General features: G+C 35.6%; 1 protein-coding gene across 10 annotated transcripts; it reads right to left on the minus strand.

Annotated features, from left to right (window-relative positions):
• Window positions 1–12,315: 12,315 nt before the first annotated feature.
• LOC131044878 (protein S-acyltransferase 8) lies at window positions 12,316–97,565 on the minus strand. 10 transcript variants are annotated; one of them, XR_009105722.2, is made up of 8 exons: window positions 96,945–97,560; window positions 83,710–83,895; window positions 72,231–72,539; window positions 63,264–63,494; window positions 44,602–45,119; window positions 44,375–44,438; window positions 13,095–13,314; window positions 12,316–12,737 (listed from the first exon to the last, which is right to left on the minus strand). XR_009105722.2 is itself a non-coding variant. In XM_057978343.2 (8 exons), exons 1-7 carry the CDS (start codon window positions 96,981–96,983, stop codon window positions 13,288–13,290), a joined length of 1,374 nt encoding a protein of 457 aa, XP_057834326.1. In that variant the 5' UTR covers window positions 96,984–97,560; the 3' UTR covers window positions 12,316–12,737; window positions 13,250–13,287. The 10 variants fall into 10 exon arrangements, 8 of the variants coding, with proteins under 8 accessions (XP_057834326.1, XP_057834327.1, XP_057834328.1 ...); XM_057978343.2 differs by having other exon boundaries at window positions 13,250–13,314; XM_057978344.2 differs by having other exon boundaries at window positions 12,316–12,830; window positions 13,250–13,314.
• Between the last annotated feature and the right edge of the window lie 46,614 nt (window positions 97,566–144,179).

Raw genomic sequence — 144,179 nt, forward strand, 5'->3', positions numbered from 1 at the left:
AGCTCGGATTGATTAGCTTCAGGAGGGGGATAGGAATATTGTTTTCTTCCATCGTTCTATGCAAGCTTGTCGTAATAAGAGTTATATTTCTTCTTTGGATAATTTTGAGGGTCTTCCAATTCCTTCTTTGTCGACTTTGTCTAGAAAAGCTTGTCAGTTTTACTCTGCTCTTTTTGTTGAAGATTTACCTTTGGTTGAGGATGATGAGAATATGATCCTTGCTTGCATTCCCTCATTGATTACCAATGTGATGAATGATTCTCTCATTCATCCTATTTCCATGCCTGAATTAGAAGAAGTTGTGTTCGGGATGAACAAGGGTAAAGCTCCTGCTCTCAATGGTTTCCCAGTTGAATTTTTTCAGGAATTTTAGGATATTATTAATCTGGATTTGTTGGAGGTTGTTCGAGAATCTCTTCACAGTAAACAGATTCTTTGAGCCTTGAATGCTACTTTTTTGGTTCTAATTCCTAAAAAGGAAGGTGATGATAAGCTTGAATTCTTTAGAACTATTTCTCTTTGTAATATGGTGTACAAAATCATTACTATATTGATTGCAGAGAGGCTCAAAGCTTGTCTTCTCATTCTCATTTATGATGAGCAAGAGGGTTTTGTAGCTAGCTGACAAATTCTGGATGGGGTGGTGGTGGGTGGTGGCCTCTGAAGTCATTCATTCTATGGCGACTTCTAAGGAAAAATCTATGTTCATCAAGTTGGACATGGCCAAAGCTTATGACAGAGTTAAGCGGCGTTTTCTTGAGAAGATTCTTTTTAGCCTTTGGTTTTTGTCCAGATTAGGTAAGTCGGATTATGAGTTGTGTTACTTCTTCTTTTTTGGTTATTGTCAATGAAGAACATTCAAAGCTTTTTGATGCCACCAGGGGTCTCAAACAAGGGCACCCTCTATCTCCTTATCTGTTTATTATTATGGCTAAGGGGTTGGGCCGATTTCATAAATTTTGGATCTATCAGGGCTTGCTTCATGGTTCGCAGTGGGGCAATGGTTTGCCAAAGATTTCTCATCTGCAGTTTGTGGATGACACTTCTCCTATGGGGATGGCTCATATTCAGGAAGATGAGTCATTTAGGTAGGCTTTAGATACTTACCTTGTTGCTTCGAGTCAGAAGGTCGATGAGCAGAAGTCTTCTATTTTATTTTTTAATACTCCTCTGACTATTCAAAGGCGGATTGTGACTATTTTGAGGTTTCAGATTGGGTCTCTTCCCTTTGTCTACCTATGTATTCCTCTTGTTGTTGGTAGACAACCTAGATCTTCCTTGTAGATTTTGTTTGATAAGTTGCGTAAGAAGATCACTCATTGGACTCATTGTTGGTTATCTATTGTTGCTACTGACTCTTCTTAAGTCTGTTATGCAAGATCTTCCTACTTACAAGTGTTTTGTTCAAGTTGCCCCTATGTATTTCCTTAAGAAATTGGATGCTCTCTCATGACAATTTATTTGGAGTGGTAACTTGTCATCTGCTAAGTGGAGCCTTGTTAAGTAGGAGATTGTTTGTAGACCAAAGAAAGAGGGTGGTCTTGGATTACGTTTTGCCATTTTGAATGGATGAGTTCTTGCAGCTAAGCTATATTGGTGTTGGTGTACCAGTCAACATCAACTTTGGGCTCATATTCTCACCCATAAGTATCTCCCAGGTGTTACTTCATTCAATGTTCCTCGCTTTCCTTTGGAGGGAAGGGGTCCTATGATCTGGCATACTTTGAAAGTGGGGCTCAGTTGGTTAACAGTCAAATTTTTTGGATCTCTCACTCAGGGTCACATGCTCTTTTTTGGTTTGATTCTTGGGATGGTCGCCCTTCTATTCTCTCTTCACATCCTCACCTCAAGTCTCTTTGTGATATTTTTACTGCTACTAGCTGGGAATCACAATTGAACATTATAAGGTTGCTCAGAATTGTGGGTTGGTTGTTAGTTTAAGATGGAAGCACTCTTCAAAATGGTCGTCAAGAGGGTCAAAGGTGGATAGGCAAGAGCTAGCTCAGATTCTTGTTGCTCGTGACTACAATACCTTCGTGGGACATGATGTTTTGCCTTGGGCTAGTAGTGATTTGTCTGAAAAGTACTTTGTTTCTATAGGATATGGGCAGCTTGGTAGGTAGATGTTTGGAGACACTGAGCTCCCTTTGTGGAAACATGTTTAGTACAATTTTTCGTAGCCCAAGTGCAACTTCTTCATGTGGTTAGTGGTTCAAAAATGGTGTCTTGGCATAATTTGTGCAAGCATGATTTTCAGGGCCCCTCGATGTGTGTGTTGTGCCGAAATAGTGAGGAGAGTGTTTCTCATCTCTTTTTCCAATGTTTTTTCTCTAGGGGGATTTGGCACTTTTGGTGGGGTGTGTGGAACAAGGCATGTTGGCATGTCTCTTCTTTGGCTGAGTTCTTTGATCGTTGGGGAAAGGCCCCTGTTACAACCTTTTTTCTTCGAGTTACTTGGGCTCTTGGCCTATCCTTTATTATCTGGAATATCTGGTTGGAGAGGAATCATAGGATTTTTTAAGATGTGATGTTGGTGACTTCTCGCTTGTGGTCGAAAATTCTTCATTCTTTGGGGGAAACTGTTTTGACAAAATATTATTTGATGGAAACAGTGAGTCCTTGAGGTTTTGGTTGTTGCGCTCATCTTCATCTTCCTCCTCCGCAAGGTCGGGTCGTGAGAAATAGATGTCGACATCCTCTTTGAAAGATAAATAGGGAGGGGCATTGGTCTCCTCCTCGGGGAGTTTTGAAACTCAACACAAATGGTTCTTCTCGAGGAAACCTTGGTCATGCTAGCATTGGTGGAGTTGGTCAGGATAGTTCTGGGACTGTTCAGTTTATCTTTTCTATTTATAAGGGTTTTTATACTAACAATTTGATGGAAGTTCTTTCCATTTCATATGTTGTGGAACGTGACTGTCAACTTGGGTGGAGAAGGATCATTTGTGACTCTAATTCCTAGGTGGTGGTGAATTTGTTGAATAGGCAGACTTTAGAAGATGTTCGTTGGCATTTAGCTTTGGATGTTAATCAGATTCTTAATTTGTGTGCTTCTTTGGAGTCTATCACTTTCAATCATATTCCTAGAGAATGGAATGGAGTAGCAGATTGTTTGGCCAAATGGCCCTCTGATCACATGCATAATTGGAACATTGTGGATAGGGGTCAATACCCTTGGATTTGTCTCAAAAGTTGGACCACTTAGTGGAGCTTGACCGGGATGTGTGATGTCTTTGCTTTGTACATCTTCTGGTTTGAATAATTTTTTACCCCTCCTTTAGTCAACAGTATTTGTTACCCCTAGGAATATGATATAAAGAAAGAAAAATAAACTTTCATAAGGGATAGGTCTTATCTAGCTATACAATTTAACTAGTTGGCAAACCCAAAGCCTTCTAAGTGGATGGGTGTCATACAAAAAACTATATTGTAAAAAAATGGGTTTTTCTTTGGATATCTATTTGATAGGTGATAGCAATCACAAAACAACCAATGTACCATTATCCAAAGGTAAAATTCAAACAAAGATCCAGGAAAAACAATCTTGATATATGAGCATCCACTAGGGAGACAAGAAAACAAAAAGAAAACAATAAAGAATGGAAACACATGAAGATGGAACATTAAAAGTCGGAAAACAAAACATCATAACATTTTTTCATGTCCAAGGAAGAGCTCTGGAGAGGACATGACTAGATGAAAGGTGAAGAAGATGCACAACACAAAGGGGAGAGTGTGTGAAGGAAGATAGTTGTATAAAGGCACCAATATTCTCTCTAATTTGTAGACAAAGCACAATGAAGTTTTTTATAAATTTGTAGATTTAATTTATTGTGGAGAGGTGTGTTAAACAATATATAAGAGACATGAGGCACAGACAGCTTTTTGGAAAAATACAAAAATAGTAGACAAATAATTGGAAGAAGAATAGTCAGCAAAATTAAAAAGATTTGGGAAGACAAAGTGGAGGTGTTGCGGATGATAAGAAGATTTGAACAAAGTAGATATATAATGAGAAGTGAGTGCCAAAGAATGTGGTGCACTTGAGGAGAAATGGGATAGAAGAAAGTGGAAGCACAAGGCAAGAGAGCATCAAATGAAGGAAACAAGTTTGATTACACACAGTAAAAAATGGATGAGACGTAGGGTGAAATTGGAGAAGTACTCCAAGGTGTGCATAGGGAAGGGTAAGATGAGGGAGCCATGGGAAGTATAGATGAAAATGAAAACCTGCAACATAAAGATAAAATAAAACGAGAAGTACCATGGCAAAGAGGAGAGGACGGGAAGTGGCGTGGAAAAGTAGAAGCAAAGATAGTTATTGTAAAAAAGGTTTGGCTACACCAGACAGCTAGAAGTCTTAACAAGGAAAGAATAATAGAAAAAAAAATACACAAGAAGAAAGGAAATTGTTGCGCAAGTAGACAGCGTGAAGGTTGTTGCACATGAAGTAATGGAAACAAAAATTAAAATTAGGTAGATTTGAAGAGGGGTTGTAAAAAAGAGGTATGGATTATTGGCAGGATAAAAAAGAGTCTTTCATTCATGGTGTAAGGGAAATATTGCTAACAGAGATGAATAAGAATGCATGGCACTAAATTTCTAAAACGGAGTGGTTTAAGAGGTCAATGATGGCCCATTTGTACTTTTTGTGCTTTGTAGATTTGAATGCAATTGTTGAATGAATGAGAGTGTTTTCATTTTGTTGCAATCTATACCGTTTGTTTGTGAGTTATGTGAATTTGTAGGAGGAGGACGAAGCTCTTGCATTAATTGGTATCATAGCCAATGATCCTGATCGTTGAACATGAGGTTATCTGCACCAAAACTAGAGGGTGGAGTTGTGTAAACAAATTGTCGATTGTGAGGTAGTTTGCACTTTAAATGTGAAGCGGTTATGAAGAAGCTTATGTAAATTGTTGCAGATGAAAAGAGAGTCTTGAGCAAGAAGAGCTTGAAGCTGCAAAGAAAAGTGAATTGCAAATTGCAAAGAGTGTAATGCGAATGAAATACTGCAACAAATGAGAAGATGTGTTCGAAGAGGAGGATGAGGTGGGTCATGAGGAGACCTATGATAATTCCATTTTTGGAATATATTGGGAAGAGAATTATGGGATGAGGAAAATCCCATTGATAAAAGACAGTTGCATTCCTTAGATGGAAGGAGGATAGGAAAAGAAAGATGTGAGAGAAACTCACACAAGTGTAGATCGCACAAATGAAAAGAAGAAAAGGAATGCGGTGAGAAATGAAGAAAAATGAGGAGAGAAAAAGGTCAGTATGGATAATCAGTTAACTAACAAAGGTAGAGAATGTGATGGAGGTGAAATTACCTCACAGGTTGAGATACTAGAAGAGGATGAAGTTGAGAAGGTAGACTTGAAGGTTATAGCAAAGGTTTATGAAGGCCCTATATTTAATCGAGGACATGGTGAATATAGTGTGTTACTTGGAGAGGATGTCAAAAAGATTGAAGACTTGTTCATTTTGAATGAGAAGGGAGATGTAGTAGAGGTTGAAGAGGATATTGTAGCAGCTGAAATTACAAAGATAATTATTGATTTTTCTAAGTTTTGTAAGTAGAGATGAATAGAAATGAGTTAGCACAAGTAAATGCAGGGAAGAATTTTTCAATTGCAAATGTTACATATGTGCATGTAGAAGCTATAGAGAGAGTGCAAACGAATTTTTCAAATATTGCAGACTGGTGTCAAAAGATTGCATGTTTGCAAGTGGAAGCAGTAAAGAATAGCATAGAAGGATTTTGGTGGAGGTGGTTAGTTTGAAGTGGATCAAAATCCACGAAAGAGAAGAGTAGATGAGAGACTTTTACAAAGAGAGACAACAAATGGTGGATACAAATCCACAAGAAAAGAGAATAGTAGTGAGCAGAGTTGTGGGAGAAGGACATCAATTGTCCTAGAGAAATGCTGGAAAAGGGGGGGGAAATGACTTCAAGTGCACTTGTCACAGCGATGGAGTTCGCTACTAATTGTTCACAATCTCAACGGATGATTCTATCACTCAACTCCACTTTTGTGAGCCTATTCTTACAAAAAAAAATACTAGGTGTGTTTAATGCAGGAGCATCCACCAAGGAGACAATAAGATAAAAAGAAAACAATTATGTCACAAAACCAAACATCATAACTATAGCGTCATAAATTGTACTCCTTCAATTATAGAGTCCATTTTCACAATCTCCTAGCACTCATTTTAGTATTTCTTCTTCCTCAATGCATTATAGGACCTTTATTGTATTAAATTAATATTTAATTCAATATTATGAATCCTATTTCACTTTAATACATCAACACTTTATTATTTGGGGCCTTATTTTAAGGTGTACACTTTATCTTATTTCATTTCATGCTTATATGCGTCCTAGGCCATTTCAAAGTTCAATGCACCTTTTCCCCACTTAAATATTATAACTTTTTCATATAAATTATATTTCTAGTATCAGGGCCCTATTATCTCATAGCCCTAAAAATTCAAGCCTATTTTGTCAAAACAATGGTGCTTAGTGCCATTATTCAACTCTTTTTGGCTACAATTTCTAGAGGATAATATGTCAATCTTTCCATTTGTAGAATTATCCCTGATGCAAAACTATGATAGCTCTAAGTCAACCAAAGGTGATTTTACTTTGATTTCAACTCATATTTATGTGAAAGGTTCCTCTCAACATCCCCTTTTCATAACCAAGTTTGTTTTGTGATTGTCAATTCTGCATTAACTTATTTATAGCGATTATTGTCAATTTTGCACCTTTAACCCTAATTCTTGCATTCAGTTCTCATCCTTTCAATTGCTCATTTTCAACTCAATCAAGGGATAGTGAATTGACCTTGTGCTCAACTCCTTTCCTAATAAGCTAGAGGTTGAGCCTGTTGAGTTCATTCTCCTTCTAAATGTAATGATTGTAAAATAGATTTAATTCCTAGTTTGCATGCATAGATTAGAGAACCCTATTTTCTTCTATTTATGATGACATTGTCTTTCATAGCATAAGGAATGGAAGCATATGCAAGGAACAGTTTTGGAAAGGATGTGCACAAATGAAAGGTAAAGAAGTTGCGCAACACATAGTGGAGAGTGTGTGAAGAAAGAGAATTGTTGAGACACTGATATTATTTATAATTTGCAAGCAAAACATAGAGGTGTGTTGAACAATGAGTAAGAGACAAGAGGTGCAAACAATGTTTTGGAAAAAGACAAAAAGAGTAGACATTGCTAATTGGAAGAACAGTCAACAAAAGAAGAAAGAGTTGGGAGGACATAGTGGAGGCATCAAAGATGATAAGAAGATTTGAACAAAGTAGATTTATAAAGAGAACCGAGTGCCAAAGACTATGGTGCACCTGAGGAGAAATTTGATAGAAGAAAGTAAAGGTGCAAGGAAAGCTAGTATCAAACAATGGAAACATGTTTGATTGTAGATAGTAAAAGATGAATAGGATGTAGGGTGAAATTGGAAAAGTAATCCAAGGTGCATGCAGGAAAGAGAGAGAGGAGAGAGAGAGAGTAGGAAGTATAGATGAAAATAAAAACCCGTGTGTGGCAAAGAGGAGAAGACAGTATGTGGCATGAAAAAGTAAAGCATAGATAGTTATTGCAGAGAGAGGTTTGCTTGCACAAGAGAGCTAGAAGTCTTAGCGTGGAAAGGATAATAGGAAATACATACACAACAAGAAGAAAGGAAATTGTTGCACAAGTAGACAATGTGAAGGTCGTTGTGTATTAAGTAATGGAAAGAAAATTTAAAATTAAGTATATTTGAAGAGGGGTTGTTGTAAGGAAGAGATATGGATTATAGGCAGGTTAAAAAGAGTACACTATTCAGGATGTAAGGAAAAGATTGATAGCAAAGATAAATAAGTGTGCATAGCAAAGAATTTATAAAACAGAGTGATTTGAGATGTCAATGATGGCCCATTTGTAGTTTTTCTACTTTGCAAATTTGAATGCAATTATTTTTTATTAAAAAAGAAGCATTAACTAGGGCGTTGACCCTTAACAAAAAGCAACATCAAGAGAGTTGATGTTGGAAGAGAACCACAGCCCAAAGGCGGAAAGGAACAAACACAGGAACTAACCAACCAAGGAGCGAACCCCACTCAAGGGGGGGATGGGCCACCCAAACCCCCACGAGGGGGGGTATGGGGCAGGGAAGAAGATTTCCCCTTGCACCTACGAGCAACCACAGACAAAGCAATGCTATGATCCGCTGGAAGGGCCCCGCAAGGTCAACAACACTGGAGACAATGGAAGGCTAGAAGAGGGTCGTAGGGGGCTGCAGAACATCAACAGCAGCAGGTTGTGACAAAACAGCAGTAACAAGAGCAGATCCAGCAGCAGGGGAGGGCTGCAGGACAGGAGAAGCAGAAGTGGGGGCCTCCGGAGACAAGGCCACAAAAACATCAATAGGAGCAACAGGAGTCGTGGGGGGCACGACATCATCCCCATGGGAGTAGCCAACAGACGCAGAATCCATAGCATGTACTGTTAAGTGGTCATCAGTAGCATTCTTCCACCAGATAGAAACCCCTTTGTGTTGTGGAGAAGAGCAAGCCGAAGCAAGATGGCCAGTAGAGAAGCATCTTCTGTAGCGAAAGTGGAGGCCTTCAAAATCCAGTAGTTGTGACCAAGGTTGATCCCCCACCATAAGAACCACATCACTCGTTAAAGGAGCAGAGATGTCGATATCAACAAGAATGCGAGCAAAAGTAGTGTGTTCCATTGAGACGTGGCATCATCGACCTTCAAGAAACGACCAATAGAGTTACTGATCGCCTCATAGCAAGAGTGCTCCCAAAAATGAAGAGGGAGATTGATGAGCTGAACCCAAACTGGACGCACATTAAGTGGTTCAGTGAGAGGGTTGAAAGAGGTCGTCCAAGGCTTGATGGAGAGGGAGTGCACTGCCCAAGCCCAAAGCTTGCTCAAAATCAAATCCATATCAGCAGAAGAAGTGAAGGAAGCAACCGAAAATCCTTTAGCACAGGGGAAAAGCTCGATATTGAGAGCAACCAAAGGTCGCCAGGAGTCACTTACCCAGCAGTGAAGGTTTGGTAGGGAAGGCCAAAGCCCAAATAATCTACACACCAAAGCACAACGCTGGTAAAACCCAATGTTGTCCACAACATCATGTCCGCAAACCACCACAAGGGAGGATTTCGCACAAGGGAGAGGACGGACCCCCTTGAAGGGTTGGGCGGAAGATCTAACCACACGAGCAAAGCTACGCTTACCAGCAGTGGGCAAAGGACCAACAACATCAACGGCAGGTGGCAAGGTCGTTTCCCCAGAAGATAGAGAGCCGACAACAACAAGATTCACATCTGAGGAACCGAGGGGGGGTGGATGCAGCACCGGGCGCATCAACAACCACCAAAGGGGTCGTCGGCCAAATAGTAGTAGCATGGATCGTAGGAGTCGAGGACCCCACGCTAGGAAGGGGGGGTGAAGCAGAGCCCCAGACATCCACAGTAGAACCAGGGGCATTCAAAAAGAGGGAGACAGGAGAGCCATTTCCAACAATTAATCTTGAATGTTATGATAGCTATTGATTAGTCAATAGGAAAAATAATAAAAATCGTTTGAATGTAATTGTTGAATGAATGACATTGTTTTTGTTTTGTTGCAATTTGTAATGTTAGTTTGTGTTATGTGAATTTGTAGTAGGAGAGAATACCTCTTGCATAAAATATGGTAAAAACCTTCAAAATTACTATGAAACTAGTCAAAAATGCTATCACAATCCACTTTTCTCTATTTGGTGTCATAATCAAAAGGAACTAATGTAAGATGAAGGAAAGTTATTGCATATTAGAGAAAGTGATATGGTCAATAGAAGAAAACATCAGTTCCAACTATAACTTTTCGCAAAACAATGATAATATAACAAATTCATAGCAATGGTTCTAGAATGAACCTATCAAGGCAAAAAAACCCTGCAATGATACCAAATTGTATGAGTAAATAGTACGAACAAAGAAATTTGACTTTAGAAATAAAGAATAATAATGAGATTATTAATAAGTTGAAGCAAGTTTCGCCCGCTAGCTCAAACGGTTGGCATGGTCGTGCTAAGGCTTTGGGTTTGTCCCATGTAGGTCCAAGGTTCAATTCACTCCGGTCGGGCTTACCCTGTTGCACACCGCGTTTGAGCCTCGGCTTGCAGCTCCAGTGAACTAGTCTCACCTCCGCTCGCCCCCTCCGTCCCCCAAAACCCGGCACAAAAAATAACCCTAGGGCAAGGGTGGTTGAGGTTGCTGGGCAAAGTCACAAACCATAAGGTTGGAGATACCTCTGGGTCATCAAAAAAAAAAAAAGAAGTTGAAGCATTACATTTATCATAGAGTATTGCAACATTCAAGCAAACAATGTCACCAAAACTATTTTATGTTTTGAATTTGGTTTTTTTTCTAACCTTGAACTTTTAAGTATGTGAGAAATCTTTAAGATTTAAATTTTGGTAGACTTAAATTATCTTTCCCTGGTGGGAAAATTGGGAATTTCCTCATGACACTTGGGCGTAAGTTGACAAAGTGATGATGATACCTCTTTATTACCTATTATAATCATTAATACATTTAAGAGCATCTATAAGCACTATAGATGAGAAGTTACTTATAAGGGACATTTTTAACTACTATAACTGTACATTAGAATTTGAGGCAATACATTTGCATTTATATGCATGTTGATGTGTGATCTTACAAGCATTCAATGTATGTAGAGTAGTGTACCTCAACACCTAACTATTTTTTATCTAGTGAAAAAGATCCTTCATCATGGAGGGCATTCAATGTATATAGAGGAGGGTATCTCAGCACCTAGCTATTTTTTATCTAGTGAAGAAGATCATTCATCATGGAATTATATCGACCAAGATTAGATTCCTTCATGATTGTCATACTACACTTGGGAGTTGAAAATATAAAAACTCAAGTTTAGATTGAATAAATTTAGTTTCTAGTGTTGTTTCATTTGTTGAAGAAGAGAGGAAGTGTTCATTTATTGTAGGTCACTGGAAGCTTAAAGTTGGTATATAAATTTATTTGATGGTTCTTATTGAGGTTTTAGGCATCCCACTTGGTGGGAACTTGAAGATTGCATCATGACACTTATTTGAAAACTAATGGCATGTTTATGTCACCTCTTTAATGTGAGGGGTTGCTTATGCTAATCGTTCCCACCTATAAGAGCATATATAACATTTCAAAGATGAGGAAATATTTGTAAAGGGTATATTTGACCAATCCAAGTCAACCTTGAAACTTGGAGCACTCCATTTAACTTTTAAAGCATTTGATGTTGAAAATGTTAGGGAGGGTGTGATGCCTTACTCCTTTTGGCTAGTGGATAGGATTCTTCTTCATGGAAAGAGTTACATTTGATTAAGATTGAACCTCTACTTGATCTTGGCACCACACTTGGAAACACACAAATTCAAGTTTAAATTGACAAAGGCAGCTCCCCAAAATAGTTGTGGGTTGAATGAGATAGAGGTGGTGAGTACTTCATTTATTGCAAGTTGCTACAAGCTCAGATTTGGTCCACCTACTTATTTGATCCTATTTGCTAGGTTTTTGCAAGCTGAGAGAGTTAAACATTTCTGCATTTAGAGTTAAACGTTTCATGTTGTTGCAAGGAGGTTGACATTCATTCGGCTTTCTATCCTTGGTTGTGTCAATTTATATTGTTAAAAAAACTATGCAATAAACACAAACCCCAAAACACTTGGTGCAAGCAAATCTATAAAATTTACAATACTAACAAAGTTGAAGATGCACTAATCTTCAATTCTTCTAGCTCACAAGAATCAAAATGAGATGGTTACCTTTATTTCCATAATTTTGAAATATAGAAATGATATCATGGTCTTGTTATGCTTTTATATACATAGTTACTGTCATTTCTCTTTTCCTCTATAGATCATTCCAAACACGTGAGGAGTCAAATACCATGAAGAGAGATAAGGATTATAACATCAAGAACAAGGATCTCCAATGCAAAGGAAGCATTAAAATTGTGTAATCAAATGCATGTTTTAATAGGTCCTGCATACCAAGCTGGTCTAAAGAAGGTTAAAGTTGTCCATAATTTTCAAATTAGGTTGTTAAACAAACTTATTCAGCTATCCCCTTTGACCCCATTTTAAGAATTTCAAATAATATTAGAAAGTATCTTTTTCTAAATTTACAACATATAGACAGTAAAAAATTTCAATATATATATAACCCATACATGAGAACAAAGGAAACCATTTGTCATGAGTGTACCCAATGGAGAGACAAAACATTCAAATGATTCAATCGTATAAGCATTTATAGATCAGTCATCTTAGCTTCTCACACAACTAACCTTCCATTCACTTGTTTGTATGTAAAAATCCAACCCTTGTATGCTTGACCATGTGTTGCACTAATGGATTAGGCGGTATCTCAGCTTCTTGTGCAATGGTCTTACATTTTTTGTTTATAAGCAAATATGATTCTCTTGTATGCTTGAAAAAGTGCATTTTTATCCAGTAGCAATGTCTATGGAAAAAATAATTGTGTTAAAACTTACACCCTTCTAGCAAAGTGTCTCTTCGTATTCATGGATGTGTACCAGTAAGGCAATGGTAGGTTCAGACTACTATTTGTAGCAGGCTTATACCCATTGCTAAAGGTAGACTCTCACAGATGAGCACAAACAGATATAAGATGTTTTGGGAGGCATGTGTGCTGCAGAACCACCCATTTCAACAATGTTAAAATCTTGAATAAAATGAACATAAAGATGTACTGTAACCATCTTCTGTATTTGCCCTTGCAAACCTATATGTTAAGCCAATAAGTCACACCAACTTAGATACGAACAACGAAACCTTCAATTTAAAAGTTTGATTTTACAATTAGCTTCAATTTCACACCCTTAAAAATCTGCATAGTAGGTCATATTCAAAAAATGAAAAAGGAAAAGAACCCTCAAAAGCACAAATCTCCAAATGAGAAGAGAAAACCAGCAAAATCAAACAATTGAAATTAATGAAGCAAATCATTCCCACTAAATCTATATACTCTTTTGAGTTTAGCACAAACCTATGACAAACATGAAACCTTTCAAAATTAGAATAAACTGAAGTTGCTATACATCTGAAGGAGAACCAATTTTCAATCTCTCAAACTTTGACAGCAGCCCCAAACCTGCCCATGTAAATATGTTATGTGTATCCATGAAGTTGCAAACTGTGTACCTACTAAATTTGTTTCCCATCATCAAGAAGCTTTGTCTTCAGACCCTGCTTTTCCAGTCATGTCCCTGTGATAGCACCATATTCAGAAGCCTACTTGAATTTTTACTTTCAACTAAAATACGATAAGATAATAAAAGATTTGAAGCCCATGACAAAACTCTCTGCGTCAACACAAAAAATTTTACCTAAGATTGCATAACAAAAAGGCATTCTGCTAATAGAAGCATTTGCAAGTCTTACATTTTTGTTACAAAATGTTTTTGTGATTATAAAAAGCTGTTGTTCGGTGAGTTTAGATGTCAAATTTAAATTTTGAATTTTATCCTCTAAACATCATCTGCGGTCATTTCTCTGCTCTCTTTAAAAAGATGATCTCTTAAAGAGTATAAATATCATACTTTATGATAGTTCTTAAACTGACAAACAGCAAAATATCATAAACTTCCTAACCCACAACTTGTACAGTGGCAGAAAACATTATCTCCATCATGCTATCATCTAGTGAGTGATTGCTGCACAAAAGACAGTTCCTAGTGGGCTATCACACCTTTCCTGCATGAGAAACTATGTTCTGATGACCTTTGTAGCCATACTTGTGGTAGTTATCAGCTAGGTACAAGTTCTAATAGATACCCCCACTTGTGACCTAGTAACCTCTCATCAACTTTTTGCTTTAAAGGAGACTCTACATTTTATGAAAATGATTACACAAATCAGATATAAAACCGGCCTTGGTTTTTGAACATGGCACAGAAGCAAAATCACAACGCTAGATTTTATTGAGTATATGGAAGAGTGAACAATAAAGACGAATATACATCATGACCTTAAACTCTATTTGTATTTCAATTAATTTAACAGAATACAGAAAGGAGGAATCTCCTGTGTCAGAATATGAAGAATGGACACCTAATGTTAATTGGCAAGCTCTTAGCCCATTTCTACAAGTGATTCGTTAATTCCCAATTGAACTCTCTAAATGCATCTTCAACCCGCTCTTGCTGAAAGCATACCATCAAAAATTAAGCACCAAATGGTCATCCTGTTTTGAAACTAAGCACATAGACAAGCAAATAAGATGATTTTAACAGAAAAATGTACTTTGGTGAAAAACAGAAGACAAAAACTTGAGTGAAATTGGATCAGATCAGGCATTTGACATCAAGCCTTCAAAAGTTAGGCTGCTAGCTAGAGTGCTACTTGAATTATATTTATGTCACATCCCCCGAAGGCATCCAATTTAAACTTCTTGTAACCAGGTCTTAATCACAGTTATGAAGTAAACATAATGGAATTTTGAATTTGTTAACCATGTTGATGTTGTGACCCAGTATCATTGTATGTAAGAGCCTTGAATACTACTGTGACAGTAATGATTTTGCTCTTCTCTATAGCTCAAGTCCTCTTGGAAATATTATCTTGAATACAAATTTGTTGCTAATTATTCAAATATTAATCTACCAATATTGTATGGGCTGCTCTATGGGAATAAATGTTATTGAATAATAATCAATCAAAAGACAAAGAGAAACACATAAATTATAGAACCACCTAAAGTGGTTCAATCTCCTGTCAGACATATTGAATGGGACCTTGTATTACACTCCAAGCTCTTTAGAATGAGTCTGTGCCATAAACATTCGCAAATCAAAGCACCCTAACATGCACCCAATCAAAGCACAACACAGGGGGGAAAGGACATAGGTACTTCTGGAATTTTTAAAAGTTGCTTGGCAAAGTCTAACTCCTGGTTTGGAAAGAATCCAAACAGAGCCGTATGGGAAATAGATGATGTTACAAGGGCCCACACCTGGTGCCTCTTACAAAAGTGCATGTTGGACAACCAGTACTACTATTCGTGGTGGGGAGTGGTGAGGGAGGAAACAGTTCTACCAAGCAGGCCAAGTGATTCAAGCTTCCAAAGTGCTGCGTTAAAGTTTCACTTGGAACGGTAACAGGTTGAAATTATTCATGAAAATGTTTTTGTTGATGTTCCTAAGCAAAAGCCAACAACTACATATTTAACTTCCCCAGGGTCACTGTCTACCACCTCTCCATAACTTCAAACATCAGAAAATTTCATAACACCCTCCCTTTCATTCCTCAAAATAATTCACTGTAGCTTTATTTTATAATTCTCAGTTGTAACTATATGTGGTACTTCCCAGTTTTGCCCAGGGTACCACCCAGGAGCCCAAGCAGTACCCTGGGTGAACCTGGGGCCACACTCAGACCAGACCCAGCTCAAATCCAGACACACACCAGCCTCCGTTAGCCGTACTTGGTAACGTAAGATAAAAAGAATGGCAGGGTCAATAAAAATCATCCTGTCCCACTGGAAAAAGGTTAATTTTGTTTAGTCTGGTCACCATGAGATGAGTCAAAAATAAAACCTGGTGGAGTGATAGGAAGAAAGGGGGGTAATAGAGCAACTGTACTGTGGGTTAACAATAAAGGGATGTCCTATAGATTTGGCATGGGTGAGCAAGATAGCATGCACCATTATTAAAAGGAGGGGCTAAGATCTCCACAAGGGTCCTTGTAGCAGTGCCATGACATTTCAAAGGATGTTAGTAATCTGTATGGCCATGGGTATGGTCTTTACCAGTTTGTAGAGCCAGAATCTGCATCTGAAAACCTGACAGCATTAGCAACCATCCCTTTTAGTTCACGTACACCTTTGAAGAGCTGTGGGCATCCATACATTAGGTGTAGCCTAAGTGACTGATCTTCTGCTCTTTCTTAAAGCCTTTCACCCACAGGATGTGGTTGACCTTCTTCCTTATATAGCAGACGTTCATTTCTGAACATGGTTTGAATAGAAATATGAAACTTCTTTTAATATGTTCATTTGATTCGAAAGATACGTAAATCTGTGTCAACCAATGTCTGAATAAATTATTACTACTAGATTCATTTTGTTCCCAAAAGGATAAATCTTGAAGCGACTTAGTATCTATATCTGAAGATTTTCAAATAAGAAAACAAATGACAACCAACTCTGATCCTTTGATAATTATTGCATGATATGTTCAGCCATGGTATGTGTTTCCATACGACTGAATATCAACTTTTGCAAGAGTTTGTATTGTTTCTAAACAGCATATTAGGTTTATTGATCTGTTGACGTTAGTTCAGAATGAGATAAATTTTACTTAGTAAACCCCTTAAGGTCCAACTTTAGTGTTGGGAGGAATTGTAATGTCCCGTTTTGGTTTAAGATATAATTCAATAATTAAAAGCATGTTTGATTATTTAATAAGCCATTAATGTAATTATTTAATATTATTCCTTTTTTAAAAGTACATCATAAGGATAATATTATATAATTACTTAAATGGCTCAATTAAGTGGGACATGGAAGGCCAAGGGACATTCAGAAAGTTATAAAGATTGAGACATTCAGAAAGTTATAAAGATTGAGAGGATTGTTTGAGCATGTTGGGTTTATTCATTTCTTGGTTGTAACCCTGTGAGGTTCTAGAGATTTGGACTTGGTCCATATCAGCCTTCTTGAGGATGAAATCCCTCTTGAAGAAGACTAGCTACGGTAGTGAAAGATCTACTATAGCTGGTGTTTGCTGAAGATATCATATTGCTGTTGGTATGTGGATTTCCAATCCTTTTGTACATCCTATAACTGTGATTGGGAGGTTTCCTGTGCATCCAATCGTTCTGTAAGTTCTGTGGTTACGATTGGGAAGATTATTCTGTTGTTATTATGTTTATGGTTGTAATGATTTATCTATTTTGTTGATAATATTCATATTTAGTTTCAGATCTCTATTTCAGTCTGATATTATATGATTTTCAATATAAATCTGTTGAATGAATAGAAATCAGTTTTCATGCAAACTATTTGTTTAAATTAATTTGGAACTTTTGGTAAAATCTGGAGCAAATATCCATAGGGGATATTTCAGTGGTATCAAAGCTGGTTTTCCTGCCAGCCTGTAAGAATTTGCAAGTGACAGAAAGGTGCAGCTTGGTTGCCTGGTTGGGTTTAATGATCAAAATTAATAAAATATGGAAAGTCTTCTTTGAAGAAAAATTTCAGGAATTATGAATCAGAGATATATTTTGTTGAATAGAGATGATTTAAAGTTATGGCTGAAGTTGATTATTGACTGCTACTCATGAGAAGAATTCAAGGAGTTAAGAATTTTCTTCAGGTTCTCAGTTGATAGAAATATGTTATTGGAATTATTTGCTTCACTCTTGCATGTGGCTTTGATTAAAGTAGTGGCTAGTCACATCCTGGCTGTCAATTTTTTCTTCCATCGTGGTATTGTGACCTATTTCACACATCGCCCCATCGCAGATGGACACCCCTTTGTTTGCTTTTTACCGCTTATGTGTTGAGTATTATCTGAGGTGTGAATTTTGTTGCAGGTCGTGTTTATTCAGACGAGGCATGCTGTTGTATGAATCAACCAATGCATTGAAGAATATGAATGGTCAGGCCTCTATTTTTTGTATCACAGCTCCTACATAACAGGTGAGTTGTTGTGTGCGGGAGGCTTCCCACATACCCATGGAGACTTTTCACCTGGAAGCGTTTTTTAGGTTGCTCTTGGAAGTTGAAAGGTTGAATTGATTTTGTATAATGGCCATAACTTGTCTTTGGGATTGAGAATGTTAGTGAAGTCGTGGCTCTAATATATCTTGCGGGTGACTCTAATATCCTAATGTTTAGCACTACATATTATTGAGGCCATCTTCATATCAGGGAGTATGAACTTTAAAGAAATAGGCGATATATATTAATAATCACAGAGTGTATCTTCGGCACAGCTATGGAATGGTGTGAGTCTATTTCCTCCTACCGCAGCAACAGGAATTGGAAGTGCTTCTGGTGTCATCGAAGTGCTTTTGTGGGGCGTAGGAGAATCAAACCAAAGATCGTGGAAAGGAGAATTCTAAGCGATACCAATTTATGGAGCGGAATTATTTCTTGGATCTATTTCTTTAGCTAGGCATGAAGGCTTGAAGGGAGCCACTTATTATTGTGATTGAAGTTTTCCTATCTCTGCAAGAATCGTGAGAGTCATTCCCTCCATAGAATATTATTTGCAGAAGTAGCTCTTCTCATCGTGGCTTCTTCTCAACTAAACGCGGCTCTATTCTATGAGTTTGTGTCTTCCCTTGGTCATAGGTTGCTTGGAACAAAACTTGCACTTTTCAACACCTGATTCAAAGTTGTGAGGAGAAACCATTCCAATTCTTGGATGTTAAGTTTCCCTCTAAAGTCGTAATACATTTCTGACCATATTTGGTGTTGGCCGTGAATCGCACCATTCCTTGGCGAGACTAAATGTTCATTACAGAGTGTGGTATTTCATTTATGATACTACCGAAACAGAGAATTCGTTGTTGATTTTGTATGCCTAAGTGTGAATAATATTATCAATTCGTGAAATCATTTATGGGTTGGGTTGTTAAAGAAGTTTATCATTGCTCAGCTCATACCTTCGGGCCATCGTTCTCAGTGTTGCTGATGCAAATGCTAGCTTCACAAGAGTGTAGGAAGCAACGTGGCCTTCACAGAAGAAACACGGGGGAATATAAGTGCACCGTTTCCTTTGAGCATCATTCTGCTGGGCGTGACAACATTAAGCTGCCTAATATTTTGTCATTGTGATTGAAGTTTTTCTATCACTGCAAGAATCGTGTGATTCATTCCCTCCATAGAATATTATTTGCAGAAGTATCTCTTCTCACCGTGGATAAGGAAGTCATACCTGAGGATTTACATTGGGTATAGTTGTGCCATACATATAAATGCTATCCAGACCCAGAAGAGGAGATAAGTGGAACAAGGATAACAGTGGTGACAGGTTTCATTGGTAAATGAAATAATATATTGTCGTAGGACTGTGGACGAGAGTCATTTGCATGAACTGGACCCATCTCGATGACAGAGCCAGACACATCTGAAGGAAAGGACTTTGTCGGGTATGTGCAATCAGTTGTTTACAAATTTATATGATTTAAATGCCAATCTGATTACATGTAAATCTGAAGCAATTCTAGATAGCAAAGAATCCACTGCTATTCTTCTTTCTTCAGCAAACCATATGATTCCAATAACAGAACAGTGACTTCTTGTAAACTGGAAAGAGTATGCCAAGTGTTTGATAGAATTGCTCTAAAGAATAAATGATAAATTCTGAATATTACATTCATCCAAGTGTTTGACCTATGCCTATTTTTATGAACTTGTGGTTTTTGTGATGAAATTTTGGTTCAGTATTAGTAAGGGTTCTTACAAAGACAGACTGAAGTTTGATTTTTTCCAAGCTGTGGGAATTATCTAAGTATTTACAATTCCAGAACAGGGCAGAATATAGACAATTTTCTGTGCATAGTTTTTTCCAGAAGAAGTCATTAGTGCACTAGAATCTATATCACAGTCTTTGGAGCTTGACCAATCTCCTGTATTGCAGAATGTTCAATGATCATTATATGAGGTAAGCAAATTGATGAAAAGTATAACAAATTTGGCAAGATTTGATATAGTCCAGCCGGCTTGTTGAGAGAAAATTCACAGTTTTCTAGATTCAAGTATGGCTTCGATGTTAGCAAATGCTTTATGTGATGATGGTATCAAACTCAGTACACAAACTAAATCAGGAGATGTTTTCATTACTTTGAATCCATTGGAAGGATATTTAGGATTAGTGGGACAGTCACCTTCAAATCAGTTGGAAAAAGCTCTGGTTCCAACAGTGCCTTTTCCAAGTCAGCCTAAATGGTTGAGCCATTCATATGATGATATAACAATTATGGTTGCAATTTGTTTGAGTGAAATCATGAGGATTTTGGCACGTCAAGTTCCGTATGATGATGAGACAATGGAAGAGGTTTTGCACTCGATCGTAGATAGTTTTCAAGATCTTGATGATTTCAGAAGTGTTCACTATTCAAGAAGAATTGCTATACTAAAAATATTTGCATGAATCAGAATTAGCAATTTTTTAATAGATTTGGAAATGCATGATTTGATCTATGATATGTTTCATCATTTCTTGGTCACAGCCAATGGAACACATGACAAAGAAATTATTGTAGCTATGAAGACCATTATGGTCTTGTAGATTAATGAGAGTGATGTTATATCTCAACCCCTATTATCCATGCTAATGGCTGTTCAAACAAATGAGTGGGTTGTCTCTTCTACTGCAGGTGAATTAGTTAAAGGTGTGTTTAGTTCTTGTGAGGGCAAATTGAAGCCTATTTTGAAGAGAGAAGAGAAGAAAATAGAAGATGAGAAATTCAATTCAAAGAACAAAGAGAATACCTTGCCTAAGGATGGAAGTGTGTCAATTCTCCAAGATGTTTCTTTTGATGTTCATGCATCAATACAAGCTGAAAATGAAAGCAATGAAGTGGTCAAGCCAACAACCTTGATTGCCCAAGAAGTTGATACAAATTCAGAAATAGTGAATGCACTACCTAGGAATAGTGAATCATCCTTTCATTCCAATGACACAGGAGATTTCTGGTTTGATTTCATGTAGTAGGACTAAACTTGGAAGTGTTGATTCCATTGAGTGCAAATCTGATTTTCCCTTGCTTGCATCTGATTTAGAGCAGAGTCCTAGTGTCTCTATTGTTTCATATTCTTAGCTTCTTGTTGCAAAGATAAAGGAAGAGGCACATTTGATTGGGGACAGCTCTACGGTTGAGAAGAATTCTGATTTCCTCATGCAGCATGACAGCAGTTCATCATCCGTGGGTGATCAAGATTGGGAAAGACATCTCTTGGTATCAACTGAAAAATAAGTTCAAAATTTATCTACAATGGATGGCACGCATAGGTATGTGGAAAATTTAATGCATAACATACCAAGAGATCAACATAAGGTTAACATCTCCCTTGCTGATTTACGATCAATTATAAATAATATGGAAGAAATCAAGGCAGCTTTCTTGCATGTAATTCATGATAGAAATATGGCTACTAAGGTTGCAGAAGAGGCCATAGATTTATACAAAGAAACTCAGAAGAAGTTGAAGATTGCTCAAAGGACCCTACAAGAAACAGAAAATCAGTTTATTGCTACTAAACAATTTTGGGAGCAAAAGAATAAGGGAGTGGCCGAGGAGATCCAGGAGACAATTGATGAGTTTGACAGCATACGTGAAACTTTTTGTTCGGACCAGCATTGCCCAAAGTCAAAAATTAGAAATTTGGATCAGCAAGAACAATGGTTTGAGATTATTGATAATCCTTTGCTTGAATTTGGTGATGATGTGATTCATGACAATCCACTTTTTCAGTTGGATGATGGAGTTCCATCCAATTCTAGTGATGAAGACGAAGCTAAGCACAACATTATAGTGTTGAAACAGGATGGGAGTTGTGAGCTTTATAGTAGTAATGTTGTTGATCCCATAGTTCTTCGAAGAATTACAATCTATGATTTGCCAATGAGTAGATTTCCCTTTGATCAGCAATCAAGTTTGGTTTGGTTTGATTGTGGGCAGATCACACAAGTTTTAATGCAAATGGTGGTGAGAACTATGCCAAATACCATTCCTACATTGGTTGATTTCAATTTTGATGATGACATAGACTCCATTGAGATGTTGGCGCAATATTTGTTCCCTAGTATTGAATTCAGGGATTCCAATTTGGGTTATGATGATGGGCACTTCTTGGAGTCCTGGGAGTTAAGGATACAGATTGATGACACAAATCAGTTTGTTATAAACAGAGTGGCGCAACGTCAACATGGTGGCTTTTCCTTGAGATTGACTTGGAATTCTGAAATCATAGGGAATTCAACAATGATTGTCAATGTTTTTGCTAAATTTTTTCAAACAATCATTCAGATGATTTTCCAGAGGAATCAAGAGATGACAGTACCAGGAAATGAGTTTAGCATAAGATCATGGCAGCCTCAAAGATTGGTATGGGATCCTGGTTCTAATTGCTTGAAGACAAGCAATTTATGGGCGGGAGGACTTGTAATGTCCCCTTTTGGCTTAAGATATAATTAAATAATTAAAAGCATGTTTGATTATTTAATAAGGCATTAACGTAATTATTTACTATTATTCCTTTTTTAAAAACATCATAAAGATAATATTATATAATTACTTAAGTGACTCAATTAAGTGGGAAATCAAATTAAGTCACCTTTATTTCAAAAGTGAAATAAAAGAAAAGGAAATGAAAAGGCTAGAGGAAATGGAAAGCCAAGGGACATTCAGAAAGTTATAAAAGAGGATTGAGAGGATTGTTTAAGCATGTTGGGTTTATTCATTTCTTGGTTGTAACCCTATGAGGTTTTGGAGATTTGGACTTGGTCCATATCAGCCTTCTTGAGGACGAAATCCCTCTTGAAGAAGACTAGCTACGGTGGTGAACAATCTACTCTAGCTGGTGTTTGTTGAAGATATCAAACTACTGTTGGTATGTGGATTTCCAATCCCTTTGTACATCCTGTAACTGTGATTGGGAGGTTTCATGTGCATCCAATTCATCTGTTAGTTTTGTGGCTACGATTGGGAAGATAATTCTATTGTTATTCTGCTGAAGGTTGTAATGATTTATCTATTTTGTTGATAATATTCATATTTAGTTTCAGATCTCTAATTCAGTTTGATATTATATGATTTTTAATATAATCTGTTGAATGAATAGAAAACAGTTTTCATGCAAATTGTTTGTTTAAATTACTTTGGAACTTTTGGTAAAATCTGGAGCAAATATCCATAGGGATATTTCATTAAGTTACTCATTAAACTCATCTAGGATCCAAATAGTCTTGTGTGTTGAATTGAGGAGTTAAAGCACAATAGACTAAGAAGTAAGAACTAATTGGATGGTCGGTAGTAAATGGTGATTACACAGAATGGATATTGGAAAGAGAGATGGTGCAATATGGGATGCACAAGCTTTCCACTTTTCAGATGGTAACATTTATTGAAAAACGGTTTATGTGTTGGTGAACCAAGTAATATAAGGTCAATAATGTAGTAGGGTCACATTCACTTCCCATTCCAGATGCTCACTATATGGTTTTGTGTTCATACTTTGAAGTTCACATTATACGAACATCATCATACTATTGTACATAGATTGTGTTGTAAGTATTAAAGAATAGTTTTGATCCAAATGAAAAGTTGAGAATCCCATCCAAAATTGTGAGGATGAAGTCTTTCTATTATTGTGTGTAATCTATATCAAATCATCTTATTCTTAAAAGTTGAGATATGTAGGGGAGCCACAATGGGCAGTGCTTGAAGAATAGGACTGAGTTTTGATTGGTGTTCCTATTATGTGCTTACCTTGGTATATTTAAGTATTAATGAATAAAGTTGCCTGGTTCACCCAGATTGTGTTTAAGGCGTAACAAAAGTATAGTCTTAAAAGATTAATATTAACAAAGGGTGATTAATATAGAGTGAGGCAAGGAATCTACTTTGTATAAGACACAAGCTCCTAGAAAAATGTGTTGGCTACCTCACTGCTAATATGTTGAGGTATGTTAAGACATTGGAATTTAGCAAAAAGACTAGAAAAGATGACCTACCTTTAAAAGTCAATTTGCTAGTTTGATGTCCTCCATCTTAATAAGACCAAATGCTTGGAAATGAGTTTCCTTAAACAAAGCATCAAACATTTATTGGAATTTCAATTAGAATACAAGTTATTGATGCCAAATAAATTGTACTCTATTGTAACCCAACGTTGTTGGGTTCCTTAATTCTAGGCTTGAAACATCACCAAGCCATCCCCATCCCCGATACAAGGACCCACACAAAAAACCTTGGGAACGCGTCCTCGTGTAACAGAGGTTTTCTTCTTAGTTGTGTTAACACAACTCCAATTCCAATTCCTAAAGCATCCACATATACATGAAATGGGATATTCCAATTTAGAAATATTAAATTTGGTGCTTCTACTACTTTCCTTTTTGATGTATCAAAGGTGTCTTTGAATTGTTATGTCAAATAAAAGCTTTTATTTGTTTTCTTCTTTAAGAGTTCTTCTATGGATCTTGCAACTATTGTGCATCCTTTGGTGGACATTTTTGTGCTAACCCATATAACCCAAAAATGTTTTCACCTTTGAAATCATTTTTAGAAGTGGAAGGATTAGGATTGTTGCTATTTTAAGCGGGTCCGCCACTAAGCCTTCTCTACATATGATATATCCTAGCAGTGTACCAAAAGGTACAACAAGTATGAACTTCAAATTTAATGTGATTTGAAGGCTCTTACATCTTTTTAGCATCATATGAAGTACAAGGACATGATATTTGATAAATCCATAAATAGTCCAATCATCTAGGTATACTTCTAATAAGTCTTGAATAAATTCTTTGAATGCATTGATCATGATTCTACTAAATATTGTTGGTGCATTTAAGCCAAAAAACATTATTGTCTACAAGAACGACCCCATTCTAAAGTAAATTTTGTTTAGGCTGGTCTTCCCCTAAAACTTCACCTAGTGATATCCTAAGAAGCCATATGTGAATGAATATACTTCTATACCTACTACTAATTCAAGCACCTCTTCTATGAAGGTGGTTAGGAAAGAATCATGTGTACATGCCTTTTTTAGTTCTCTAAAATCAATGTACACCCTTATTTTGCCTATTTCTTTTGTTGTACTACCATAGGATTTATCCATTCAGCATCTTCCACTAGTTTTATTGGCGTTAGGAATGATTATGTAGGGTCTCTCCCTTTGTGGTTCTACGTCATCTTTTAATTGAATTTTCATCAGTATTGCTACTTTCTTGATGCCCTTCAAATCAATGCAGGTGTGGAGAAATAAAAGTCTTCATATTCCTCTAGTCCCTCTACAATTTGCATGACCTTGTTCTCATTCCAATAATTTCTTATTTTGACCATTTGAGGACTTCCCTCTGCTGCTATTTTCCTTTATTGTTCTTAAAGGTTGATTAAAATATTGATTTTCCAACACATTCTTTATGGTTATTTCCCTTTCTACCTCATTTACTCCAATTTCCCAATTTTTCAATTTTTCTTTGTCGTCCTCATCTTCCATTGTTTCCTTTGTAGTATGACAGTTTTTGTGGTGAAGTATCTATCTTGTCCATTCGTTCCATAAGTTTCCAAATTCCTTTTCTTTGGTTGGTATGGCCTCGTTTTTCTTGTCTTCACATATATTCTTTACCACTTCTATGGGTAAGAAGATTATTTCCTTCATCTTTGTTAATGCATTGTGGATGATTGCTTTGGAATTATAGAACAGAAAGATTTTGCAAAAATCTTCATATACCATATTCCATTCTCTTGTTTCTCCTCTCTTTTCTTGGTTGACATACAAAGTTTTGCTATAATTTATGTTGTCCAAGAAAAGAGTTGGGTGCATAGTCTATCATCATATTCTATATTATTAGTCCATTCTTTGATTAAATTTTCTATATGTACCTCAAAGTTAATCTCACTGCAGCATTCATGGGTACGTTTCCACTCTCCTTCGAGAAGATATCTTGTTTTTACAAGAACTATAAATGGTTTCCAAGTTGGGATATTAGGTTTGTGGGTGTACAACCATCATGTCGCATTACATTCTAAAGTGTCTTGGACAGCTTCTAATCTGAGGTCTTCTCCAAATATCTTTTCCATGGCTGAAACGTAAGCTATTAAGTTTCCAACTCTTGAGTACCAATGAAGCCTAATGTGTGATATGTCATGTGAAATGTGGTTCAAATGATACTTTTTGTCGTTTTGTTTCTCTCTATCACTATTTTGGTTAAGTAAATTTTGTTGTCGGTTACCCCCATCAGCAATTACATTATTTGAAAAGTTTCTGATTTTTTCTTAAACTGCATATCCTTCTGACTCCTAAAACCTTTCCAGACCTTTTCTTTGGTTCATCCCAAAGGCAGGCCTCCAAAACATCCTCATTGTTCGTCCTATAACTACTAGTGTTAAGGATAATCTCTCCTTCCGAATTAGGGTCTTTACTTGTGTCCTTTTCAAGAATTTTCCCAAGGAATATAGTGCTTAACTTCTCCTTCACTTTCTTATTGTGCTATCACATCTATGTATGCATTTTTCATATTTGTTTCAAATGGGATGTGTATTATATTACACTTGTCAATTCATTACTTGAATCGATAATGCATTGCAATTCACAAACCACTCTAAATTCAATAGGATGTTTAATGTATCAAATGGTTCCTTCATCTCAATGACTTCAAAGTCAAACTTGCTTTTGATCCCTAATAGGTTAACTTCCACATTCCTCTTAAACTTGCTTTTGATCCCTAATAGGTTAACTTCCACATTCCTCCAAGTTCCAAGTGTACTGATAACAAGGCCATCTACAAGGGCAATAGGTGTATCCTATAGTGTCAATTTCCTATATTCCTTCCAAACGCTTTTAGGGATAATGCCAACATCTAGTCCTAAGTCAATTAGTATGTTTTAAGTGTCTATTATTGACTTGAAATTCTATCATGACAAGCTTTTTCTTCCATGTACGAAGTATTTAAATTGGTATTTCGAGTCTTGTTCCAGTTTTTTTTGAACTATTTCAATATTTCTAGGTGACTTTCTTCTTTTTCAATTTTTCTAGGACACTTTCTTCTTCCACAATGTTTGCTAATTCCTTTAATAGTTGGGCTTCCCTTTCTTCAAACTAGGCCTTGTGGTGGTCTTATTTTCTTCCATGATGAATTTCATGGTATCTTTTAGATTTGGTAGGAAAAAAATCTATTTCTTCTAATTCATCTGGCTTGTTACCCTAGTAATTTCCTTTTGCAATGTCAACTCTTCCTCTCGTTATTAGTGCAACTTTATTTTTCCTTTTATAATTACTAATAGCTTTCCTTCTTAATTCTTCTTTCTTCTTTAAAAATTCTTTTTCTGGTTCTTCCTTTGTGACCGACAGTTGTTCCTTTCCTCTTCATTATTCAACTTTGTAATTAAACATGTCCTTGCCCCTTGAAAATTTTGTTGGGAACCCTCATTATAACTTTGGCTCCTCTAACTACATTTAGTCCAAAGAGTTTACCCTAGAGAAACTCATAAGGCACAACACTTGCTGGAGGTTTTGCAAATGATGTAGCAACTGAAGTGGGCTTAACCTTGAGAAACTCCATGGTTAAGCGCGCTAGAGTTGTAGTGGTACTAGGAAGGGTGACCTCCCGAGAAGGCTCAATACTTCACCTATGTGAGCATCACCTAGATGCAAAGAGTGCTAAGTGTACCATTCATTCTCATTAGAGACGGCTTCCTTTAAACCACTACACATGAAACATGGGTCAATGAACTTGACTCAAAACTACGCAGTTAAATCCTATTAGCAATATCATAATCATTGGCAATATATCAAAGTAGTTTTGATAACATCATAATCAATCCTTAGTTCAAAAAAGATGCTACAAAAAGGATTTTTGCTACTAGAACCTGTTGTTTTCGTTTTCTTCACAACAATCAATTTCAGCATATCCTTTTTCCAATTTTTTTTGGAGGAAATTACAGCCATCTAGCAACCCCTATCCTATTTATCATGTTCCACAAAAAAAGATTGCTCCATTCTCAAAACCAAGATCTTTATAAAAATAGATTTCAATGGACAGGAATATATCAGTTTGATACAAAAGATTATGTAAAGTAATACAATCCCTTAAATAAACCAATAATCTACCTAGCTCAATCATTTTTGGAGATATTTAATTTGGTTGCAAAATAACCACCTTGCATTTTCACATGAACTATTTGATTCCTAATGGACTACTAAAAAGTATTTATGTCACTGATATTTTTGGGAACCTATGAGTATTCAAATTCAAAATAACCACTCCTTATTTTTCACATGAATTGTTTCTTTCCTAAATAGCTCCTAATGGAATTACACTAAATTGTAGGTCCTAATATAGTTACGAGTACAAGATCAGGGTTCAAGTATGTTGGTATGGCAAATTTTATTCCTAACTACGGGTACAGGTTTGTATGTATATAAACAATAATACTCAAAGTTCGGTTGCTTGAACTCAAGTTCATCCAATTCAATCTCGTCCGTCCTATCAGGATCAGGCAGCACCATTGTGTCTCATATCAACTTAAAAGTCTTCAACTGGTTCAATTTCTTCTTGACTGATTGGTAGACTGGTTCTCACGATCAACTCTCTAGGAACAATGATAATATGAGGCAAGTTTCCCAATTGTTCTTCTTTGTTTATCACTGCTCTCACTTGTCTGAATTCAGCGTGACTACTTTGGTTTCTCCAAGCAAGAGTGTTGAACTGTGAAATGATATCTCTTTGTTCACCTTGGATAAGTTCTTCCTCAGGCAACACCATTCCGGAACATAATCTTTGAAGATGATCGCAAATCAGGCCCTCCTTCTAGTGCATAACATTTCAGAATAAAATACCAAGGTAATTTACCCTCTCTTGAACAAAATCACCTCAGATGCTAAGGGTAAGATCAACTAAAATGATTCCAAGGTTTCTACATGTCAGGTCTTGACGAGTGGGTAACTCAATGGTCAATGTGAATTGTTGTGTTCACTTGGGGACTTACACAAAAGTTAGGATTATCTTCTTCGATCATGAAATATGTGGAATGGGTATGCAGACAACATAGGATTTAGCAATGTAGTTCTGGATTTAATCCTTACTAAAAAAATGGGCAAAAGGAATAGGGTTCAGGAAATCTATTCTTGGCCTAGGAATGTAGGAAATGATGAACAAGTTTAGTGGAATCAAACTAGGTAAGGTCTCACAAACAGGTATTGACACGAGCTTAGTGCAATCATCTAAGGTATACTTCTTGATTTTCAAATTATTACCATCACACATTGACACCATCCAAGTTGATGCTTGTTAAGGGATGCATAATAATTGAAGTTAAGCTTACACAAATTTTCAGTTGACCACACAAGGCGCACTTAAGAATGGCAAGAGGCTAGTGGTATGGATTAATGATTCCACACAAATATACTCAGCAAATCTTTCACTCAATCTAATAAAAATGAAAACAAATTCTAATCTAACTTGGAGGAATTGAGAACCATGAATGCAAAACAACATTTGAAGAGCAAAATCACCAACAGTTGAACAATGATTTAGATTCAAATAGCTGCAGCATATACCAACAATTCTACAAAAACTCTCTTACAAATGAGAGAAAAGGAGATATATATAGAGTCTCTTACAAAATGGATGGCCAAGATTGATACAAGATCAACGGCCAAGATCATGCCAACAAAACCCTAGAATTGCCCTAATTAGGGTTTACATCAAAAATGGTGCCACCAACATATGGCCCAATAAAAAGATACCTAGTCATCAAATAGGGAATCATCTAGAAGATTCCTCCCTGGATCTCTCTCTCCTAGCATACCCCAAGAATCTAGCCAATACAGAATCTAATTCCTCCATGGAAATGCTAGGCAAGGTATCTTGCTGCAAATCAATCACGTCCAATGAATCCGAGCAAGCGTCCAAAGTGTTATCCCAATCTGGCATGAGCTTCTGCAAACTATGAACATGAATCAACAAAGAGACCAAATCATCTATCTGACTCTTCTTCAAAGAGTCAATCACGTCTAATGAATCCGAGCAAGCGTCCAAAGTGTTATCCCAATCTGGCATGAGCTTCTGCAAACTATGAACATGAATCAACAAAGAGACCAAATCATCTATCTGACTCTTCTTCAAAGAGTCCAACTGACAAAAATACGTAAGTTTCATCTTGTCTCTTAATCCGGCTAAGTGTAAACCACTAGCATCACTAAAATCAACACCCAATAACTCCTCAATCGAAGCAAGGATCTTCATCTGAATGTCCTGAATCAATCCTTCCATCTTCGTATAACTCAACTGGGCGTTCTCATAAGTCAATCTCTTCACGACCAATGAACAATACCAGCCATGGAAATCGTATATGTCTCCACTGTGCACAATGCTCTCACTGATCAAAGTGGACTTGGGAATCTTCTTCAAAGCTTTGAGGCGTGGAATAGTCTTCTCCTGAATAGGCCGGAATTCTTCCCAAACTCCCTCCAAATACTGGATTCTAAACATGAGCCCTGTTGTCCTATCATATGCCTGGACAAACCGAGTGAGGAAATCATCTGCCTGTTTTCTTGCACTCTCAATCCATTTTTCTACCTCCAAGAGTGTATCTCTCTCTGCCTCATAGTGTGAATGTAGTCCATGATCAACCGCAATAGGGGAAATAAGGGTGGGATTCTCACGCCTTATCCCCGCAATATACTCTCTAAGTCTGATATTCTCTTCTCTGTACTTCTCCTTCTCTTCAATTTCTCTATCTAACCTTGCGTTGATCGCCTTAAGGTTATCACCAACCTCTCGAAACTCTTGCTCTCTTGATGTACAGCCAAGGGCAACTGAAGTAATCTGGAAACCCATGGGAGTAGCAATGTCCGTTGTCACACCTCCAATAGGAACAGCCACCTGCACAATCCGCATTCCTGTCTCATCTCTAGCTATGTGCAACATAATCTCGGCTCTCCTTATTGCTCCTAGCAAGGTAATCATCAATGTTATCAATAGGCTATACCTCTATCATTTTCTTACTCTTTTCCATACTTGTCATCAGCCAGTTAGGAATACTGGCCATCTCCATACCATCATCAAGACACATATCTGGATCAAGTCCTCTCAATGCCGAGATAACATCATCATCATCGAGATTACTCCTGGTCAAATCATATATCTCATTTCCCAAACTAACCTCCAAAAGGACAGCAAGGGATCTCGGCTAATCATCATTCTCATTTAGTGGAGCAGATGTCGTTGTGGAATGTAACTCCTAAATATTCTCTGGTAGTATCATTGTGTTGGAACATTGTTGGGTTTCCTTATTCTGTTCTCTTATTTCAATTTCCTTAATTGATGAGACACTGAGAGGTGGTGGAGGAATGATAGGTGAAGGAATGATAGTCTTGGGTTTCTTCTTCTTTACCTCCTCAATCTTCTTCCCTCTGGCCTTGACTCCTCCTGGTGTGTTTTTCCTTCTCTTGGGAGCTTGACTCTCTTCGTCTGCATGAATCCTGACATCACTAATAGTCCTCTGATCATCTTTGGAAGTAGACTCTTCAGGCTTCATCTTTTCATAAGTGAAAGAAACACCCATATCAACTAACTTATTCATTTGAATATCTACCCATGTACAAGAGAAACTCAAGACCTCTCTCATCAATACATTCAGATCAATCTCTTCTGAGTCTGACCAATTAGGCAATAAGATTCCCTTCTTCATTTCATTCTCATACTGTGGATGCGTATGATCCCTGTCATCTAACACCTGATCAGGAATGAGGAAAAGTCCACACTTCCTCATGAAATCCACTGACATTCTGGATCACATTCGTCTCTTCACTGCCTGCTCGTCCATCAAGTTGGCCCAATAATCTTCTATGTCTACCTTGTGGATGAACTTTTCTCCCCTGATCCTTCCAACTTTTTTATCGAGATCGAATCTTTCTCTTTTCTTGAAGGTTGCAAATCGATAGAATGCAAGCTCCTCACTTGCAATGTTGGCGGCTAAGGCAAACTAGCAAACCTCCAACGTCTTCCCAACTGAAATAGGGAATGTCATGCATGTCCTATGCTTCTCTCTCTGAATGGAATCAAACTCTAGAAGTTGTCTCACCACTTCCAACAAAATCATTCTGTAAGAAAGGATACCTAGGAAGCATGTAGGGTTTGGATTGAAACCCATGAATCTTAAGGTACGTGAAAGTGGTAAACTGAATATACCACGATCCATATTTCTCTATTAGCTTTGTTGCCTCCTTGGACAGCCTCTTGTGGATTCCGCCTTGCAGCATCCGCATGATGTACATGGTGAATACATCATTCACTCTCTTATAGTCTTCAATTCTATACATTTTCAGCTGGGGATAGCATTCATGACTCCTGAATTGTCCTTGCCCATTCCCGACTTCACCTCTGCATATCAATCATTGGTATGAAACAAACCGTGCAAGCAGGTATACCAAGTAGGAAGTCATAGCGAATGACTTGGACCGCTCTACATTCCTCAGCTCAAAGTCCAAATTGTCACTTATGATTCTAGACCAATTTATCAATGTCCCTCTAAGACAATCATGGATGAAGTAGAGCATCCATCCATCGAATATTGCACCCTGTGGCGTCCCCATTACTCTGTTAAGCAGGAATACTAAGTCACTATATTCCTCTTTGAAGTCTGTGCACATGAGTGTCTTGGGAGCCTTGGAATGATGAAGCCTAGGCTCGATCATCCACTCTTTGTTTATTATACTCTTACACGCATCCATCTTTTTCGTGTACCGCTCTTCATATTCATCCTTAGTTGCATTCTTCATATATGCTCCACGTGGAATTCCAAACACCTCAGCAATCGCATCCTCAACAAGGTAGGCAATGACAACGCCCTTAGGAGTCTTGATCATTCGCGTTCGAAGATCATAACATCGTGCACACTCCAAATTAAGCTCATTGCATTGTATGGACTGTGGAAATCCAGTGGCTTGAAAAATACCATTCTTCATAATGTTCACATACGTTGGGGAAGGAATCTAATTGCTGACTCCGAACATCCATTGTCGCACCAGGTTCAGGCTCAGGAAATGCATATTTGTATCCGTAATCTCCTTCCATCTGGATGACATCTTGGATTCTGGATAGAATCCAATCTCCAGTATCTTCTGTTGTTCTCTTCTTTCCTTAAATCCGGACTTCGACATCGCACCTGTACGAAGCTTGAAGTTAGAACTTAGAAAAAATATAATATTCTTAATAGGATTCCTAACTTTCTAATGATTTAGGCTAATTAGGGTATGAAGTCGGGAAAATAGTCCACACTCTAGGTAGATCTTAACAATTTAAACACAAAATGTGACAAGACTAGGGTATGAAACCCTCATGAAATCAACACCTCCTTATACTTAGAAATTTCGTGCAAATCATAGTGCAAAGGAGTATACCGGATCAAGAGTGACTAGGGAAAGGTGTGAAAGGTTGTGTTTTCACAAAATTTATGTCTGAAGACACCTTCCACAATCAACAATGGAGGTTGCAATTCTGAAAACAACCTGCAACTATATGAATAAAACTCTCAAAACATGTTGCAATCATTCAAAAATATTCACAAACTTGATAAAAATCAGTCTTGATGATGAAAATAATCAATCTTGGGAGCATAGGTATGGCTGGTAAAAGATAAGTTTATGAGGACAAGCACCCAATAACACAGTTGCAGACCTGAGACAGCCCTCCAATGGTCTGAAAATGATCCTAGAATGCCTCCAAAATGTCTCCAAATGCAAATCACTATAGTTGCAACTGGCTGGGCAATAAAAGTTAAGTCCGAAAATTGATGGACAGCCAACAATGGAGGTCAAACCAGCTAAAGCAATGGTGTTAAAACTCAGATCTGAGGCAATGGCAGCAAGTAGGGAACAATGGCGGCATCAAACATGCATGGAATCCACCAAAATATGCTCCCAACACTTGCCAAATAAAAATCGAACTTTCCCAGCTATGGCGCCATCTTCCACAAGTCTGAAAATGATCTTCAATGCACCCTCCAATCTGCCAACAATGGTCTGAAGACAGCAAACAACCAGGCGATATCAAGGAAAATCACCTTTGTTTGGAGATGAAACCCCAAACACAAAAAATCGCAATTTTCACCAAAAATGGCGAACTTCACCAAAATTATGGCATTGGGGGGGGGGGGGGGGGTCTTCAATGGCAGCAACCAGTCTGAAAATAGCAGCCCCAAGGAAAATCGCCAGCTTAGAGGTAGGAGCCCTCTAAAATGATCAAAGTTGCCAAATAGAAAAAATCGCTAACTCCCCAAAAATCGAAAATCTGAAACAATGGAGTCAATAAGCTTCAATGGCAGCAATGGAGTGGATTGTCCAGCTGGCTGGAATGGAGGAAGAAATAAGTCTTCAATCTAACACTTGCTCCAAAATCGCCAACTACGGAGAAAATCGCCCTTGCATGGAATCCACCTGGCAAACTTAATAATAAAATAATGCTAGATTCCTCCCTTTAAACTTACTTTCATCACCAATTTTCACCATACAAGCAATGTGGGATAAAACACTTGTTCTTATACTTGCTTGGGTGAAACTAATTTGCTTCTAGAAGGTTGAAAACATTAAATGCTCATTGCAAATCATTTATTAATTGCTTTCATCTTTTAAATAATCATTGCCTTTTATTAAAAGACAATTAAAATGAGGCTCATTTATTAAAATATTTCAATTTAAATCCAAAATGGGCCAATTGGGGAAAATCGATCCCAGTAAGGATTTAAATATTTCACTTTAAAAAATGTCAAATATCTCCTCAGGGGAAAATCGATCCCAGTCTGGATGAAAATCTGGACTCAAAAATCATCAAATGTGCACAAAATGGGGCTAAGGGAAAATCGATATGAGTGGAGTGAAAAACTCCATTTAAAATTAATCATCACCCAAAAATACCCCTCTGGTGGAAAAACAACCTCAGTCTAGATGAAAATCCAGACTCAAAATCATGAAATGCATTCTCAGTGGAAAATCGTTGTGAGTCTGGATGAAAATCCGAAAAAAAATCCTCAAAAACTTGTCACAAAGACCTAGTGGAAAATCGACCCAGGTGTGGAATGAATGCAAACATCATCCGCAACCTTGTCCATACCTCCCTGGTAGAAAAACGTGGGTAATCCTGACACTTAGTCCAATTTTAATGCTTCCAGGGGGAAAACAACCCTAGTATGGATTCACAGTGGTGGAAAAATGGAGCAAGTATGGATTTCAGGGGAAATCCATGTTCAGTCTGGATTTTGAGAGGGGAAAACCATGGGCAGTCAGGAATATGAGGGGAAAAGCACCTCTAGTATGGAATTTTGACCTTTTAATCCTTAGAATATGGATTTTACTCCGGAAAATGATGATTTTTCCACTCAGAATCACTTAGAAACTTCGAAACTTAATAAAACTCAACTGGACTAAGGCAAATTCATCAAAATTGGAGCGTAACACAAGAAAATTCATCGGAACAAAGTGTGAAATCAACTTGAATAATTCTTTAGGAGCGACAAAACAACTCCAAAAGGTCTGAAAACGCCTTAGCGCATAAAATCACCGATGAGGACATTTAAAAACACGTTAAGGCTCCAAAAGAGTCAACACTTAGACAAAACTAGGATCATTAAAAATCTCAATTTATGCACCTGATCCTATAACTTCAAAACCCTAAACGGCACTAGGCATGAACCAAATCTTAGCGTAATTGAAACCTAACCATAATCTAACCCTAAACTTAACTCTAACCCCTGGAAGTCGTAAATTGAATCCTTTTCTATTTGAACCCTAAACTAACTCTAACCCTAACTAAACAATAATTGAATTGTAATACTAACCGTATCGGGCACAAGAAACACAAAAAATTGCCCACTAAGCAGCCAAAACCCTAACCTAACAATGCAGAAAGCAGGAGAATAAGGGGTCCCTGTTAGCAATGGGGCGATGTGTGAAAAGGTTACAACAAGCCGATGTTAACATTGTCATATAATGGGTTATGGATTCCCTTCATTATATGGAAGACTAGGGCAGATGAGGAGGCCAAGCGACACTACGTGATGGACGAGGTGGAGTTGTTGAAGGAGATTGTTGGTGTTGCGAGGCTAGTGGAGCGAGTGCATTCCATGGCGTTGGTTTTCGCATCACATGAGCATGGAGCAGAGGAGTTGAAGCTAGACAAAGAGGTTTGTCCAAATTATCAGTAGTTTTAGGTTGATCATAGAGTGACAGGTCTTGTTTTGTTTGACCCCATTTTTGTATGTTTTGAAAACTGTTTATGGAGACACTTTTTTGTAATCTAGATGCGGCCCCCTTAATGCCACATTTGGGAGCATTTTTGGAGCTATTGCTCATACTAATGAATAAAATTCAACATCTGTACAAGAATCTTATTTGCAAATTATACAACTACTTACTCCAAAAATCAAAGCACAATTCCTTACCACTACACGTGAAATCTATCCTCCCATGTTTCATTTGCCTTCCATTCTTGTAGGCCTTTTTCCCCTTTTTCTTATGGTTATCGTTGTTTTCCATCCCCACTATTGGGCTGAAAACATGGAATGATTTTCATATCCCAAAGCCCAGTGACCTTCCAATGACTACAAAAAATGAAGACTCTGCACTTAAGTCACATCTCACCTTCTTGGAGCCTTACGTCTTTTCTCTTCATGTGTTCTTAAAGATTGGATTCTCTTTTTCAATGAGCTTGATAATTACCACATGGATGCATATTTCACAATTCTTCTACTAAATGGCTTCCTTCTTTGCATTGGAAAGAAAAAATGGGAGATTTCTCGTTTCGTTACTTTCTTTAGTTCTCCTTGGGCTTGTGAAGTGCTCTTATATTATAGGGGAGTCTTAGTACATAGTTTGCACTCTATTGCAATCCCACCTTATCAATTTCCTCAATTGTAGGCTTGGATTTATTTTCCTAAAGTGGTCCTTGGATAATTTGCTAATGAAACCACTTTAGATACATTATTTATGTACCCTAGGTTCCAAAATGATGGTTTATTTCTTATAGTGTGATAGTAAAAGGTGTTTTAGAGTAAACCCTCCAAAGAATAGGCATTCATAGTGCATAAATAGATGGGATATTTCCCTATCTATCGTTCATTGTCTATGTACTATAGTGATAATTAGTATATGCCATGTACCATCATATCTTGTGTCTCTCTATACCTATGTTACCAGAAATGAGAAATGGAAACTGCAACATGACAATAAACAGGATATTTAGAGGTTAAGTATAAGAAACAGATTTTATATACATATACATTTTCAAAACTTCAAAATTTTATGAAAATATAATTACATAATTTTGTATTTTTTACTAAAGAAAAAAAATCAGAATAAACATACTTGTAGATCACCCATCCCCCCACGTTGGTAGGGCATCTAATCCATCAGCACTTAGTGGATCAGAGGGAGTAGAAAAGCAGTATGAATTGGCACACCAACTCTCTAGTAGAGATTTTTTATTAAGAAAATCAGAGATTTATTAATTAGGAAAATCATTCATGTGAGTCTGCAATATTTTTTAAAATAAACAAAATTTCCTTTAACTGTTTGAAGTAGGCAAAAAGCCTAAAGAAAAAGAGAAAAAAAAATGATCATTCACACCAGCTTAGAAACGACCCGAAACGGCTTAGAAAAGGCTGTTTGCAACAACAAACCCATTACAGACATCCTAATGCAAAATGGAGGTTCTCCATCACATTTCTGGTAACACAACTCTATACCTGCTCTATCAATACATGTCATTTTGAGTTTTTGCATGCATGGAGTAGAGTTGTCATGGATCTTACCTCAATGGTCTTGGAAAGGGTGAAGTAAATCAAAGGACAAGTTTATATCTATGGATAGTTGGATATGTCATACAAATACTTCTGGTTGGAAATTGAACATACTAATGTCCAAAAAACATTCAACCAATGCTGAAGGAAAGGAACCTCTATCATAATCACAGTTGCAGAGTTTTCATAATAAGTTCTATTTATAGATTAGAAAGAGTTATTGCTTGGATACCACTGTGAATAAAAATGCAGCAGCTTGTACAGTGCCTAAAATTTTCAGCTATGAAACACCGCCTCCTCCCCAAACAATCACCATTGAAGAAGCAATAAGCCAAGATTGAAAATAAGAGGACAAAAAATTAAATAAAAAGGAACACGACTCAAAAGTGTAAATGCTACTTAGAATATCTTCAGGAGCCAGAATCACTCCCTCTTAAACCAAGGCCAGCTTGCATCTCCAGACAGGGATCAAAAAACTAAGAGGATATTTCATGTTATGCATGAATGATAAGAATACATTGTCAATCATACTTCTAAATTACATGACATATATGAGCATCATGCTAGAGAATGTTATCAAACAACAGAAAACGGCATCTAGATAAAAAGAAACAATTTTGAATAGATCTTTAAATATATATATATATATATATATATATATATATATATATATATATATATATATATATATATATATATATATCTATGCTGAAATGTTCTAGAAGCAATTTTCTTGCAAACAAGATGGAATCAACTCCCTCTTGTAGGTGAACCCCTAGCTCAATTTAATTAGAATATAAGAGAATGACAAGTGTTAATAGGTCAAAGAATTAATTGACATCTACGACCACTGTCCTGAAGCTTCAATTGGGGCAAGGAATTTTATTAGTTAGATCAGCTTCACAGTAGAATTGAGTTCATTTGGCTAACAGTTATTCTAACAAGGCTAACTGCAGAGGTTAATAAAGTATCCACATTATGACTGAAGCTTTACTATATCCATCTTCATACACACTTTCATGTTTACCATAATGCCCATTTCTAACTTCTAAGGCTGTGTCCCATCTGACAAGTTAAAAATTTCAGTTCTCTATTTCTTTTTATTGGCATGTTGAAAGTAGTTAACATAAACCATATTATTTCTAAAAATATGAACATATATGTTACTGTGCAACTCAAAACACTAAAGGATAATGTTCGATGAATGTAGGCATGTCCTAATATTTCCTAATTTCCAACAATTGCCTTGCAATTAGCCGACGATGTCTCCAATTGATAACTGTTGTTCCTAAAGATAGATTTGGAGCTTAATAGTTCATTAAGTTAATACTGGAACAGATCTGTAAATCCTCAACCAGAATTCTTATTTTCCAACTTCCAAATTTTAGAATTTACTCCTTGCTCTCTCTCTGTTATCCGTTGTTCCAAAACACCAATGAATATAATTGCTCTTTCATGAATTTGTTTGTTGAATTATTCTGATTTTACACTCAACAAATACCATCTAATGACTACAAAGTCACAAAAAATGCTTAGTGTCGCCCATTAACTTCTACAACTCACTGTCCAATATTAGGAAGCATATCCATCTGATCTACATGACACATTCTTTCTTACCAGCCAGACAGTGAAATTCTCCATTCCATCGAAAGATGTCCATAAACATATCTCCTAACTTGACCTTCAAGTCTTGTGAACAGTCTGCTCCTACACCCTCCAAGAAACAGAAACAAGATTAACCACCACCATCAAAATTAACTGACACACTGTCCATGGAATCTCCTCCATATGTTCCACCATACAAGGCTAATTTTCAATTAACCAATCCCATTGGATGTTGTTGAAAAGGTAATTAACTTTACTTACAACTCTTTATATATCAGTAATCTTTCCTTGTCTCTTCCAAAGCTTACTAGAATGAACCTTTTGGAAGGCCATTCGTGCCAAGCTGTAGAACTTCTAGAATTTATGGTTCATAGAGATATGTTATATTAATGTTGACAACTAGATGTACAGCAATAGATTTATCTGAAAAGTACTGCCACTTGTAGCGACAGTCATTCACAATTTCATTGTTCATAGGTTTTATCTGTATAGCTTTCCTTTATCCTAAATTGTCTTTTAATGTCAAGTTGAAGAATTTCTAGATTACTTGTGATCCATTATTTCTCCTCCAGCACTGACGTCTCAACCAGATTCATCGTATTATTTTTAATTATCACATAACAATGTCACCTTTGTTGCATGTAAAATTGTAAAATTATAACTGCTATAATAGCTGTCCATTGCAACTAAATTTAAATGCTTTGTTCTTGCTAGGTAATCAAGCCTCTCTATTGAACCATTCAGCAATTGAAACTAAGCTGCATAAATAGTAAAAGAATCCTAACGGCCATAATGCTACGTTCCACCAAGTTTCTAGGACGGGGAGACACAGGGATGGGGGGAAATATTTTGGGGACAGGATTTTTCGAGGCCATTTTTTGGGATGGGAGGACAGCTCTATATTTAAGAGAACAGCTCCTGGATTTGATTGTGTGAAAGTTTTTAATCATCAACGTTTCGTATCACACTCCGTGATCCATCGTCAGGATTGTGGAAATCTGATACAATTGAGCTATATATTTACATATATATACAAAGGGATTTTTCATGTTCTGCTATATATTTTAAAAATATAAGGAAATTTCAAATATTCATATGACAACATTGATAAAGTATTCATCATATTGACATACACACCATAGAATCCTTGAAAGACAACAATAGAATTCACATGAGAGTCAAACAAATTACATGCTTGCATAATTGGTAGAATGGAAACACAGAATTCAAGAAGCTAGTTAAGAATTCAATCATAGAATTTACATACTTGATCATTTAAGGAACAAATTAAGAATGTAAAATGGAACGGATACGGCATGCAACAAATCAACAATTAAGCAAGTGAAGAACACAAAACAATATAATAGAACACGAAAGACACAAGATATACCACGAAGAAACTCAATGTGGGAAACTCAAGCGCAAAGATTAGGTTTTGTCTCTTTGTATCAACTGGGCTTAGCACAAATGATCTCACAAATCCAACCAGAAACCATCTGCTTACCACATTAGCAAAAATATTTCTTGGTATTGACTCAGTAAACCAAAAGATGGAGATTTTTTCAATTAATCAGGAAATTAAAAAGCATTGAAAATTTTATAACAATGGAGTACAGATACCATTTTTTTAATTCCTAAAAACTGAATGAAAAAAATGTTGCTTTGTTTTTTTGGTGAGCTATGGAACATTGAGGATAGCCAACCATCCTCACTCTATCCCCCTGCTGTCCCACCATTTTGGAAACATTTGGTCTAGCGACTTTTAAGGATGGCTGGGAAATGTCCCCAAGCAGTCCCTCATCTGATGTCCCCGAGATGACCCCCATGCAGGGACGCAGGCAACAAATCCCATAGATGCATCCCCGTGTACCCTTGCTATAATTGTTGATTTTATGGTAGTGCTCGTTAACCACAGGCAAACATCAGATCTGTTGCCTTCCCAACCATAGACGATAAGCTCTTATCGTCACCCCCGAGCACACTAGATAAATTTCTCACCATCAATTGATCTGCTTGTACATGAATTCGATCTGCCTGGTTATGATCGAACTTGTCTTATCTCTGTTCCAAAGACGGAAGACCACATCCATATATATCCGTCGAAAGGAGATATCCAAGAGTCGGCTCTCATCAAGGAGGCATGACCTTCATGAAGCATCGCATGCCTTCAAACGAGGGGTGGCGGACTTTAACCAAAAGTCGGCCCCTTTGAAACAAATCCGATAAGTCAAACTCGATAATGTATGTTTAATCGTTAAACCTGATAATGCATATGTGACTTAATAAAGATATTAAAGGATTAATATAAGTTATAGATTCATCAAATGTGTAAGGCCAATAGGCCATTCACACATTTGATCTTACTGAGTCGGCTTGTAGGATTTCTACAGATGCTATATCATCAACACTCCCTCTTAGCTAGGGAGGAATCCTTCTTAATCTCTACGAGTCACATCACCTCATCGTGATGACTAACATAATGACTACACTCATGTGAATGAAAGAAACTTATCACCTCATTGTGATAGCATCACCTAATCGTGATGTTTGACCACAATGGCTACTCTCAGAGGGTGAATACACACAAATGCTAAGTCATGGAGTCTCTCACATGACATCCACCATACCTATTCCCAGAGGGTGGATCCACCATACCCTACTCGCAGAGGGTGGAACAAGGGCTGGAACCTCAAACTTCTCTCACAGAGAAGAATGCACAACAAGGGCTAATACCTCAAACTTCTCTCACAAAGAAGAATGCATAACAAGGGCTGAAACCTCCAACTTCCCTCACAGAGAAGAATGCACAACAAGGACTGATACCTCAAACTTCTCTCAGAGAGAAGAATGCATAACAAGGGTTGATACCTCAAAACTTCTCTCACAGAGAAGAATGCATAACAAGGGCTGAAACCTCAAACTTCTCTCATAGAGAAGAATGTATCTCCACCATGCCTACTCTCAAAGGGTGGATCCACCATACCTACTCGCAGAGGGTGGATCGAGGGCTTCACCTCAAACTTCTCCCAGAGAAGAATGCATTAACAAGGGATTGCACCTCGAACTTCTCCTCATAGAGAAGAACTCATTAACAAGGGATTTCACCTCGAACTTCTCTCTCTCAGAGAAGAACTCATTAGCAAGGGATTGCACCTCGAACTTCTCTCTCACAAAGAAGAACTCATTAAAAAGGGATTGCACCTCGAACTTCTCTCTCTCAGAGAAGAACTCATTAACAAGGGCTTTCACCTCAAATTTCTCCATCACAGAGAAAAATGCATTAACCAAAACTTCATGATGACGTGGCTCCCTCTGAAGCTGAAATGTCAGGCTCCCTCTGAAGCTGAAATGTTAGGCTCCCTTTAAAGCTGAAAAACAAGCTCCCTCTGAAGCAAATATTAACCTTCTGACCTCTTCGTCCAAGGTTACTTCTGACGATATGTCAGACTCCCTCTGAATATTGATTCTTCCTCTGCGAAGAAATGCAAGCAATCTTCCTTCCTTGAATAGAGATTCGTCGGTGCCTGAACCTTAGGTAGAGTAACCGCAAATGAAAAGCATAATTTTGGCAGCAATGCCAGGCACACAAGCCCCAACCAGCCCCGCGGCCACGCTGAGAGCAGTGCCAGTGCAATGTGCAGCTCTTGCATCCATCTGCGCCGCCCACAAATCCTTCTGCAACTCTTCCAAAACCAAATTCAAAGTGAATTCACACTGAGAAGCTCGCAACAAGAATCGAGCGATGCTCTGAGCAGAGAGGCCATCCTTGACGTTGACTACATCGTCAGCAAATTTGCAAATAGCGTCAAGCATTCTATCAATCTACTGCCGCAAATTAGGATTGGGAGCAATACTAGACATACTGAGCCAATAATGCCTGACCATGTGGCCCTCGTCTGGATTGGCAATCGAACTAGCCTCAAGCTCTTCCAAGGCCTTAAAAGTGCTTTGAAACTTGGGTTCCATCGCCTCCACAAATTCATCCGTAAGCCCCATTCGGCTGACATCGATATACAATCTGAGCTCCTTGTGCTGATAAAGCCAATCCAAGTACTGATTCCACAGGGTTGCGGGCTCTGTCTCTAGCCCTTTCTTCTTCTACAAAGAATTTGTATCGAGCACAGAAACCTCTCCAGCCACAACAGCTCGAGTTTGAGTCACAAGCCGGCATCTTTCAATGCTGACAATGTTGAGCTTTGAAATCTTGGGCAAGCAATTTTTTGCACAGGTTGTTGTCTGCATTTTCCCACGGAATTTCAGGTGCAAAGGATTTTGGGCCATCATAATTGTTCTCGAGACCTGGGGAGACTCGATCCCCTAATTGCCACCTAATTTGTTTAGATGCCTAACCGACGCCACTGTGAAGGGCGGAGGTCATCGAGTGTAATCACTGCATTATCCTCTGTAGTCACCTTTCGATCTGGAAGAGATCTTAAATCTGCAATTGTTTGTGATTGGATTTTCCTTGAGAGCACAGGATCTACCTTCAAGCAGTTAGGCTCTATAGAAGGAACCCGCTCTGATACCATGTTGATTTTATGGTAGTGCTAGTTAACCAAAGGCAAACATCAGATTTGTTGCCTTTCCAACCATAGACGATAAGCTCTTATCGTCACCCCCGACCACACTACATAAATTTCTCACCATCAATTGATCTACTTGTACATGAATTCAATCTGCCTGATTATGATCGAACTTGTTGTCTTATCTCTATTCCAAAGAGGGAAGACCACATCCATATATATCCATCGAAAGGAGATATCCAAGAGTCAGCTCTCATCAAAGAGGCACGACCTTCATGAAGCATCGCATGCCTTCAAACAAGGGGTGGCGGACTTTAACCAAAAGTAGGCCCCTTTGAAACAAATCCGATAAGTCAAACTCGAATATGTATGTTTAATCATTAAACCTGATAATGCATATGTAACTTAATAAAGATATTAAAGGATTAATATAAGTTATAGATTCATCAAATGTGTAAGGCCAATAGGCCATTCACACATTTGATCTTGCTGAGTCGGCCTGTAGGATTTCTACCGACGCTATATCATCAACAATAATGGCATAGTTTTAACAGTCAAATTTAAATGTGGACATTTTATTCATTTCTGTCAATTAAAAAAGCTTCAACACTGGCAAGAATCCATGCAGGAGGTAAAAATAGAGTATGTATAATTTTCATGGTTTTACCTGCCATAATGCCATAGTTTTAAAAAATTGCAGGCCACAGCAGCAGTAAGTTCCAAATTCAGGACTATGTGCAAGATTTCCATGCAGGCAGAAAGGTCATCAAACTAAAATCCATAGAATACAAAAATTACAAGAGACAGAATTGTTAAAAGTAATTGTACATGTTCTGCAAGTCTAAGAAGTTTCAAAGTACAATCATATGCTAGGTACACTAACTGATTACTTACTTATTTCCAGGCAATGTCCTATCTCCTAAAGCTGGAGCTGGTAGATCTGGCATGATTTCCCAATTCTCGCTTCTTCTGCCCCAACTAGACTTCCTAGGATGTGATCTGATTCTGGTGTCAGTGCCCTCTAATGAAAGTGGTTGCCCTATAGCTCGTGTGAAAGCATCCTCATAGCCATCTTTGATGTCCACAGCAGGGTCATGACCATTGCTCTTTCGGTTATGTAATTCTTCGCAGGCTTCTCTTTCTGGATCAAATTCATCTCCTATTGCAGCTTTCCTACCTGCTTCCAAATCCACACTCATTTTTGCAGGAAGATCTCCAACCACATCTCTAATTTCTGCAGTTTGATGAATAACTCCCATTTGTGTAGATGCATCCTCCTGTACCTTAGCACGAAACTTGTTCTGAGAAGATTTTATCTTTGTGCAAAAAATTGCATTAAAATTATTGATGATCCCTTCATTATAAGGATTAACTTTGTTGTCACATCGATAACGGAAATTTTCATAAGTCGTCTGCAATAAGACCCAAAGATACACAAATAAAACTTGAGTAAGTGCAGAACTATAGACATTAAATGCAATAACAACAATATTTCTTTCACAAAACTTTCTTACAAACTATCATATTGACATTATACTATTTATTGAACATATGATAGTTCTTGAAATCATAAAGCAATCAAAGTCCTTCCAAATGTTTATGTCCAATCAATAATTATAAATCTTTATATTGTCAAAATCCAAACTGCAGTTTGTGATAAATCTTAAGCAATAGGGGCAAATGAAGCAATGGAAAGGATTGTTTACCTCATTGTAAACACCATGGCCATTCCATTAGATGTAAAAATGAGGATAAATAATTGTTAACAGCACTGCAGACACCAAGGACATTATATATACAAATGTGGATATTTTCCTGATCTGGAAGGATGGTTTAAGTACTAGATGGAGATTCACTTGCCATGAAAAAGGCTTGTTAGTGCAAACATATTTGGATGGGTTTTAAGATTCAAAATTTATATAGATTCACTATAACAATTGTTTGTGACAGAGGCGTATAATTTAAAAAACAGACCTGAGGATCTTACAAGCAGTATATAAAAAGATAAGAAAAAAAGCAGTTATATTACTATCTATGAATGTCCAAAGAAGGTCAATGTGATTCAACGGTATAGCCAGTCACCATAGCAAGGTGTCAAAATGAACTCAAAAAACAAGAGAGCCTTAAGGGTACAAGCTAAAAGCACAACTATAAAGGATTCTAACCAGTGTACCCTGGGGATGCGTCTCCACAGTTCTATAAACATCCCCTAGAATGAGGACACATCCCCATCCTGCCATCCACCATGCCTAGGCCCCAACAGGGAGCCATTCGCTAGATGTCCTCATAATTTTAGTTTATATATTAAATGCTCACAAATTTAAAGTTTCAGCCTGTTTTAGTTTGTCTAAGTTGGTTTTAGGTGTTATTTTCTTATTTGTATTTTAAAAATTCAAGTATTAATTTTTATATATTATTTTAATAGCCACCCCCCTTCTGTCCCAAAATCCAAAAAAAAATTTGCCATACCCACAACTTTGAGAAACACAATTCTAACTAGGGGAAATTAATATAAAAACAGGTAAACAATAAACAAGTCAAAAAGACGAAGCTATAAATTACCAGTGTGATACAAGCAGAATTAACACCCTGCATTCCAGGGGTTGCCCGTGATGTTTTTGAGGACATGAAGATAGAGATAATAAAAGAAAGGGCAAAGAGTTAAAAGAGATAAAAGGGAAAAGACTTGAAAGCATAAAAAGAGACGTGTCTTTCCTATAGTTCTTTTGCATTGCTTTATATTAATTTTGTTAGAAACTTAACTGACATATTTTTCACTTTTTCATTTTATAATTTTTCCTCTTTTTTTTCAACATTTTTTTCTCCCCCGACCAATCAATATACAGGATGAGTTTCAGCAGTGATGGGGCAATAGAAATGAGACAAATTGAGTGTAAGTGAAGAAGAACATGAACAAAGAGGTACTTAAATGTAAACCACAACTTCAGTTGGGAGTGTTGTCCAATTTGATTGTCCATAAAAGTTGTTTAAGTCATTCTAAAGCAGGCCATTCAAATCAAAACAAGTCCTTTGTCCACTTGGCACATAATGTTGACAAATATATTGGAAGTAATTATGAGGGGGAAGTGATCACTGGAAATGCAGTTTTTGTGATGATAACTGGAAGATAATGTACAACTATTGCACATACTGATTCATCAGGTTGATGCTTATGATAACAAGATTGTATGGTGGGCAATCTTCTAAAACTACTGCATCTAGTAGCCATGCTGCTTCAAGGACTTCTTTCAAGTGTCTGCTTCAAGGACTTCTTTCAAGTGTGCTTCTAGGAAACCTAGAAACCTTCTACACCTCGTCTGGTTCCAACTTTTCAAGTGGATTTCATGCAAGGGTCATCAACGATGAAAAGCAAATTAATGGATTCAAAACCAGCTACAGACAAGATATTGATGGGTTCCAACATTAATTTCAATTGCATATTTCTTTAATAAGCCCAATCCAAGGTTGTTACTCTTAATGCCCAATTGTTTAGCCATAAATTCCACCTTTTGTCCACATTTATACAAGCTACTTTAGCATCATTCCAAGTGTTAATGAATAAATTAGATGGCTTTTTCAAAAGGATTGGATAAGACTAACAAGTGCTTGAGAATGGTTTACTTAAAGGATGGCTAGCCGTTACTGCAGGAATCATCTTTGTTTGTCACTTTTAGTTTGTTCTAAAACCTATGTTGGGACAACTTGCTGTAACAACTGTGCTGCAAAATGTGGAATTAGTGCTACACAAACCCTGCTGTATGTGAGGCATCAACATACACCAGTCACTGCAGAAGTAATATTAAACAAATCATTGCTATGAAAGCACTACTACCAGACTTGCTGTTGTAGGGATTCTTTTATGGAAGGCATGCTAACACTTACTAGATGTAGACAAGTTGTGTCAGTGGTTATAAGGATGGCAACCACTATTGAAAAATCTGATCCAATAAAATAAGTTGATATGTGCAAGAATTGTCTGACTTTCTAGGTATGCTGCCAAAATCATACCTCATTCGCAGAGAGGTGCAGATGTTTACATCAAGCATCATACATCATTGGCACTCTTTTGGTCTTTCCTAATGAAAGAATGCCTCAATCCTCTTTGCATCTTATTTCATTGGAAAGGATGCTTTACTTGCGTGACTCTTGCAGCTTCTGATCATGACAAAATTGTACCAAGTGGGGGGGAATCCAATTCAAAATAAGGAAGGAGAGGGAATGAAATGGTGGCTAGAGTTTCGTTTTAGGTAGATGTCATGTACATTGTGCCCTTTGTATCCCATGTTTTGATCATCATCAGATATAAATTCTAACACTCCTAAACTTGGTGGGATATGTGAGTCTATTAATAGCTTGCTTTACCAAATGAAAAGCATGATTCACAAGGGAGACACCACATTGGCATTCTATCACTATCATATCCAGTCCCCTGTTCAACACAGCTCAGAGAAAGTGAATCTGTCTACATACAGAAGCATACATAGTGTATTCCAGATGGCACATGAAGAGGCCTCAAACAGTAACTCGTATTCATGATGAAGAGGTGAAGGGTCCCTTTCAAGGCTTTTGGTGCCCCAACATACCCAAGCCAAATTCAAACTCGGGGCTACTGAATTAATGCCTCTCAATTCTTTTTATGCTTGATCCATCAAATTATTGGCTCTATGAATGCCCTTGTCACTCCTCCCATCAATCTAGTGTTCCAAATGTCATCTAGTCAACAACTTCAACTAACATTCATGTTCTTCATGTTTATGCCTGATCAAATCCCTTCACATTTAGAGTTTCTTTTTAAGTAGATGTCATGTACATTGTGCCCTTTGTATCCCATGTTTTGATTATCATCAGATATGGACTCTTAACATTCCTAAGCTTGGTGGGATATATGAGTCTATTAATGGCTTGCTTGACCAAATGAAAAGCATGATTCATGAGGGAGATACCACTTTGGCATTCTATCACTATCATATCCAGTCCATTGTTCAACACAGGTTAGGGAAGCTGAATCCCTCTACATACAAAAGCATGGATAGTGAATTCTAGATGCACATGAAGAGGCCTCAAAGAATAACTCTTATTTATATATGGATAGAGGGTTACCAAAGTTGGTTTCTTTGGTTGAGTCCTATATATATAATAGATAGAGGCCTGAACTATATTCACCTGAGTGGCAGGAAATTATAGCAAAGATTCTTAGCCGGTTCTGTCTTTCATGACCAAAACCTAGCTTACACAACAACTACTTGGAAATACCAAAGGGTTCGAATTGACACCTAATAACATTGATTCAATGGACATTGACATAATAGTAAAATTCTGTCTACTTGGGAAGATTCCCCAAATACCCAAAAAGAGAAGGGAATGATCATAGGAAATGTTGAATATTTGACGAGATCCATTTCGGGGACATGGAGCAAAGGGGAAATTTCTAAGAGGAGTTGATTCTAAATGCAGATGATGAAGAGTTTAAGGGTCTCTTTATAGGCTTTTGGTTCCCCAACAGACCCAAGTCCAATTCAGACTCAAGGCTACTAAATTAAGGCTTCTAAATTATTTTTGTACTTGCTCCATTAAATTCTTGGCTTTATGTATGCCCTTCTCACTCCTGGCAATATATTACTTTTCCCACTAGCATCTAGTCAACAACTTCATTTCACACTCGTGCTCTTCATGTTTATACCTAAGCAAATCCCTCAAGCCATGCATTTTATTCTTACTTGGCATGGTTATCTCACATGTCAAATGTGTCTAATTCCTATTTTCTTACAACCTAAAGTTTTTTTATCTTTAGACCTAAGTTCTTTTCAAGCCAAATTTTGTTTGGGTTCCACCTGTCAAAACTAAACTTAGTTTATGCTTGAGTAATACCCTAATCTGGAGTCATTTTCATTTCAGCTTGATCAAGTCTGCATCCACAATATAATTTTGTTAATTCAAAGATATCCACAATTGTTACCAGACCAATTTTTTTCTTAATAAGGATCTGTTCACTCCTTTGTGTCTAAACTTAAATCATGTCTTACATTTCTGAACCCAACGCAACAACTAAAATTTAATTGACCAAGGTCCTCACACCTATCAAACATGTCTTCCAAGTATACCATGAACCTGAAGGCATTATAAAACACAATTTACAAGGGGACTCACAACCAACTTATTAAGTGTTTCATGCCCATGAGCTACCCTGAACAAGAGTTACCTTATAGAATCCTATTGAGCAAGGCTTTCGCATTCATGAGTATTATGTTTGAAGCCCAACCCCGAGTGATTTATAGATCCAAACATATATGGTCACTTGCATCTGAAAGGAAAGTTGTTTTGTGCTTGATGAATGGTCAAACCTAAGATGCCTATACATTCAAACTTATAAAGCATCCTCCCGTCTACCACAAAATAAATCATGTCACACCTAGAGATTTTACCAAACCAAAGACATTATATGCTTGAATTAACTTGTACACTCAAGAAAAGAGTGATAAAAACTTAAAACCCAAGTCAACTTTTGCACTCAACAAAAATTACAAAACAATGCCTGGTCCAATCCTCACATCTAGGATTGTTAAGAGTTTCAATTATAGAACTCCTCCAAACATGAGAACATTTATATACCTGATTTAATCTTGCCTCGCATTTGTAGGATAAGGTCAAGAGTTTAAGGTATGTCATGACTATGTTTGCATGCCTTGCCTTGCCATTGTCATGGTGTATTTCTTCTGGTGCTGCCACATGGATCTTGATGCAATAAAAATTGACACAGCCTATCATGATGAAAATCCTCTCAGTGATCCATCTCTACTGACCATGCCATGTCATCATGAATGTGATAGAATCCCCCTCCAAAACTTGACACATACAACCAACCCAGACATAATTTAACAATTATTTACATGAAAATGAGAGTGGATAACTGAAATTTGTGCAAATCAAGGAATTAACTGATTTTCTGAAACATGGTAATACATTGCTTTAGCAATAGTTATCGAGTATCTGATTTTGTCTTGCTGTGTATAGGGCTTCTATTGATGTTGACATGGAACTAACTAGAAGCCTATTGCTGAACGTCATGGCATAGCTAAGAAATAAATGAGAATTCAGCCTTCTTGATTATAGAATTCAAGAAGATACGATGCAATGGAAAATGAGCCTCATCTCAGCACTTGATTGGTAATCAATCCCAGGAAAAAATCTTGCAGCATGCAAAGAATGAGCCTCCTGCCGAAACAATCTCTACAACGAATTGAGCATGACAACATTTCCAACTGTTACATTTATGGGCTCAATGCTTCCAAGTTTTTCTTAGCTATCAAATCAACCTGTTTGAGTTGATTATGCACATGGAAGGCTATGACTAATTGCTTGACAATAGAATTGTGCCAAATTTGGACCCTATACAATTCTGAGACTTATGATTGTCATGTACCCAAAAGCATGTAATCAGCTGTATCTTGAACCCTAGGAACTTCTATAAAAACAAAGTTGTCATATGTGAGCTTTGTTAGAGCTAGGTTGGAAGACTATAGATAAGAATACCAAAACATACTAATTTTATTGTTGACTTGAGAAAAAATATCAATTATTTTCTTTCTCTAGTTTTTCCAAGCTAAGATTGTGAATCTACGAGTCTAGATTGCTGCAGTATGAGTTCTTTTCCTATGAGCAAATTACTTTGTGCTTCAAGTCTTATTTTACATATCCGATGAGTACCATGTATCACTAAAGGATCTTGCATGAAACCTGGTGTTCTCAATCCCTAAGTCTTGTTCTTTGTCCCTTGGAGATTGCATCACCCTTGTGTTCAAGTTGTGCTAAGCTAGTTGTCACTTTGGTCATTTCAAGAACTTCTCAAGAAGTCCTCAAAAACCTATGATCCATAATAGGATGAGCATCTTCTCTCTCTCACTCTCCCATTTCTCTTCTCTTTCTCTCTTCCCCTTTATCTTTTGCATTTCTCTTTCACTGCTAGTTAAACTAGGCTAGATCAAGAGTAAATTAGATTGTATTTCATGTTTTTCTTCCAACAAGAACCAGTAGATAACGAGCTTCTGAACTATTCTTTGATGTATAATTGATTTACTCTATTTTGGATGAGCATGCCAATGGACCCCTTGTTGATAACTGAACATGAGCCACTGAAGCTATCCAACCATAGATAAGACATGGTGATACCAAAACTTAGGGAGATCTTATTGCTCTTCTTTCAAGAGAGGAAGTATCCCTTGATTCCTTTTGACATTAACCCATGTCAAACAACTAGCCAACAAAGGCTTTAAGGAAATGTCTTGTGGAGATGAAGCTGCAAAAACTTAGGATGAGTGAAGTGCATTTTCTGGTCTCATAAGCTATGAGAGCAGTCAATTTGGAAGGATAAACTCACTCTAGCAAAGAAGGCCCCATACAACAATAGAGGTTACATGAAGGCCAAATGATGTTATGGATGCTTAACATTCACCTTTTTTGGAAGTTGCTAATTCTTTTCGTGTTGAGAGGAAATGGCACAATTATAGCTTCATCCACTCTACCAAGAGGAACGAGCTTACCTCTAGGAAAGTGGAAAGTCCAATTTTTATTTATAGTGCCTTGGGCCTTATGGATTGCAAGAAAATTGAGTACAAGGTGCAAGAGGTAAACATAATAACACATGATTGAAATAAATGAGATACTCAGATATATTTAAGGAATAGAGATATTGGAATGTAATCTCCTATGGTTTCCCAAGACACAACTTAATAAAAGAAAAGTAGAATGTGATATAGTATGATAGATGTATAGATCCCTTTTTAATATGTAGGACAATTTGACTAATCTAGAACCTACTACACCATATAAATCCCAATGCACTACATAAATTATTTAGGAAAATACATAAGGCTTGAGAAGAGAGATACTCCAACACACGCACACAGACACAACTCGCATTAATAAATCACTATTCACCGACACTTCCCTAAAAAAGGCACTTATTCACCATTTCCATGATAACAACTTCAGTAATCCCAAGCAATTCACATCAGTAATAACAACAAGTGGCTTCATAAAATATTTGCAATCTAATCATCACTACTCACAAATCACATTTCCAACATCACATACTAGTTGCAACATCATATGTAGTCTAAACGGACCTCAATATACTTAATCCTTTGATTCTTCAGCCTCACAATCATTGTGGAGGATAGCTGGCAAATCTTATATTGTATTAAATATAATATATTTGTTAAATTTAATTTAAAAATGTTAAATTTTAGTATATTTGCTAAAATTAATTTAAATACTTTAAATTTGTTAAATTTTATATAAAAATAGTTGAAAATCTAAATTAAATATTTTAAAATATGACAATTTTTAATTTATAAACTTTAAATTTATTAAATTTTATATGTAAATAGTTGAAAATCTAAATTAAATAATTACAATATGACAATTTTTAATTTAAATACTTTAAATTTGTTAAATTTTATATATAAATAGTTGAAAATTTAAATTAAATATTTTAAAATATGACAATTTAATTTATTAATGTTTATATCAAAAAATAAAAAACTATAAAATAAAATAACACAATATTAAATTTTATTATGATAATTAAAAATTTTAATAGTAATATAATTTAAATAAAATAATATTTGACATTTGTGATGTTATTAACATGTCTTATTAAAAATTTAAAATACATCATTAAAATTTATAGATGAAAAAAAACCTTAAAAAAGAAAAAGAAAAAAAATAATAGATAAATGTTAAATTTTTTAATAACAATTTAATGTAAATCAAAAAATATTTGAGATTTGTAATTTATATTATTGAAAATATTATATACTTGATAAATTTAATAGATAATAAAAAACCTAAAACAAAATACTAAAAACAAAAAAGCACTAAAATTTAATTTGTAGCCTATCTGCAAGCTCAGAAGCTGCCAACAAGGTTGCAACTCGGTTGTAGATAGGATCTCAACTCGCAAGGAGCTAGAAGAAATGGCACTCGCAAGGCAACCACAAAACAATAGGAATCATGCAATAAATGTAGCTTGGCATTGCACTACTCTTAACGGTGGCTCAATCTTCCTTCCTCACTGAAAGTCGCTGCAACTATTTGTCAGTCACCTTTTTATATTTTGGCAGATAGATGTGTGCTCAGATCAACGACTAGCAGTGTTTCATAAGAAAAATTACTTGAAAACCTTAAAAACACTTTTTGAAAACCCTAAAAGAATGATTTCTAAAAAAAAAAATTTAATAAAAAAAACATGTTCCATGATTTTCATACAAACCTCAAGCAAATTCTAACAAATTTTACATAAAAGTTAAATTTTCTCCAAAATTTGAATTTCATGGTTGAAATTCAGCAAATCTTGTGACATAGATTCATACCATCAATGTTCATACCCTAATGGGATGTTATTGTTGAATGTTTATATTGGGGATGAGATCTCCCATTTGTGACCTCACTAGTTCATAGCTTCAGATCAGAAGCGTTTAACCCTTTAAATAAAATAATACTCGAGTAAATAATCCTCAAAATCCTCTTAACCATTTCCCATAGGCTTTCCTTAAGCTCTTGCATGAGCATGCATATCATGATAACTAGAAACACAAGGTTCAACTAGTATGACTCGTACACAAAAGACCCCAACAAGTTGCTTGAACAATGTGGAATTCACCTAAGGATTCATAAATTATATTACCAACTTAACTCCATACTAATATGCAATAGAACAAGCCATGCACTAACCTATCTTAAACACCTTTAGTAAATCCATTACATATTTAAGTTAGGAGATTAAAATCCTCTCCTACATCTAAAATCATGAGCACAAAAAGAGTTATAAATAAAGCCCAAGCCTAACATCCCAGGCAATCTTCAAATCAGCCTCAAGATTGTGTATAAAGGAGATACAATCTCCAGTAGTAATCTGACCATCAACATACAGCACAACAAAAAGCATGCCACCGTCAACAATTTTAATGTGTACATTATGGTCAAACTTTCACTTGGTAAAGCCACAAAATAGAAAGAATTTATCTATATTTCATAGCATTCCCATGGCACCCACTTCACCCCATAAACCGATTTCCTAAGCCTTCACAAAAGCTTCAAACCCTCATGCTTCTCAAACCCAAGCGGTTGTCCCCTATATATCTCCTCCTAAAGATCAGCGCATACCAAACGATACTTAAACATCCATCTAATGCATCTCCCATCCAAATCTAGCTACAAGAACAAGAACAATGTAAATTGATCTTGTCTTCACAAAGGATACTTATCATATATCTAATGCATCTCCCATCCAAATCTAACTACAAGAGCAAGAACAATGTAAATTGATCACGTCTTCATAATAGAGGCATGCATCCCAATAGTCAATGCCTCCTTTTGAGAGAATCAATTAGCAACCATTCGAACGTTATATCTCCCTGCAAGCCATCTAAATGAATTTGCTCCTGCAAAACTACTTGCATTTAACAAATATTAGCTCCTTGCAAATAGGGCACCAACTCCTAAGTATCACACTTCATCAAAGAACTATATTCCTTTTTCATTGCCTTCCGCTCATCTCTATGGTTGGCCTCCTTATGGCATTGTGGATCACAAGCCTCAGTAACCCTAATCACAAGCACATAATTGGTACTCTATTTTGCACTTTGGAAACTCCATGCAATACTTTCATTCTACACCTCCTTCAGACTAATAGTAACTACTTAGGGCAACTAACCTACCCCTAGAATTGGAGTCATTATGGCAAGAACATAGTTTTAAAACTCGCAACTTGACAAAACTCAAGAAAATCAATTTTGTCTCGAACTTAGCAAGTCATGAATATGCTAGTATCTTCTGTATTATGAATATATATGCAATTAGGTATGACTGTCATACACATTGCAGTCTATATTAATATTACTATTAAGTTCTGCATAAGAACATTAACAGGCTTCATATATTAAGCATACATATTAAGCAGGTCCCCATGAATACCACCAAGAACAAGGATTTTGTTGCCTGTAACTTAATAACAGTTCTGATCTGATCTGATTGATGGTGATGTCACTGGACGCTTTTGATTCCTTTCCTTTATATCTCTCAATGTGAGGGAGAGGTCACACCTCTTCATCATGTATGCCCCTTGGCAAGAGACACACCCTTTCACCATTAGCACCCTTTGAAAGAGTGCAACTCTTCATTTTTCTGGCCTTTGAAATGGACACAACCTTCCACAATCAGATGTGAACTTCTTATTTAAATCAGATCTGCACTTCTGATTCCCCAATTTTCCCCCCTTCAAATGAGTTCTCTTCTCCCTTTTATACCACATATTTGGGGGAGTCACAACTTATCATTTCATGACTTTTGACCATTCATTAACTTTAATCAAATTTTAATTATATTCTTTTATATTTTAATTTTATTTTTATTTTTTATTTTTTTGTATTTTAATTTTATTATTATTATTTATTATTAATTTATATTTCATAGTGGGGACATTACAGTCCACCCCACCTAAGGTTGCTTGTCCTCAAGCAATGATCATGGAGTGTTCAAAATGTTCTCCATCACCTTATTCTTCTCTTGAAATACCTTTTATAAAATCTTCAGTTTACTACAGATTTCCTTGTATCTTTTATCTTCTTTAATGTTTGCACATTAATTACATTTCATATGCTCTTGATGAATCTTCTTTTATATCTACATTACACTACTTCAATAAAGAATCTTCTTTTATATCTGCATTACACTACTTCAATCAAGCTGCAATCTTCTGCTTGTTGAAGGCTTTTGGTATATAAGCCTTTTATTTTTTAACTCACATCATAATACTTATTTACTTCTTCACAAATCTGCAATGATCTTCATAGAATCCTCCCTTTGATAAACCGGTATAAGGACTGTTGGTGATGATATAGTTGAGATGTTGTTTGATGACTTGATGATCAGTTTGTGTTGTCATTGATGGCAACCATGGGTACATTGTTCTATCATGTTATCCAAGTCGTCTATGATTGACCGGGAAGCTATAGAATGGATTTGACAGTTAACTAGCAAATAGGACTTTAACCGGTAAATGTGAAACTGTGTTATGCTTAAGTAATTAGATCTTCAGATTGATGAGGAATTTGGTGTTGCGGTTTGGAATATGCGTTGGTAACATTGTAATGAGGTTATGACCAGAACCGCATCATGTTTTGGCTACCGGAAGTCATGTTTGTGATTGACTAATGTATTTTCTGTAAAGTTTTAGTAGGGTTTAAGAACCGGTATTCAAATCTTATAACCGGTAATGATTTTGAGTTCGGCGGTGTATTACATTATGTTTGTAAGATGGTGATGACATGGCTGAATCCACGTGAAGTGTTTAAATGATGTTTTGGCGCGATCAAAGAGCGAATTTCTTGGGAATTAGCGAAGTGCTTAGTAGAATGAGCTAAGGGTTTGAAAGTGTATCTGATCGATGTGCGGTGATCATTCAACGGCTGTAATTGATTGTAATGATCCATAATCATATGATGATTTGTAATGACTTGTAAAGATCTGTGATGATCTATAATGTAAATCTTAGTATGAGGTTAGGGTTTAGTAACCAACTAAGTTGTAAAGTCTATTTAGGGTAAGTTTGTGATGATTTACTGTGTCGGTGATCAAAAGACGAGTGTGTGGCCAAACCAGTGTGTGTGCCTACAAGAGAGAAGCAGATTGGAGCAAGAAAGGATCTACACAAGCAAGCAAAGAGTGCTATTTTCAGATCATACATCTGCTGTTCTCTAACAATTGCAGCAGACTCAAAATCCCTTAACCGGGTAGGTCCAGACAAGCCTAATTGTATAAATCCCTTCACCAAGTGACTCATTAGCTTGGGTTCTAAATCCTTTCACAAGGTTACTCCTAACAGAGTAAAGCTCCTAACAAGTCTAAGGTAAATCCCTTAACCGGGGGACTCCTAACAGGGTCTGCTCCTAATCGGGCATATTTGTAAGCTCCTAACCGGGGTTTTTCCCATTTGGGTTTCCACATGAAAATCCTGGTGTTCATGTGTTGCTTTATTTCTTATGTGTTGAGTTGATATCTTTCTATTGCATGCATGTTGATGAACACTTAGATGAGCAGTTTGATAAATCTAATCAGCAGTATGATTTTGATTATTACCGATACTGTTTATGAGTTGTTTTCAAAAGAAGTTTTTTGGTGGTTGTTAAAGTTTTTAAAGTTTACTGTTATAGTTTCATTTTCTCACTTAGTATTGTTGAGAGAACATCTTGAGAACGTCTGAAACATTGAAGAGCTTTTGACTACCACTTTGATTAAAGTTGATAGCGGATTGTGGAGATTTGTGAATCGATGGAAGAGCATTCTCACTGGAAACCCTAGTTGTGAACAAATCTGGTGATACTAGCAGATCTGATGAAGCAGATGATGATCAGAAACTTGTGATTATTGAACCGGAAGCGTAGAAGGAAGATGAGCAGAACAATGCAGAAATACGTGCTCAACCTGTAGATGATGAAGATGAAGATGAAGAACAAGAACAAGAAGAGACTTCTATACCAGAACTGGTTATACCTAGATATGTGAAGTTAAACCAGCTTTTCTGAATGGTATCTTGGAAGAAGTATATATAGAACAACCGGATGGTTTTGCATTGAGTGAAGATGAAAATATGGTTTGCAAACTACACAAGACACTCTATGGATTGAAGCAAGCTCCCAAAGCGTGGTTTGAAAGATTGCATGCACATCTGATCAAGATAGGATTCCGGAGAACCAGTGAAGACAGTAACATATATTTGAAGATTGATGGAGACAAAATGTTACTTGTTGAAGTTTTTGTTAATGATATAATATTTGGTGGAAATGATGACATGTGTATGTCTTTTGCAGATGAAATGAAGAAAGAATTTGAGATGTCTCTTATTGGTGAGATAAAATTCTTTATTAGTTTACAGATTCAACAACTGGAGAATGGAATATTTATCTGTCAGACTAAGTATGTAAAAGAAGTCCTGAAAACTTTTGGCATGGAAGATTGTAAGCCGGTTGGTACTCCGATGGTGACAGGTTGTAAATTGTCCAAACAAGATGATTCACTGTATGTGGATGAGAAAGAATACAGGTCGGTGATTGGAAAGTTGCATTATGTTGTTAATAGTAGACCGGACATTGCACATGCTGTTGAATTGGTTGCAAGATTTCAGAAAGATCCTAAGGAGACACACATGGTAGCGGTAAAAAGGATATTCAGGTATTTGAAAGGAACGGTTGATTATGGTTTGTGGTGTCCTTACAATGATATTTTTTCTTTAAAAGTTTTCACAAATGCGGACTGGGCTGGAAATGTTGATGACTGGAAAAGCACAACCGGTGGAGCTTTCTTTTTAGGAGAAAGATTGGTGTCCTGGATAAGCAAGAAACAATCTTGTATTTCACAATCTACAGTTGAAGCAGAATATGTGGCAGCATCAATGAATTGTACTCAGGTTATATGGATGAGACATATTTTGGAAGGTTTTAAGGAAGACATGTCTGAACCAGTGACTATTCATTGTAATAACACTAGTGCTATTAATTTTTCAAAAAATCCCGTATTACATGCAAGAACAAAGCACATTGAGTTGAAGTATCACTTTCTAAGGGAAAGAGTACAAGAGAAGAAAGTAAGAATGGAATATGTGTCTAGCAAAGAGCAGTTAGCAGATATATTCACTAAACCTTTGCCTACGACAACCTTTGAATATCTCAAAGGTAGATTAGGGGTTGTACCCCTGCACAAGATCAACTAAGATGCTAGTGATGCATCAATCCGGTGAATTCATTGAATATCTTTCAATTTTGGATTGATGTGAAGTGGGCTACTCCTCAAGGGGAGCAGCTATGATGAGATAAACAGAAATGGCAGCAGCAAAGATGAAGATGGCAGAGGCAATTGCACCTTTGGCATTGTTGTCAAAGGGGGAGAAGAATTAGTTGAAGATCAGCCATGAGAAGAAGAACTAGATAACCGGCAAAAGAAATACATAGGAGATGTTGAGCAGAAAAGCAAATCAGTTCAGTTCAGCATGATGAGGTTTTTCAGTGTTGCTATCAATGTCAAAGGGGGAGAATGTTGGCATATTGGCATAATTGTTGATGATATTGACCGGTATAAGGACTGTTGGTGATGATATAGTTGAGATGTTGTTTGATGACTTGATGATCAGTTTGTGTTGTCATTGATGGCAACTATGGTTACATTGTTCTATCATGTTATCTAAGTCGTCTATGATTGACCGGGAAGCTATGGAATGGATTTGACAGTTAACTAGCAAATAGGACTTTAACCGGTAAATGTGAAACTGTGTTATGCTTAAGTAATTGGATCTTGCGATTGATGAGGAATTTGGTGTTGCGATTTAGAATATGTGTTGGTAACATTGTAATGAGGTTATGACCGGAACCGCATCATGTTTTGGCTACCGGAAGTCATGCTTGTGATTGATTGATGTATTTTTTGTAGGGTTTTAGTAGGGTTTAAGAACCGGTATTCAAATCTTATAACCGGTAATGATTTTGAGTTCAGCAGTGTATTACATTATGTTTGTAAGATGGCGATGACGTGACTGAATCCGCGTGAAGTGTTTAAATGATGTTTTGGCGCGATCAAAGAGTGAATTTCTTGGGAATTAGCGAAGTGCTTAGGAGAATGAGATAAGAGTTTGAAAGTGTATCAAATCGATGTGCAGTGATCATTCAACGGCTATAATTGATTGTAATGAATCAATGATCCATATGATGATCTGTAATGACTTGTAAAGATTTGTGATTATCTATGATGTAAATGTTAGTATGAGGTTAGGGTTTAGTAACCGACTAAGTTGTAAAGTCTATTTAGGGTAAGTCTATGATGATTTACTGTGTCGGTGATCAAAAGAAGAGTGTGTGGCCGAATTAGTTTGTGTGTCTGCAAGAGAGAAGCAGATTGGAGCAGGAAAGGATCTGTAAAAGCAAGCAGAGAGTGTTGTTTTCAGATCATACATCTATTGTTCCCTAACAGTTGCAGCTAACTCAAAATCCCTTAACCGGTTAGGCCCTGACAGACCTGATTGTATAAATCCCTTCACCGAGTGACTCATTAGCTTGGGTTCTAAATCCTTTCACAAGGTTACTCCTAACAGAGTAAAGCTCCTAACAGGGCTGAGGTAAATCCCTTAACCAAGGGACTCCTAACAAGGTCTACTCCTAACCGGGCATATTTGTAAGCTCCTAACCGGGCTAGGCTCCTAACAGGGCGCATTCCGAAAGAGTGCAAAAATCTTGTGGGTACTAACTGCCACCGTGGTTCATGTGTTGCTTGATTTCCTATGTGTTGAGTTGATATCTTTCTATTGCATGCATGTTGATGAACACTTAGATGAGCAGTTTGATAAATCCGATCAGCAATATGATTTCAGTTATTACCAGTATTGTTTATGAGTTGTTTTGAAAGAAGTTTTTGGTGGTTGTTAAAGTTTTTAAAGTTTACTGTTATTACTGATTCACCCCCCCTCTCAGTAATAACCGGTTCTTCATAAATAACACCTTTAACTATAATTAATTTGTTTTATAAGCTGTTGTAACTAACTTTAGTGGGTCGGCCAGCATCCTCTGCAAACAAAGTCTTTGCATACCACTTTGAATCACATCTTGTTTATTGTTGCTTCTGTTATTTGTGTGATCGTTGCTCTTTAACTCTTCTTGATCATTATAATCTGGTCGAGCATATCAATTTTTCTAATTAACTATTATTGTTCATCTTCTAATCGCTGCAGTCTGAGAAGGCATATGAACTCACTATTTACATTATTCTTTCATGTGTAATTGTTGCAAGCTTATCACATTCCCATCTTTAACAATGGTAATCCAATATCCTTCTACCACTAATCACATCTTAATAGAGAGTCACTTAACTTTCATATTAAATCGTTGTAGATAGTCACAAAAATGATTCTCAATGTGAAATGGCTTTGCAAACACCCATGGAATAAACATGTTGGAAACACATCACGTATGAACCAAACACAGAATACACATGGATTTACACAAACACAGAGCATACACATGAATATATGCAAACACGGAGCATACACATGTTAGATTCCTTCTCATTGACTAGAATGATTCATTGATTCATCTTTACCTAGCAGGAGAGCGGGATCAAAGCTCTAATGCCAATTGAATGTCCACTACTAGGAGGCTGCCAATTTCCCAATAATCAACACCCATTACTTAATATTATCATGCCTTAAATTATTTTGTTAAACTAGATAACCATATTTATTCATAGTACAATTGATAGCTATAGCCAAGCCCCAATTCTTACTTCCTTTCTAGTCCTCAACCCTGGATGGGGAATTAATTGTCTAGGACGCGATGACACCACCTCCATAACTGGGCCCAGATTTCAGGAACTTCCATCCAGACCACCCTTGGGGCTCACCTAATTTGGGATGGATTTACTCTGCCTCTCCCTAACAACACCACACCTCTCCTTGTGGGGGGGCAATAGAAATGATTATGTAATTAGGCTATGAATATGCTAGTATCTTCCGTATTATGAATATATGGGTAATTAAGTATGAATGTCATACATATTGCAGTCTATATTAATATTACTATTAAATTCTGCATAAGAACATTATCAGGCTTCATATATTAAGCACATCCCCATGCATACCACCAAGAATAAGGATGTTACTGCCTGTAACTTAATAACAGTCCTGATCTGATCTGATCGATAGTGATCTCATTGGATGCTTTTGATTCCTTTCCTTTAGATCTCTTCATGTAAGAGAGAGGTCACACCTCTTCATCATGTATGCCCTTTGGCAAGAGACACACCCTTTCACCATTAGAACCCTTTGGAAGAGAGCAGCTCTTCATTATTTCTGCCCTTTGAAAGGGACACAACCTTTCACAATCAGATCTGCACTTCCGATTCCAAAATTATCCCCCCTTCAAATGAGTGCTTTTCTCCCTTTTATACCTCATAATTGGGGGAGTCACAACTTATTGTTTCATGCCTTTTGACCATTCATTAACTTTAATCAAATTTTAATTATATTTAATTATATTTAATTATATTCTTTTATATTTTTATTTTTATTCTTTTGTATTTTAATTTTATTATTATTATTTATTATTTATTATTTAATTATATTTCAAAGTGGGGACATTACACACTTGACAAATTTTCAAAAATACTTATTCATTAAAGAAAATTCATGCAAAATACACTTATAAACATATGATAAGAGACAACAGAATGCTAGGAAAGTGTTTTCTATTATATTTGAATAAAAAGGAGTGCAACATAGCATTAACATGCAAATACAACAAAAGGCCATACTGCTAATTTTTCTAATGCACAATCATGATAAGTTTTTATGACTACAAACTATTAAGACAACAAACATTTACCTAGCATGAAACTAATAGAGGAAAAAATATTATATAGGTTATTCTCAAATAAAAGAAAGTTTTGTCTCAAACCACATGCATTCGAAGGAAAAAATAAGATCATGAACATAAGATTTTCACAAAAACATAAATGCAAACCTGATTTGTGCTTATGAGGTACAGATGAAAAAGCGTTAATCCACCAACAAACCAAACAGCGACAAATGTGTAAGCCATGAGAACCACAGATGCTGGAGAGTGTTTCAAAGCATGCCAAACGCTGCGGTGATCATCCTTGAGGAACTTAATGTATAATGCCGACATTGCGAAGACATAAATGCACAAGACAGTGGAAGAAGAAACAAACATGAAGAAGAAGCGATAATTTCGCTGCAAAAAATAAGATTATCAATATCAAAACATGAATTTAAACAAAGAACCAATAATCCAAAAATTAATAAATGTGAGATTGCATTAAACATAAAGATTCTTTCTTCTTGATTTCTGCATTCCAAGCATGTTACAGACTGTATTAATTCTTCCTGCTGCAAGGAGCACATGATAGAAAATAAGAGAACATTCATGTTGCTGGAATGGAGTAAACATATAAAAATGAAGAATAAGAATTGTATAATTACTTCAGAATAACATTCCATATAAAAAATAAATCAGTATGACATGATAAGATTGTAAAAGTTAAAACATAACCAAAAAGTATTCCAGTTCATACAAACACTCATGATACTTGTATGACAATTGGGATGATGGAAGCAAACAATTGTTTAGGAAATAACATCAAGCCTAAGACTTCCCTCCTCCCCCAAACCTAGGTTAACCATACCTAAAATTCCTTATTAAACAATCCCCAAATTTATTTTTCTTCTCCATAATAAAAAGTAAACAAAAAAACTTTATATATATATATATATATATATATATATATTGCCAAATCTCCATTTATTGCCAATTTTAGCCTCGTAAATGGATCAACACCCACTACTTCACTAATTAGACTTATCTTTAGCAAATATTTGCATTATCAAGTTGTTCATCTTCAGTGCAATGTTTCTATTGTTCATAATAATTCAGATTAATGTCATTGAATATCATCAAAGTTTCTGAACAGACCTCACTGTGATCCAGAAAAAAGGGTCATCAGACATCATCATGGAAATGGTTATCGACCATTTATCAAAACCTTGTAAATTCTCTTCTTGTATCAAACTAAGGGTCATTTTTGTGTCATATCAGGAGACTTACCAACCCACTCTAGACTATGCTGTTTTCCAGAATCGAATAGAGAGATTTGTTCATTATTTTCACACCACCTAAGGTTTATGATATATTTGAAATTCCCAAGTAGCTTTACATAAGCTTGTTGAATCTTGAATCTTTCAGTATTATACTAAGTTACCAGTTCTTCCCCTTTTGGCCTGGGTTCAGGTTCTGGTTCTTGCCCGGTCCCGGTTCTCCCCGGGTTCTCCTTGGGTTCCTCCCGGGTCCTTCCCAAGTGGCCGGGTTCCCTGTGGGTCCTGCATCAACGCAGGACCCATAGGGAACCCGGCCACCTGGGAAGGACCCGGGTGGAACCCAAGTTGAACCCAAGAGGACCCGGGTGAACCCAGGAGGACCCGCATGAACCCAGGCCCGTGGTTTCGACGCAGGACCCACAGGGAACCCGGCCACCTGGGAAGGACCCGGGTGGAACCCAGGTCGAACCCAGGGGGACCTGGGTGAACCCAGGAGGACCCGCGTGAACCCAGGCCCATGGTTTCTAAAAAATAGGGCCATGGGTCAAAAAAACAATAAAAAAAGACTTTTTAAAATAGTTTTTTTTATAATAAAACTCTAATTCGCCCCTTTATGACTTTTTAAAAAAGACTTGAAACTTGAATATTATCTTTTTTGCAAATTAGGAATATGATATTAGACTTTAGTTATTAGTTTACTGATTACATTTGCGATATATGAATAGTTATTGGCATTGGCAATTAATAATTATGGATTTATGATTTATCATTTATCATTTATCATTTATCATTTATGTATGGAAAGTCGCATTGTATATTTTATTTTTGTATGGATTGTATATATTGAACATATATATAATACATGGGTATATATATATAATTAAAATATATATATGTGTGTGTGTACGGACAAACCCGTACCCATACCCAAGATTTTTTATTTTTTTTTCCGAATCTGCGAATCCGTACCCAAATCCGAACCCAAACCGGTAACTTAGGTATTATATTATAACTAAGTAAATACTTTATTCTGGAAAATCATTACCTAAAGAAGAGAGATGATAAAAGAAAATAGCCAAAGGCAAAGCAATTTAAATACTGAGCAACAGCCAAACATAAGTAGAAGGCTGAGTTAGTAGATAAAATGAAGAAAACATTAACTTTTTAGACCATTATAGTCCATAGAAGCAGATATCTTTAGCATATCTCAATTTGTCTTTTCTTGCCAGGGTTCCTGATATTATCCTGAATATATCACCAGTTTTTCAAAATATCATTGACCACAACTTTGACTAAAATATCACAAATAGATCTCAATCTTATCAGGAACATATTGCCAGTAATTTTATTTTTTTCTAGATAAGCCTCAGATCTACAATTTCTTTATCATTCTTCTCTGGATCTTTATAAACAGGTTAAACACCTTGAAGAGTGTGACTGTCAAGATTTCCAGCTGCCATTATAGGTCTGTCACCAGGGGACAATGGCAATTATTGTTGTCGATATTTCAAAAATAAGCATAGTTATCTGCAGTTGTGAAAACACTTGGTATAATTGGGGTTGAAAACCCTGTAAACAGGGAATATGACTGTTGTTATTATGATTAATGCTTATGCCTCTTGCCTTTGATAACGGTGAGCACTGCTGTCATTATTTGTGATTCATGTACATAGTCATTACCAAACAAAACTGTCAAATGATTATGCTATCCTTTCACTTGTCACTATAATCACACCACAGATGTTAATCATGGCATTGTCTTGCTCTCATTTCTGTTCATCAATAGGTATTTTCGCTGTTACTTTATTTATAAACATAGTTGCATTGTTGAGGTGGTTACCTGGGATTTTTCATTGTTGCATATTAGCAGTTAATAACGTTGTATCAGTTAAAATTGTCATCATCATTATTGTCTTTTGACATAACTATCCTCTGGTGATTAGTCATCTTATGATCAATGATCAGCAGCATTCTGTCATTATTGTATCTGTAGCATTATTGATCAGTATGATTTTCAGTAACATCATTATTAGTATTATGATCAATTAATATAGAGGTCATTACTGCTGTCATAACATTGGAAATATTGTAGATCACAACAATTAATATAAAACATTGTTGTTAAGACAGGGCATTGCTGTCATGAAATGCCAGGAATGATTGTTTCCACTGCTACAAACTTAAGAAGTATTTGAGGAGCTTAGGGAGAATTTTGTTGTCAATTTTAAAACTGCAGTTACCATTTTGTGTATAAATTAGCCTCTTGAACTTGATAATTAAGAAGAATAGTAGGACTTACAGGCTTTATTTACCTTAGTTGTGTTTTATTGCATAAAGGATTGATAATCATTCTGGCAGTGTTATTTATGAACATTGTTTAAAAGATTTATATTACAATTAACTGTAATCAGCTAACTCAAAATTAAAGCACAAAATCCATATTTCAAAATTCTTGGTGTACGCTCTTGTTTACTTTCACACACTCTCTCTTTATGCAATCAGGATGACTTTAAATATAAAAATATTAGTTCTCTCTTATTTATTAGATTTTTTCTCCATTTTTTTGGGTTCCTAATATTTTCCAAGTTTTTCCCCAATGATATCCTGACAAATTGAAGATATCTCTATCTTTTGGGATCCCAAGATATTTCCAAGACAGTTATTTGCTTCTATGCATGATTAAACTCATGTCAGTAATAGCTTTTCTATGATAGATAGAAATCATGGAAACACAATTTGCCAAGCGTACAAATTATTTTCTGCTTCAGTTCAAATTCTATCTCAAATCCTATTGTGCCTTACTATCTGACATGTGTGTTATAGGCAATTATCTTTAAAAAAGTGACCTTTTATTATGTTTCAGTTTGCTGATCAACTATACCATTCATATATGTATTACTTCCCACTCTAATTGCAATATGTGTCATATCATCTCAAATGAATCATGTTTGTGATGAAAACTTGAGGTTAGAAAGAAAACTGGAACGTAAAACGAAAAAAAAGATCTAGTTTCATGGCTAAAAACATTACTAATTTAATATTAAAATAGGAATCCTCAAGGTATTTGCATTGCAGCCAATGCCCCCTATTAATACCTTCATCTATAACCTTCAATTTAATTTATGGAATATATACTCTGAAAAATAAATTGAATGAATGATTCAATAATCGGGTGATTACATTGAACGATATACACACGTATATATAGAAGTTACAAGACAATGTTCTATAATTAGAACATAACGTTAAAGTAAAAGATTAAAGAGCTAAACGCTAAATTAAGTGTGAAAGCTAAATTAAGCTTAAAAGCTAATTAACTAAAAAGAAAAAGCTAAATACTAAATAAAGCTTAAAAGCTAATTAACTAAAAAGCTAAATGACCATTAAACAAGGAACTAAATATAGGTGACTAAAATATAATTAAATATTCTAATACCCTCCCTTAATGATCATTCTATCTACTAACTACCCTACAAAAGACACTGCAGGTCTTTTGATCACAAATGAAAAGAACACTTTGTTAAGGTGGAGACCCTCCGTGGATCTGAAAAGTGTTAATGACCAAGAATATCATAATCCATCCAACCTGACGTTGGGTAACCAAACTGAAACCTGAAACCATGATTTTGAGGAAAAATCGGCAAACCCTTTTGCAAAAGAGTACCAACTCCAAAACTGACTACAAGATACCACAGTTGGCAGGTGCGACCCAAACTAACTGCAACAAAGCACGATTTTGAGGAAAAAACTGTCAAACCTTGAAATAGGAACTCTCGAAAAGAGAATTTATGATTTAGAGGAGAAAATTGAAAAACCAAGAAATCTGAGGTTACAAATCATCGTTTTTGTGGAAAAAAAGGGTAAAACCCAGATAATTAAAATCTTATGCGAATATCGCGGATTACAGATGAGATAATTTTTAAGGGAAAATATAAACCCTGCGAACAATTTTTGAGGAAAAAATCGTGAAAACCCTCCCATGATTTTTTGTGGAAAAAATCAGAAAATCGACCAGACAATTTTTCAAGAAAAAATCATGATAACCCTGGGACCTATAAGACGAGGTCTAGCCTAAATCAATCTGATCAAAGCAACGATATTCAGATATCGTGAACATGCACTGTTTCCAAATGTTGTGGTAGCTGTTGAACTTCTGACTGTGTTTCAACATGATGTTGGTCAAAGATGTCATCACGAAAATGGAGGTTGAACGAGGTCAACCTAGTGAAAGCATGAGACAAAAGAATCTGATTCAAAAATCAGAATAGAAGCAGCTGCACAAAAAATCTGAAACCCTGGGGGAGAATTCTGGCATGAATTCTAAGGTGCAAATTTTGAGGTTGGAAGAAATCTAGAAATTAAAAAATTTCTGCGAACTTAAAATTGCATAAATGGTGCCCAAAAAAAACAGCAAAAATCTCAACGTCCACAAAAATAGCAGAAATTGTGAACTGTTTTTAAATTCCAAGGCAAATTTGTTGGCACAAAATCCGAGGTGCGGAAAACGAGGCACCCAGAAAAATCTAAGACCAACCCGAAAAAGCTCTCGAAAAACCCACCAAGAATCTGAAAACAGAATGCAAATCTGACAGCTCAAAAATTGAGGCATGGAAAATGATGCACCCAGAAAAATCTGATGACGACCCAGTTGAGATCTCGAAAAACCCACCAAGAATCTGCAAGAAAAATAAAATTTCGACTTGAATTGACGGATCAAAACCCTAGTCGAAAATTGCAAAAACCTTAGGAAAATTTTCAATTTGCAAAAAAAACTCCAGGGGCAGGCCCGAAAATCTCCAAAACTCTAAAAAAACATGAACTACTGCCCAACACAGAAATTCGCCCACAAACCAGAAACCCTCCAAAAGCTTTCTAAAAAGCAAAATCGTTTTTTTAATAAAAAAAACAATAAAAAAAAAATCTGGAAAATATTCCAGAAAGAAGGGCATGAATTTTTATTAAAAAATTCACCAAACTTTAAAGAATCCCATCGACCCGCTCTGATACCATGAAAAATAAATTGAATGAATGATTCAATAATCGGATGATTACATTGAACGATATACACACGTATATATAGAGGTTACAAGACAATGTTCTATAATTAGAACATAACGTTAAAGTAAAAGATTAAAGAGCTAAACACCAAATTAAGCGTGAAAGCTAAATTAAGCTTAAAAGCTAAATAAAGCTGAAAAGCTAAATAACTAAAAAGAAAAAGCTAAATACTAAATAAAGCTTAAAAGCTAATTAACTAAAAAGCTAAATGACCATTAAACAAGGAACTAAATATAGGTGACTAAAATATAATTAAATATTCTAATATACTCTGCCTTTCAGAATTCAAATGTTTAATGAAACATAACAGCCTTTCTAGGCACTTGCAGAGGGAATAATTCCCAAAAAAATATCATAGTAAGAAACAGTAAATAACCAAACGCTGCACATTGTACTCACTTTGCTAGGCTTGGAGCATAACAAACATTACAAATAATTAATGATTATCCCTATAATTTGGTTTAAATTTTTGGAGAAAATTAGTAGAAAATCTTAACAAAATACGAGAAATGCCAGCTAATAAGCAACTTGAACTGCACTAAGCCCACTAAACATTCATGACTTGCTCAAAACAATATAAAGATGCTTCTTTTTCAAGTACATGGAAAAACAGAGGTCAATCCCAAATAGTCGATTTAAAATTTGAAAATAGTTACATTGAAGACACATGCATCAAACTACAAGAAAACGAAAAACAGGCTCCATGAAGCATTTAATAACAAAGATGACACGCCTTCGGCCAATTTAATAATGGATTATATGTCTCAGTATCTTTATCTGCAAGTAATGCTCATTTAAGATTATAAATCTGCCAAGCAGCTTCCTTATTTAAAGGTCATCTTTATGTATAGTCTCTTATATACGTACCATATAAAATATATGAGACTATTTTGTCATGGCTTTGATTTCTTGTATGTCTTGTACCTTTTTGCTATTGTGTCTGCAGAGGCTGAAGCAAAGACATGAGTCTGAATCACTATGCTGCCTAACCTCTATATCCCATTCAAGCACACCACTATGTAATTAATTCCTATGAATATTAATCAATATATTAAATGAAATTGATAAAAGACAATATCCTGCTGTAAACACCTTAAGGTCTGTATGATCTAAAACTGTGTTTTTCTGAACCAGTAACTGCAAATTCAGAAATATATTTGTTATTGAACTGATATAGAATTTCTTCACAACAGCAATTTAAGCTTTCAAATTACACATAACTCAATATAGAATTCGAACAGCAACACACAGCAGAGGATAACTCTTAAGGGTTTTGTCTCAAGACCATATAGAGCTCAAACAGCAACACACAGCAGCAGTGGTGATCTCTTGGGGGTTCTGTCCCAAGTCCCAAATCGTGCAAAAAGGCAGACCAAACTATTCAGCATCCCCAAAAACAAAGCAGAGTCTCCAATATATACCCACTTGGGGCTGTCCATTAACTTGTAGTGCAAGGCAAGTAAACAATCTAATTGCCTTCAATGAAGGGATGCCAGTCTGAAAAGAGGCAAACCCCAGTTAGCAGCGAGTTGGCCGAAGTTGGTAGAAGCTTCCAGTTTACAAATAATGGCAGACAGTTGGCACATAATTGCCAAAGAGAAACCCTAGGGCGGTTTGTCCCTAGAAGACAAAGCAAATCTGATTTGGCCCCCTTCAAGAAGTCGGTAGAAGACACAAAACAAAATCTGATTTTCTTCAAGAAGTCGGTTGTCACTACAAAACAAAATCTTATCGGTTGTCACTACAAAACAAAATCTGATCAGTTGTCACAACAAAACAAAAATCTGATTTTTCTGCTAAATGACAAGAGTGCACAGTTGGCAGCCAGCACTGGCGTCCAGGCCAGGTGGCCCCATTTCACGAATTCATCACACCTGCAGAGGCTGAAGCAAAGACATGAGTCTGAATCACAATGCTGCCTAACCTCCATATCCCATTCAAGCACCCACTATGTAATTAATTCCTACGCATATTAATCAATATATTAAATGAAATTGATAAAAAAATATCCTAGATATTCTCGGCTTTGGCCTTTTATCAAGCGAAAAAAATATCCTAATATCAGGATCTGGGAGATGGGTCAAGGAACATTCAGTTCAAAACATATTTCACACACATAAACTACTTGCTCTAGAATAAAAGTAGTATCACTTCTTTTAAGCAATCTGTAGAGGACATAAGTAGATGGATTATTGTCAACAGTTCACCTTGTTCTAGAGAAACAAATTAAAGCAATTGGAAGTTGGTTATTATCTTTCCTGATGTCCTACAAATGCATATTTACTTCAATCAGATCCTCTTCTACCAGCAATGGTAAGTCCCCTTTCACATGCTAATCTACAATTATTAGTACAAACTTTCCCTTCAAGCCTTCAGCTGAAGTGACTCTCAACAAAAAAAAATACAATGATCATGGTTTCTACATGATACAGAAGACATAAGGAATCTGTTCTTACATTTGTCAATAAAAAGGTTTTCCTATGTAAAGCACACTCAGTTCATCCGAAATAGGCATTATCTCGATCTATACCTAGCAATGACTAGTTCAACTGTATTTTGATCTATAAAGAAATCAACAATGTACTGAACAAGATATACTAAAAGGTAAGCATGTAATAAGGCATACTAGTAGTTCACAAAGACAAAAACATTAAATTCCACCAAAATTTAAAAATATGAAGAAATTAAACTTAAAAACAGAAAGCAAACTTTTAATATGAGAGCAAGAAGCAATCATCAGAGTAAGGGTGTAGAAAAAGATGATAGTGTCCCTTAAATGTCAATTGACTGGCCAACAATGCTAGTTGTGATCAAATACCTGTCCAATGCATTGTCCAACCCAAGGACAATGGTGGTCGAATCTTTCTACACAGTTATTACAAATTGAACAATGAGAGCAACGTGGCGGGCGATATAGCATACAAGTATCACAGTACTTTACTTTGACAACCACCCCATTGACCATCATGTCCTTTGTCCGAGGTAATCTTAATCGTGGTGTCTGTCCACCACCCCATTCAACAGGTGAATTTGCAGAATCCATAACATCTTCAGGTTCTGGTGGATGTGGAGCACGAGGAACAATACCAGGATCTCTAGCAGAGGTAAGCATCAGCACCGCCAGTACCTGTTGGAAAAACTATTTTAAGTTAAAAACAAGTGACTACTTATTACCAATGGAAGGATATAAAAGTTAGATATAAGAAACTTGGGATCACTTATAAATTTATCTTCAATAAAACTGAGGAAGTGCTTTTAAGTCCTTATAAAACTTTACTGAAAAATTACAAAAAAGGAATTCAAGGCCATGACTACAAATAATCAGAATCCTAAATAGAAAAGACTCAACCTTAAACAGCTTGAAACCAAGAAGAAATAGATTGTATTCTAATCACTTATAAACAATATAATATACAAAAGTAAATTCTTAAGGCTGACACAATCATAAATAGAACTTTCTAGAAGGGGTTTGCAAAACCATAGTGAAGAGGGGTTTGTACACTCAAAATGAAGAGCTTGACCATGGATGTTACAGATCATATAAACTCATGTCGACAGGCTGTACATACCTTTTTTCTTAAATCATTTTCATTCAAAAATTGGGGAGAGAAGTGAATTTAGAGAAAATCACAGTCAAGATATTGTGAGCTAACATTTTTTTTTGGAAAATCATCTGCTTCTAACTATCAATTCAATCTTCATGACCCATTTTCTACGAGTATTAGTTCACTTTCATGAGCTTGAATGGTCCACTTACTACTTATAGCAACTAGGTAATGCTCACAAGACTGAAGCAGTAAAATTGAAACTAGTGAATCGATCCATCACACTGCACTAATTGACACAGCCAGTGAATCAGACTTCCAAGGAAGTTTCCAATCGGCCCCACTAAGCTTACTGCCACATTTGCAAAATCTTCAACGCATATTGTGCTGTTAATTGTGGAGCTCCCTAGCTCTTTTTTAAGTTTTGAATTGCATAATTATGTAATAACATTTTCTGTGAATCAGCTGCAGATCAATATCAAGTCAATCCACCAGACCCATGTTTCTAGAAGTACTAATTCACTTCAATTGTCCATGGCCCTCATAGCAACAGTTCAAAAACTCGGAAAATCCAAATTTTACTTGGACCGAACATCTGGGCAAAAACTCAGCAATACTCAAAAACCTAAAAAATAAACTTCAATTCTTTAAAAAAAACAAAAATAGAGTCAAGACAGCATGGTCATTTCATCTTCATGGGTCCAGTATGTTGCAAATCTTTTGTAACAGTTTCACCTGGCTGATTGTAATCCTTACACTATACCTATGATAATTAATCAAGAATCAATAAGTAACTCTACAAACAATTGCTGGGCAATTTGGTATATTTTACATCCACATGACCAAATCTGTGTTTTGTTGTTAGTTATCTCTCATTTTTTGGCCCAACCAAATATCGCTTATTGATAGGCAGCAGAACAAGTGTTGCAATATATCAAAGATACTCTTTACTTTGTCTTTCTCTATGAAAGTACAGATAATTTCTAGTTGACAGAATATACAAGCTTTGATTGGACAAGTTTTGTGGCAGAGTAAACTTCAGCACAGTCATTTTATCTTCCACTGAAGCAAAGTATAAAAAAGTTGTCAATGTTAGTTGCAGACCAATATGGTTGCATTGATAGTTGAGTGATCTACAGCTTCCTCAAATTAATCAGCTTCACCATTTTTGTCACAATTAAGTAGACTAGAAGTCATTGAAGAACCCAAATTATATGGTTGTACCAGATATATCAAGGATCATCATCACTCCAGTAGGAAATTGGTTGACAAGGATCGTATTCTCTCCAATACTACAAATCACAAAAGCAGATTACTAATCTAATGATAAAAACTCATGTTGTTCTCTTTGTCAAATTTTGGGACAAAATTGGAGTTGTCACCAATTTCATCAATAATGGGGAGTCTTAGATATAATATAATGTTAGACTATAGTTTATATACAAGCATTTATTGCCTATGTTAATGATGTAATAGCAACACACTAGATATGTCTAAAAAGTAACAACGTAAATCACGACCACCAACATAACTCAATCATAAAATAATAAATACAAGCATTAAACAGATTGATGTGCCATCCAGCTCCCTCAAACTTGTCTCGTCTATTCTTCCAACAAGAGAAGGTAAGGAAGAAAAGAAATCGGTTTGTTTATTTTTATCATGTGTTAGGATTTTAAAGGCAAACTGGAGCAATAAACAATATTATATATAATACAAAAAATAGTGGAAAAAGTAACGAAGAGACTTAACGTGGTTCACTCAAAGTGGGCTACATCCACCAAAGAAACAATTGTCTAATTCTTTTTCTATTATCCAACAAAAAACAAATTACAATATATGATATCCAACCGTAATACAATCCCCTCATAAAATAGGGTTGCCTTCTAGGGCAAACAAAGTGCACAAAATACCCACTGTTAGATCTATGACCTAATGATAAACGGTCAAGATTTACAATGACAAATTATACATAAAATGTGGCTTTGGGGGTGCTGCCCCCAAAATCCCCCACTAGGACGCGTGGCCCCCGGACCCTGCAAGGGGGGCACCCCCCCTTGCAACCCCCCGCACTCACGTATCAACACTTACTTATATAGGGGGAAAACTCAGCAAAAAAAAGTCAACAAAATTTAAGCCTAGCAGCACGATCAATCACCACATACTAGCAATCTCCCACTTGGAGACCGATCATGCTCCACACCAAACAATCTCCCACTTGGAGATTGATGTTGGACGAACACCATTGCACCTGTAGCTCCCACTAGATTGACACACCTCAGCTTGGCTTGTTTCACATTTCCACTATTATCAAGCTTGAAAGCCAACAGAAATTGAGCATAAAAGTCAATTTCTCGCTAGTTACTACCTTAGTCAACATATCTGCAAGATTCTTGCTAGTGTGTATCTTCTCTAGCTTCAACTATCCATCCTCTAAAATTGAGCGTATGAAATGGTACCTGAGATGTATATGTTTTGTCTTGGAATGAAGGTTGAGTTCTATGCAAGATGAATGGCACTCTATCACTATACAATCTGCTATTCTCTTGTTGCTTGCCCAATTCCTTCATAAACTTTTTGTAAACAAATCATCTCCTTGCTAGCCTTGAAAGCAGCAACACACTATGCTTCTGTGGTGGAGAGTGCAACAACCTTTTACAGTTGTGAAATCCAACTAACTATTGTTCCACCTAGAGTAAACACATACCCTGTTGTATTCCTCCAGCTATTAATGTCTCCTGCTGGATATGAGTCAGCATATCCCCAGAGAGTAGAATTAGAACCTCGAAAACATAATGACTAAGTAGTAGTGCCTCTCAAATACCCGAGAATCCACTTTATTGCATTCCAATGCTCTTTTCCAAGATTGTTCATATACCTGCTCACATTTCCCACTGCATGTGCAATATATGACCTTATACACACCATGACATACATCAAGATGCCAACTACTAAAGAGTATGGAACCTTGGACATGTAGTCGATATCTTCTTGTGTCTTGGTACACATCTCCTTAGTCAAATTAATTTGACTAGATAAGGTGTACTAACTAGTTTTGCATCTTGCATTTGAAATCTTTTCAATGCCTCTTCTATGTAATCACTTTGAGACAATGTTAATGTATGATTTTTCTCTCTCTAGTTTTTTTTTAATCAGCAATATAGTAATTTTAAATATCGATTCACATTGATATTAAAAGTTTGAGACAGTAATAACCACGGAAACCCGAGCTACCTTTCCAACATAGATCATCAAAATGTTTTCTTTCACAGACCACCATTCAATACACAAAACCCCTATACAAATATACATGACATATACTATAGAGTCATAACTGCATTCAACTTTCCATTCAATATTTACAACTATCAACAAAATTATAGATGTCCAAGAAAAAACCACTCTTTCAAAATCACGGGAACCACAAAAAACCTATTTTTTGTTTGCCCTAAGGGGTCCATTGACCCAATAATCTTGAAATTTGAGCTCTACTCGAACTCTGCCCTTGCACTCCTTCACCGCACCATCATCCTCACGTTCCCATTCTGCACGAACCTTCCCACTTTTGCTCTTTCATCGCACCAACATTCTCACGGTCCAGGCTCCGTTCATGGAGATAGTCTTTCAGAGCCTCCCATCCAATGTAAGCTTCCACTTTCCTTTCATCCACATTACTCACCAAACTCCACCAAGTGAAAAGTTGGAGCTGTGAGTGTTGGTCACCAATTTTCAGCCAATCTCACTTTGCAACTAGAAGGCCTTCACCCAGACGTGCCCATTCCAAAATTGGCCTTGACTCATATGTCCAATCTTCTTCCACACACTCCTTGAGGACCCATTGGACATCCCGATTACTTCCTAACTCCAACCCCCACGCCACCAACAATGAGACAATATCACTATTTGTTCAATATCTACGCTCTGTTCGCATGACTTCTTCCCCAAACAGTATGTCCAAAATCTGTGCAAACTATGGGTCATCAAATTTAAAAACACTACAAAATTGCTTCTCTGAAATCTGACACAAGAAAGCAAGTTGTCGCTTGGGAGTAACCAAGGTGAAGTTAGCCTCCATCTTGCCTCACTTCACCACCAACCCACTGCATGCCACCCTACACCACCAACAATGGTCTTGCATCAAATAAATCCTTGATGCCAATTTTAAAATGATCTCTCATCCCATCGCATTAAGCACGCACACCTTCCCATGATTATTTCCACATTTGGCAACATATGACCCGTCATATATCATTGATTAGGATCTCCTATAAATCTTCCAAATAAAAATCTGCCTATTCTTCCATTAATGACACCGCCCACTTCGACAACCTGTCTGCTACCCATTTCCATTCCTCAACACATGGGAAATTTTGAATTCCTTAAAAGAAATTAAAAGATTTCTAATAATTTTGACGAGTTTATTTAAATTCCAAGCAAGACATACACCCCTAATTATAGCATTAATAATAATTTAAGAATCGCTTTCTAAATGCAATTTCTCCACCAACATTTTCTTGGCCATCCTGATTGCTAGCAGTGCCACTTGGATTTGGGCTTCATTATTCATGCCCTCCTTCAACCTTTTAGTACCAAAGGCTAGCACATTGTCGTCCCAGTCTCTTGCCACAAACCATGCTCCTAAGGATCTCAGATTTCCTTTCAAGGCCCCATCAAAGTTGACTTTCACCCAACTTGTTTCAAGCTTCAACCATTCATCACCAAACTTCACCTTGGGATCCAAATCAACCTAGACATGCCCATTAGTAGGCCAAGATTTTTCCTGTCTCTAGTTATTCTCATACCAAGGATTTGTTTTGCTACATCTAAATCCTTCATAGCAAATGGTTTTGCTAATTTCTGCTTATGCTCATTTATATGTTGCATATTTGATCCAACAACAAGCATGTCATCAACATATGATAACAAGATGAGATAGCTAACATTACCCAATATCTTAAAATAAACACAATGATCAAAATGACATCTATTGTAACCTTGTTTAGCCACAAAACTATCAGATTTCAAATACAATTGTCGAGATGCTTGCTTTAAGCCATACAAGCTTTTCTTCAACCTGCACACTAAGTCCTCCTTACCTTTGACCTCATATCCCTGTGATTGCTGCATATAAATCTCTTCCTCTGAATCTCCATGGAGAAAAGTTGTCTTTACATCTAATTCTTCGAGATGCAAGTCTTCTATAGCCATGAGACTTAGAATAATTCGAACTGAAACCATCTTAACAACAGGAGAAAATATTTCATCAAAATCAATACCCTTTTTCTATGCAAAACCTTTTATCACAAGTCTAGCCTTATATTTTTTCTTGACTCCATGTTCTTCCTTTAGCCTATAAATCCATTTGTTTGGCAATGCTCTTTTACCTTCAGGAAATTCAAGATGCAAGTCTATTATAGCCACGAGATTTAGAATAGTTCAAATTGAAGTCATCTTAACAACAGGAGAAAATATTTCATCAAAATCAATACCCTTTTTCTATGCAAAACTTTTTACCACAAGTCTAGCCTTATATCTTTTCTTAACTCCATTTTCTTCCTTTAGCCTATAAACCCATTTGTCTAGCAATGCTCTTTTACCTTCAAGCAATTCAACCAAGTCCCAAGTCTGGTTTTGTATCAAAGAGTCCATCTCCTTTTTCATTCCTTGCTCCCACTTCTTTATGGTTTCAACTTGCATTGCTTCTACATAACTTTATGGTTCATCAAAATCAATCAATAATACATAATATAATGAGGGAGAGTAATGATCAGGGGGTCTACTTATCCTAGTAGATCTTCTTGTAGGAGTTTGAAGTACCTATTGTTGTTTTGGTTGCTCCATATTTTCTAGCACTGATGGTAGCATATTTTTTGGAATCTCATTAAGCAATATGTATTATGTGTTTTCCTTTTCCAATTTCTTTCCCTAAAACTAATCTTTATACATGACCTTCTCATTGAAGATGACATCTCTACTCCTATGATTTTGTGATTTCATAGTCCCATAAACGATAACCAAAATCATTAACTCCATATACAACAAAAATACACTTCTTGAATTTTGCCTCAACTTTTGTTCTAATTTTCTATGTCAAAACAGGCAAATGCTTCACAACCAAAAGATTTCAAAAATGAGTAGTTTACCTTTTAAACTGTCCATGCCTCCTATGGAATACCACCATCTAAGTAACTTGAAGGCCCTTTGTTTATTAAGTAAACAGCAATATCCACAACATCTGCCCAAAATAATAATGGCAATCCTGCATGCAATCTCATACTTCTTGCACGCACACTCCATGATTGTTTTGTTCATCCTTTCAAACACACAATTTCCATTTTCTTGTGATGTTCCTGGAACTGTTTTTTGTCTACGAATACCATGGTATGAACAGTAACTATCAAACTCTTTGCTACAGTATTCACCTCCATTATTTGATCTGAGACACTTCAACTTGATTCTTGTCTCATTCTCAACCAAAGCTTTCCATTTCTTCAAAGTATCAAATACATCAATTTTTCTATGAATGAAATAAACCCAAGTTTTTCTAATTGCATCATCAATAAAAGTCCCATAATAATAAGAGCCACCAAGAGATAATACCTGAGCTAGTCCCCATACATCTGAATGCACAAGCTCTAAATTTTCACTCTTCTTTTCCTTCCCAACTTCGAGAAATTTGACTCTCTTTTGTATTCCATAAACACAATTTTCACAGAAATCCAAATCAACTTGTTTCAAACCTGACAATACATTTCTAGAATGGAGAATCTTCATCCCCTTCTTAGTCATGGGCCCAAGCTTATTGTGCCATAAAGTTGCATCTATTCCTGTGGAAGCTAGGAAGTAGAATGATCAGAATTACCAACACATAAATACAATGTACCTACCTTTTCCTCTTTTTCTATTATCAATGAGCCTTTAGTAACCTTCCACAAATTGTCTGTAAATGTAACTGTGCAACCTTCACTTCCCAGTTGTCCTACTGAAATCAGGTTTCTTCTCAAATCAAGAACATGTCTTACCTCTTTCAATAGCCATCGATTTCCATTTGGTAATTTTATCTATATGTTGCCTTTTCCAAAAAAATTGCATGGTTCATCATCACCCAAATAAACCTCCAAAATCACCATGAACATAGTCTAATAAAATATTTCTTATGGGATGTGGTATGAAATAAAGCCCCCGAATCTAACACCCAAGAATCAGTAATATTATCTAAAGAAAAAATCAAATCATCTTGAAACACATCACCTACTACATTTGCTTCCTTATTATTTTCTTGTTGTCCATCCCCTTGTTTTCCCTTTTAAGACCAATAATCTTTCTTCAGGTGTCCTTTCTTCCCACAATGCCAACACTCCAACCTTGCCCTAGATTTGGATCTGCCTTTCCTAGATTTCCCACAATTTGCTAGGCTCTTTCCTCTTTCCCTCTGATAGTCAAAGAATTACCTGATGTCTCCACTGTGCTTTTTCGTCGCATTTCCTCGCTTAGGATAACACCAACAACATCATCAAACTTTGAAGTGTTTGAACCAAAGACAGAATTGCTTACAACCATGACCAAACTATTCCAGCTTTCTGGCAATGAGCACAAAATCAAGAGAGCCCTAACCTCATCTTCAAAAGTTACTTTTACAAAACTTAGCTAACTAGTGACCATGTTAAACTCATTCAAATGACAATAATAGACCCACCTTCAAGCATCTTCATATTAAATAAACGTTTCATAAGAAATACCTTATTAGAGGTCGAGGGTTTCTCATAAATTTGTCTAGTGCTGACATCAGACCCACCGTTGTTGTTTCTTTTGCTATTTTGAAAGCTATCGACGATGTTAGGCACAATCATATTGTTCCTAGTCCCTTTCTATCAAGAAGCTCCCATTGTGAATCTGTCGTAGTATCTGGCTTCTTTGCTATTCAACCCAACAATAAATAAAAATCCTTCTAATATAGATAATCTTCCATTTGCATATTCCATGGCTAATAGTTTTGAATGCCAAACTTCTCAACCTTAAGATTGCCTTCTTCTGCCATTGCTCCCACTCGAATCTGAAAAAATCCTGCCAAATTACTAAAAAAATCCACGGCTCTGATACTAGTTGTTAGGATTTTAAAGACAAACTAGAGCAATAAACAATATTATATATAACGCAGAAAATAGAGGCAAAAATAGCAAATCACAATAACATAGAGATTTAACGTGGTTCACCCAAAGTGGGCTACATCCACCAAAGAAACAGTTGTCCAATTCTTTTTCTATTATCTAACAAAGAGCAAATTACAAAACATGATATCCAACGGTAACATAATTCCCACATAAAATAAGGTTGCCTTCTAGGGCAAACAAAGCGCACAAAATATCCACCGTTAGATCTATGACCTAATGATAAACGGTCAGGACTTACAATGACAAATTATACATAACATGTGGCTTTGGGGGTGCTGCCCCCGAAAATCCCCCGCTGGGGCACATGGCCCCTAAACCCCCCACCAGGGGGTCCATCCCTCCTGGACCCCGCAAGGGGGGCACCCCCCTCCTTGACCCCTTGCAACCTCCCGCACTCACATATCAACACTAACTGATGTAGGGAGAAAATGCGGTTAAAAAAGTCACCAAAATTTCAGCATGATCAATCGCCACGTACCAACAGTGTGCAAGATCAATGAGGTTAGTTAAAATGCAATAAGCAATTTAATAATGATGTCTCTTAACATTTTCTTCCAGTAAGCACAATACTAAAATGTGCATTAAAGCTTATGAAAATTCATATTAAACACATAATGAATATTCAAACATTATGAGCATGGTAGCATCTAAGCAATTAAAAAAACATTCAACTCGCACAAAGTACCATTAGTTTTTCCTACAAGCTTTTCCACAGTTAGCAAGTCCATCACATTTTATGACCATATCGGAATATCCTCAACACATGATTAAACCGTAGTATTCATTTATGAGGAAAAGTATCCCTTGTTAGGTATTTGTGTTATTACACCATAGTGTACAGGTTACAATATACTGGGTGTATTTATATTTAGATAATAAATAGGTTTAATTGATAATTTAAACTTATAGTTAATGACTATTATTAGTTAGCAGTCAAATTTTACATAAACAAGTTGTTTGTTCATTGCAACAAGCACTCATGTAGCGACAAAAAAATGTTGAATATTGTTAGGATGATAAAAGCTATGTTGAGGGAATGAATCCTAGAAAACAGGATCATATATTAACCTATTCCAATTGTATAAATCTTTGTGATGTTTCAATAAATTATCCCCTCATACTTGCCTGCAACTGTGTCTATCAATTTGGTAAAAGCATGAAGGACCTATGAGTATAGAAGAAAACAAAAATATCATTCCAAAGCTTGCAGCTGATTTGTGTTTTTTTGTATTTGTTTTATCTTATCAGATTATTTGAAGTCTAATTTAATTTCTTGAAAAGTTCAGCACTAAACCTGTGAAAAGGAATCCATTAAATGCAGATCTATTGCATGCGGAAGCAGTATGACGAACAAAGATAGCAGCCTTAGTGCATTAGAGAGGCACTGCAGATCTGTACAACGATAGAGTGTATTGAGTGCAGTTGTAGTGCATACAACATGAGAAAATCAGTCCAGGAGGTGATGACTATTGCAACAGGGGAGCACGTACATAGGCATGGAGTAGAAGAGTGATAGAAACTGTAGCTTGGCCCAAATCAGCTAAGCTGCCATTAAAGAGAGTGGTGCAACCACACAGCAGCAATGTGTGTGTGTGTGTGTGTGTGTGTGTTTGTGAGTGTAATAATAATAACAACAGCATTTTGAACCAAAGGAACAGATAAATCACACAGGATTAAAACCTGTAAACCAGAACAACATCATAGAATGAAGTAAAAACCTCTGTACAGTCAATTATCAACATTTGATAATTGAAATGGACTTTGCAACCTTAAAGGACTATATAGCTACCATACCACTGTCAATCAATCTGGGAAATAAGAGAATGGACGAGTATTGGCAATATCATAATAAGCATGTTTATAATTGTGCATAGTTAGCTAAATGAGCTGCACTAATTGTTTATGAATTGTAGGTGTGCACATACCACCAGGGCAGTAAATAGCCACCACATCCAGTTCAAAGTTTTATCCTCAATTGTACTAAAAATACACTTAGCATTTGTAAGGAAGTTAATTGCTCAATTTTTAGTTTATTTACAGCTATATCAAATGGGTATTTGATAGGGATCTCTCCCTCTCTCTCATATGCAATTTAAGCTATAATTAGTAATGGAATCAATGCATTAGCAATCTGGCAATTTGACAGCACCTCCTTTATACAATGAGTAAATTTAATTTTTGAAATAGATTTTATAGCAATAACCCCCTCTGCATTTAGATTCCTTCTAAGTCTCAGCAGACTCATTTCTATCTCCACCAATCAAAATTAATGGCCATAGAGTACTAACATAAAAGATGATGATATCCATTGGAAGTGAAAAAGTATAGACCTACCACAACGTCTCAAAGAATGTCAACTACATGGTAAATACCATCTTAGTGCCAAATATAGACAAAATGGGAACAATTAAAATAATATTCAAAATGACCTGAAGGTTGCAGTACTACTACACAACTGCCAAATCAAAATCACAGGAATAGCAATCTTAAAAAACAACAGATCACAAGAATACACGTGAAAAAAGAGTTTGTATAACAGTTAAAAACAATTAGAGCAAGATAGAGGATGCCAGAAACTAACATAAAATGTGTATACAATTGTCACCACTAGAATTGCATATCCACTATTATATCCTGAAAATCGGTGTAAAAGATTCCTGGCAACAAATTCGCAAAATATTACTACAGGAACAACAATTAGGAACACCGTGACAACCAAAGACCGAACATCAGGTCCAAATATCAGTCTCCCACAAAGGAAAAATTTCTGCAAAACAGAAGACAAAAGATGATAACCCAATGTTAGTTTCATGTCACATACTTCAACTTCTTGCTAAAATAGCAATAACACAGAGACTCCCAACAATGCTTACACCTTAAAATTGCTCAATGCACTGTATAAATAAACAGGATTAAACATCAATGCAATGATCAACAATTCACAACCTGGATTTCAGGTTACATAACACAAAAATAGTTAGAGGCCATTATCAACATTCATAAGTTCACAGTTGCCCAAAAGTTTTCTTGAACAGACATTTAAATTGACCAACATTTGGGCAGATCAAAACAATATCTGTCCTTAAGACAGCAAACAATTCAAAGCCACAATATAACCAAGTTTTCATTTGAAGACTCAAAAGTGTCCTACAGCCCAATATGAATACATTGCTTATCTGAACGTGAACTTGACATCTCCAAAAATGATGTCAGCAAACAAATCATTTGTAGTTGATAAGATGGTAACAAATCATTTGTAGTTGAAATAAGAAGCAGAACCAAATGAAATCAGTAGACTATTAAAATTTGTGTCCTACAGCCCAATATGAATACATTGCTTATCTGAACGTGAACTTGACATCTCCAAAAATGATGTCAGCAAACAAATCATTTGTAGTTGATAAGATGGTAACAAATCATTTGTAGTTGAAATAAGAAGCAGAACCAAATGAAAACAGTAGACTATTAAAATTCGTGTCCTACAGCCCAATATGAATACATTGCTTATCTGAACATGAACTTGACATCTCCAAAAATGATGTCAGCAAAAAAATCATTTGTAGTTGATAAGATGGTAACAAATCATTTGTAGTTGAAATAAGAAGTAGAACCAAATGAAAACAGTAGACTATTAAAATTCTTCACCAAAAAAATGCAATTGATCAGCCAAATTAGTTAAAATTTCATAATGGCTTAGTAGTTGCTACATTGCAAGCATCATCATTTAAGAGTAGAAAACTATGGTAGGATGGTGAAAGAACAAGAAGCAAACCTATCCACAAAACAAACTTACATGAAAATGGAAACCAAAGCTGGCAATGTAAATCCCCAACTGTTATGATTCAAGTGTTAAAAAAATTGACCACTAATGTTTATTATTTCCTGAAAAAAAAGCATGTAATTACCAACCAGGAAGAAATCATTCTACAACTCAAAGTCTATAGCATTTCTGCAGCAAAACCTTACCTATACACATAATTATTTGGATAAAAAATAATGTACTAGATATGATAGCTGGTTAGCCATTTACACAAAGTTGATGGCAACATGAACCCTGGATTTCCACAGTAACTGAATTTTATGAAGTTTAAGACCCAAAGGACAAAAATCTCTGTTCAGAAGTTGGTTGATTGTTATTTCACCTCCAAATTTACTACATTTTAGCCATTCGTATATCATCAATACAGGAAACATAGTCAAGTCACTCTTTTATGATGGGGATTACAAAATGCATGAAGTGATATAAATAGATAAAAGAGAAACTATACACAGGAAAAAAATTATAAATTAATGATAAGATATATTATGAAATTTGATCTTGTTCAATCCTATAAAAGTGTTGCTGCATGTGAAGACAATCAGGTTGAAACATAATACTGGGAAGATTCAGTAAGGATGCCATAAATCAATTTATTTATTTTTTAAAGAAATGTATCTAATATTACTCTAGAGGACAAAAGATTTACATGAACTGAGAATTATGTTTCATGGAAGAACTTTGCCTGAAAAGAAAAGAAAAGACAGCACCTAGCTTGTGCCCCAAAGGGCAGTGAACTCACATCCTTCTGAAATAAATCAAGTATTTCATAAATTCCCTAATTCAAATCCAATATTTTCCTAATTATGTGTCATGTAACTTCCCTGACTGGGCAGAGAAACATCTACTTAAAAAGTAACTTTTCATCCTGTCCTCCAGAGGAAACTACTAGCTGCCAACTGAATTCTAAGTCAACCATCCCATATCAACCAAGAATGCCCTAAGTCAAATGTTGACATGATAAAATAATATTTTCATGTAATCAACTGGAGTTCCATTTCTTGCTAGCTGGGGCATCTCATAGAATTCATCTCAGTTTTACCTTTCCCTAACACTCCTATACATCATTGCTATCTTTTGGAGAACGATGCGATCGAGCAAAGAATCCAGGAGTTGATACATAATGCGCATATACAGCCTAGAGCTTTCCCTTCTGATTGCCCGATCCACTAGTGCCAAAGAAAGGTGGCTCTTGGCACTTCTCAATTGACTGTAAAGCCTTGAACAAGATTTCTATAACAAATTGGTATGTAATGCCTCAAAATGGAACATATGTTGGATCATTTTTGTGATGGAAGCCAATTTACAAAGATAGACTAAAAATCAAACTAACATCAAGTGGACATTCAATCATTTGACGTTTTATGATTTATCTTCATAACAAGAGAGGATTTGTCTAAATGGATGTTTGTTCCCTTTACCTTGACAAATGAACTTGCCACATTCATGAGGATAAAGATGGATATAATCTGCCCCTCCACAAATTTGTTTGTTATGTATCTTGACGACATATTGATTTTCAATAAGATAACGAAGAGCATATGAACAATGTTTAAAAAGTTCTCCAAATCATGTAGAAATATAAGCTTCACACCATGTTTGAGAAGTTTTTATTTGCCATGAAGCAAGAATGAGGATGCATGTTTGCTAAAACAAGGCCAAGCAGATGCTGCAAATTGCCTCAAAATGGGCATGTAAAATTACCTCAGTTAGTCTACCTCACATGAAATCAGTAGGGCTACAGTGAAGGACCAAATGTACCTCTAGGATATGTACAATAGTCTAGTTGATTACAAGCAAGAAGCTAACTACCAGAACAATAGTCTAGTTGATTACAAGCAAGAAGCTAACTACCAGAATAATCATCACCTTGTAGTCATTTTCTTCTTGATCTGGGATCCATTGACTGACTCTCAAAAAGTATTATCTTCTATATCAGCAATTCTTATCAGTAGCCTGCTACACTGTACCGGCATCCCCTAAGCAAAGGAATAATATAGTTTCCAAGCCTCCCATCACAGCCTCAGCATAGTCACTTACTTAAATTAAATTTCTTTTTCTTTTTATTTTATTTTCTATTTTGTCTTTGGTTGTCACCTATGTCACAAGGTTCATGTTCCTGTTTGACTTCAGCAAAGATTAAATTTGTAACAAGTTCATCAACTGATAAAAATCAAAAAGAAAAATTGTGAGAAAATTTGAATAATGTAAATCTACAACCTTATTCTTAGTATAAGATATTAATATACAAACTTGTCAAAATAAATAAGCATTATTAAATAAATTTGTAATCTATATAAATAATAAAACTAAAAATGTATAGAACCTGCGATGGGTAGGAGAGTTGGCTTGGGCAGTGGGTTTGCTCCCCATCGGTCTCAAGTTCGACTCTCCGAACCCGGTGTTTATACGGTGTGTGTAATGCATGGGCCCTTACCCACACCCCAAGGGATTAGTCTCGCCTCAGCTTGCCTCAAAATGGGCACCAGGTTGAGTCACGGAAATACTCTTCAGCACCAAAAAATAAAAACTAAAAAAGTATAGTTTTCAAAAATTATATATTGAATTGAATCATTATTAAAATTATTAAAAATTTGCTAGGTTGCAGGGAAACATACCCTGGACCCCTGGAGACCCGAACCGGATATTGGTTCGCGTATCCCGTGTGGGAGGCGCCAGTGGATACGTCTCCAGTTACAGGAGACGTGGGTGGGAGTTGGCAGGGCGTCTCCTAGCATTTCTGCGCAAAAAAAAAAAAAAAAAAAATCAAAAAAGCGTGATAAAATTTTAAAAAACCTAAAACCGTGACGTCACAACCACATACGGCGGCCAAAAAGTCAAAAAAAACCCAACGCGAACAAGGGTTGCGTCGCACGAGCAAACACGAGTTGCAGCCAAGTTGTGTCGCGCGAAGTTGCGAACACTGGTTTTACGATTTGCAGGAGGCTTTGACATGATTTGCAGCTGACAACAGGTTTTTTAAATTTTGCATTCCATTTCAGCTTTTAAATTTTAATTTTTTCACCGCTTTTGCTTACACGTCCATTTTTATTTTTCACAGTATATGAACTGTGAAATGTGAATTTGTTTTTAGTTTATAGTATATAGACTATAGTATCTACTTTATAGTTATATACATGCGATTCACGGTATATTAAGTTTATGTACTGTGAAATATAAACTGTGAATGTGAATGTATCGAACATTCACAATTAAAACTTAATATACTGTGAATGCAATTTTAATTTTTTTAATGCAATTTTTTTTTAAATGCAATAATAATATTTTTTATTTTCAAGTATATGAAGTTAACCATTTTACCAGAGTTCAGAAATTTTACCAGAATATTAGCTATGTGTAGTATTACCAGATTGAGCAGTAAGAAAAAAAATTAAAAATCTAATAATCTTTTGTTTTAACTTTTAAAATTTAATTTTTTATTCAGATTGAGCATTCAAAATGTCAAGTGGAGGACGACAAGGGTTGAAAAGATTTATGGCCATTTAAAAGATTTTGATCCTAAACTTCATAGTTAATGTTAATTCTTGTTTTGAAAGTTCAATGTCATCAGATTTTCAGATTTTCTATTATTTATTAAATTGTATTTAAAAAAAAATTTGGCGTCTCCAAGTACCCCATCTCCTATTTTGAAAAAATAGCCGTACCAGTACCAGTACCAGTCTCCGGCGTCTCCAAGTATCCCCGTACCCATGCAACCTAGATTTGTAATTAAAAAATGTGGCCAAACCCAAAAACAAAATAAACACAAAATAGAAACAAAAATAAAACCTAAAAAACAAAAAATAAAAAATAAAAACTAAAAAAAAGGACAAAGATAAGCAGCCAAATAATCCTGAGGCTGCTTCTGCTGTTTACATTTACGAGCTCAGCTCTATTGATTGAAAAAGAAGAATTATATTGACAAGCTTAAACAAAAAGCAAAATCTGCCAATTCTGCCATTGCCAAGTTGTATAATGCTGTTGCATATCTAAGTGTGGAGGATACTGAGCTAAAATAGCAATTAGCTGCTCTCAATCCAAATGCAAACCCATTGTCATGTTACCTCTGATGGCCACCTCAATTTCCTAACACAGCTTATCCTTTACAAGCAATAAGGGGGCCAAGGTTAGAATTTTGTAAATTCCAATTCCTCCCCTAAAATCAGCGCCTCCTGCTTCCAATCTTACTGTCAACAAAATCTTGCCGACTGTCAACAGACTCTCACAGACTACCAGTGAATATAATTTAAACACCTGCAAACTACCACTGAAGCCCATTTCATTTTATTTCAAGAATATAATAAGAAACCTAAATATAAAATGCATTTTTAAAATATTTTACCAAAAAGCCTTAGCCCATTATCCATACAAAGTTTAGAGCAAAGTGGAACGATTTTCTTTTTTAATTTAAGTTTGCCAGATTTCAAAATTTGTGGTTTGAATGTAACCAACCCTGTGACATAGGTTGTCGCACTTTAATGTTGAGCAACATTAAAAAACAAGCTATCTCTCCCTTATCTTCTTATCATTGGTTGAAAAAAATTACATCTTAATCTGGTTCTTGAAGTATTTTAAATGTAACCAACTTAATTTGTGGTTTGAATGTAACCAACCCTGTGACATAGGTTGTCGCACTTTAATGTTGAGCAACATTAAAAAACAAGCTATCTCTCCCTTATCTCCTTATCATTGGTTGAAAACAATTACATCTTAATCTGGTTCTTGAAGTATTTTGAATTTTCTATTACTTTTGTCTGTTGCATTGGCAACATTTTGCACCATGACTAATGATATGCTGCTTTATTCCTATTAAAGATTGTTATTAGCAAATGATACAAAGGGATAGTTACAAAGCCTATTCATAGTAAATAGCATCACATCCATCCTTCGACTTTTTTATCTCTTTGACTAGGCAAATAAGTCAGACAAGATGAAATGAATGCAAAGGACCTGCAAAAATCATATGGATGAATGAGTATTTAGCAGACCCCCTTGACAATCAACTTTAAATAAAAACGTGTGAAGGGTACAACTATACAGGAATATCAACTCAATTTCAAAGATATTCTTCTCAATAGTTTAGTTAATAACATATGGCAGCATGCCTTGGTTAGGAGGAGAGATTGTAGGCACTCCGTGGCAAATAAGTTAATATAAAACAAACTAAATATATATATCTAATTCCTGATATATTCAGGAATCATGTCTCCAAAAAGCATGTTACATATAAATTCAGAGGCAACTTCGCTGTCAACGTTAGTTCCAAGCAGTTGATAAAGGTCATTAAGGCCTGTATTAGAAGCACCCTCATTGACTAAATACCACTTGACTTTAAAAAAAATTGTCGAAACTAACAAGCAAGACAGAGTAGGGGTTGACACCTGCCCATCATTATAAAATATATTAATTCCTTTTTGAATCACCTTGTATTCAAAAATGTCTTCTGTTTTATCTACTCCTTGAATTTGCCCCTAACCCTTGACAGTGACAGTGCAGCTAGGGTGAGTAAGGTGTCTATCTGTCCCTGATTTTTTTTTGTGTTGCTTGTCAATGGATTCAGTTATCAAGAGGACTGCAGGATTGGACAAAATTCTATTTGCCCGGCAGACTGCAGGATTGAACAAAATTCTATTTGCCAGGCCACCCTTGGCAAAGAGATCAAGAATGATTTTTGGGGCAGTAGAGATGTCTGATTTAGAGCTGATTAAGAGGATTTTGAAGAAGATAAATGGGTGCTTGAGCAGACAATTAAGAGGACAAATTCCAGCATAGTGGATGCTTCCTCTCCAAATTGGCTGTTAAAAGCATGCAAAAGGATCTGTTTCTATAGGTTGCAAATGTCCTGTTGGAGAGTTCATTTCTCCCTGCCCAAGAGGACCTGGTTGCAATGTGGAAAGCATCTCAGGTTCCCCTTGGTCAAAAGACTAATGCAGGTGAGGAGTTGATTGTGACCCATGCGGTTGCATGGAATGCTAGCCCTAGGGCTCTACTTGAGAGGTTTAAGTTTCTAGAGTATTTCAAGGAGTTAAGGAGATATTATAGTTTATATGGGCTTCTTGGCTTTTCACAAAGCCCAAAGGGTGGAGGTTGATAAAGGCAGCTCTCCATTTCAGAATAATGCTGTGCCATATCAATTTTTCTTCACATGCTTGGAGCTCAAGAGAAAACTTTGCCCTACCCAACCCGCTCTTTTCCCACCTTGTTGTGAAGGGAGGTTATGGACATGTAATAGCAGCTGAAAGGGCTTTTCAAACCCTTACCTGACCTTAGGTGGCAAGGATTGGAGGAGAAAATTGGCAATGCAGGTCCACCATGTACTCACTGTCAGGAATGATATGCTAGAATGGAACAAGAGACAAGAAGCAATGCTAGCTGCCCTAAGGGGGAAAAGGTGTCCTCTGTAATGTCCCCTTTCCGGTTCGGCCCTAATTCTTGCTAATTGGCCTGCTACTGCCATATAGATAGATCTGATTTGATACTGTTTCCCTATTCGATGCTAATTGCTGCTCCTTTGAATGAATGCTTGTTGCTGAATAATTCAATCTATCAACTGGTTTGTTGAATATCGTCTCCTTTCTTATGATGTTCAATGTCCCTTTGAGAATGATTCCATAATGATATTGAGATGACTTCTTCAAGTCTGATCCTTTTTGTTCTATTTGCTGTTCACACGATCTTTGCCTGATTTGGAGGACTGCTGTAGATGTTTGAACCTGTGGATGTTCTTCTCCCCAATGATTGCTTGATATAATAAATCTGGACCTGCTTCCTCTAATTGTTCGCTGTATGTATTAAACCTCTATTTATAATCTTCCAGGCTTTTCCTGTTCCCAATTTTCCTCTCCATTGTGGTCCTCTATATTATATCTCGATCACTCCTTAGAGAGGTGTCTTTTGGGAGTTCCTATCCCTTCAAAAGCGGACACAACTCCTTTGTTAATCGTAACCTTTCACTGCTTTCTCCTTAATCTTATTTCCCACTAATCATTAGTTTACTTATTGCTGCGATTATGTGAGCCTTTAATTAAGGTCGCTGCCTCTGGTATTTTAGTCACTGTTAGTTTAAATGCTGTGATCACTTGATATCATGCATCTTTAGAACAATCGTGAAGTCTTGAGGCAAGATGATTTTTCTAAGGCATTGATATCCTTCATGGCAGGGCATGACATCCTCTGTCTAGTTAGGGTTGTCAACTCCAAGAGGTAGTGGAAGGTGGAGATAAGGCACATGAGGACATAATCATATCCAGGAGAAGAGAGGCATAGGCATGAAGCCGTTCATGGAGGAAACTAGAGATGGTTTGGACAAGTGTCATGTCATGTCCCCAATTTGACAGGTGACAATTAATTAAATTAATTTTAATTAAGTTGTCAAAAATAAATAAAATATCCAATGATGACTTAATATTAATTAATTTAATTAGATAAGCAATAAAATAATATCATAATGTCACTTTATTAAATAAAGTTCTCCAAAATATGATTAATATTTTAGTCAGCCAAGTCGGCCTAATGTTCTAGAAGCTTCTTGGAGTTCTTTATAAGGAGGATGGATGAAGGAAGGAGAGCATGCTTTTGATTTGATAAACATTGGATGATTTCTGGAGATGAAAACCTTTAGGAGTTTAATAGAAGGGCTGGACGAAAACCTAGTTCTTTCGGAGGGGTGGATTCGTGACGGAGTTCACAACTGAGCCATATTTGTGAGGTCTCCACTGGAGACAAATTTGCAGATAAGTTCCAGTCATTAAAATATTTCTTGAGTTGAAGCATTTTATATTTATATGTGGTTTCCGAGAATACGTAATATTTATTCTGCATATTATTATTACCATAGTTGAACTACTCGTGACTCGGCTCGACTCGCCAAGTCCCTGGGAAAAAAACTCGGGGAAAACTCGGAAAAACTTGGCGAAAAACTCGGCAACTTAAAAACACGCTTAAACTTAGTAAAAAATGCATTTTTTTTGCAAAATTTAATGAGAAGATGCATCCAATGAGTCAATAAATGATAACACAAAAGAAACAAGCTGATTCTAGATATATTTAAATGCAAAGTGTACAAAATCGCATCCTCATGAGGAATGCTGATGGCTGGAAGCAAAATAGTAAATAGTTTTTGTACAACCAAAAGTAAATACATCATTACAAATTACAATTACAACTTCCTCTTCCCAGCTCTAGCTAAAAGCCTAAAACTATTTACTATTCCTCTTCCTCTTCCCAGTGGAGATCTTCCCAGTTCTGAGGGTGAGAAAAAGAGGGGTAGAGAGATAGGTCTAGATCTTGGTGGAGATCTACAAACGCGCAATATTTGAAATTTCATCATTCATACTGATAGTTTCAAACTTTCAACTCTAAAATGTATAATACCAAGATTTCTTCAACGCTAATTATGTTGTTATATGGAGCCTAATCAGACTCGGAGGTTAAATTTTCCCTACTTCCATCAACGCAGTTTCCCCCTATATTTTTTGATGGGGGTTTGGGGGCAGCGCCCCCAAGTTGGGGTCAAGGGGCATCGCCCCTTTCGAGGTCAAGGGGTAGCGGGCAGTGCCCCGCGAGGCCAAAAATACTTTTATTATTTTATAAAGGCGTCAGGTGTTATAAAGTATAAGAAAGGAAAAAGACATATTGAAATGCCACTTATACATAAATGTTATATTTCATGTGTATATTCTAATGAAGAGAATGAAACTGACCTGAAAAAACAAAAAATGATAATTTTTTGACATGTTTGGGCCTCTTTTTTTAGTCTAGCCGAGTTTAAAACTCGGCGAGATTTTGCTGCGAGTTAAAGTCAGAAAAACTCACAGAGCTCAAAAACTCGGCGAGTTTTTGAAACTCGCCGAGTACTCTACGAGTGTGCCATCTATGATTATTACCATATTAAGGCCTGCCATAATATCTTGTTGGGATCCAAATATCTGTTGGAAGGAAGAAAAAAGTTATATCTGCTAATATTTTGAGTTAGCGATTATTGTGAGATTGTATTTGCCAGCAGTATCGAATGAACCGACTCATTACAGTGCAACGTAAAGGTTCAATATGGAAGATTATACTATTTAAAGAAGGGCCATAAATAATATGAAGTCTTGGCCTTGTTTGTTATCGTGGGAACTCTTGTGTGGATCCACGAAGCAGGGAATATAATATTTGGTAAGAATTCAAAGGTTGCAGGCTTTTGATACTTATTATTCGAGGAGAAAGATAGAGGGAATCATTTTATAAAGGGCCAATATAATATTTTTGGCCACCGCAATATCATTAAGCCAGAGTATCTATCGTTCTCCCGCATGCATGGGTCAGTCCTGGTTTGGAGTAACACAAACAAAAGTTCACAGGAGTTTGGCAAAGCAGCATACAAGCCCTTCCATCTTGCATCAATTATCTTTCTGTAGCATACTATCTGAAGCTGTATTCCAACACGGGTGAGCCATTCTGTCAATTTGTGGAAGCCTGCACTTTCAAATTGTTCTTTGACTGGCAGCTGTTTGGACATGAGCAGTATTTCATCACTAATTAATTAACGCTGAAGTGCCTTACAACACTGAAGCATAAAGGCATTCTAGATATTGGGTGTTGAGCATATAGTATAAGCGCATTGAAAGAAGTTTGGTTGGAGCAGTGCCTGATGGTGTACTCAGTTTTGCTTTGTATTAGTGAATATCTAAACATTTGTGGAGCAAACTGGTTATTAGTATTACTGCATGAGCATTCTTGTGTCTCCAATAGAGGTCAGATTCTTATTCTTGAATTAAGAAGTAGTTGATACGCTTTGTGTTGCATTTTTCTATGATCATTTCTGTTCTTTTATCTGCACTAAGAATTACTATCAAACACATGAAACAATCCCAAACTTACATGCAAGAACAGCAGTGACGATGCTTTATCTGATTAATATGTTTAAGGGTAATAATTTCTGGTAATTATTTGAGAGAGGACATTACATGTCCTAGAAAATGGAGCACATCTCAGAACAAGTGGTGATGGAGGCAACCATGGTTGATCAGCAGGTGGTAGTGTTGGATGGATTGTTGGCAATTAGGTTTGTCATAGGCATGGGATGGGGTTCTCTAAAATGCCAAGATGTCAATGACTAGGCCATTAAGCTCCAGTCTCGCCCATTGTTGTGTTTCAATTTTTGAATCTTGTCTCAAAAAGTTTTCGGTGGAAGTTATCCTATGTCCAAGCATATAGTGACACAATTCACTTGAACAGTTACCCAATATAAGCCCTCATTTATAAATCAAACAAAAAACACGCAATATAAAGTAGCCTTTTGACTTCAACCCCACACTCTAACTACCAAGCAGCCATGCAGCATGGAGTCGCCATACTTACCTCTGAGATTTTGGACACATGGAACTAGCTCGCAACAAACTCACATGAAAGTATAATGGAAATGCTCTAAAAAAACAAAAAAAGATAAAAAAAACGTCCAAAGAAAAGTTCCAAGACCCCTTGCTTTTATTTTTTCTTTCTGCTAAACCTAGAGAGAGAAGATTGCATAATTACTTGCTCGAAATTGAACTATACATTATTCTGTTAAGTGTTTCCCCTACAATTTATTTAAAATAAAAATATTATTAGCATAAATCAAACAATACATGAGAGCGTAATGAAACCAATGCTTGTGATTTTCTCGCTTGGGTTTTACACACTGAAAACTAAAAAACAATTTCCCTGGGTTGAATTCCCAAATCCAGGGTTCCAAAATCTTGAACCTTTCAGAAACTCTTTAACCGGAGCTGGAAAGTTCTAGATCATTATTAGAAAATTAGTAAATGTTTCCAATAGTTTTCATCATTTTTCCAGAAGTTCTCTGTGCTGGAACTCAACTTTCAACAATATTTTCTAAGTTTCAATCCTGTTTTTAGGAGGTTCTGAAATATTTCAACCTGAAATGACAGATATTTGCAGCCCACAAGACACAAATTTTCACGTTAAGTTTCACGTTCATAACAGATAATTTGAATCTATCCTAAGCAAATTTTAAAATGGATTAATTTGTGATCAATGCAGTAAGCGAGATAAGCAATCACCATGACACAAATTTAACTTAGAATGACAGAAATTTGAAACAGACGATACACAAATTTAACTTGTGATGAAAGAAATTTGCGACCAACAATATAAAAATTTAACTTTACATGACAGATGTTTGCAACCTATCATCCACAGTTTTAACTCAAAACAAGTGAAATTTGCAATTAACAATACAGTGACACACATTTTTAAATTAAAATGACAAAAATAATTGGCAAACCAATGCTACATACATGTAACTCAATATTACAGAAAACTGCAATCAGCACCATAAAAGAAATTTGACATGCTGCTACGCCTATTTAACTTTCCAGCAATTTGCAATTGACGATATGCAAAATAAACTTTAAATTTCAGATATTTGCGGCATATTCTACACAAATATGACTTAAAATATGAAAAATTTGCAATCAGCACTACACAAATATAGACTAAAATAGATGAAAATTGCTATCAACACTACACAATATAAACTTCAAAAAAAAATTAAATCCCAACAACGCTTCACATATATACTCAAAATGACAAAGTTTGCAAACTTCAATAGACAACTTTAAATTCAAATAATTAAAATTTGCAACCAACTGATCACAAAGTTTAGCTTCAAATCAGATTTTTGCAAACGGAGCTCCACAAATTTAACTTCTAGTGGTAGAACATTGCAACTGATCCTACACAAATTTAAGTTGCCATGAGAGAAGAAAATCGAAGCCTATATATGCAAATTTAACTTCAAATGGAAAAACTTTAATGCATTCCCTATACAAATTTAACTTCAAACGACAAAAATTAAAACCTATTCTACCCAAAGCTATCTTAAAAAGTAAATGTGCATTCCGTACCACACAACATTTACTCAAATACCTGAAAAATGAACCTAAAGCATCAATCGGTTATAACAACAGAGAGTATTTACGAATAAAATACAAAAAGAGCTCAAATAACATTACATTGCTCCCCTTCCACACTTGATACACGCGCTTGGCCATCCGCCTCGGCTATAACAATAATCTCACAAAACAGCCTTCCAAAACCGCTAAAATTCATCGTTCCTTCATCTTCCGTGGCTCCAAAATCACTCCTCTTACTCCTAATCGCATTTATCGGAGTGTCAGTTACCAAAAATGTTGTCGGTTTCCCTTAGCATCAAGCACCGTATCCCAATACAAGCGCTTTACGAATTTTCTGCCGACTGTCAAGTGCTGCGAATCTTTACAGCAGAGCCGAAAAGACGGTTCACCAGATCGAGGCGAAAGACGGAAGAGAAGGGCTGAACAATAGCGGTTTTGCTCTTAGTTAAAAGGGAAAACCGTGGTTTTCTTAAAACTGCTAAAGTAAGAAGCTTGGCCCAACTGAACCAAAATAAAGGGAATATTTTCTCTACAATGCAAGATGCTCGTTATTATTTTGTTGCTCAAAATGTTCTGGCGTGATGTTTTGATATTGTTGTTCAGGCTGCTTATGTTTTGTCAATGATTTATTCTTTCTTTTTGGTAAAAGGGGCTCATTACAACTAGGTGTAGTATATTATAACTATTGACTGCGATTTCCTTTTACAGTATCTTTGTGACATTTTCTTTTTGCTAAAAGGGGCTCATTACAACTAGGTGTAGTATATTATAACTATTGACTGCGATTTCCTTTTACAGTATCTTTGTGACCACTGTCATGTCATTTGTATATAAAATTTAGGTTTTATTTTAAACAAATGTTGTTGAGCGACTCTTTTTGTCTCTGACATGTTGAAAATTAGGTTGTTTGATTAAATTATGTCATTCGTAGTTTGATTAAATTATATATTTTAAAAAATTTAATTTAATGAACTTAAACATTAAAATCTTTAATAATTATGAATCATTGAGTTTAATATGAAATAGTATATAGTATTTGATATAAAATTTATTTTTAATTTTAAAGTTATAATAATAAATAATGAATGTTTTATTTCACATGTTTTATAAATATAAAATTATAGATGATTGTTATTTATATTATCGTGATAATATTTAGTATTAAAAATTATATCAATTTGAAAAATAGATACTTGTTTTGTTTACATGATTTAATATTTAAATATTATTAGATCAATTTGAAAATAAATAGTATTTCAATTAAAATTATGTCATGTCTTCTTAAAAGTATATCTTATTATTCAACATAGAATAGAGTGAAGATTGAAATAAAATCTCATATCATTTCATCAATAGTAATTCATATAAATCATTTTAACAAATGTATATATATAAGAAGTCTCAAACTCTTTTATTTAGATAGACTTTTTCGTTGTTTTTTATTTAAGAATTGTTTTATTTTATCATTGTTATTTATATATATAAGACGCCTCAAATTATTTTATTTAGATAGACTTCTTTCATTGGTTTTTATTTAAGAATTATTTTATTTTAGCATTCTTTATCTATATGAAAACATCTAATATACTAAACAAATTACATTACAATATGATGAGTATGTAGTTACAAGTAAAAGGATCTTGTCTATATAAAGAATTTTTGTGTTGTTTCCTAGGTCTAAATTACAACATGATAAGTAAGTGATTACAAGTAAAAGGATATTGTCTATTGAAAGAAGTTTTGTGTTGTTTCCAGCTCTCATAGGCTACTTGGGTCTCCTAGACATTATTAAAATCTCTCAATTCATTCAATCAATCATGCATCCAAGGATTTAAACATTGGTGAATGGCATAATCAAGGATTATATTGTCATCCTCACCAACATTCGTGATTGGGATAATTTTTTTATTTTAATAGTTTCATAGAAAATATATTTCAAAATTTTAATGTATTTATATTTAAAAAATAAATCTATGTTCTAAATAGTTTTTCTTTTAGAGTCATGATATTAGATGCTTAATCTTTCAAATTCACCAAGATATTAATACTAAATATCTATGTAATTAGATATTGGATATTTAATTTATGCATATATTATTTAAATGAAATAGAGGGAAATTAAATATACATCAAGAAAAAGGGATGATTCAAAAAGAGTATATCTCATCATATTTCTTTGTAGATTATATTTAAGATATGTATACTAGTATATAAAAAATAAATGTAGACTCTAAATAATTTTTGTTTCATTCTTTTCAACTTGTTGTCATTATATAGTATGTCTTTAACCTAACAAAAATAAATATTAATATTAGATTTTAAAATCTATTATATTTTATTAAATAGAAATCAAAAAACAAATAAATCATTTTAAATCTTTTGTTATAAAGACTAATAAAATAGATTATAAATATATATAATAAAAGTATACATTTAAATAAACATTTATTAATCAATTTAAATTTTTGAACCATAATTGAGTATTTTTTAGTTTTTTAATTCATAGAATAAGTATCTTTTGTTTCTTTTGGTTTTTCAATTTATCCAATGATTACGTGAGATAGTTTTTCTTTGCTAAAGCTAAATTCATTTGAATTATTTAATGATGAAGGTATTTATATTTTATAGGACAAAAAGGTTAGGGTGTTTATAAATTAATATTAGTTTAAATATTTTAATCATGGCTAAGAGATGCGAGTGGGGTATTTATATTGAACTTGTTATTATATTATCAAAGCAAACAAGATTCATCTTTCAAAATATTTAAGGTTTCAATAACTAATTTTTAAATAAAATTTTAGATAAAAAAAAGTGTTGAGTATATAGTGTATTTGAATTTAAAATTAAAATAAGAATTAAAAAATTGAAATAAATGTGGATTGGGATTTTAAGGGAGGGATTAATTTATTATGTTAATGATCTAATATTTAAAATATAAGATTAGAACTAGGATGAAAAGAGTATGACAAACATGTAATGTGAAATCTGGAATTCTATAAAGACTTGGATTAAGGCTTCAAGAGTGGCCTTGACTCTTTTAGGGGAGTTTTGATCTTTAAGAGTAATCTTAACATCTAATCCTTAGTTACCTATAATTTTGTTAATAACTTTTTAATTGTAAATAAGAATTTATTTAAAATGGATGCATTCAAAACGTAACAACAAGGTTTCGAAATTCATGTAAGATTAAGGTCACATCTATAATTTTGATCTTCCTCTTTGTGGAATTGATTTTTAAAATATTTTTTCTTTGCGATAGTGGTCTAGGTTAGAAATCTTGTGCCAAGAGTTTGAAATTATTAGAAATGGTTTTCATTTTTGGCTACGTATGTTTCGACATGTGAAATAAGGTGGGATAAGACTCATCAATACCCATCATTAGCAACATTTATAGGCATGCTTGAGCTTCCATGTATAACTTCAAATATATTAAAAGACCCTTAGGGTTAGAAGAAAAATTGCCTTAGGAAGTCGTCTATCATCAAGAATATATGTTGCACTTGTAATTATACAACTCTAGATACTTGTTATCTTTGTAACTCAAACATGAAATAGTGCAACTTGAGATGGTGGAATCCTTTGTAATTAAATCTTAAAATATTGGTCAAGTTTACTATTTATGAATGGAAAACGTTTTGGAGTTGATGATTGAACCCCATAGATCCTAGCAATCACATGCAAGCAAAATACCTATCACAGATGGAGCTCAAGCAAGATAGATTTTCTTAACAACATAAGAAATGTGTTGATGCATAAACCTAAATAAATGATCACAATGAATGATCAATCCTTATATAAAGAAGATAGAAACCCTAGGTGAGGATTAAATTAGCCTATGACAAGTGTCCTCTCCTTTTGAAATGAGACAGCGTGGTCTATATTTACCTTGGTCTAATAAAATAAAAAAGCACTCCTATGTTTAGCTTAAGTAAATAAAGTAAAGTGGACCTAATTGTTTAATAATTATTAATTAATTAATTAGGTAATCAACCTATTACTTTAACACCCCCTTTAATTAATTGAGTGAGAAGCTTAATAACTAATGACGAATGAAAAATTGGATGCGAGACTAGATGGGTCTCCTCTACAAGACTTGATGAGGTACCCATGTATAAACAAATACAATCTCCCATAATTGAAGAAAATGAGGAAACCTCATGAGAAAAAATTCTCTGAAAGAGAGAAGAGATAAAATGTGTACATGTGACAAAAGAATGTAAGAATCAATATGCCCCCCCCCCCTCGCCCCCAAGATTACTTTAAATGCATAAGTACCATCAATATCCCAAGCCCATGGGAGAGAAAAGAAGAGGTGATGAAACCCCCCCATAGGGAAGAAGTTCCCATGCCAATATTGCATGCTTGGAGATGAATGCTCATAATGATCCAAGATCGACAAACAATATTCCTCCCCTTAGTAAAAAAAAAATCAATGGCCAAGGTAGAAGAAACTTCATAAAAAGATATGTGAGAAAAGGTTTCATGAGTGTGCCCTAGAAAATTGCTCAACTATCCATGTGTCTAAATCAAAAGATGTCAAATCAATTAAAGACAATCGAGGCAACTTTGAAGAGACATGTGGAACAATTTTTAAAGGTAATGATTAGGACATATCAAGTGAGTTGTAGCTATCATCAAAGAGGAAGTGAATATCCTCAAGCATGTCCCCAACATTTATAATGTGTGACTCAACAAATAACTCTATAATGTATGGTAAGAAATAATCTCAAAGAGCTAAAACTAAAAGACATTTATCATTCTATTCAACTAAAATGATCTTTGAAGATGCAAGAGGTGCAAGAGGTGGAAGCTTGACACAAGCCTCGTGAACAGGGTAAATGATGGAAGTACATAAAGGTTCAAGTGATCAAACATCACCTCTAACATCTAGTCCAATGTAGATGCATGAGAGTGTGAACTAGTCAAAGGACCTCTAGGCTCATCTACAAAAAAATGAGAGAAGGCATAAACTTGAGAGGAATGGTCAACTATACCAATTGCAGTTATCTCTTCTATGTAGGTCATTGATAAGCATTAAATTGGGTGTGAACTTTATTATCTTCTCTGCTCCACTTTGTATACTATAGCAGGTGGTTCATAGGAGTTTACAAAGTAAATCATGAATTGTACCATCATCATCATATATAGATTATTTCCCAATAATACTCATATGAGTGTTATTCCCCGATTAAAATATGTGGTGTTGTGCAAGGCTTGTATGAAGAGAACATACCCAAAGATGAATCCATATGATGAGAAGCTCCTAAATCAAGAATACATCTACTCGACCAAAGGTTGGTCAATGTAAAGAGAACATGGCCTTTCATCTTGTCTACACATGTCATAAAATCTATCTTGGCTTGTGCAAATGTTGGCGTGAAAGAAAATGATGTACCAAATAACATAGATGAAGATAACTAAATATGATTCTTTTGTAGAAGGTGCTTGATATCATCAATTTGTTTTACATAACACTAGTGTTCATCATGTCTAGACCCTTTGCAATATGCCACTTTGGTCAATATTTCTTAGATGAATCCCCATTAGAAAAGGAATAATAATTAAATGTATCATGTGAGTGTGATTCATTTCCTTTCTCATGAGACTTGGAATCTCTATGTTTACGATTAAGTGAAAAGAAAGTTTTGAAGGGGCCCCAGAACCCTTTTATAGAAAGATAATCAAAAGATAAAACATTAAAGACCAACTAGAAAGAGCACAACGCAAAAAATAGACAATTGACTAAGACAAAAAGCCAGCAAGAAGCCAAAATAAGCAAAGGGACAGCACAAAAACAACTAAGGGACAACCACGAGCAACAAACCTAAGAAAGGTTTATGATAAGCTCTATCGCTTCTTGCTCCAGCTGGACCATAGAGGCAGCAACTCTCTTCAGTTCCTCCAACTCCTTAGCATGTTGGGTCATCTTCCTAATACTTGCTCGAGTTCTTTTGTCGTGACCATTAGTCCCCCTTCAAGAGTCGGAACCTTATCCATGGTAGTATCAATTGTGTTTTTTTCCTAATGGATTTGTTCCAATTTGTTGATCATCACACTGAAGCTATCGATAGAGGCTTTCATAATTTTTGGGCTTTGTTCTCCAATTTTCTTCAGGGTGTTCTCATGATTGAGTGCCCGCTTCTCCAAATCATTGAATCTGGCCTCTACAACCTTAAATTGAGAGCCATACGCACCATTGATAGCCTTTGCATCACTAATGGCTTTTGTCAATTCATTCAGGTAGTTAGGCAGGGTACTCAGCTTGCCTTTTCCAACAGCATCTAAGGTATCCACTTTCTTGGATGAACCATCCTACTTGTTCTTCAAACTATCAATCTCTAAATAGACCCAATCAATAACCTTGCATAACTCCATCATCCCACTCTTCGCAATATTCAACATGGTAATAGGAGAGTTTCTGCTATCAATGTTGAGCTCAAGAGTAGTATTATCCAAGGTCTATTACCTTCCTTCACCATCTTCCGATCTTCTTCAACATCACTTGTCCTTTTATTGGAGTCCAGAGGATTGGGTTGGACATTTAGAGAATTGTTCCCTTTCTCTGGGCTGATTTCAGTGATGACAGGGCTCCGCTTATTTTTCTTCTTGGGTGGTGGGGTAACATAATCACTATCAGTCTCCATCCCCTCATCATCCTCTTCATCATCTTCAAGCCAGTTGTCCTCCTCCTCAACCTTACTCCTTTTTCCTTTAACCCATTTTCTAGCTTTCTTTTTTTCAGACCCAGAAGCCATATCTTTGTCCTTCCCCTTGCTAGAACCTTTCGCAAAGGTAATCATGTCACCATCATCTTCCCACTCAGTATCAGACCTCTTGTCTTCACTGTCTTCTAAGTTCTCAAACTCATCATCCGAATCTAAAAGCTCAGTGATAAAATTTTGCACGGAGGAGGCCTTGACATGGTTGTATAAAAGCAACATTAACCCTTCATGCATGGGAGGGTTACTATCTAGATTAGCCCTAAAATCCTTAATGCTAGTGTTAAGGGAGCTAAACAGATAGAAGGGTATAGACACTAGATCTTTATGGCAAAAATGATTCAGAAGCATAAAGTGATAACCATAGACATGAGAGTATCTACCATCAAGAGTAACATATTGCATGACAGCAAATAGAACCCATCTCCATACCTTCTTTATCACCTTTGGCGAGTACTAGGTCTTGTTGTATTTGACCAACTTGGTTTTCTCAGACTCCTCCTTCAGGAATCGCTTGATAGCAGCCTTTGTAAGCTTTTTGTCTATGTAAAACTTTCTACCTCCCATCGGCATGCCAGTGACTTCCGCGACCATACCTTCATCAATTTCATTCTTTCTTCCTCCTATGGTAATTTTTCCATCTTTCCAATTCTTCTTGAAAATTTTGGTAACAGTAGGGTTTTTCCCAAAATTTCTCTCCATATACCCTGTCATCTTGGTCATTTCTATAATAGCCCATGCCTTCAGCTTATCTTTCCATTCATCATAGGAGAGTGGCTCAATTCTTTTCCTGTTACCTCTCATGGCATCAGCTACCAAATTATTCCTTTCCTTTGTAATGCATAACAGCGCAAAAACAAAGATCAAAGTGTAGAACAGGAAGGTCTTGAAAATAGAAATGGGCACCCACCTAGAATGTGGAGTCTTGTCTGCATTAAATGCCAGCTCAATCTTCAAGCGTCGCTCTTTCTGATTCATTATGATCATTTTCATTAATAAGTGTGTTGTCATTATTCCTTATCACTCCCTCATAACCATGCACTCTATCATAAATGAGGAAGGCACAAGCCTCATGAGGAAGATCCAACTCACCTCTCCAGCTCATCATATGATCAGCACAGACAACCATGTTGGCCGCCCAATCAGCCATAGTGTTGGTTTCTCTATAATTATGAGATACAACACAATGCTCAAAAGACTTAATTATCTCCTTAGCTTGAGACATGATATTTTTATGGTCCATGATAGGGAGGATAGACCCTTTAGGCATTGAACAATGTTGTTAGAATCTCCCTCAAGCCAAACTTTACTAAATCCCAACGATTTAACAAGGGCAAGGATCTGGTAAGCAGCCATGGCCTCGGCTAAGTGGTTAGTTTGTGATCCCATGGGGAATGTCACCACCACAATACAATAGCCAGCCTCATTTCTTATCACTCCCCCACACCCAATCGGCCTCGGGTTTCCCTTGCTCGCCCCATCAAAATTAGCTTTGATCCAACCAGTCGGAGGAAAATAGGTACACTTACTACTTTCTCTCTTATTTTTCTTATCACCTATGTCTATGGAAGCAAAAACATTCCAATTTTTTTAAGAGGTCTGAATCATCCTTGCTTTCGAAAAGAAGAGGTTTTCCATCAACTTTCAAATTTTCCACAATGGCCAGCTTAATTTTAGTAGACACCACTTCAGGAGAGGAGTAGGAGTCTCTGAAAATCATGTTGTTCCTTTCTTTCTAGATTCCCCAAACCACATGAGGTAGGGTGAGGTCCCATATGGAATCTTTATGTTTTTGTTTCTTTTATTTTCCATTTTAATCCTTCTGGTATCAAATGTTTGGTGTTGCAATAAGAGCTAGGGCAAGGATGGAAAGAATCAACTAAGAGCAATCATTATGAATTCTAAACTATTGCAATTACAATCTAAGAAACTTGAGTTTGGTGAGGAAATCCTAGATACTAACAAAATCTAGAGGCTTCAAGCCAAAAGATCATTCTCCAACTGAAATCCTCTCAAGGTATCTTGCCTCCCAAACAAGGACTCCAATCGAGTCCAGTTTTAATTAGGCCTAGTGTAATATTCAACATGAAAGAGAACATTAGGAGACAAACACAAATAATATCCTAAAAGTCTCATCACACTTGTTAAATAACTTTCTCTTCTCTACAATTTCTATAGGCTTAAGTTATGTACCATTTGTCATTATGTCCAACCCCTGTTTCATCAAATGAAACTCAATTTACCCATAGTAGTTGCATGAAGTGAGTCGAGAGGTGTGGGTTGGATCCATGATCACTTGATAGGAAAAATACATAACTTGAAAAGAAACATCAATAGATACCCTCAAATTGCAAGAAAAATTCCTTTTCATCCCAAAAAATTAACCTAATTTGCATGTTTTCTAAGAAAAGGATTTTAAAAACTTGATATTTGATGTAAATAGCAAGTATTTGGTAAATTTACTAGAAAAATAAGCCTTATATTTTGTATAAAATTAAATCATCTTTTTTTATGTCAGAAGAATTGCGAAAAATTGACGACTAAGGCAAAATTTATCAACCTTTGATTGAAAATAGTTATTGGATTGGGCTCAAAACTAGCTCTTAATAGTATATGATGCACAATAAATAAGAGATTTTACACCCAATTTATAGTCGATTAAGTAAAAGTTACCCAATTTGGCTTTAAAAGTAACCCAGGGGCTAAAAAATAATGCTTGGTTGTGTCATTGACCAAAGAAGTTAACACTAGGCACTAGTGATCAAGGCCTACCCTCTAGTCACCTAGTTGACTATGATAAGACAGAGTGTGACAACAACAATACAAAGCAATGACAAATTTGATGGCAAAAAAAATAGATGGGTGGTGCTTGGGTGATAGGCATTGGGAGGGTTATAGAGGAATATTATTGAGAATATTCCAAAAGGATTTTCATGTACCTATTGTAAGAAAACCAATCACAATTGCAATTTTTACCTACACCTATGCACATTATGACTTGTACATTAGCATATGAATTGTACTAATCCTTGTGCGACTATAGGAATTCCATGTTCAGTGTCATGAAATTTTAACTTAAATGTAAAAAAAAATTACCCAAATTTTCCTTGCTCAAATTTTCATGATATGATAGTTGAAGGTTTTTGGTCCCTCTAAATGAGACGGTGATATTTGTTTGGCTCCATGAAGGACTAAATTTTTTTTCAAGGTCAGAACCTTCAAAATTTGAATAGGATATGGATCTATTGCTTTAATACCATGTTAAATTTGATAATTGAACTCCACAAATCCCAACAATCACCTGTCATAAATAGAAATCAAGAAAAATAGATTTTCTCAACAACATGAGAAATGTATTGATGCATAACTTAAATAAATGATTATAATGAACGATTGATCCTTTTGGAAAGGATATAGAAACCGTAAGTGGGGATTAAATTAGCTCATGACAAGTGTACTCATCATATGCAAGGAGACAATATGACGTATATTTAGCTAAATCTAATAAAGGAAAAAAGAACTCCTAAGTTTAGCTTGAGTGAATAAAGTAAAGGGAACCTAATAAATTAATTGATGATTAATTTGCTAATTCGATAATTAATCTAGATTACTCCAACACATGCCCTTAATATTAACTTAAGGAGAAGCTAAAAACATAATGATGAATGCAAATATAGATGCATGATGGATAGGTCTAAACAACAAGCCCTTATTAGGTACCAATGTAAAAACAAATACAATCTCTCATAACCAAAGAAAAGAAAACCTCATGGGAAAAAAGTCTTCTACAAAATAGATAAAAACAAATTAAATGCATGTGTGTGATGAAAAGAATGTAGGACTCAATATGTCCCCCAATGACTACTTTGGTCACATAAGTACCACTAATATTGCCCTCCCCATAAAAGAGAAAAGAAGAGGTGATAAATAATCCTAATTAGGAAGGAGATGCTATGTCAATATTGAATGCTCAAAGGTGAATTTTGATTATGAACAAATATTGGTAAACAATGTTCCTCTCCATAGGAAAAAACAAATCCAATGGCCAAGGTAGAATAAAATCCATGAAAGCAGATGGGAGAAAAGGTTTCATGGTGTGTTAAAAGGAAAATTGATCAAGTGTCCACATGTCTTAATCAAAAGGTGTCAAATCAAACAAACTAAATCTAAGCAACTATGAAGATACCTGCAGAACAACCTCCAAAGGAAATGTTGAAGAGATGACAAGGGGGTTGTAGCTACCACCGATAAGGAGTGGCATGTCCCCTATGTCTACAATGTGTGGCTCAACAAATAGCTCTATAGTGTCTAGCAAGAAGTCATCCCACAAAGGTAAAAATGGATGGTAACTATCATCCTGTTAAATTGAACTAATCTCTACAGGTAAAGTTGAACAAGGTAAGAGCTCACACAAGTCTCGCGAATCAAGTTGGATGATGGAAGTATAAAAGGGTTCAAGTGACCAAACTTTTCCTTTGATATCTAATTCACTGTACATGCCTAAGAGTGTGAACCGATAAAAGGATCTCCAAGTTTTTTGGAGCAAAATGAGAGAAGATATGCAATAAAAAGGCATAATCAACTATCAGAATTGTAATAACCTCTCTCATGTGTAGGTCATTTACAATTATTGAATCGGATGTAAAATCTATTATCTTTCTCAACCCACTTTGTAATCTACTACATGGAAAGGATATTGGAAGATAATGAAGGGACACAAAGTACATCATGAAACACACCATTGTCAATATATATGAAGCCATGCAAAGAGACACTCTTCAATTAAAAATGCATCAATTGGAGCGAAGACTAGTGGATGCAAAGAGAGTATGGTCTTTCACCTTGTCATATCTATGTGCCATAGAAGTTGTCTCAAATTATGCAGGTGTTGATGTGAAGGAGTACATTGTACTAGATGAGATATGTGAAGGTAACTAAATATGATTCTTCTGTAGATGGTGCTTCAACTCATCAATTTAATTTTTATAACATTGTTGTCCATCATGTCTTGACCTTTTTCAACATCCACAATCTAGTCAATCCTTCATAGATAAGTCCACCTTAAAAGAGGAAAAAGAATCAAAAGTATCAAGTGAATATGATTCCTTGTCTTGTTCAAGGGACTTCAAATTCTCGTGATTTTGTTTCTTGCCTTTTCTATTTGAATCCTTTGGGTATCTAGTGTCTAGTGTTGTAATAAGAGCATCTGATATGGAAGACTTCAATTAACCCATTTGTACCAAATTTACTTGCTCCCTAGTGAGTGATGAAGAAAAATCATCAATTGAAGTCATAATTAATCTCTAGTGGCATAAGAGGTAAACACAAATATTCGATACTTGAGACCAAGCTTGGCAAGGATGAAAAGAATGAATCGAGAGTCCTCTCTATGAACACCACACTATTGCAATTATAATCTGAGAGACTTGAGTTCAATGAAGAAGTCATGGATGTTATCAAGATATATAGAATTCAATCCAATAAGCTCATTCTCAAGCTAAAATCTTCTCAAGGTATCTTACTCCCCAAACAAAGACTTCAAATGAGAAAATTTTACTAGCAATAATGAAATATTCAACATAAAAGAGACGATCAAGAAATAAAGACATGCATAATGTCTCAAAAAACTCATCACACCTATAAAAACACTTTCTCTTCTATGCATCCCCTATAGGATTAAGTTATGTACCCATGGTCATTGTGTACAAACCTTATTTCTTAAGATCAATCTCCATTTGTTTTTTCCACCCATACTAGTTGCATGTAGTGAATGAAGATATGTGGATTGGATTCATGGTGATTTAATTGAAAAATATAAAAAATTGAAAAGAAACAACAATATAGACCATCATAATGGAATAAAATGCCCCTTTGATCCCAAAATAATAACTAGATTGTATAATTTCCAAGAAAAAAAAACAAAAAAGAAAACCCTCAGATCTAATGTAAACAATCATAAGATTTATGGGAGGATTGAATCAACTTTTTGATGTCATAAGAATCACAAAAAAATATAATCAAGGCAAAAGTGATGAATGCCCCTATTGAAAACATCGAGATTCAAATTTTGAGTCCTATAACATTCACCAAGAGCCAAATCATGAAAAAATAGCTACACTACTTTATTGTGCCTGGAACAATATTTTTAATAGTATAAGATGCATGAAAAATGTCATGCCCAACTCTTGGGCACGAACGGAAATTTTTTTTTTTTTTAAATACTTAACTAATTAGCGACTTACTTATTTAAAATAGTCAACTAAATGTGATTAACTTAATTAAGATAATGCTTTTGGGTTGAGTCTAAACTATATATGTATATAATGGGTAATTAAACCCAATTGGGAAACATGGTTTACTAAGTTATCAACGGGCTAAAACCTCTCCCAATTGGTTTAACGCTAATCTTTGTTAATAAATATTTAGATTCTCAAGTATAACGATGACTCTCTCGAATTTAAACTTTCTTTATAAATTTGTTTAACATTCTTAACCTTCTAGGATTTATCTATATTCGCAATTTAAAATACTTCCTAAAAATGAAATTTCCCGTAATCTAAATAAAATACTCTATAGTCTAAAACTTGGCTGGCCTTCTTGGCCCTTCAAGAGACCTAGTGGATTACACCCCCCCTTTTTTTTTCTTTTCTAAACAAAAACTAACCTACCTAAGTGATTAAATCATTTATAAAGTTTTCTCTTACAGTTGCCCATTGCTTAACAAAAATAATCAAAACTTATTTTACATCCAACATTTTAATTCAAATTAAATATCATTACATTCCTACTTTTATATATATAACTTTATATTATTATTTATACCCAATATTAACAAAAGCGTTCGAACCTTAACATTACACCTAACAATTTTAATACAATTCAAATATCCATTTAATCCTACTTATATATATATATATATATATATATATATATATATATATATATATATATATATATATATATATATATATATATATATATATATATATATATATATATAGTTATCTATATGTTCCCTTATGATTGTATATTTATATGATTTTATAATTATATACCACATGGGAGGAAAAAAAAGAAAGTGATTCTTATCTTTGTTTTGAAAATAGTTTCCCCCTTTAAATTTAACTTCCCTCCACACCCGTCCTCTAATTTAAAGGCGTTGGTGTGTTGCCCTAACCCGTAACTAGGGTTAGGGCAAATTTTTAGACATCTCTATAGTTTCTATCTTTTACCCTGTGCGTGGGTGTGTATGCAGGGTCGGCCGCGGGAGGGGATCGGGCGGAGGGACGAAGTAGGCGGAGGGAGGAGGTAGAACCAGCGGTTTTGTTTTATGTGCGGGCGGAGCGAACTCCACGTTCGGGCAGAGAAAACTGCAGTGGGCGGCGACATTTCCAAGCGATGGCGCTGTGTTTAAACTGTGGCAGGGAAGCAATGGGGAGGCGGGGGTGCGGGTGGCACCGCAGCGCGGGGCACCTCTCCCGCAGACTGCGAGGCGCCGCAGGCTGCGGCCCGCGATAACCCCGCGCCTACCTTGGCTGATAGATGTTATTTCGCAGATGTTTTTTTTTAAAAAAATGTTTTTTTTTGTTTAATAACATTTTTGTGTATATATATATATATGTATGTATATATATATATATATATTTTATATATATATATATATATATATATATGTATGTATATATATATATATATATTTTATATATATATATATATATATATATATGTATGTATATATATATATATATATTTTATATATATATATATATATATATATATATATATATATATAAAATATATATATATATATACATACATATATATATATATATATATATATATATATAATTTGGTAAACATAAAATGCATAAGAGGGTTCTGTCTGAAACTGGCAGTTTTTTTTTTTTGTGTGAAGGAATAAAATAAAAATAAAAATATATATATATATATATATATATATATATATTTATTTATTTATTTATTTTATCCTATTAACGGTTTCCTTCCTTTCTTGTAATATTAAAACTGTAACCAAACATTACTGCATTATTTTATTATATCTGATTTTGAAGGGCAATATATATATATATATATATATATATATATATATATATATATTGTGTATTTCCATTTTAACTACTAGGGCACCATTTTTTTTTTTAAGAAAAAAAAACATAAAGAACCATGCTTATATTCACTGCAGATTTATTAATGAGAAAAGAGCATGTATTTATATTTTCTTACAAACATACTAAATTACTTGCTAAATGTATATCTTTTTGGAAGAAATGAACTATTATAACCAGATTTATTTTCTGCAATAAACAGCAAATTAACAGACTGTTTTTTTTTTTTAAAAAGAATTAATTTTACAGCAGCATAACTTCTTTCACTTGCAGGATACAAGAATATAAAATGCAACTACTTTTCCTTCCTTGTTAAACACAAAATTTTTATACAATCTAGTATACTATTTCTTTCATTTGCAACTAACAAAAAAAATAAAATAGGAAAACATCATATATTTCATTTTCTTTTGCAAGACTACCAATAGGGGAAAAACATGAGTATCCATTGTCAAATATAAATACAAAACTGATAAGGGTACAAAATAAATATTAATACAAATGGGATGAAATCCCAACAATACCCCTTTTTTTTTTTCTACATAACAACTTGAAAACAATACAATTTTTTTTTGAAGGAGAATACTACAACATTGAATGCTTCCATTTCTTCCCTATTTTTTTTTTTAAAACATTTTTCTGCAACAAAATCAGCCACATAGCTCTTTAATCCATCTTTTCCCATTCCCTTGCAACCTGCAATAATACATAATTTGACCATGGGAAGCTCACCTCCCAGCCTAGGCTTACTAGAAGCCACCCCCGAGCTTGGAGAACCAAGCACTAGACGGGTTACAAACATGCAAACCACTACAAAACATAGGAACATATTTACAATCAAATTTCCCCTTCCCAAGCTTCACATTCACCACTTTCATGGTGACTCTTCCATGGGTGGAAGTGGACCAAGTACCTATGGGGAGAATGCATGCCAAAAACAATACTACATTAGCCACCTCATGGCAACACAAATGCAACCCAAATACTTTCACAACCTTATGCCCCCCCAAAAAGGCTCAAGGCCATATATGCTCCCCTTATGACCCCCAAATGCATACACAAGGCTATGCATCAAGGGTCACCAAGGACTCCCTTGAGAACACTCTCCATAAGGAGAGCCTCTCACCCATGGCTGTCAAACTCCTTCCACCCCAAGATCTTCCTACCCTCCCAAGGATAGGAGATCTTGGACACTCCCAAAAAAAAACCACAAGAAACACAAACAAATACATAGAAAAGAAAACTACACATATTAACTTCAACTAAAAACTTCATAAACACAATCTTACAAGCAACTCTTTCCTTTCACAAAACAACACAAACTATCATTTACAACATAACAAGAGGAAGAAGGGAGTAACCAACCTTATTCTGCCAAAAGGTTTGCTAACTTTAGTTGAGGATGAGTTGCCCAATTCCCACTATCTTTTCTCCAAATTCCACCAAAAATGCCAAAACTCCTACTAACTCTTTCAAAACAAGCAAAATCTCCAAGAAAGGAGAGTGGGTGATTACTCACTAAGTTTGAAAATTCTTGCCTAAGAAGGCCTCTCACACACTTCCCAACCCCTTGGGTGAGGTGTGAGTTCCCATTGGTTGCCCTTCCCAAACTCTTGCACATTACTCAAATTGGAAAGGGAAAAGGTGGAAGAGGATGGGGAAGAGAGTTTAACTCCCTAAGGGAAGGTTCTCTATCCTAGGGAGAACTTTCTAAGTTCAATTTTCGTGCATCTTGGAATTATCACTTTCTGAAGTGACTTCATAGTCACATGGGAGAAGCCACATGTTGCAAAACACCCCTAACCCATAGGTATACCCTTAGGACCTTTGGAAAAGCCTAAAAACTTACCCTAGGAGTCCATTAAACCCTTTGGAAACCCCACTGAAGTTTACCTACGGGTCAAGCTTGAGTTGACCACTCCCATGACTCCCTACCCAAGGCAGATTTGGGACCACACTCAAGTTTTTGAATGGCTTTGGTAGAAACAAAACTCCCTCCAAGAGACAAGTCAAAATCAATGACACTTAATCAGCACATGTGTCAAGTGACACAACAAAAATTTAATATAAAAATTACACATGGAAATTGTCCCTTGAAGGATTACACATTAACATATAAATTAAATTTTACACTCAAGCATTATACACATCACAAATAAAATACATTACAAGGGGAGGGGTGTTGTCTCTCCAAATAGACAACTCCCGGCTTAACAAACGCACACTGGTCTAGGCTTGGTTCTCCATTAAATTCCATGGTCACATGGATAATTTTCCTGCGCATCTCAATTAACACATTAGTAACTCCAAATAATCACAATTATTCATAATCAAATACATGGATTCCTTTGCAAATCAAACACTCATACATTAGGCAACAATAATTCAATTTCTCATTTGTTTTCACATTCAATTTCACATAAGCAATCAACATAATTTCCCAAAAATGAACCATTCATAAATATGCATCATTTTTCTTTCATCAAAATAAAATCCTGCAAATGACATTCACCATCATAATGTAATTCTATTCTAGTAACATGTCTAAGGTTTCATAATCATCATGCATGAAATAAAACATCAACAAATGTCAGTGTGATCCAAATCATGGAATCATATAAGTTCTAAGTCCATATTGCATAAAATAAAGCATCCATAATAGTCTCAATATGCAAATAACTGAAAATGTCAAACTGAATCGGGGTAGGGCCTCACAAAAAAGGGAGATTTTATACCCAATTTATCCTTGATATAGTAAAATTTGCCCAATTTGGCTTGAAAAGCAACTTGGGAGGCTTAAAAAAGCCTAATAAGCACTAGTAATTGAGCCCTAGTCAGTGGTCATCTAGGTGATTGTAATGAGACAAATAGTGACTGCAGTGGTCAACCCTTTATTTGTCCTTTTAATTTCCATTGCTTACTTTGATTGTTTCATAAAAACTATTGCCAAGAGGAGTACTAGATTACTCCCATAGATATTATAGGTACTTTATTTGTAGTTCCCATTTCAATTTTAATTGACATTGGTGCAACATAAATTTTTATTGCACCAAAAGTATTAAGTAAATTTCCTACAAGAGTTGGAATTGTCGCTAAACCCTAATTAATTGAATATTCTCACTAGACAAAAGCTCAGGTAGAGAAATGTCTATTTGGAGCCAAAGTTGATCTCCCAAGTTTTCCAACTGAAGTGAACCTGTATCTAGCCCCTCTGGGTTCCTATGATGTCATCCTAAGGATAAATTATTTATGGAGTGAGCAAAGGGAAGAAGGGAAGAAGGAAAAACCCAATAGAAGAATCATATAAAGAAATAACCCATAGGTCATATTATGATCCTAGATGGTCAGGATTGTATGCCAATTTTTTCCAAGCTGGTCGGATTGACTACTTTTAGTGCTTAAAAAGATATGATGACAAAGTGGGTAGCCATTCTGCTAAGATGCTACTAGACAATGAAGTAATGGTCAAAGCAATGTGGGTGGATATGTATAAAGTAGCCATAACAAAGGTCACTATATTATCCATTATATAAGTTTCACCAAAACACTCTAATGCACTCTTTGCTCAATTAGAGTTTACTTGGAAGGATGACCTATTGTTGTTGGCAACAATGCATCAAACTTAGAGGAGGGGCTGAATTAGTTTGCACAAAAACTTTATGCAACTTAAACCACAAATCAAATTTGATAATTAATAGTTAAAGCATGAAACAACACCACATCAATAACACACATAACACCAAGTTTTTTGACATGAAAAATCCGGTTAAGAGAAAAACCACAATGGGAACCTACCCACAAAGATATAATACTCTGTTAGGAGTAAATGAAATATTACAATGGAGAATGCACATGCATTTAAGCACACAGACTAGAGCTCGGTGCTCAATTAAGAAACCGAGAAAGGCTACAACCTTTAGGGAAGGCTCATTGCCTTACAAGAAGTCTCACTAACTGACAAAAGCATTTAGACAACAATCTGGATTACATGAACTGTGAAAATAGCATCTCCATATGTCTGAGTATGGTTTTGGTTATGCACACAGTTTTCTCTTCAAAACTTCTCTTCTCTCCTTCACACTTCCGAAATATCAAATCACTTGTTTGCACTTGCAACTCAATCATACACACACTCAAGGACCACGGACATACATCTTCATGATTATTACATTTATTTATACAAGACATCAACCTATATTTCAAGTTCAGCTAAACCCTCAATACAAATTTAAAAAAAAACCTCACGTGCTACAACTATATATGCAGACCAAAACAATGTTGGCTAAGACATAGTCTAGACCCAAATCAACATCGCAAACACACATCATCTCCGACAATTATGCCTTGATCATCTGCAACATTCTACAATCACCAAGAATTTTGCATAACACGAAGAACATCATCGGACAAAGAAAATCTTTAAATACAAGCATAATAATCAATAAGGACCACCAATACGCATAGAACGTGATCTAGAGATATTCACAAGCAACGTGTATTGCACCACAATAACCGCAATAACTTGAATTACTAGAATTATCACCATCTCACTGTTGGAATCCAAGAACACTAAGAGGGGTGGGTGAATCAATGTTCTATTGGTATGATCAATTTTAACCTTATTAAAACATGCATACACCAACTGGTATACCAGTACATATGGAATTGAAAGAAGTAAAGAAACCAATAAGCCAATCATATAAATGAATACCATAACACACAAAATTATACGTGGAAAACCTCAAAGAGGAAAAACCATAGTGGGATTCATGACCCACAATATCAATTCATTAGCCATATGAAGAGATATTACAAAATATAGGGGCCTGCACTTGCAAGAAGGCGTACAGCCTAGAGCCCACTACTCAATCACAAAAGGAGCCTCACTGACTACATACAAATCCAGACTACAATCCGGAGAAATAAATGAACTGCTTAGATATCATCTTCTATGCCTGAATATAGTTCCAGTTAAGCTTTGTATGCTCTGGTCTGAAACCCTAAACCCTTACTGGAATACCCCTTTACATAGATATCCTCACATACATGATATCTCTCTTATTTTTTGCATCTCCTTCATTATTTCCTTCCTAATATATATTCACATGATATATCAAAATGATCTAACCTACTGACTTATTGATGAATACTAAGAGGTGGGCGGGGGGGGGGGGGGGGGGGTGAATTAGTATACCAAAAAATATTGTACTTAAACACTTAAACAGTCTAGCAGTAAACCGGTAAAACAGTTTCACAAACAAACCGGTTAACACACATGCAAACCAAACAGAAAATAAGGCATTCACCCATAGAAGCACAATTACCATAACACAAGAGATTTTGACATGGAAACCCAAATGGGAAAAACAACGGTGAGATGAAACTCACAAGTAACTATCTGCAGAATAGTAACCAGACCGGTTAAGGTCATACAATGTTCTTTACCACAACAGATCTTGTTAGGAATCTCAAACTTTGTTAGGAGATAAGTCCGATTGAAGACTACCTTGTGAGAGGATTTCATATCCACAGATGTGAATCACCTTGTTAGAGGATTTACAAAGGCTTTTTTGGGCCTACCCGGTTAAGAGTTCCTAACTTGTCAAAGATGTGAGTAATCAACAAGTGAATGATCTAGAAAATGGCACAGTCTGCTTGATTAGATCCATGGTAGCTCATTGCTAATGCATTTCAGTATTACTTCAGTCTTCAGTAAATCCACACTCTGTTACACCACATAGACTTGATCTTCTCAGTTAAGATCGCACATACAAGAACTTCATCAACAACTAAAAAACCTAACAGCTACACACTCTTAAAACCCTAGACATGATGTCCTTAAAAGGAATCTGATTTCATGTCGGTCCAATAGGATTACATTGCAAGTTCCTAGGTTCATTTTATCTAGATACATTTGGTAACATGACACAAAATCACCGTCTAAGTGTCGGTGGATGGTAACTCATCACAAAAATATACCAGTTGGTAACTCATCACAGAGCATTACTGGTTTATACAACTTTACCGGTTACCGGTTGGTAACTCAGAGTAATACCGGTTCAATTATAAAATAGATTACCGGTTGACAAAAATGAAGACTAGGAAAATGATAACTGCCACTTCTAGCTCCTTTGCTCCGCTCTGCTTGAGATCCTCAAACCGCTTGAGCTCTTCATGGCGCTTGGGTCTTCATACTGCTTGGGTCTTCATACCGCTTGAGATCAGTAAATACTTTCTGCATAACATCGATAGTATAAAGACTACAACATAATACCGGTTTGGAACAAATACCGGTTGAGCATAATTCATACATTCAAAAAGTGATCTCAAAGAAAATGTGTGTCCATCAATGACAATCACAACATAATCATCAAAAATGCCAACACTTATATACCCTTTACAATTTATCATGCCTTATGTCGGCTTGCAAAGATAATTACAATATCAATATACATGTCGACTAGATAACATAAATACATGAATATCAAAAACAATTGCCGATGCCGGATCCAAAAGTTATCGGCCTCCAATACCGATAACCTGATTCTAAACCATGTCGGCCTGCATTGCCGGTAACCAAAGAAATTCCTTTCATATTGCCGGTGCCGATGAAGTATCTATGAAGTGTCTGCCAATACACAACTAAACCAAAACATGAAGTCAGAACAAGTTGCCATGTTGCCATCAATGACAACATATTGAAACCAACGATTTGAGTGTCAATTGCCAACAATCTCCCCCTTTGGCATTGATGGCAACACTCATGTAAAAAAAAATGATCATGGTTTCATCTGTCGATTCCTGAGCGTGCTCCCCCTGAACTGAATATCCATCAATAAAAAATACTCCATACTTCCATAGTTTTCCATCTATACTCCCCCTAATGTATACAACTCCTTTTTTTTTCTTTTTCACATCAATATCACTCCCCCTTTGACATCAATGCCATCAAAATTTCCAAAAAGAGTACCAAAAATCCAAAACCGAGATGAAGAATGAAAGATATTCTACAATTAATATCCCAAAAATACCTTACCGGAGCTTAATATATTTGAAAATATCTAGATAGGTCTTCTCTAATAGCTCAAGATAGGTATCCCAACCATATTTGAAAGTGTCAGAAATAGATACAAGTCCATTTAGCATATGGGCAAATGACTCTTTCTCATTTAACTTTGTCGGTGTGGGCTTACCAACCATATCTATACATTCCTTCTTATGTGCACTAAGTGAATCCAACCGGGGACTCACCAAACCTCTAAGACTGTTGGCTCTTCTTATGATTTTGACTTTTTCCTTCTCAAGAGCAGAAACTTGGGCTTCCAAAACCAAAATCTGACCATCAATGGATGTAGTCAATGAATTCAATCCATCAAAATAATTTGCTATACATACAATTTTCTCCTGAGATTCCTTAATCTTCTTATCCAAATTAAATGTAAGTAAATTTGTGTTACAACATACTCTATACATATTTGTACACTCCTTTAAAGAATGATCTATCAATTTCAACTTATCATTAATTTCCTTCCTCTCAGACTCAATCATTTGATCAAATGTAGCTCTCTTTGGTTGTGTGAATCTCTCCAGTGCTTGCCGGTTTGATATCTGTTGCAAGGATTGGAAATCCTTTGAAATGTGTTCAGTGATTGTCTTAAGCTTGTCAAATGGGCTCACTTCTCTATCAATCTTGTACTCCGAGACTAGTCTATGCAAAATAGTGATAAACTAATCAATAATTCTTTTATCCATAGATCCTTCCTTCATCATTTTCTATGCAACCATCATCAGGAGTTCGGTAGAACTCATCTCGGTTATGCTTTTCTTTTCAACGTGCGAGGTGTCAATTGACAACAATGATGGACTCACTACCGGTTCCCTGTTGGATTCCTCTTTCTTCTCCTCTAATTATTTAACCTTTGTAGCTTCCTCACTTGCATCAGTGGCTTCGCCACTTGGTGCAGTCTCAGTAACTATCAATTCCTCCCTAGGAACTATAACCTCATCCTTTACATTTGTATCTAGAGGACTGTTGTCCTTAACATTAGTATCTTGTACATTATCAACCTTTACACTCTTTGTATCTACCAGTATCTCAACATTTGTCTATACATTTGTAACTACCGGAGGCTCAATTTCCACTATCTTAATGTTTTTCAAAATTGAGGGTGAAGTACCCATAATACCTTTTCCTTTTCCTTCAACTGGGATGTCTGCAGTATCTGTCTTAGATTCTAGTGAAGTATAAAAACCACGGTTCTCTTCAAAGAACTTAACCCATGTCTTTTGGATCTCCTTGATTATCTCATTTACCCTTCCTAACATAAAACTAATTATTCTATGTTTATTGTTAACGTTTTTCCTATCTGCAACTTCAAGTGTCTTATCCATCTCCTATCGAGCAATAGAAACACAAATAGATAACAACTCTTGAATGTTTATATGTTTGTCCTCTTGCATTGCTGATAGTCTCCTAACATCTAACATATCATACAATTTTGGCGGTATTTGATTTTCATTTTCTATCAAGGCTTTCTAATAAATATTCAAATATAACAAAATTGATTCCTTTACTTCTCTTTGTTCATCATCTTCTAAATGTTCATAATCAAATTATACATTCTTTAATATACCATCTTTAGTAATTTCATCAACTAACTCTGCACAAGTCTTTGGTGGAATGATAGTTACATACTAGATTCAATTGCCAGATCAATGTCATCCTTCTTCTTTCTCCTTCCAGTATCGGATGGGGCTGAAGATGTTTCCTTTGGAGCTCTTCTCTTTGCCGATAACTTGAATGTAACTCCCTTAACTGGTTGCTTCTTAGCCTCTACCTTAGTTTCATCAGTTTTCTTCCTTAATACCCATTTAAATGCCAAGGGTGTGTCATCTTCAGATGCAGATTCAACTATAATAGGTTCAATAAACATTTCTGGTTCTTTTCTCTTTCTGCCTTTCTCTGGGACAACATCAATCAATGCTTTGATGTCTTGTGAAACCTTTTCAACAAACTTATTTGCCTTACCTTCCCGCTTCTCTCTCTTCTTTGGGTTTAACTCAGTTTCAACCTCTTGTATCTTCTGCTTTGCAGTACCAAAGGTTTTGACAGTTTCATCTACCAGTGCATCAATTAGCATCTTTGCATAAGCATCTAAAATTTGTGCATCAACTTCATAACCCATCTCCTCAATCTAGATCTTCCAGGGTTTGACCGCTTCCCTGAGTGTTTCATCTTTCTTAACCATGAAGCATATGTCAGTTGAGTATTTCTCAACAATGTTCTTAGGAACCCTCTCTCTAGATTTCATAGCTTTTTGAAATGCTTAAAATAACCCCAAATTTTATCATCTCTCTAACTACCCAATGAAGCAATAGACTGTTTCAGTTGCCTCCCTACCAGGATATCAAATGTCCATGGTCTCTTCCCAAAACTGGGAGTCTCATTGATAAAAAATAGCATTAAACGGACAATTAGGTTACCATACCGGAAAGTTCCTTTCTTTTCTCCTTTAATCTTTTCTAGGTTTGTCAACATTTCATCCAACATCCAACCACATAAATCCAACTTTTCATTTTATTTCATCATCTTATAAGTTGTGTAAATGTAGGAGATAGAAATAGAATTCAGTCGGTTTGATTGTGTTACCTTGTAATCAATGACCATGCTACTGAATCTGATGTTTGTGTCGGTGATAGTATTGATTCTCATTGATCGTCTGTCTGATGTTGCGCTGGTGATTTTGTTGACATGATCATTAGAGACCTTCTCCTGACACTGCCCAACATGTGGTAAACCATTGATTGCTATGATGGCCTCCTTTGTAATCTTATATGGTCTATCCAACCAAATAAACTCTCCATGCACTCTGCTCAAAACATACCTAATGATTTCATCTTCAAATTCTAGAATGTCCAGAATGTCGGCGAACCCTAAATCCTTAATGTGCTTGTACTCTGGCTTAATCCATCCAAAATCTCCCATCAACCCATTCATATACATGCTCTTGATATCAAACGTTCCCAGATCCTCAATGTGACAGTGAATGTATGCTCTAACATCTTCAACATACACAACTCTTTCCGGAACACGGGAAAAGGCTTCAACCGAATTGTCCAGGATAGCAACATGCGGATATCTCTTGATAGCCGGTCTAGGACGGTCCTTGACCTCAACTACAGTTGGATTTTCAACAAAGATAGGTACAAATGATGATCCCGCTTCCATGATTGAAGATAAATACCTGTGAATTATTATCGGTGAAAGACCCTAAAGACCTCTTTCAATCACTAGTGAGATTGTTCAAGAAGATATCTGATCGCACTAAATCACCTTAGACTCGCTCTTAATCGCTCTGAATCACTCTGAATGCAAGGTGATAAAAAATGAAGTAGATTTAACCTTTTAACCTCGAATAAAAACCCTAATCCATCATTGATATAAATGATTTCTAGTGGAAGATACTGGATCTTCGAACAAACATTTCCATGCTGGATAAGCATCTCCAATGTCTATAACATCTTCCAGAACCTCTTCCCGAGGCATATGCAACATCTTCATGAATTTTGCCTACCTCTAAGGCATCTACCTCAGTTACCGGTTGAGCTTCTTGTCAGTGTAGGAGCAACCTCCTCTGCTGGATAAGTAACCAGTGCATTCTTATCTGCAGATTGATCTTCTGACTTCTTGACCCATCTCTGGGTGTGATCTTGTCAGATTTCATTAACCTTTTCTTTCCCTTTCTCACTTGATCCTCTATTACCAATCAGTGGATTGTTGCTTCTACAAAATTAAGTAATATGTCCAACCTCATTACATGCACAACATGTAACATTGTTCTTTTAAATTGCTTTGCTAAAACCGATATAATTGCTTGACCTGCACTGATTAGCCATATGTCCAAATTTTCCACATGCATAACACTTAACATTCGTTCTACAATCTTTTGTTTTATGACCATTCTTATTGCATTTAGAACATTGATCGGGAGCAAAATTATTGTTCCGATTTGCTCTATTTCTACATTGCCTAGCCATGTGACCAAATTGTTACAAACAAAACATCTACCATTAAATTTATAAGCATTAATCTTCCTTATGGTTTTGATCTTCATTTGTAGTACCGAAACTTTGTCCTTGTACAAATCTAAGTCCACTTGAATCTCCATTCTGCCTTTCTCTCTTCAATAACTCATCTAATTGTGATGAACTAATCTTGAATTTTTCTTTATACTCACTTGCAATAGTTAGATCATCTCTCGAAATTATCATCTGTCTCTCAAGCTCTTGTTCATTACTCTGGGATTGTACTAAATTAGTTCTCAACATATCATTCTCATGAACCAACCTACCACATTCTTCAAATTTGTTCTTCAGAGATATAGCAAGATTTTCTTCCTTTTTCTTCTGGTCTTCAATCTCCTTAGACATTCTCATAGTTATAGCTTGCATTTCATTTCTCATGACCATGTTCTCCCGACTAAGCTTCTGACACTCTTCCTTTAGTGCATCTTTCTCTTCATCATCCTAATTTTGCAAAAGTTCCTTCCTCCTAGCTTGAACAGATGACAACCTCTCCTGTAGGACAAGAATGAATTCTCAAGTATAATTCAATTTATTTTGTAACTTCAGGTTCTTTATCCTTTCAGCATCATAATTTTCAAGTGCTACCTCAAGTTGCTTTTCCAAACTCATATCCATGGATTTCGGATTCAGGATCTTCCTCAAGTTGTTAAACTTCCTCCGAGACACAAGACTCTGATACCAATTGTTGGAATCCAAGAACATTGAGAGGGGGGGGGTGAATCAGTGTTCTACTGGTATGATGAATTTTAACCTTATTAAAACATGCATACACCAACCGATATACCAGTACATATAGAATTGAAATAAGTAAAGCAACCAATAAGCCAATCACATAAATGAATATCATCACACACATAATTATACGTGGAATACCTCAAAGAGGAAAAACCACAGTGGGATTTGTGACCCACAATATCAATTCACTGGTCATATGAAGAGATATTACAAAATATAGGGGCCTGCACTTGCAGAAAAACTTACAGCCTAGAGCACACTGCTCAATCACAAAAGGAGCCTCACTGACTACATACAAATCCAAACTACAACTTGGAGAAATGAATGAACTGTTGAGATAACATAATTTATGCCTGAATACAGTTTCGGTTAAGCTCTGTCTGTTTTGGTCTAAAACCCTAAACCCTTACCAAAATACCCCTTTACATAGATATCCTCACATACATGATCTCTCTCATATATTTCACATCTCCTTAATTATTTCCTTCCTAATACATATTCACATGATATATCAAAATGATCTAACCTACTGACTTATATACCCTTTACAATTTATCATGCCTTATGTTGGCTTACAAAAATAATTACAATATTAATATACATGTCGGCTAGATAACATAAATACATGAATATCAAAAACAATTACCAATGTCAAATCCAAAAGATGTCGACCTCCAATACCGATAACCTGATTCTAAACCATGTCGGCCTGCATTGCTAGTAACCAAAGAAATTCCTTTCATCCCATCGGTACCGGTGCCAGTGAAGTGTCTGTGAAGTGCCTACTGATACACAACTCAACCAAAAAATGAAACTAGAACAAGTTTCCATGTTGCCATCAATGACAACATATTGAAACCGACCAATTAAGTGTCGATTGCCAACACTCACCACTGGAGCTGAAGAACACCATCATAACTAGCTGTCAACATGAAATATTCGCTTGTGGATTTCCAAATCATGAACCAATTGAATTGAGGACACACATCAACATCCATAACTCATCCCATACATATGCAACTAAAGATATAGCAATTCCAGAGCAATTCAAAGCACAAACCAAAATACCGAATAACACGAACAACTGAATATCAATCTCAATACTAGATCTCATAACATCATGCAAACCACTAAAACTTATGTTGAATCAACTAGAGATACTTATCTCAAAACTCATTAAACCATAATAGCTCAACTGCAACACACTGACCAAACCAACTCATTTAACCAAACTGCAACACTGGAATACACAAAAGAGTATGTTGACATCAATGACAAAACACTATTCCAGCAAACACTCAACAACATCTAAAAATATCCCCCTTTGGCATTATAAAAATATATGAATGTGAAAAGTAATCAATACAAAAAAGAAATCAACAACCAACATTTTTCAAAAAAAAATCTCCCCTTGAGATCAACATAGGATATAGCAATTTTTCACATTTCTCTCTCCCCCTTTGACAACAATGCCAAAGACAAATCTTAATAATATCCACAACTAAATATCTGAAACACCATACTGACTACTCCCCCTGTGTAGTAGTCTCACTCATCAATCCAGATCACAAGATATCTCTATGAAGTTCACCGGACCGATGTAAATCCATGCATCTTAGTTCTTATCACGAGGGGAAATTACCCCTAACTTCTCTTTGAGATACTCAAAAGTATCTTTAGGCAAAGGTTTCATAAAGATATCTGTAATTTGTTTCTTTGTTGATACATACTCCAGTGTGACTTATTTCTCATTTACCTTCTCTCTCAAGAAATGAAACTTGATTGATATATTATTTGTTTAGGAATGCAACACTGGATTCTTTGAAATATTGATAACACTTGAATTATCACAATATATGGCAATTGCTAGCAGCAATAATGTATTAAGCTTTTGCAGTAGATAAGGAAATGACATTTTTTTTCTTACTTGCCAAGAGACCAACTTCTTACCCAAAACAAATGCACCACCTATAGTACTATTTTAGTCATCAACATCACCTACCCAATCAACATATGTAAAAACACTCAAACTGAAATCATCATTCTTAGAATACCACGAACCAAAATCAACTATCCCTTTCAAATATTTGAATATCTTTTTTATAGCAATAACATGAGATTCCTTAGGATCACCTTGAAATTTAGCAACATGACACACAACATTCATTATATTAGATCTACTTTGAATCAAATACAACAAACCACTAAGCATGGATCTATATCTAGTCTGATTAGCTTTCAGAGAATCATCATCCTTTTTCAACTTACATCTGGTTGCCATAGGTCTTCCGACAAGCTTAGAGTCCTCAAAACCAAATTGATTCAATAGTTCCTTTACATACTTAAACTTAGATGTGAAAATACCTTTATCCAACTGAGTAATTTGTAGTCCCAAAAATAATTTCATTTCACCAATCATAGACATCTTAAACTTATTATGCAACTCTTCAGCAAATTTTTTACATAGACAATCATTTCCTCCATAAATAATGTCATCAACAAAAACTTCAACAATCAAAATGTTATTTTGATTAATCTTGAAATAAAAATTACTTTTGAATTTTTCTGGATTCGATTGCGTGTGTAATTTTTTTTATCAACGTTTCGAATCACACTCCGCGATTCATCATCAAGATGAAAAAGAATTTCAAGGAGATGAAAAATAGCGAGTTGCAGATTTGAGAGAGAATAAAAAGAGATGTGGGTAGAGGAGGGCACGAAGATCAAGGAAAAAAATAATAGAAAAAACAAACAAAGGAGTAAAAACCAAATAGTTAATGAGACCACCTAAAAGCTAGAGGACAAAAACTTATAGAATAACAACCCAAAGAAAAAGAATAAAGGAAAAGCTAGTAACAAAAAGGAGAAGGAAAATATAAAAAAAACAAGAACCTACAAAATTAAGCACAACACAACAACTAAAAAATATAAATAAAAAAGGAACATCTACAAATATATATCTATGTAAGTATATATGTTTATATATGTATTTATATACATATATATACACACATACATACCTGCATGCATACATATATGTGTATAAATGAATGTATAAATATAGTTGTATCCTTATATGTGTGTGTGTGTGTGTGTGTGTGTGTGTGTGTGACACATACACATACACATACGCATACACATACACATATACATACATATATACATATATACATACACAATAAAAATAAAAATAAAAACATCAAAAACTAAAGGTGCACACACACACACACACACACACACACATATATATATATATGAGGGCAACCCTAAGGCAAAGAGAGAAAGAGACAGAACCCAACCAAAGGGAGGGAGGAAATGGGAGAGGGGGAGCAAAACAAAAGAGGAAGAGGGGAAGAAGTCAAGGAGGGGGGTGGTGATGATACTTGAGGAATGAAAGCAACGGGTGCTAAGAGATATGAAGGTTCAACCCATCATCACAATTAAGATTGGAGGGATGATTGATAATTTCAATAGCCTCTTTCACTTTCCTTTAAAAAAAGTTGTCCTCCCTACACAATATTTGAGTGTCCTCCAAACAAATATGATGCTTGGTGGTTGATGAATGCTTAGCTAAGGCCGATTTGAGGGCATGTTCAAGCTTTATGTTGGCGCCATTCTATTTAATTCTAGTGATGAATGATCAACATGTTTCTCCTATGTATGGGGTGCCACAAGAGCATACAATCTTGTAGACACCTGAATCTAAAAAGGCATCCCTAGTGTCCTTAAGCGGGGGAACATGCCTCTTTATGGTAGAGATGGGTTTGAAGGCACAACGAAGACCTTTTTTCAAAAGGATTTTTGATATCTTGTGGGAAATAGTTTCAACATAAGGGAGAGAAACGAACGAAGCCAAAGAAGGAGGAGAGGGCAAGCGGTTGGAAACAGAGGAGAGAAACAAATGGAGGAGAGTGCAACCATCAAGAGTTGAGAGTTCTGCAACTGTTGTCCATCATATTCACTGTCATCAGACATTTCTTAACTTGGCTCAAAGGGACTACACACGGTCATCAACTCTTCTCTTAACCCTGCAAGCTTCCTACTCTAGAAGGACCACACAGATCAGTATACACAAGATCCAACAATCCATTAGAATTATATTGTTTTCTCTTATAAGTAACTATTGCTTGCTTCCCTAATTGACATTCATTACATACCAGACTAGAAGGCTTTATCAACTTCGATAGATCTCTCACTGCTTGAGTAGAACTTATCTTAACCATGCAGTCAAAATTTACATGATACATCCTTTTATACCATAACCAAATTTCATTGATCTGAGCAATCAAACGACTTTTACCACCAACATTTAAGTGAAAGATATTACCTTTAGTCTTTGTCCTTGATGCGATCTCAGTTCTGAAGCTACTCAAGATCTCACATTTGCTATTCTTGAATTGCAAGTTATATCCCTTATCAACCATCTGACCAACACTCAAAAGATTATAATTTAATCCTTCAACATAAAACACATCATAAGTATTGTGCTTACCATCAAGAGAAATAGAACCTCTATCATGAATTACACAAGCTCATTTATCACCAAATCTTACTAAACCACCATCATACTTGTCAAATTTTACAAATTTACTCTTGTCACCTATCATATGATGAGAGAAACCACTGTCAATTACCCATTCATCTTTCTCCTTAACTTTAGTAGCTAAAACTTTCTCCTCATTAATGCAACTTGTAGAATATATAGTTATAGGTTCATCTTCCTTGATAGAAATTAACATAAATTCTTCTCCTGAATTTCCCTTATCCGACTCATCATTTGTCACACCTTCCTCAACAACATAATAACACTTCTTCTGATATTTAGGCTTATATAGCTTAAATGAATTTTTAGGATTTTCGTCTCTTTCCGGACACCTTGATGCAAAATGTCTTATCTTATTATATGAAAAAAATTTAAGAGGTAACTTCCCTTCATACTTACTGGCACCTTTAAGCAATCTTCTGGCAATAAGTGCTTCAAGCTCCTCAAGCTCTCTTTCTTGATCTTCCATATCTTTCAACTCTTTCTCATATCTAGATACTCTTGTAGAACTCTCTCCCAGATCATATCTCTGCTTCCCAGAAATAGTAGCTTTGAATGCAGATTCAGTCTTAGGAAGAGAGTCTCCAAACTCACTCAACTCAAAAACAACAAGTTTACCAATCAACATGTCTCTTGTCACATTTGTCATAGTCCAGATCTCATCAATTGCAACAACTTTATGTTTGTAAGCAGGAGGCAAGGATCTCAATACTTTAGCAAAAATCTCAAATTCTTCTAATACTCCACTGACACATCTGATTCCACACACAAACTCATTCACTTTCTGCATAAAAGAGGTATTATTCTCATCTTCACTCATCTTTAGGTTCTCATGTTTACCCTTCAATATCTACAACTTAGCAATCTTCACATGACTATCACCTTCATGCAAGGTCTCCAATTTTATCTAGATCTCATGTGCAATTTATAAATCCATCACATTTGTCATCTCAGAATCTGAAAAGGCACTCATCAATGCTTCCTTAGCTCTAATATTGTATTCAAATTCCTTTATCTCATCCAAAGTAGTAGGACCATTCAGAGGAACATTGTATACATTCTTAGTAATCTTCCAGTACTCTTCTCTAATGCATCTCAAATGACATTGCATTTGGCTTTTCCAGAGAGTGTAGTTCATTCCATTAAATCTCAGACTATCCTTCTTGAAACCAAAGGTTGTCATCTTGGATCTCCTCAAGCATTCAAACTTCTTCTGAAGGATCTAGCTCTGATACAAATTGTTGGCAACAATGCAACAAACTGAGAGGGGGCCCCGAATTAGTTTGCACAAAAACTTTTTGCAACATAAACCACATATCAAATATGATAATTAACAGTTAAAACATGAAACAACACCACATCAATAACACACATAACACCAATATTTTTGACATGGAAAACCTGATTAAGGGAAAAACCATGGTGGGAACCTAACCACAATGAGGTAATACCCTGTTAAGAGTAAATGAAATATTACAATGGGGACTGCACATGAATTCAAGCACACTGCCTAGAGCTTGTTGCTTAATTAAGAGACTCAGAAAGGCTACAACCTTTAGGGAAGTCTCACTACCTTACAAGAAGTCTCACTGACTTACAAAAACATTTGGACAACAATCCAAATTACATGAACTGTGAAAATAGCATCTCCATATGCCTAAGTACAATTTCGGTTAAGCACACAGTTTGCTCTATAACACTTCTCTTATCTCCTTCACACTTTTGAAAGATAAAATCACTTGTTGACACATACAACTTGATCATACACACACTCAAGGATCGCAAACATACATCTTCATGATTATTACATTTATTTATATAAGACATCAACCTATATTTCAAGGTTGGGTGAACCCTCAATACAAATTATAAAATAATAAGCTCACATGCTATAACAACATATATAGACCAAAAAAATTAGCTCAGATATAGTTTGAACCCAAATTAACACCGCAAACACGCAACACCTCCATCATTTACGCTTCGATCATTTGGAACATGCTAAAATCACCAAGAATGTCACATAACACGAAGAACATCACTAGACAAATAAAATCTTCAATAACGCACACAATATTAAATGCGGACCACCAATACACATAGAACACGATCTAGAGATATTCACAAGCAACATGAATTGCACCACAACAACCAAAATAACTCGAATTACCATAATCATCACCATCTCAACATCGGAGCTCAAGAACACCATCATAACTAGTTGTCAACATGAAAGATTGGCTTGTGGATTTCCAAATCATGAACCAATCAAACTGAGGACACACATCAACATATAAAACACATCCCTTGCATCTACAACTAAAGATATAACAATTTTGAAGCAATTCAGAGGACAAACTAGAATACTAAATAACATGTACAACTGAATATCAATCTCAATACTAGATCTCATAACTCGATCAAAACATCATGTGAACCATTGAAACTTATGTTGAATCAACTAGAGATACTTATCTCAAAACCCATTAAATCACAATAGCTCAACTACAACACACTGACCAAGGCAACTCATTCAACCAAACTGCAATATTGGAATACATAGAAGAGTATGTTGACATCAATGACAAAACATTGTTCCAGCAAACAGTCGACAACATCCAACAACTATTCGAATCTTCTTCACATGGCACAAGACACCTCTCATTATCTTAGATATGGACATGTGCTTCCATCTACATTATTAAATACTTGACCTATGAAGGAAGTCATTCCATGCCATATACAATTCACTTGACTAAGTTTAGTCATTTGATGCATGCTCAACTTGTGAATGTACCCAATGATCTCAACCATTTACTATCATTAATGGACACTAAATATAAAAAAATATAAGGTAATTACATTGTCACACTATTATTTAATTTAATTACTTGTTATAAGATGTTTGAATGCTCACTTTCTAAACATGTCATGGGAAGAATTTTAGTCTTAAAAAAGAGTAAAATTTGGGATGAATATTAGACCTCATGACCACCCATTGACCAACAAATAAACGACAAGATTGAGTTTTCATGGGGTGGGACAAAATGTTGAAAAATATAGTATTGAACTTTTAGCCTCATCTGAACATGTAGCATCTACATATCATGTAGCCTCTCATATGAAAGAACCTTCCCTTAAACCAACAGGCTCCTCAAAATCCATAGTTCGTCTGAGTGAGGATGTGTTATGTCAAAACCCAAGTTCAAAGTATAGGTCATCAAACCCACTTCCTAAACATTCATCTCCTCCTAGAAATACAATCATATCCACCATTACAACCACAACTATAGTTGCACCGAGAAAATGAAATGTAGCCCAAACCTCTATTGTAAATGTAAAAGGAAATAAACCAAACTATGCCTCTCCTAGAAACACAAGAAAAAGGAAGCAACCCCTATTTATTACCACGAGAAAAAAAGTCTCCCTCAAAACCCCTTAAGTGATCTCATCACCTTAAAAGGGGGAAAATGACCACTAAGACAACACCTTCAAGACCTAAACCATTTTTAATCAAAATTGGGACTAGTTTTGCAAGAGAGGACATGTTTGTACATTATGAGCACCTAATTAAACAATTAGAATCCTAATTTTCTACAATTATTGTGGAGAATTCATTTGATTAACCAATTCTAGATTGAGAAGAAGAACAAGGCGAGGGACACTATTTATGCATGTAGCTAGAAAATTTATAAAGGGGAACATTATTGCAAGAGAAGTAAGGGTCATACTTGCAACATGAGATAGGGTTGGAGCAGTTACTAAAATAGTCACTATAGATGCAATTGAGGATATATGTGGAAAGGCAATACAAGATTTATGCATCATAACCCTCTTAGATTCTCTTGGCTAGCCATTTATTTTTAGTTGTGGGAGTAGGTGCAACATTTGAAGTAACAAGAGGAAAAATGGAAGAAATAGAAGGAAAAAACATGACAAAAATTTGATTATGAAGCTAACAACAAGAATGAGGAAACAAGTAAATTGAAAGTCCAAGAATTTAACACACATCTCTAAACCAAAAATTATTTCAATGCAAGACATCTAAAAAACATTACTCTTTGCTCTTAAGAGAGAAATTTAGAGCTTTCAATTCATGCAGTTATATTGTTATTTACAATTCTCTATGGTTTCCCCTCAATTTTTTTAGTATTTTTCAGCACTTACTCTTGAGTTATAGAATTCACTTTATGAATTTTATCTGAACAACTATGTTGTTCCCTATGATATCAAATGAAACTCAATAATTTATGTAGGGGATTTGCAATCACAAGTGTTGTATTCATTCATCCAAAATAAAATCGGCAAGGGATATTAGATGTGATAGTACAATGAAATAGAAAAGTTGGTTTCACTAACCCTCAAACTAAATCCATTCAATCTTTGACAACATATTGAACACTTATTTTGCAATTATAGGTAATCCGGATACCCAAGAACAAATCTTGGCTACCATATGATCTATTCAATGGCTACAAGAAGAGAGGTAATTACCAGTGTCTCTAAGAAATATTTTAGCCAATAATGCCTCAAGTTCCATCAAATGATATTCATCATCACCATCTCCTCTGCTACCGTCATGACTAGACCTACAGTCATGATTATGACAAATATCCTTTCCTTTCTTCACAGATGTACCAGTTAGAGAAGCCTTAAAAGAAGATTTAGATGGCTTGGAAACACTATTATCAAAATTGTTTAATTTAAATTTAGTTAATTTACCAATAAGGAAATCAACAGTAACTTTATCTTTAGAAATAGATCTCAACTCTTGTATTGCAGATACCCTAATAGCATATTGTGGTAAGAGAGTTCTAAGCATCTTATTAACAACAATATCTTCTTCAACTTTACCTCCAACACTCTTAATACCACCTACAAATTCCTTCATCATTTGTCCATATTGTGCTATATTCTCACCATCAACCATTCTCATATAATCAAATTTATCTCAAAGACTTTCTTCCTTAGCCCTTTGTACATGTTCATCACTTCCATAAATCAAACCTAACTTCTCCCATAGTTCAAATGCAGTTTCTAATCCATGAACATATATATACTCAGAGTCAGACAAAGTACTTACAATTTCTTCAAGTGCATGGATGTTTTCTTGTTGTTTCTTAAGCTCATTAGGTGTCAAGGGACTGGTAGTAGGAGCCATATATATCTTCATCCGATCACTCCATATCTGGTAGTTGTCCTTGGTAAACTTGGGACCCTCCTTCTTCATCATCTTTCTCAAGATCTTTTTCTCAAATTGTTAAGCTTCTGCACACAATGGACCTAATGCTCTGATACCAATTGTTAATCTAGGAGGATCCCATTAATACTGAAAGTGGTGGTGAATCAATATTAACAAGAATTCACAACTTAAACTTAAACTTAAACTTATAAAACTTCACCAAAACAATCACAAACTAGTAATAAACTATTTACCAGTACCGATAATCACTGATATCCAACTGCTAGACTGATTTATTAGAATTGCTCATTAAGTGCTCATGAACATGCATAAACTAAAAGTAAATCAAAACAACACATCAAAAGAATTCACCACATGAGCACCAAAATTTTCATATGGAAACCCAAATAGGTAAAAACCACAGTGGCAATTGGTACCCACAAAAAATGTGCACTCTTTCGAAATGCACCCTGTTAGGAGCCTAGCCCGGTTAGGAGCTTACAATGATGCCTTGTTAGGAGCAGACCCTATTAGGAGTCACCCAATTAAGGGATTGCTATGATGAGCCCTATTAGAAGCAACCTCACAAGAGGATTTAAGACTCAGATGTTGAGCTACCCGATTAATGGATTTACAATTTAAGGCCTATTAGAACCTACCTGGTTAAGGGATTTTGTCTACTGCAACTTTTAGGGAACAAAAAATGAATGACCTGGAAATAGAACTAATTGCTTGTTCAGACCCAATTCAGCTCCAATCTGCTACACTCTTGTAGATTCACCACACTGGTTCGACTTCACACTCTTTTCTCAAATCACCAACACAACAAACATCAAATATATCGACCTAAATAACCTTTACAACTTAGTCGGTTACAAAACCCTAGATACATCAAAATTCAAATGAATTTATAATACAGATCATCATAGATCATCATAACAATTTTTAAGACAATATCAGTCATTAAATGATCACCGCACCTCAATCTAATACACTTTCAAACCCTTAGCTCATTCTGCTAAGCACTTCACACATTCCTAATAAATTCTCTCTTTGATCATGCCAAAACATCATTCAAACACTTCACACGGTTGAACCATGTCATCACCAACTTACAAGCATAATGTAATACACCACCAAACTCAAAATCATTACCGATCATAAAAATCGAATATCTGTTCTTAAACCCTACAAAAAATACAACATAAATCATATTCATGATTTCCGATAATCAAAGCAAGATGCGGTTTTGGCCAAAGATACATTAAAATGATACAAATACATGTTCCAAACCTCAAAACTTGACTCATCACCAATCACTAGAACCAACCAAAATATTTCCACATTTATGGGTTAAGATCCTAATTCCTAGTTCACTGTCTTCATTACCGATAAGGCATTTCCGGTAGACCAAAAAGGCTTAGATGACAAAATAAACATGAATAACATAGTTGCCACATAGTTTGCCATCAATGACAACATAAATAACAAATCAAAGTCATTAAGACAATAATCTCAATCTCTTCATCACTATATCATTACCAACAGTCCTTTACTGGTTCATCAACATTCTTCTTCAGCATCAGTTATGCCAATCACACCAATAGATCTATCCTTCATAAGCAAGGGAGTGCACCTTATGGTGAAGTGGAAAATAATACCATATGGAATATGATAAAAAAATATGAAATAATTCTACTAGAATACAACTACTCAACACACTAGCATCACCACTTGGGAGACTTCAAAGAATTAGCCAAGATATAAAATCAAATGTCACCTCCTACTTGAGGAAAAGAAAAAAATTGAGTTGGGGAGGGGGGGGGAGTGATGAGACCTTTAATTACCCTTTTAATTGTTACTTCTTGTTTTGATTATTTCCTAAAAATTGTTACACTTTCATACCCTTTTAATTGTTACTGCTTGTTTTGATTATTTCCTAAAAATTGTTAGACTTTCACACTTTTCATATAAACTTCATGACATTCCCTAGTTTATTATAAATATAAAGCACTTAATATAATTATTAGTGATATGATGAATACCAACACAAGTGTATGTTTATTAGTTGAAATATGATGGAATGAACTTATAATGATGAGAAAATATGATTAATGCACAATTTTGCAATTAAAGAGATAATAATGTGATGACACATGTATTCTTGTAGTTAAAACATTGTTGAAAACTAGGTGAAGTAAAGCTGAAATATTAACTTATGCAAGTGATTGCACGTATGAAAATAAGATTACCAAATTGAGATTATGTGATTGCATGTTCAATTGTAATATAAAAATCAACAAATCATAAATGTGGAGAAACTTGTTTGAAAAAAAAAACTCCACACAAGAAAGTTGGAAACTATATTAATTATCTTCAATATAGAGATGTACAATTATACACTTCTCCATTATCCTTTGACCAACTTGGTAACACCCTATTACCTACAAGAAATCAATACCATACTACCATCTCAATGCTCCAATTTATAGAAACTTGTGAGAGAGAAAACATTGTGGTATACCAAAATAAGAAGCAAGAAACCACTTGAAAAAAATCATGCCTAGGATAATGGACAACCATTAAACATGATAATAAAATAATATAATTTTCATGGCTCCAAAATGAGTGTCTATCGTATAGCCACTTAAATCTTCAATTTGTCTAATGCATTGTAACTCCTTGATGACTCTTCAGATCACACAAGAAATAACTTTTCACCTTCTAATCTTGGGTTCCCAACTCACAACTCTTCACATTCCCAAAAGTGGACACCTAAGAGGTGTCTTGTCCTATTTTATCTTGTAACTATTAGCACTAGATGTTCACCTCTTGAAGATGCAATTACAATATCATAAAATAAAAATATTAAATATTTTTCATTCAAGGTTAATGTTGATAATTCTATCATTCTCCCATTAAAAATTAAAAATTATAATTACATACAAGAGATACAATTAAATTAAGCATGTAGTGATCAAGGCATATGACCTTCTTGCACCAAGATAATTTATTTTTAGTCATTGGCTTTGTTAGAGAATATGCTACATTATCCAAAGTGCCAAACTTTTCAATCAAGACCTTACCATTCTCAATTATTTCTTGCACAAAGTGATACTGAACATCAACATGCTTAGTATGATCATGATACATGGGATTTTTTGCTAAACAAATAACACTCAGAGTAATCCTCACAATCTTATAATTAAAACCAATACCATTACCAAGTTTCTATAACAATACTTCCTCCTTACAGGCATGTGTAGAACCCATATATTCTACTTCAGTTGTGGATAATGTAATTGTTATTTCTCTCTTACTCATCCAACTCATCACTCCAAACAAAGTAAATACATAGCCACTAATGGACACTCAATTATCCAAGTCACTTACCCAGTCTACATAAACAAACCTCTATATAGTGTCCAATATCTTAACCACATCATCAATATTATGATAAACCAAATAATAACCAAAAGTACCTCACAAATATCTCTCACTATTTTAACAAAATTTGAACACTCTCTACCAAGACTAGGCATAAACTTGCTCAAAACTCCCACTATTTGGGATATATCAAGTCTAGTGCAAAAATTTGCACACATCAAACTACCAAAAATAATACCATAAGTAACCTTAAAAATCACCTCAAAATCATCATCAAAACTAGGACACATGTCTAAAATCAATTTAATTCCAACCGAAAATGGAATACTAACTCGCTTACAATCATGGATATTAAACATTTGCAAAGTAATATCAACATACTCTACTTTAACCAAAGATTTTTGTGAACCTAATATTTGTTGATCTCCATCCAAAGAATATATTTTGCATCCCCCAAGTCATGCATATCAAATGTGCCAAAAAGTTGAGTCTTGAGCTCTCTAATCATCACCTCGTTGTTACCAATGTATAACATGTCATCAAGTTATAAGATAATAATTAGTATATAATCATCAATAATCTTAATGTAAACACATTGATCCTCCTCACTCCTATTATAACTCAAATCCAATGCAAAAGAATAAGACTTTCAGTACCATATCCTTGGTGACTATTTCAAACCATACAAAGATCTTTTTGACCTGCAAACCACTTGTTATTTTTCTTTCATCACAAAATTGTCAAGTTGTCAAACACCTCCTTAAGATCCAAAAGCAAGAAAGAAATTTTAATATCCATTTTCTCTATCGTACAATAATAAGCACTAAAAATAGATATTAGGAATCTAAAAATCAATTTGGCAACAAGAGAGAACAATTCATCAATATTAACTCACTTTCTCTCACGGGGGCTTCACTTAGTGAACTTGGGTTATAGCATGTGCGTTCATGGCATACTAAAGAATCCCTCTATTTTCAAAACATATTGCCCTAAACTCCTTTTTTGTCACCCCCTCCCAATACACATCCTGAATTAAAAGCCCCCTATTTTCACCAAATATTGTATTTTTTCATAGTCGTAATTAAAAATCCTCCCATTTTCACTAATAGCCAATATATTGCACCCTCATTTTTGGGATATTAAACCCCCCAATATAAATGCACGTGATATAATATTTCCTAGCTAGTGAAGCCCCCATGCTTTCTCTATGAGATTAAACCCTCATTTTTGGGATATTAAACCCCCCAATATGAATGCACGTGATATAATATTTCCTAGCTAGTGAAGCCCCCTTCACCACAAGTTTGGCCTTGTACCACTTTAATTGATTGTTTGCTCCAAATTTATTTTAAATTCCTACTTTTATCTAATGAGATTCTTTTCTTTCGTAAAATTGGCAACATCCCACCAAGGCCATCATCTTATCTTGTATGGATTGCATCCAATGCTCACTTTCCTTCAAAGAGAAAGCCTCCCTAAAAGATAAAGCTTCATTGTTAGTAGTCAACAAAGAAAATCCACAATAGAAATCTAGTGGGCTATACTTGTCAGCTAGATTGTGTTGTGATCTTGTTGACCTCCTCAAGGTAAGAGTAATGAGATTTACCTATTCATATTCATTTTGTGCTCATCATGCACACCATCTAAACTGTCTAAACTTTTTTCTCCTCCATCCTCAAATCCATCTAACTTTTTCTCAAAGTCCACTATCTTTTTCTTATCTTTCTTCTTTGGTTGTTCTTCACCTAAGTAATCTCTAAAATCCTTAAAATATCACATCTCTAAAAAAGATCATTTTATGGGTCAAAGGATTCCAAATCTTATTAAATTTTACACTCACTATAACAAAAAAAAAAGCATTTTCAAGCTTTTGGATCCAATTTAATTTGCTCTTCTTGAGGCACATTAGAAATACATAATCAGTACTCCAATCTTAAATAACTAAAATATTCAACACCACATCAGTATCATGCAAAACAAAGATAAATAGGTATAATATTGATTTTCAAGACTCAAACACAAGGATCAACACTAGACCAAATTTTCCAAACAAACCCACATAGGAGTAACCATAAATCAATAAGAATCCTCCAAACAACCATGCAAACGAGTAACTATCTTCATCAAGAACACCTTGTGTAGACACATAAATCTGTCCACTAATTAAATGAATATGTAATATTTATTCCGTACACTAATATTCCTCGATTAATTAAATTTACATTTAATTAATTCACCTTAGCCCATTCTTCTATCCTAGTTAAATAAATTTCATAAATTTATTTAATTATCGACTATAGTCCCATCTATTAAATAAATTAATAAATTAATTTCATTCCCCCTTTTGCCCTCATTTAAATAAATTAAACATCTATTTAAAAACCCAAGTCAAATCCCTATTTAAATAAATCAATATTTATTTAAAACTCCCCATCTACAAATGCATGTTGCACAATTTAGTTGAAATAAATGAATTTTATTTTAATTAAAATTCCCTTTATCCTCACCCACTTGCTCATTAACCTCCTTCTAGATTCTTCTAACCTCCTTCTATATTCTTCTAACCCCTTCTAAATTAGCCTAATCCCTCTTCTAATCTTTTGCACAATCCGAAACTAAAATTAACCCCCAACCCATCATCCCACACATGAAGGACTCTTACAGAGTCTTAAATGCTTTGCCTCTTCAACACACTAACCCACATGGTTCTTACCTCTTTAGTCAAGGCTTAACCATGGGTAAACCTTGCACAAAAGTGTACCCATTGGATAAAAGCATTACCCTTGAATAAAAACTTTATTAACCGCAACCATGGAGGGTTACCCTCATGTCTTCTCAAGCTTTAAATGCTTATTCCCTCTCCTCTTAAGCCCTCTCATATTGACACTTGTCAACATGGGATTGGTTTGAAAACTATCATATGGATTGAGAATCATGCAATCCTAGCCCTCCACAAATTAGATCAATCTTGACCCTCCAATCCACTATTTTGCTTATAAATAAAACTTCATTCCTCAAGAAAAGGAGGAAGCATTTTAGCATTGTTACTATACTTGCATTCAAACTCAAGCTTTCTCATAGAATTACTTTTTGCATTAGCATAGCATTAGTGTTTCATTTTCAACCATCTTGAATCTCCATTTGGCATCCATGGTTAGTGCTAAAAACTGAGAGCTACACTCATTTGGATCTTGAGAGGAGAGAAACAAGGGAGAAGCAACAAGGGCATCTGGGAGCATCTCAAGGAGTCTCTACACCCTCCTTTTCATCATTTTAAGCTTATATTTTATGCTTTTTAATCTCTTTTGGTATGTATTGGAAGGTTTCTAGAATTTGTTATGTTTACTTGGTTTTTGGTTGAGACTAACAACACTAAATATTTGGTTCTTTTGCTTGCCCCCTTTTCCATGCATCACCTTGAATACAGTCTTATCATAGATGTACACCACAAATTTTGGTAACACGTGTAAAACATGCAAAAAAATCTCCACAAATCTAAAATCTACTTAAACATCTATTAATTCACATTTAACATAACATTTAAATAATAAAATAAGCATAGACAAGAAACCAACAACTAAAAATAAGATAAGACTGCAATCTAACGGGAAAACCAAGTTGTCCAACAACTTGAAACATATCAATTCCACAACACAAAAAATGTCAATAGCTTATCTTCTAGTGCTTTCATGTAACCAAGGGCTAAACCCATGAAGCCAACATAAGCACTCCAATCCATAATCAAAATAGTTGGTGTTTCTCGATGTGACCGTGATGTCAATACCCATCCAACATGAGCACCTTGTCACTGGACATGATGACCACAAGGTAAAGGAACAAAACCACAAAATAAGAGGACCCATACATATTATCAAACAATAGCTCTAGGTTACCAAAACATAACAGACTCTATAAACACCCACAATCATGAGTTTCCAATACGCAACATAGATCACATTGAGAATAGTCGTGCATTTCAATCCCAAAGACATATAAAATAACTTTTTTAACTCATAACATTCAATGCAACTCCACAACCTTTAAGTTCTAATAGATTCCCACAAGATTGCTAGGCTAAAAAATAAAAAATAGAGAAATACCTACAACCAATTAACCTTTAGCTCTAATACCAAACGTTGAGAAATATACAAGTTCCATACCAAAGGTTGTAAAATTAAATCTCTATCCAAACAACCAATTAAAGGATGAGATACAAGGTTTTAACAACTACAATATTAAAATCTCAAACTTATAAACAATTATCAAATTAAGTTACCATGCTTAGATCCTTCTTCTTTATGATGCAAAAAATCAGCCTTCATGTCATACTTATTTACACTACCTTATGTGAACTTATAATAACAATAAACAAAGCATAACAACACTATAAGATAGAAAACTTTACACCAATGGAGGGAACATCGTAGCTAGAGGGAAATTTGAATTCTACAAATGGAGGGAACAACGTGGCTGGTTCCTTTGGTTCTACTGCCTCTGTAGCTCAAGGACAACTGATGGGATCTACGGTGGATGATGAGGATGGTCGATAGGATGGAGACCCACGACATTAGGACCCTCCTCCTAACCGTAAAAATAAGGAAGATTCTTCAAAATCGAGTCCCGGGATCTTTAACGCTGACTTGGAAAAGATGATAGAGGTGAAGGCTCTCAAACCCTGGAACCGTCTTTTTGCAAACAAACCCATTGGTAAATCGTCCTTCCCCTATGTGGAAGACATTTCTGATAGAAAAATAGGCAAATTTGTTATTGCAATACCAGATGTGGTTATAGATCATAGTATATCTCTAATGTCTTTCTCTCTAGTGGGAAAATTTGTTGGACCAAGACCCAATATTGAGGATGTTAGGTCTTTTGTTAAGAAAAAATGGAGGCTGAAAGGACAGGTTGATGCTTCTGCCCTATCAAGGGGTTTTTTTGTTTTCTCCTTCTCTTGTGGGGAAGATTTGGAAATGACCTTGAGTGGAGAACCATGGATGTTTGGGAAATCTTCATTATCCTTAAAGAAATGGTCTCCGGATATGGAACTTAATGACTCTTTTTTTGAATCTACTCTGGTCTGGGTGAGGCTGCCTGGTTTGCCGCTTGAATTCCAGTTGGAGGATGTTTTCTCAGGTATTTCTAACTCCTTTGGGGAGCTTGTAGCTATAGATCCTATGACAACAAAATGAAAGAGATTGGTGTATGCGAGGATTTGTGTCAATATTTCTCAATATAAGGATCTTCGCAGCTCTATTGAAATAAACTCCAAACTTGGGATGTGGGAACAAACCATAGAGTTTGATTCCCTCCCCTTTGTGTGCTTCTCTTTTAAGAAAGTGGTACATTGGGCTAAGGCTTGCCCAGGTAACCCCAAAAATGTTCAAAAGCCTAACAATCATGTTAAACAAATATGGAAAGAGAAGACTAACAAAAAGGAGGACAGTACAGTGGAAGGAGGAAGTGGTCTTCCTAGTAACCTAAAAGATATAGCAAAAGATGATAGGAAAGCTAGTCCTTTCAAGGTTACTCTTCAGAAGGAAGATTAAAATATTGAAGATAATGGATTTGAGATCAAAATAGTCAATGGATTTGAAGTTTTATAGGCTCAGGAGGAAGAGAATGTAACCATAGAAGAAATTATTGAAGAGGGTACGATTGATGACATTAATGAATCCTAATTTGAGACCCTCCAAGTTTCAGAAATGAAAAGTAACAAAGCTTGTCCAAATGACTTTGAAGGTCCAGAAGTTATTGTTGAAAAAAAGAACAAGTTCAGATCACCTCAGGTTAACCTTAACTCTCTATTTCAGAGTGCTGGAACTGAGTTGCCCACACCCTCTCAGAGAGTTGGATAATCATGGAATAATAAGCAATCTTCTCATAAAGATGAAGATGATGAAGAGATAATAGGGGTGGGAAAAAAGAAAAATAAGAAGACAGGTTGCTCTAATGGGGTTAAAACTAGGACCAGATCTAAGGCGGATATTGGTCTTTCCAAATCCTCACAGGGACGTAAAACCATTAAGTGGCATAGGGATTAGGAGAGCAAACAAAACATAGCTGATGGAAGGCAGCAAACCATTCAAGAATCCTACTCCTAGGTTTCCAAATGAACGTAATATCCTGGAACATTCGAGGCCTAAGTGGTCTCCATAAACAGGATATTTTACGAAATCTTATTAGAGATCATAAGTCAGATATCATCCTGGTTCAGGAAAACAAAATGAGTAAGGAAAAAGTTGAAAATTTAAAATTCTTCAAACAGGGAGGAGTTTGTGGTAGTAGCTCGAATGGGGCGTCAGGTGGGGTGGCTCTATTCTTGAATAAGAAAACTATTGATGGAGATCTGATTGATGAAGATGGTAATATTATCTCTACGAAAATAAAAAAGTATTTCTGAAAGAAAGGAATGGGTGGTTACCAACATTTATGCCCCAAATTCTAAAGCTGCTAGGAGTAAATTTTGGGATAAAATCTAGCAAAAAAGAGGGTTTTTGTCTTAAGATAGCTGGCTGTTGATGGGAGATTTCAATGCCCCGTTGCAAGGAATTGACAAATTTGGAGGAACTCAAGCTCAACTGGATAGCAGGACTGACCTGATGGACTTCATCAATGCCAATGCCTTGATTGATGTTGATCTTACTGGAGGTTCCTACACTTGGTCTAATCAAAGGGATGGAGGAGACCTCATTCAGGTAAGGCTTGATAGATCCCTTATCACTCATGACTGGATCCTTAAGCATAGATGTTCTTTGTCTGTTATTAATAGAATCGGTTCGATTCATTATCCCATTTCTTTTGTTGTTGAGTCTGTTAAGAGCAATCTATGCTTTCCTTTCCGGTTTGAGAAAATGTGGATTTCACACCCCTCTTTGGAAAATTCCATTGCCAATTGGTGGAATATTAATGTGGATGGATCTGCCATGTACAAAGTTGCTAAAAAACTAATAAATATCAAAGATAACATCAAGATCTAGAATAAGAAGGTTTTTGGAGATATTTTTGAATTAAAAAAAAAGTTGAAGGAGGAATTAGAACAGATTCAAAACTCTATTTAGGAAAGATGGTTATAATAAGTTTCCCAAGGCTAAGGAAGATGAGATTCTAGCCAACCTTCACAACATTATATCCAGGGAAGAAATATACTGGAGACAAAGATCTAGTGCTATTTGGTTGGAAGCTGGGGATAGAAACACTAAATTCTTTCACATGACTTCTATGAAACATAAAGCTGCCAACAGAATATCTAGATTAATTGTTGATGACAAAATCCTTCTTAAAGATGATGACATTGGTGATGAAGTTGTTAGGTTCTTTTCTAACCTCCTCACTGGTAGTAAGGATATTGACATTTCTAAGCAACAAGACCTGGTTGATAACATTCCCAAGATTACTGAACCTCACAAGAATAAGACATTATCTGCTATCCCTACTGCTGATGAAATTAAAAAAGCTGTTTTTTCTTTTCAAGGGGATAAGGCTCCGGGCCCGGATGGTTTTCCCATGTTTTTCTTTCAGGAATATTGGCATATTGTTGGGAAAGATATGGTCAATGAT

The sequence above is a fragment of the Cryptomeria japonica genome, chromosome 1 (assembly GCF_030272615.1).
Source record: "Cryptomeria japonica chromosome 1, Sugi_1.0, whole genome shotgun sequence".
NCBI lineage: Eukaryota > Viridiplantae > Streptophyta > Pinopsida > Cupressales > Cupressaceae > Cryptomeria > Cryptomeria japonica.

What these genes read in the sequence shown, in the direction of transcription:
- LOC131044878 (XM_057978343.2), bottom strand. Translation starts at nt 96,983, where the DNA reads ATGGCCAAGCGCGTGTATCAAGTGTGGAAGGGGAGCAAT. An exon ending in CAATTGTATACACATTTTAT is followed by an intron (nt 72,540 to 83,709) that starts GTTAGTTTCTGG and finishes TTTTTCCAACAG; the next exon opens with GTACTGGCGGTGCTGATGCT. An exon ending in ACCTCATAAGCACAAATCAG is followed by an intron (nt 45,120 to 63,263) that starts GTTTGCATTTAT and finishes GTCTTATTGCAG; the next exon opens with ACGACTTATGAAAATTTCCG.